The sequence below is a fragment of the Phyllostomus discolor genome, chromosome 6 (genome assembly GCF_004126475.2).
Source record: "Phyllostomus discolor isolate MPI-MPIP mPhyDis1 chromosome 6, mPhyDis1.pri.v3, whole genome shotgun sequence".
NCBI lineage: Eukaryota > Metazoa > Chordata > Mammalia > Chiroptera > Phyllostomidae > Phyllostomus > Phyllostomus discolor.
Genome location: NC_040908.2, coordinates 89,426,976 through 89,571,154, shown reverse-complemented (window position 1 = coordinate 89,571,154; position 144,179 = coordinate 89,426,976). Strand labels below are relative to the sequence as shown.

Below are 144,179 nucleotides of genomic sequence, written 5' to 3'. Positions count from 1 at the left end.
GATAAATACATATCTATTAACAATTGAATCTAAAAAACAAAATAAACACAAGCAGAACAGAAACAGAATTATAGATACATTTGGGAGGTTGCCAGAAGGGAGAGGGTTTAAAGGGCATGGGTGAAAAAGGTGAAGGGATTAGAAGTATAGTTTGGTCATTACAGAATAGTTATGGAGATGTAAAGCACAGCATAGGGAATATGTGCATGATCCATGGACATAGACAGTGGTGTGGGGATTGCCTGAGGATGTGAGGGAGCTAGGTTGAGGGGGGAAAATAGGAAAAAATTGTGACAACTATAATAGCATAAACAATAAAATATATGTTAAAAAAGACATAGGGTAACTGAATGGATAAGAAAACATGATCCATATATATGCTGTCTACAAGAGACCAACATCATAACAAAATATTTACATGAGCTGAGACTGAAGGAATGAAAAAAAAATTCCATGCAAATGTAGACAAAAAAGAAAGCTGGTAGCAATATTTATATCTGACAAAATAAACTTCAGAACACAGGCCATTAACAAGGGTCACTACATAATACTAAAGGAATGAATCCCACAAGAAAATATAACCCTTGTAAACATATATGCACCCAATATAGGAGCACCTAACTATATAACGAAAATCTTGGTGGACTTTAGGAAAGAGATCAACAGCAATACCGTCTTAGCAGAGAATTTTAACACTCCTCTGTCACCAATGGATAGATCTTCCAGACAAAAGAAAAAAAAAATCAACAAGGAAATGGTGACCTTAAATGACACACTAGAATGAATAAATTTAATTGATAATTAGAGAACATTTCATCCCGTAACAGCGGAATACATATTCTTCTCAAGTGCACACGGATCATTCTCAAAAATAGATCACGTTACAAGCCAAAAACAAACCCTTAACAAATTGAAGAAAATTGAGATCTTATCAAGCATTTTCTCACATCACAGTGGCATGAAACTAGAAATTAACCTCAATAAAAAAGTCAAAAACATTCAAATACATGGATATAAATAGCATGTTATTAAATGAAGGATGAGTTCTCAATGAGACCAAGGAAGAAATAAAAAATTACCTGGAAACATGAAAATGAACACACAACAACCCAAAACCTGTGGGACACAACAAAAGCAATCATGAGAGGGAAGTTCATAGTATGGTAGGCCTACCTCAAGAAGCAAGAAAAATCTCAAATAAACAACCTAACCATACACCTAGAAGATCTAGGAAGACAACAGCAAACAAAGCCAGGAGAGAGTAGAAGGAAGGAAATAATCAAGATCAGAGTGGAAATAAATGACATAGAGATTTAAAAAATCAATTCAAAAGATCAATGAGTTCAGGAACTGGTTCTTTGAAAAGATAAACATAATTGATGAACCTTTAACCAGGCTCATCAAGAAAAAAAGAGAGAGGGCCCAAATAAATAAAATCAGAAATGAAACAGGAGAAGTAACAATTGATATCACAGAAATATAAAAGATTATAAGAAAATACTGTAAACAACTATATACCAAGAAATGGACAACCTGGGAAAAATGTATCCATTTCTAGAAACATAGCATCTTCCCAAACAGACTCAGAAAAAAACAGAAAACCTGAATATACAAGTAAGAATAAATAAAATTGAAGCAGTAATCAAAATTCTATCAGCAAACAAAAGTTCTGGAGCATATGGTTCCACAGGGGAATTTTACTATACATTCAAAAAAGAACTATCCTTCTCAAACTACTCTAAAAAATTCAAGAGGAGGGAAGACTTCCAAGAACTTTTTACAAGGCCAGTATTATCCTAATTGCAAAACCAGATAAGGACACAACAAAGAAAGAAAATTATAGCTCACTATCCCTGATGAATATAGGTGCTAAAATCCTCAACAAAATATTAGCAAATTGGATCCAGCAATACATTTAAAAGACCATACACCATGATTAAGTAGGAAATGTCCCAGGGATGTGATGTTGGTACAACACTCACAAATCAACGAGTGTGATACATCACATAAAGGAAATGAAGGATAAAAACCACATGATCATATCATAGATGCAGAAAAAGCATTTGATTAAATCTAGCACCCATTTATGATAAAACACCTCTAAATAAAGTGGGAATAGAGGAAACATACCTCAGTGTAATAAAGGCCACATATGACAAACCCATTGTCAGCATCATACTCAATGGGCAAAAACTACAAGCGTTCCCCTTAGGACCAGGAACAAGACAGGGATGTCTGCCTTCACCTCTCTTATTCAACATAGTACTGGAAGTCCTAGCCAATAGCAATCAGACAAGAAGAAAAAATAAAAAGCATTCAAATTGGAAAGGAGGAAGTAAAACTGTTTTTATTCACAGATGACATTATATTGAACACATTCAATAGAAAACCCTACAGATTCCACCAAAAACCTACTAGACCTAAATAATGAATTCAGCAAAGTAGTGGAATACAAAATCAATGCTCAGAAATTTATGACATTTTTATATACCAATAGTGAACTATCATAAAGAAAAACTAAGAAAGAATCCCATTTATAATCACAATAAAAAGAATAAGGTACCTAGGACTAAATTTAACCAATGGGGTAAAAGACCTGTACTTGGAAAACTACAGGACACTGAAAAAAGAAATTGAGGAATATACAAAGAAGTGGGAACATATATATACAGTGTTTATGGACAGTAAGAATTAACATAATTAGAATATTCATACTACCTAAAGCAAACTATAGATTCAACACAATTTCTATGAAAATACCAATGGTGTTCTGGCATATTTCACAGATCTAAAATAAATATTTCAAAAATTCATATGGAACCAAAAAAAGATCCTGAATAGCCTCAGCAATGTTGAGAAAAATCACAAAGTTGGAGGGATCACAATACATCATATCAAGCTACACTATAAGGCCACTGTAATCAAAAGAGTCTGGTACTGACATAGAACAGACATATAGATAAGTGGAACAGAAGAAAGAGCCCAGAAATAAACCTATACCTTCATGGTTGATTAATATTTGACAAAGGAGGCAAGAGCATACAATGGAGCAAAGACAGTCTCTTAATTACATGGTATTAGAAAAACTGGACTGGTACATGAAAAAAAAAGAAATCGAACCACCAACTTACACCATACACCAGAATAAACTCAAAATGGATTAAAGACATAAATATGTCACAATAACATAAATATCCTAGGAGAAAATATAGGCAGTAAAATTTGAGATATGTATCATAGCAATGTTTTTGCTGATATGTCTTCTGGGGCAAGGAAAACAAAGGAAGAAATAAACAGATGGGACTACATCAAATTAAAAATCTTCTGTGCTGGCAGGTGTGGCTCAGTGGATTGAACACTGGCCTGTGAACCAAAAGGTCCCTGGTTTGATTCCCAGTTAGGGCACAAGCCTGGGTTGAGGGCCAGTTCTCCAGATGGGGGTGCGTGAGACAAAACCAATCAATGTATCTCTTGCACCTTGATATTTATCTCTCTTTCTCCCTCCCTTCCCCCTCTCTAAAAAATAGATCAATAAAATTGTTTTTTTTTTAAAAAAGATTCTGTACGGCTAACGAAACCATCATCAAAATCGAAGGGAACTGCCTGTATAGGGGAACATATTTGCCAATGATACATTGGAAAAGGGTATAATTTGCAAAACATATAAAGAACTTATATGACTCAACACCAGGAAGATAACCTAATTAAAAATGGGCAAAGGAACTGAATAGACACTTCTCCAAGAAAGACATATGGATAGCCCACAGGCTGATGAAAAAATGCTCAACATCACTAGCCATCAGAGAGATGCAAGTTAAAATCACAATGTTGTATCACCTCCATCTGTAGGAAGGGTTATCATCAGTAAATTAACAAACAATAAGTGCTGGTGAGGATGTGGAAAAAATGGAATTTCGTGCACTGTTGGTGGGAATACAGATTGGGGCAGTAATATGGGGAACAGTATGAAGTTCCCTCAAAAAATTAAAAATAGATTGAAACCCAAAACACTAATTCAAAAGAATATATGCACCCTTATGTTCATTGCAGTATTATTTACAATAGCCAAGCTATGGAAGCAGACCAAGTGCCATGAATAAATTAATAGGAAAAAAAAAAGCTTGGTACATAGGAATATTACTGGGCCATAAAAGTTGAAATCTTACCATTTGCAACAGCATGGATGTACCAAGGGGGTATTATGCTTAGTGAAATAAGTCAGAGAAAGACAAATGCTATATGATTTGACTTATATGTGGAATCTGAAGAACAAAATAAACAAAATTAAAACAGACTCATAGATACAGAGAGAGAACTGGTGGTTGCCAGAGGGGATGAAGGACTGGGGGATTGGGTGAAAGAGGTCAAAGGACTAGGAAGCACAAATTGGTAGTCACAAAATTGTCATGGGGAAGTAAATAAAGCATAGGAAATATAGTCAATAGTATTGCAAATACTACATATGGTGACAGCTGGGGTACTGGAAATAGTGTGGAACACAGTGTCAAATATATGATTGTCATCTTGGCTGGTGTGGCTCATTTGGTTAGAGTGTCATCTCACGGACCGAAGAGCTGCGGGTGCAATTCCCAGCCAGGACACACGTCTCAATTGAGGGTTTGGTCCCCAGTAGGGATGTGATGAGAGGCAATTGATCAATGTTTCTCTCTCACATTGATGTTTCTCTTCCTCTCTCTCCCTCCCTTCCCCTCTCTCTTAAAATCAATAAACATGTCCTTGGGTGAGGATTAAAAACAAAGTGTATGACTGTCTAACCACTAAGCTGTACACCCAAACTGATACAAAATAAAATTGAAAAAATAATTTTAAAAAAGAATAAGGTATGACCTACTCACTTTTTAGTATAGCTACGTGCTCTTAAATGTCTTTCATTAAATAGATTAAAATCTAAAAAAAAGAGAATGAAGTATGAAATTCAAATCCCAGAAGTAGTACCTCATAATAAGTGCTCAATACATGCTAATTGTTTCTATTACTATTGATAGAAAATAATTTTAAATGTTAAGTAATAAAGCACAAAGAAAAAGCAATGAACTAAAAATCCCAACATCTAATAATAAATAGTGTTAACATTGGGTTACGATTATGTTAAGTATCTTTCCACCTCTGTATACAAATAGAGGAATGAATTAAAGTATAGGGGATTAGATAAGCATAATTTTGTAAGAATATGATCATGATGTTCACATTACTTTTTAAGCATTTTAGAAAACATACTTTTAGATTAATAGAAAAGTTGCAAAGATAGTCCAAAGTTTCTGTGTATTCTTTTTACCCAGGTTTCCCTAAATTAACATTTTACATTACCATGGTATATTTATTAAAAGTAAGAAATTAATGCTTGTGTAACAATATTAATTAAACTACTGACTTTTTCAGTTTTTCCATTGATGTCCAGGGTCCCACAGTGCATTCAGTCTCCATGTCTCCATAGTCTTTCATTGACAGTTCTTAATCTTTCTTTTTTTTTCATGTCTTTGATACTTTTGAAAAGTACTGGTAAGATATTTGTAGAATATCACTCAGTTTGAATTTGTCTGATGTTTCCTCACAATTAGAACAGGAAATATGAATTTTAGGAGAAAATAGCACAGTAGTGAAGGATTCTTCTTACTGTATCATGTCAAGTTACAGGATATCGAAATTACTTATTATACTTGTGCCATTAACCCCGTCACTTGGTTAAAAGGTGGTGTTTATCAGACTATATGTTACTTCTCCAATGAAAGGCATAAAACTTAATTTTATGAATTCAGTAGAAGAAAATAAACAAGAAAAGTTCAAGAAATCATTGAACTTCAGGTGAGTTTTTTTTCATAGTGAGAGCTAGTAACTGTGGGGGTTTGAGTTTCTTTTTTTTAATTTTAACAATGTTTTTAGTAAATCTGGACAGTGAAACAAGGAAGGGCTTAGGATAGAAGAAGCAACAGGAGAGCCTAGACAGGGCTGGTGTCAGTTCATTGGGAAGTCAGAGGAAAGGGGGCCTTGGACAGTTTCAGGGGATTAGCCCAGGATGAGCTGCCACTGCCCATTGCTCCCCTGCTTGCAAGTCTGGTGGGGTGTCTTAGAGTTTATGTGATGCCTGCTTGTGGGTGAAGAAGAGGGGAAAGTGAAAGGCATGGGTGTGTTCCTGGGAGGAAGATGGTACAAGAGAGATAGTAACTTTGAAAGTTCAGTGCAAAGTAAAGAAATAATAAAATTCATAAATAATTTAGAGCCTTTATTTAAAAAACTTAATTTTCATTCATTCAACAAATATTTATTGAGTATCTACCATGTTCCAAGTACCACTTTCAGTAGTGAAACAGGCTAATATCCCTACTCTCACAGAGTTTACATTCTAGTTGGAATAAGGGGTCCACTCAAAAATAAACAATAAACAGAACATTATATGGTATGCTGCAAAGTGTGAATGTAATAAACACAATGGGAAAGTTGGAGCAGTCTAAAGGGGCTCAAGAGTGGAATTGGAGGACATGTTGCTGTTTCAAATTCTGAGGTCAGAATAGGTTGCACAGCTATGGAAGAGCACTCCAGGCAAAACAACCAGTGCAAAGGTCCTGAGGCAAGTACAATATAATAGTTAATTCTACCTGTCAACTTGGTTCTGCCAGTGTCCAGCTGTTAATCAAACATTGGTCTGGACGTTTCTGTAAGGATGTTTTTGGGTAAGATTAACATTTAAATCTGTGGACTTTGAATAAAGCAAAGTGCAGTATAATACAGACAGGCCTCATCAAATCAATTGAAGGGCTAACTATACCAAAAAGACTGACCTCCCCCAAGAAAGAGGAATATAAATCCTAAATTTTTAGTAAAATTATCTCAAAGCTGAAAATGGTCATAGTCAGTCAAGAATTTGTTGCTGTGTGATCTATTTCAAATACATAATATCATGCCTTGGCAGATGTGGCTCAGTTGGTTGGAGCGTTATTCCATAGCTCAAGCGTTTTGGGTTTGATTCCCAATCAGGGCATATACCTAGGTCTCAGGTTCAATCTTCAGTCCCTTGTCCAGGTGCATGGGAGGAACCCAATTGATGCTTCTCTTACATCAATGTTTCTCTCTCTCCCTCCCTTTTTCTCTAGAAGCAAAGGAAAAATAAAGTCCTCGGGTGAGGGTAAAAATGGAAATATATAATATCATATATTGTAAGCTTTATTTCTATGTCTGTATGCCTTTTTAAAGTATATTTTATTGATTATGCTATTACAGTTGTCCCATTTTTTCTCCCCTTTACTCCTTGTCGCTCTGCACCCCTCCTCCCATCAGAATTCCAACCCTCTTAGTTCATGTCAATGGGTCGTACATTAAGTTCACCTTCTCCATTTCCTATACTATTCTTAACCTCTCCCTATTTTGTACTTACCATTTATGCTTCTTATTCCCTGTATCTTTTTCCCCATTATCCCCCGTCTCCCTTCCTACTGATAACCCTCCATGTGATCCCCATTTCTCTGATTCTGTTCCTGTTCTAGTCGTTTGCTTAGTTTGTTTTTGTTTTGTTTTGTTAGGTTCAGTTGTTGAGAGTAGTGTTTGTTGTCATTTTACTGTTCATATTTTTTATCTTCTTTTTTGTAGATAAGTCCCTTTAACATTTCATATAATACAGGCTTGGTGATGATGAACTCCTTTAACTTGACCTGATCTGGGAAGCACGTTATCTGCCCTTCCACCATAAATGATAGCTGTGCTGGATAGAGAAAACTTGGATGTGGGTTTTCGTGACTTTGAATACTTCTTACCAGGCCCTTCTTGCCTGCAAGATTTTTTTTGAGAAATCAGCTGTTAGTCTTATGGGAACTCCTTTGTAGATAACTATCTCCTTTTCTCTTGCTGCTTTTAAGATTCTCTTCTTATCTTTAATCTTGGGTGATGTAATTATAATGTGCCTTAGTGTGTCCTTCCTTGGGTCCAACTTCTTTGGTATTCTCTGAGCTTCCTGGACTTTCTCGAAGTCTATTTCCTTTTTCAGATTGGGAAGTTCTCCTTTATTATTTTTTCAAATAAGTTTTCAATTTCTTGTTCTTCCTCTTCTCCTTTTGGTACCCCTATGATTCAGATGTTGGAACATTTAAAGTTGTCCTGGAGGTTCCTAAGCCTCTCCTCATTTCTTTTTTTTGAATTCTTGTTTCTTCATTCTGTTCTGGTTGAATGTTTATTTCTTCCTTCTACTCCAAATCTTTGATTTGATTCCAAGTTTCCTTCCCTTCACTGTTGGTTCTTTGTATATTTTTCTTTATTTCACTTTGCATAGCCTTCATTTCTTCCTCTATTTTGTGACCATACTCTACCATTTCTGTGAGCATCCTGATTTACCAGTGTTTTGAACTCTGCATCTGACAGGTTGGCTATCTCCTCAGCACTTAGTTCTTTTTCTGGAGCTTCCATCTGGTCTCTCATTTGGGCCATATTTGTTTGTCTCAGCATAGCTGTTATATAGTAAGGGGTGGTGCCTTAGGTATGCACCAGGGTAGGGCAACCCACGTCACTGCATTGTGGTGCTATATGTGGGGGAGGGATCAGAGAGGGAATAATGCCACTTGCTTCACTTTTGGTGGGCTTTCAGTTATTTCCCTGCTACCCACAAGCAAATTGGGCCTTTCTGGTGCTAATTCCTGGGTGGTTGGGTTTGTGTATGTTCTAGGACCCTGTGGGTCTCTCCAACAAACTCTCCTGTGAGGCTGGGAATTTATTCTGCCACCTCAACCTCCACAGGTTTTTTCAGCCAGAGGTTTTGAGGTTTTATTTCCCCACAGTGGAACCCTGGGTTGCACAGTCTGTGTCACTCCCCAGTTCTTCCTCTTGGTTTATCCACAGGCAAATGTGGGACCGCCAGCTGCTACCTTGCCTGTGCAGTCCTTGCCTTGTCACATGTCCTCTCTGCCCCGGCTGCCCGTCTCTGCCCCTCCTACCAGTGGATGAATGTTTCTTCTTTAATTCCTTGGTTGTCAGATTTCTATACAATTTGATTTTCTGGCAGTTCTGGTTGTTCTTTTGTTTTTAAATTTGTTGTTGTCCTTCTTTTGGTTGTGCAAGGAGACACAGTATATCGACCTATGCCTCCATGTTGGCTGGAAGTTTATATGTGCATGTCTTTACTCCCAAAATGACTGAAACTTATAAGAGCAAGTATTACAAATTACATCTTGAAACCTTTTGTATTCTCCTGTGTTGCAACCTGTCAAGGTCTGGCAAGTCCATGCTAGATTCGGGCAGACAGAACAATATTCACAGAGGTGCTGGAATGTCTGACACGCCTTTATTCAAGTGTGGGTGATCCAAGCATGATGCAAGCTGTGTGTCCCCCGTATGTCTCTGCATGTCACCTGTCCCCTTCTGTGGCACCTGTCCCTCCTTTCTTTCTCCTGCATGGCACCCAGCAGGGAGCCCCAACCTTCTTAAATGCTAGAATAAAGAAAAATCTGGCAGGGAGCCAACAAATTATACAACAGAGCTTCATACTGAGCATGTGAGCCCACTCAAGGCTATGGGAACAGTTTATGAACCCAGTTTCAAAGTTATGAGGACACTGCTTATCAGGCCCATTCTCAAGGTTATGGGAAACTGCTTCCTTAGTTGCCCAGACATCTGGGTGAGGAAGTCAGACTGCCTCCATTTACCCTACATCTCCTCATTTCAATTATGTAAATAAAAACTATGGAGAACACAGATAAATCAAATAATTGATTTTAGTTAAGAGCTATTCAACTTTCTGTTACACTGAAGTGGAAAGGGAAAATAAATGAATAATTATGAATAATTCACCATCTCAGTTATTAGATTCCTACTCTTAATGTCTATCTTAATCTTAGAATCTTGGGATTCTTTTTTACCTCTGTTACTGTAGAAGGATAAAATACAAAAATTAATCTTATCAAAGTCAGAAAACAATTAAATTTCTAAATTTGTATCTATTGAATTTATTGAGGTGACATTGGTTAATAAAATTATCTACATTTCAGGTGTGCAATTCTATAATACATTATCTGTATACTGCATTGTGTGCTCACCACGTCAAGTAATTTATACCCCCTTTACTCTTTTCTACCTCCTCCACCCTCATTTCCCTCTAGAAATCACCAGAATGTTGGTGCTGGCTATGAGGTGTTTTTTTGTTTTGTTTTGTTTTGTTTTTTGCTTAATCCCTTGATCTTTTTCACCCAGCCACCCAACCCCCTTTCCTCTGACAGCTGTCAGTCTGTTCTCTATTAATCTGTTTCTATTTTGTTTCTTAGTTTATTTTGTTCATCAAAATTCACTTATGAGTGAAATCATATGGTACTTGTTTCTCTCTGACTGGCTTATTTCACTTTGCCTAATGTTCTCCAGGTCCATCCATGTTGTTGTAAATGGTAAGATTTCCTTTTTTTTTACAGTTGAATAGTATTCCACTGTGTAAATATACCACAGCAGTTTTATCCACTAATTTACTGATGGACTTGTGGGCTGCTTTCAAATCTTGATTATTATAAACAACACTGCAATGAACACGGGGGTGCATATTTTTCTTCAAATTAGTGTTTTGGATTTCTTTGGATATATTCCTAAAAGTGGTATTGCTGGATCATAAAGCAGTTCCATTTTTAATTTTTTGAGGTAGCTACATGCTGTTTTCCACAGTGGCTGTACCAGTCTGCATTCCTGCCAACAGAGTATGAGGTTTCTCTTTTCTCCACAACCTTGCCAGCACTTGTTGGGAGTAGCCATTGAGGGTAGCCATTCTGACTGCTTTGAGGCAATATCTCATTGTGGTTTCAATTTGCATTTCTCTGATGATTAGTGATGTCGAGCATCTTTTCACATGTCTATTGGCCATCTTCATGTTCTTTTTGGAGAAATATCTATTCATGTTCTTTGCCCATTTTTTAACTTGATTGATTCTTGTTTTGGTGCTGAGTTTCTTAGTTCTTTATTAATTTTGGATATTAACTCCTTATAAGATGTATCACTGGTGAATGTATTCTCACATTCAGTGGGTTGTCTTTTCATTTTGTTGATGGTTTCCTTTGCTGTGCAAAAGCTTTTCAGTTTGAAGTAGTCCCGTTTGTTTACTTTTTCTTTGGTTTCCCTTGCAGGTATATCAGAAAAAATATTACTATAGGAATGTCTGGGATTATATTGACTGTGTATTCTTCTAGGATTTTTATTGTTTTGAGTGTCATATTTAAGTATTTAATCCATTTTAATTTTATCTGTGTATGGTGTAAAAAGGTGGTGTAGTTTCATTTTCTTATTGTACCTGTCCAATTTTTCCAACACCATTGATTGACTAGACTATTTTTACCCCCATTGTATGTTCTTTCTTCATCAAATATTAATTAATCATAAAAATATGGGTTGATTTCTGGGTTCTTTATTCTGTTCCTTTGATCTATATGTCTATTTTTATGCCAGTACAATGCTGTTTTTTCCACTGACATATTTTATTTGTACTTTACTCCTCTCAAATTGTTTTTTCTTCTTTAAATTGTGCTTCTTCCATTACCATTTATGCCTCCTATAACCTTTTCTACCCTCACCTACTCCCGTCCACATCCCTGCAATCACCACACTGTTGTCTGAATCCATTAGGTTCTTTCTCTTTTTTCTTTTTTGCTTAATTCCTTCCCTGACATCTAAACTCCTGGAGCTGTCAGCCTGCTCTCTATTAGTCTGTCTCTATTTTGCTTGTTAGTTCAGTTTGTTCATTAGATTCCACATATGAATGAAGTCATATGGTGATTGTCTTTCTTTGACTGGCTTGTTTTACTTAGCATAATGTTCTCCAGGTCCATCCATGCTGTCACAAAGGGTAACATTTTCTTCTTTTTATGACTAAGTAGTATTCCATTGTGTAATACACTATTTTATCCATTTATCTACTGGTGGACACTCCAAGTGCTTCCAAAACTTGGCTATTTTAAATAACATTGCAATGAACATATAGGTACCTATCTTCTTTTAATTAGTGTTTCAGGATTCTTCAGATTAATTTCCAGATGACTTCATAGTATAATTTTCTATCAGGTAGTGTGATTCCTCCAACTTAGTTCTTTCTCAAGCTTTCTGTGGCTTTTAGGGGTCTTTTGTGGTTTCACATACATTTTTGGAATATTTGTTCTAGTTCTGTGAAATATATCATTGGTGTCTTGATGAGAATTATGTTGAATCTATAGATTGCCTTGGGTAGTATGGACATTTTAACGATGTTAATTCTTCTTATCCATGAACACATTGTATGCTTCCACTTATTTGTGTCTTCTTCAAGTTTTTTTTCAGTATCTTATAATTTTCCAAGTATAGATCTTTTACATCCTTGGTTAAATTTATTCCTAGTTATTTTATTTTAGTTTTTTGATGTAATTGTAAATAGGATTTTTTTCTTAGTTTCCCCTTCTGACAGTTCATTATTGGTATATAATAACTGATTTCTGGTTATTTATTTTCTTTCCTGCTACTTTACTGAATTTATTTATCTGTTTTAATAGTTTTTTGGAGAAATTTTTAGGATTGTGCATATACTCTATCATGTCATCCACTAAGCTGCTGTATTTGTACACCTCTTTTGAAAGTAATTTTTAAATATGAATTTTTCTCCCTAAGGTCTTGGAGGCAGAACACATTTTTTCAAGCAAAAGAGTTAAAGAGACCTATAGACCCAAGTCAGCAAAAGTTCTCTATAAAGGGCCAGATATTGAATATTTTTGGCTTGGGGGTCATATGGTTCCTGTTATAATTACTCACCTCTGTTCTTGTAATGTGAAAGTAGCTATAGACAGTACATAAACAAATAAGCATGACTGTGTTCCAAAACTTTATTTATGGACATTGCAACTTGGATTTCACATAATTTTCATGTGTCATGAAATATTATTCTTTGACTTTTTTGACCACTACATAATGTAAAATCCTTTCTTACATCATAAGCCCTACAAAAATGGGGGTGGGCTGGATTTGGTCTGAGGGCTGTGGTTCTCTGACTCCTGGTCTTTCATTATGCAGGGTTTTATTTCCAGCAAGAAAGTTTAGAATAATTATTCACAAAAAGGATATTGTCCCTAATAAGCCATAATAAAGAAAATTGAAGTTATATCAACAAAAAGAGGGAGCAAAATAAAGATGAATAATCAGGGGAGAAAAGTGAATTTTTTGAGATATTTACAGCCACTGTAATACAGTCTCTGGAAAAATTGGTTTTGGAGAAGCATATTTAAAATTTCGCTCCCAAATAACCTTTCTATTTGATGACATATGAGGTTAGCAGTTGAGTGGGCAAATATGTCTTTAGGGAGTTCATATCTAAGGCTGTTAAGTCAATTTCTGTTTTAGAAATAAATCAGCTATTTTTCTTTGGAAAGTAAGCCCATGCTTCTTCAGACTCAGATCTCTGCAGCCTTACTGGGGGTTAGTGATCCTCCTCAGGCTGGGGGAGGAGCACAGGGGCCCCTCTTACCTATCTCTCTATGCTCCTCCTCCCACTGCCCCTGGGGCAGCTAACTATTCTAGGAACCTGGAATGAGGGAAATGACTGATTCTTCTTGGCCTCTTCCAGATCTTTTGTCTGGGATGTGGCTATTTGCTTTGGAAACTCAAAATTCAGAATTTGACTCTTATTTTTTATGTTCTGAAGTGTCAGCTTTTCATGTAGATATGAATGTAGAATGTTCTTGCCTATGCTGGGAAATGGGCATGAAGTGTAAGAAATAAAAAAGAGGGTCAATTATCTAAAAATATTATCCTGTAATGTATTTCTTACATATTTAAATTTGTGGATTAAAACCAGTACCTATGCATATTTCCTAATTGTTACTTTCCCTAAGGATGTCTTTGTTGAACAGCTCTTCTCATGCTCTCCTTTGACAATCCCATTCAATCTTTGATGGTCTCCAAATCATTTTTCCTGTCTTTGACTTTAGACAGTTATAAACACTGACTTGTGGATATAGGCCTTGATGGTCCTTAAACACTTCTGATTCAATGTGACCAACGCTGAACTAAGAACATTATCCATAAACCTTTTTCTTCATGTTCCCAGCATAGTTGATGACACCATTATTTGGCCCAATCACTCAAATTGGAACAATGACTTCATTCTTAATTTTTTCTCAAATCCCATATCAAATCCATCTTTAAGACTATTGATTTTATCTCCAAAATATTTTCCTACAGCCACTGTCCTTGTACATACCCTTGTCATCTCATGTCTAGTTTTTATTGCAATAACCTTCTAGCTGTGTCTCTATTTCTGCCCCTGCTTACCTTGAATCTGTTCTCTACATTGCAGCTGAAGTGACTGTTCTAAAACATAAAGTTCTCTCTCCTCCAGTCTTTACTACTTCTTTAAGCTTAAGCAGTTGGATGTTTATCTAATGCATTAGCTGTCTGATTGATCTTCTCAGGTCATGTGAGACACTGGCCCAGCTGAGGCCTCAGAAAAGTTTGAAGTCCAGGTGTGTGTGAAACCGGAGGCACAGAAACTCCAAATGGCAGAAAGCAGAGAGAAGATCAAAGTGAGAAGGGGCTTTTGACTGGGAACAAGAGATGACCCTGTAGATGTGAGAGACAAAGCTGGGAAAATTTGTCTGAGGCAACAATATCAGGGAGCGTGAGATATAACTAGAAGTCCCAAGGGAGCAGAGAGGTTAACAGAGGTGCCGTGGAGTTGCTCAAAGGTGGGACCTTCCCTCATGCAGCTCCTTCTGTCTGATTTCTAGTCTTCATTTAAGATTCTGATGAAACAATTCATCTTATGTTGACCCTTCTCTCTATGAACAATTATCTTCTCCTACTCCTGTACTTCTGTAAGTGCTCCTACCCCTATGTTGTTCTGTGTTTATACCAGTGTAGCCATTGTCTCATTCATTTATTGATTTATCTATCTATTTATTTACATCATTTTTATTAATATTCAAATACAGTTGTCTCTATTTTCCCATCACCACTTTCCCCCACCCCACACACTCCCACTTCCCACCCTCAATCCTAAACCCCCTTTGGCTTTGTCCATGGGACCTATGTACATGTTCCCCCATTATTTCCATCCCCTGTGGTTACTGTCAGTTTGTTCTTAATTTCAATGTGGCTCTATTTTGCCTGCTTGTTTGTTTTGTTAATTAGGTTCCACTTATAGGTGAGATCATATGGTATTTGTTTTTTACTGCCTGGCTTACTTCACTTAGCATAATGCTCTCCGCTTCTATACATGCGGTCATAAAAGGGTAGGGGCTCCTTCTTTCTTTCTGCTGCATAGTATTCGATTACTTAAGTGTACTACAGTTTTTTTAAGATTTTATTTATTTATTTTTATAGAGGGGGAAGGGAAGTAGAAAGAGAAAGAGAGAAACACCAGTGTTTAGTTACCTCTCAGACGCACCCTGCTGGGTACCTGGCTCACAACGCAGGCATGTACCCTGACTGGGAATCAAACCAGAGACCCTTTGGTTTGCAGGCTGGCACTCAGTCCACTGAACCACACTAGCCAGGGCTGTACCACAGTGTTTTGATCCACTCATTTACAGATGGGCACTTAGACTGCTTCTAGCACTTGACTATTGTAAATTGTGCTTCTATGAGCATTGCAGTGCATAGGTTTTTTCAGATTGGTGTTTCAGGATTCTTAGGGTGTTTTTTTTAAAGATTTTATTTATTTTTAGAGAGAGGGGGACGGAGAAAGAAAGAGGAGAGAAACATCAATGTGTGGTTGCCTCCCATGCGCCACCTACTGGGGACCTTGCCTACAACCCAGGTATGTGCCCTGACTGGGAATCAAACCAGTGACCCTTTGGTTTGTAGGCTGGAACCCAATCCACTAAGCCATACCAGCCAGGGCTGCCTTTTTGTTTTAAATATCAGTTGACTGTCTGTCTTCTCTACCTTGGACTGATGAACAACTAAAGACAGGGACTGAGTCTTATTTGTACATATTTTCATCCCCCATGACAAACACAGTGCCTGAGAATTATTAGGAACTCCAATATTTGTGGATCTTAAATGTCATCACTTTCAGAATCTTCACTTTGGTCTCTCTCTCCAGCTCCAGTTTCTATCTCTCCACCTTCCTAACCTTACTTTCCCTTCTACTCCTCTTCATCAAGTTCACAGAGATCTCTTAATTCCTCACTTCTTCATTTTAAAACAAATTTGCAAACCTTGTTGGGGAGAGGGAGAATTCCTCCTTTTTTATTCTTCTTTTGTTCTTAGGGCTGGACTCATAATAAAACTGACAGAAGACTAGATTAACTGGAGAAAAACCAATTTAATATGTGTACATGGGAAAATCACAATATGATGCCCAAATCATAAAATGAGACTCAAAGAAATGATCACACCAGGTAACTTTTTACACTTTTTAGACAGAGACAATAGTTGTGAGAAATCAACAGAACAAAGAAAGCCAGTGCTCATTAGAAAGGAATCTAAGCAGGGTTTGGGTATTTGTTAGTGAGGAACCTGAATAAAGTTTGGGCTTGGGTAGCAAATTAGTAAAGATGTTACTAAGCTTGTTTATACAAGCTTCCCACTCTAGATTCTTCTAACTGTTATGATAAGGTTACCTTCACCCCTCAAGAACAGGGTGGGTACCTATCATGTGAAAAATTTATCTCCAGCTTTTAGGGGGAAAGAGAGGTCAGGGTTTCCTTCTTGCGTGGGGAATTCCTTAAGTAACTTTAATTCAAAATAATTAATATGCCATTGTGAGATATCTTGGGGTGGTTTGCCCTTGGCCTCTGCACTCTTCATCTAGCTTCACTTCCCAATCTAGCCTCAGCCTCTTGGTACATTGTTTTAACTGCTTTCTCACCACCACACCTCTCTCTCCCTTGTCTTTCTTTTGCTTCATCCTGCAAATCATCAGTATCAGATCAATTCAGCCATCCTCTTCCTTATATCTAAAACAGGGAGCTTTCTTTTATAAATAATGTCATGGTTAATATATAAACACAGGCATAAATTGTTCTTTGTTCTTTTGGTTGGAATAGTCCCTCCTAATTTTACTTTATTCAGGTAAACTATGCTCTTTGCATTTCTGCAGCTTCAAGTTTGCATACCTTATTATACAGTTTACCAATGTGTGCTCTTTGTAACAAAAGACCTTTAAGATGCTTGGACAAAATTGGCTCTGAGCCTGAGTAGGGTTGAAGTCCTCAGGTGGTAAACACAGATGACTGTTTCAGCTCTCCCTCCCAGGGAGTGTAGGCTTATCCCTTTGTGATTCCACTTCCCCGGCTGTCTCACTGGCTGCAACTCTCTCCATTTCCTCCCTTCCAGCAAGCCCTGACCCATCTTCACTTATCTTCTGCTGTGGAATCACTTTGGAGCTCAGTGAAAGATTTGTTAGCTCTCAACTTAACATCCAGGCTACCTACAGGCCTCACTATTATCTCCTGGAACTAAGGGTTACCATGTTTTAATGCAGGTTCAATTTTTCATACAGAAGGTAAAAATATTTCTAAGTTTTTAAATTATAATTTTTTTCAGCCTCCAGAAGACACTCCATTATGGAAGTAATCACATTATAAATAGATCTTTAGTTGTTAAGAATAAAAGGTCTTCGTTGATGTGATCACAAATTGTTAAAAAGCCATCTGAAAAGAAATCTAGCTACATATTTTAAGAACTTTAAAAAATATTCATATCAACTTGTGCAATAATATCCCTTAGGAAACTTTCACAAGGGCATAAGGCAAAGTGCAGACATTGTTTAATATACAAACCTCTTCACCATGATGCTTTTTTTAGTCTAATACAATTAAAATGTACTTGGGTAATTTTTCATACATCCATATAATGTAATTTATGTAGCCATTAAAATTAAGTTTAAAAAGAAATTTTAATGAAAACATTCAAGTAAGAAAAATGAGAATACAAAACCCACACATTTTAGAAAACTCAATGTTTTATTAATGCCTAACAAACAAAATTAAATTTGTCAAAATGTTAGTAGTTAGCTATCATTATGAACATGATAAAATTATGGATACTTTGTTCTCTTTTTCATTTTCTGAACTTTTTTCATCTTTCTACATTCTTTTCATAATTGAAAAAGAAAATAAAACAAAAAAATAAAACCAAAGAATAGTAAGTAATTATAGTTGCAGCAGCTCATATGTACACAGACTGGTTTTTCTTGTCTGCAACTAACCTGGTCATTGTCCTCAGGCCCCACTCACAGGTTAGTAGATTAACCAATTCACTAAATGTTTGATCCTGTTCAAACTTATTCCAGTTCTGTAATTAAACAGCCCTTAAGCTTTCATCCAGTTTCCCCTCTCCCCTTCACTATGACCACTGTCAATCTGTTCCATATATCCAGGCTGAACCAATGATTCAGCTTATTCATTTGATGTTTTGAAAATTTCAGTAATTATTTTTTGGAATGAATGAATGGATACTACACCATGCTTTGGTGTTTATCTGCTTTTAAAAAATAAAGTTTCTGGATCATTTGAAAAAATATGTATCTCTTAGTATTGAGAAATACTAAGAGATAAAATGAATCATTGGTCAAGAAACAGAATAATGTTTGGAAAGAATGATAAGTACAAGGAAAGAAAATAGAGATTGTAAAACCTTATTAGAATGCCAAATGATTGTCAAGATAATTCACCTAGATTGAGCATAGAAATTCAGTACAATGTGTTTTAGACAGAAAACTATATGGAGAGAATCTAGTGCACAAAATCAAGATGATAGAAGATAGAAAACCCATTAAATTATAAACCATTACAAGAATATCCAAGGAATATTTTGACCTGTGTGCTTGATGTTAAAGAGCATCACAATCACCCAAATGATAAATACTATGAATATGATGCTTGGAAAAATCCCAGCTGAATGTTTATAGGCATGTCCTGCATACTTTGTTAACAATAAAATATGCATAGCTGTATAAAGACCTCCAGTAGTAAATATCTGCTTAAAAACCAAATGCCTCCAAAACCATTTCCTCCTTTGCTACTGTATGGTTTTCTTTGATGACTTCAGAGTTGCTAATGATCTTAAGTCATTAAATTCAAGATGTAATTTCACCATAATATGAAGTACAAATAGAATTTCAAATACAGCATTAACTCCCATATCTCATACTATGCTGAGGATTTTTTTATTCCACACTGATTGTTGTTGCTGATAAAGTTTTGAAATTGTTTTGTTTCCAGGTCAGGATGGTAGGTTCTGGCTTCCAAACAAATTGGCTTATTTCTCTCATGAATGATTTGTGTTTGTGCTGAAGGAGTCTTTACTAGCTAAAAGGTCTGCCAGGAGCACTGTACGTGTATAGATGACTAAGCAAGAAATGTTTTCAATTTGCTCAGTGTTTTTTTTTAATGTATCTGTCTAAATAATGGGAAGCCTTCCCTTCCTTTGCTATTCTAAATATATTACTCCAAATACTTTAACAATTTGTGAAGGTATGGTTAGATAATCATATTTTTCACTTAATAAGATAACTAAAATGTAGGAATATGAAATCATCATAAATTTACAACCATTCAAGTACTCAATCTGGTATTTGTTCTAGGTGTAGAAATTTCCACAGTGACATTTAATGCATTACATTACCAATTTACTAAAGATACTATCTTTAATTTACCAAGGGATTATTTCCAAAAGGTCATTAGTAAATCATTATTTACAAAGTTAAATATATTTACAGGAAAATATTTTATATTGTTTCTAGACTCCCTGGGCAATCTTCAAAAGTCTGTTCATTCCATATTATAATCTTTTAATATAACTAGTTAACAGTAATATTAATAAGGATGTCTGCTGTCACCTTCCTATTGTAACTTATCCTGGAGTTTTTAGATAACGTGATAAGAAAATCAGGAAGGAAAGAAGGACAGCAGAAAGGTACACAGGAAGAAAAAAGATTTAGGACTATAAAGGAAAAATAAAATGATTTCTGTCAACATGTAAAAGCTTCTAAGAAAATCTACAAAATTTTAGAACTCATATTCAGAAGGTTACTGGACACAAGATCAACACACACAAATTGAAAAAGAAAAATGTTCCTCATAACAGAATAAACCTTGTGAGGTATCTTACAATGAGGTATAGAGTACAGTAATTAAACAGTTTAAAAAAGAATTTTTATCACAGATATCAGACTTGTATCACAAAATAACAACATCAATATTCCCAGGATAGGATAGTAGTAATAATAGCAACAGCAATGACAGCAACTAACAGTAAATACTGTTATGGCCGAAGCACATGCTAAGTAAGACTTTGGGCATTATTTCCTTCAATCCTCACAAATCCCCCAAGTATTAGAAACCTGATCCCCATTTTATATGTGAGGAAAACTGAAGTTTAGAGTGGTCAACTCATTCTTTTAATTACATAGCCAATATAAAGTCAAGTTTGCCTTATCGTACAATGAGGTATAGAATGCAGTGATTAAAACAGTGGGCTCTGGAGCTAGATTAGGCATGGGGTCTGGACTTCAGCTCTGCTGTTTACTAGTCAGTTTTGGCAGTTACTGGCTTTCTAAATTGGATATGAATGTTGGAGTTTATGCTGAAGCCATTCCCATTAAGGCTTTATAAGTCAAAGTGATCTTGGGCTACATTGCCTTTCATTGTTACATCCATAAATAAATTAATCACTTGCTTCATAACTTTGAGAAGTTCTTTTTCGAGTTTCTTAAGTTCTCTCGCTCCCAGGGTCTATATGTCATTGACAGCTATCTAGAATTATTTTTTGTTTGTCTTTCCAAATCAAGCATTTCCGGTTCATCTTCAACATCTTATGTTTCATCATATATATTGTAAATACAGATTCAAATACAAAGTTACCTGTTTTACATTCAATACTCTCATTCACATTTCTCTTGTTTACATCTTTAAAATAGGATAAGATTTATTCTTACCTGTTGACTTTCACTTTCTTCCTCATACTCCAGGTCTGTGACCCTTTCTTTGTTCACTGGCCTTCAAGTACAAGCACTATGTGTTTTTTAAAATATATTCTATTAAATATGCTATTATGGTGGTCCCATTTTCAAGCACTTTGTGTTTAATCCACTTGTTGTGTGTGACTGTTTCAAAGACCCCATATTTAATGAAATGTTTAAGCTGGGTGAATCAAGATACTAACATTAACAGTTAAAACTATCATTCATGTAGCTTTCATATTCACAATTGGTAAAAATGTGTTGCATCAGGGCCCATGGACAGTGAGGTGCTTACACGGCTGTGTCCAAGCTGTGAAGCAGATATCCTTTTGAAAAATATTCTAGGTATGTGGATTTATTTTTTTGCATTATAGATACACTTCAAACACAATCTATATCCATCTGTGGTCTTTCATAAGACTATTGCAAATGTTGCAGTGTCTCCAATATGCAGGAATTTCTTGTCCTGAGCTCTCTGAATAAGAATTCAGTTTAAGGCATCACTTTTATGTCAGTTATCAAGATAACTTGATGTCACATGATTTGAGCTGCTATGACAGTTTTTAGATGTCATTCTCTGTCAAGGTGACTCTTTCTCTTGAAGAATCAGTACTCCTCACTCTTGATTCTTCTCTTAGAACATTGAAGTAAGCCTCCACAGAGCAAGCACCATTTTAAGTGGTGTTTGGATTATCAAGGTCGAGTATTTCTCATGTTCTAGAGGAGCAGAGAATAAAAGTCAATGATTCCTCATCTTCCATCTTTATTGACGGCAGGAGGAAAGCCAACAGTACCATGCTTGGTCAGGAATATCCTTGTCAATGCCCAAGAAAGTTCAAGTTTAGCCAGTTTTCTTAAGGAATTAATCTTTGATTTTAATGTCTTTAGTATCTTACTTCTGAAAACATAGACTGTGCCAATATCAGGACTTTATGCAGTTTTACAAACTTCTGTCTTAGTGGGAAAAGCATCATTAAGACAAAGTGTTTGACCATAATAGAAGGAATTAGGGAATTTGGAAGAATTATAACTTTTCACTGTCAATCATGGAAATAATGAAAATAGAGTAAAAAGTCATGAAGCAGCCACTATAAGACACAGTATGAAGATTACTCAAAAATTTAAAAACAGAACTACCATATGATGTGACATTTGTACTTTTGGGTATTTTTTCAAAGGAAACAAAAGCATTACCTCAAAAGATTAATTGCAGCATATTTACATATGTAAGACATAGGAGCTTCCTAAGTATCTATTAATGGATGAATGAATAAAGAAAATATGATGTACATATGTTGAGGATTGCGGAGCACAATCCTTTACTACACGCGCAGGCTCAGAGGGAAATCCCAAATTCTGAGCAATGAGCTCAAGCTGGAGTTTCCTTTATATGCTTGTTACACAGGCAGAAGGAGGAGGAGAAAGGAGTGCAGCTGCTAAAACGGGGGGTTAGTGTACAACCTTGATATAACTGCTTATTTGAGGACGGCTGCTGCCTGAGAAGGGCTGCTACCTGGGAACAGCTGTTGGTCAGCTCCTAAGAATAGCTACTGCTCAGCTATGTCCTGCCACACATATATCATACATATAGTAGAATATATATAGTAGAATATTATTGTAACCAAGCTAATTGAGGCTTGTGCACATGGCACCTTGACACATGACCCAACAATTAGTGTTGAGGGAATCAGGTTTTTACTTATAGGCTTCCAATCTTGGGAGTGGGGGTGGTGAGAGCACTCCTGCTCTGAGCATTATTCTCCTATGAGACCCAGGGCTACCTCTTGCTCCCCACCAGGCTATAAGCCAAAAGGATGCCCAGAAGTTCCTCATATCCTTATCTGTTTGTAAGCTGGCTGCACAAACGGCTCTCCAACCCCTCTGGAAGGCTCGCTCATGGGTTTCAGAATCACCATCCTCTCACAGCAGCTCCCTCCTTCAGGATCTGGGTGCATTGCTCTCAACCTTCATGTAGTAGTCTAAGAAAACATGTTCTACTATATTGTTATATTACAGTAGTATAGTATTATATGCTATAGTGTTATACTATATCATGGTGAAGTCCAAGGAGGCACACATCCCAAGAGAGTGGCCTCTTCATATGTCCTTCAGAGAAGCAGAAGTCAATGTTCCCCAGTCACAGTTCACCATTCTAGGCATCTCCCACAAATCTGTGCTTGGTTAGGCAGGTTCCCATAATCCCAGCTCCATTAACTCTTCTGGATCCCCACACAGCTCCACCAACTTTCTCCTTACACACCAGACCTCCTGGTTGAATCATGACTACGATCTGCATAGTGTCTGGCTACTTCCTTTCGTAGATGTCATGGCTGAATCCCTGGCTCTTTCCTCATGGTTGCCTGCTCAGAGGAGCAGATGTAGCTTTTTTCTCACTATAGACAGCATGGCTGAAATCTCTCTTGGCTCTCTCTCTGCCCGCCCTTATTTTAAATGCTGACCCAGAACTTCCTTACATAGGAAGGAAGTTCTTCATCTTCAGCCCTTCCAACAATGGGCTACTTTGCCACTTCCCCCATATCTTTTACCTTCTTTCAGCTGCCATCTTTAGTCAGAGCAAGAGTACCCCATGACATGAGAGCCTTTACCTCCCTGCCTCTCATGCAGGGGCAGTATAATTTCCCCTGGCTATATCATGAGTCACTCTATGGTCTGAAAGTCAATAGACCTTTACCCCAGGGGTGAGGGGTGGTTCCAGTATCACTAGCTATCAACTAGCTATCAACTTGCCATTGTAATGAAAAGTATCTTAACTGCCATATCCTCTCCTTTCCCCACTCCCCAAACATGGGCTGTGGGGCATATGCTTTGCTATTTTTGGAGAACCCCCCGCTCTGTCCCCTGTTACATTATTCAGCCATAAGAAGAAAGAAATCCTGACATGGATGGAATTTGAGGGCATTAGACTAAGTGAAATAAGTCAGACAGAGAAAGACAAATGGTCTATATCTCACTTATATGTGGAATATAAACCAAATAAAAAAACAAACACAAAAAAATTCACCAAGCTCATGGATACAGAGAACAGGTTGGTGGTTGTCAGGGGCCAGGGGTGGAGACTGGGTGATATGGGTGAAGGTGGTCAAAGGGTACAAACTTCCAGTTATAAGATAGTCCTGGGGGTGTAACATACAGCATAGTGACTATAGTTAATAATATCTTGTATATTTGAAATTCGCTAAGAAAGCAAATCTTAAAAGTTCTCATCACAAGAAAAAATGTATAACTATGTGTGGTGATAGATGTTACTAGACTTATTGTGGTGATCTGATCATTTTGCAGTACAGTATATACAAATCATTGTGTTGTACACCTGAAAATAATATACTACTATATGTCAAGCATATCACAGTTTAAAAAATCTAACTAGTAAACTGCAAAATAAAAAAAATTCATAGAATAGATATTGTGAGGACTTTGCTAGCTTCTTTGGAGGGGGCAAATTTTTGTTTGAAAGAAAGCATTTAAAGACATATAGGCACTTGACAATATTAGGCCCATGATTTCCAGTTCTAACTAAGCTCTCACATAGTTAAAGTCAGGGACATTGGCAGCCAGTCAGATTCTAAAACAAAATTTGAGTAACTAATGATAGCTTCTGTTTGTTTGTATTACAGATGACTAGCAACACTAACCAATGCAGACATGTAAGTTTATGCTAGAATGCATCTTTGCCTTTAGGATGAATCCTTTTTTTATGTAGATTAAAAGCATTCAGTCTCTCATGGACGCAGACAATGATGTGGAGAAGAGGGGGAGCGGCTTGGGGCTGGGTGAAGGGGGTAAAGTTGGGGGAAATGGGGGACGTCTATAATAGTATCAACAATAAATTTTAAAAAGCTTTCAGTTTCAGAGGTTAAATTAAAGTATTCTTACCTTGAGGTATTTAGGATAATTTACTGATGTATGTGCAAATTCTGATAGACCTTTAAAATAAATTTTAAATTTTAGAACAGTTTTAGATTTAGAGAATTATTGTGAAGATAGCATGCAGAGCTCTTATATACCCCACACTCAGTTTCCTCTGTTACTGATATCTTCAGTACATTGGTCACAATTAATAAAATAATATTGACACCTTATTACTAAATAAAGTATGTATTTTATTCAGATTTTTCTCAATGAATGTCTAATATTCTTGTCCTGTTGCAGGATCCTGTCTAGGGAACCACATTACAATCAGTTGTCATGTCTCAAGTTCTTGGCTGTAACAGCATCCCAGGCTTTCCTTGATTTTGCTGATTGGACTGTTTTGAGGAGAACTGGTCAAATATTTTGCAGCCTGTTCCTCAATTGGGATTTTACTGATTTTTTTCTTCATGATTGGACTGAGCGATGTGTTTGGGGGAGGAAGAGCATAGGAGTAAAGTGACATTCTCATTACATTATATCAAAGGTACCTACTCTCAGTGTAGCTTATCACTGTTGTTGTTTATCTTTGTTGTTGTTGCTGTTAGTCTCGATCACCCGCATCGGGTGGTGTGTATTAGGTTTCCTCACTGTAGAATTACTCTTTTCTTAAACTCTATTTCCATACTGTACATTTTGGAAGAAAGTCAATATGCACATTTTAGACTCAACAGGTGGAGAGTTATAGTCCATCTCAAAGATAAGTATCTGCATAAATTATTTAAAGTTTTTCTGCATGGGAAGTTTTTTATTCCCCCCTCCCTATTTACTTATTTATGCAATCAATTATTTACATCAGAATGAATTCATGCATATTTATTTTATACTTTGGGTTACTATCCAATACTGCCTTATTTATTTTGTTGCTTAACTTTTTCCAGTTTTGTCTATTGGTAGCTCTTTCAGTTAGCTCTTGCATTCTTTTGGTATACCCCATCCTTGTGGGTTTTGTTTTTCTTTTGGGTTTTGAGCACTTGCTTACTTTCTGATCCTATAAAATCCTCTGGCTCATCTTATCTATTTCTTGCCTGATGCAGACACTGGCCCGTAGTGTCTGCCCTCATTATGGATTAAATGAGACATTCACACAAACTACCAAGTTTGGTGGAGGAAAAGGGACAGCATGACTTTTCTCTCAAGGGGAGCAAAAGTCATGGCCTCTGCCATGACAGGCCTTCATTGGGTTTTCTGCCCATTACATGATGGTCCTCATTTACTACACACAGGTTTGCTTTAGGTGGTTACCTTTTACAGAAAACAAAGGAGCCAATGCTGCTAATCACATCACAGAAGAGGGATATTTGCAAATGAAAAGGCAAAAGTGGTTGAACCTGTTACACTCATCCTTGGAAGGTTTAGCATGGATTTTAGAAAGTTGCTTTGCAGTAAATGTCCTCAATTCAGGGTGAGGGAGATTTCAGCAAAGAGCAAGACTGAAAACAGCCTAGGTGCATAGCAGACCTGATTCCCCACTGGAGAACCCATCTGTGGGCATGGGTCCTGTGCATCTCTGAGTGGGAGCTGGGCCCATGCCATGCAGAACAGTCTCCTACACTTGCCTCACTCTTAGAATCAACTATATCTCTAAGGAGCCTTGGTTACTTTTATTGGAAAATGATATTTAAAAAGAACTCTTGTGCTGTTTCCAGTGTCTCAGGTGGGCACAGGTAACCAGGTTCCCATGATTGTGAACAATGAGTTGAACTTAACACACAGAGAGTTTATAGCAGAAAGAGAGCAGATTTATTAAGTGATTGTACACTCCACTGAACATGGGAGCAGGTCAACTCCAGCAGAGATTCATCCTCATTGACAGACAGATTCTATTCTTATAGGGTGGATATTTCCTGGTTAGTTCGGGTGGGCTTTTGTTGTGCATGTACAAGTGCACATGTGGTCTCCCATGATTTTCCTTGGGTATCCATCAGGAGGGATGGGTCCCAAAATGCTAATTTATTATAATATTATTATAATGAAGCAGGGGTCATGTAGACTGTTCTGTGCAGGTGCAGCCATGATTCATTGTGATCCAGCACTTTTCTAGAAAGCTGGGACAACCTGTCTTACAACAGAGCCTCTGTCCTATATCGATGTTTCTTGTCCTAGTCCTGGGGCTCCTCTGGAATTTTCTCACTTCTAACTATCTCCTGCCTCACTAGGGCTTCTCAGCTGACAGAGCAAAGATATATATGTGAACAGTGACCCATGTATATGCACACATCTATATTTCTATATGTATGTATCTATATTTAAAAAATTATAAGTTCATACTGATGTCTCCAAAACTAATCATTTCCATTGGGTCATTCCAACACTTCCCCTGGTTTATCTATACAACCTCTCACCATCCAGTATAAATGTACTTAATTGTTTTGTTTCTGTTTTCATGTATAGTGGTATCAGAATTGTTAACCTGTACCCCGAGACAACTTTGTCAACTAAAGTACAATGATTATGTATAGTTCTTTTTGCCTTTTGGCTTGCAGACTCCACTCATTTCTAAAGTTCCTTTACTCAGTACCTTGTGTTCCTACCCTCTTCAATGAAATTTTATATATGCCTAATACACTTACTTTTTTTTTAAAGATTTTATTTAATTTTTAGAGAGGGAAGGGAGGGAGAAAGAGAGAGAGAGAAACATCAATGTGTGGTTGCTGGGGGTCATGGCCTGCAACCCAGGCATGTACCCTGACTGGGAAACGAACCTGTGACACTTTGGTTTGCAGCCTGTGCTCAATCCACTGAGCTATGCCAGCCAGGTCCTAATACACTTACTTTTTGTCACATTGTGCATTCCATTCGGGATCCCTCTACGTCCTAAATGTTTTTTTTAAATTTGCATACTTTTAAGGTTTGCATACTTCATGCTGTAAAGTTCCATGGGGTTGATATATACTTAATGTCATGTATTCACCATTATGGTATCATACGGAATAGCTTTACCACACTAAAAAAACCTCTCTCTGCTCTACCTATTCAAATCTTATTGCATATCCATCGCAAACTTTGGCAACCAATGAGCTATTTACTGTTTCTATAGTTGTCTCTGTAGTTTTGTCTTTTCCAGAATGTAATACAATTGGGATAATATAGTATGTAGCTTTTTCAAACTGCCTTCTTTCATGTATGATTCACCCATATCTTATGGCTTATTAGCCCATTTCTTTTTAATCACTAAATAGTATTCCGTTGTATGGACATACTATTGTTTGTTTATCTGTTCACCTATTAAGGGATATCTTGATTGCTTCCAGTTTTGGGATTTTATAAAAAAGTTAATATTTGTATATAGGCATTTGTGTGGACATAAATTTTCAAAAATATCTGTAGCTAGAGATGCCAGAGGCTTCCAATTCATCTAGTGTTCTTGGTTTTGTATCCTCTCTTGACCTTTGACTTTCCCAAGTTACTCTCTTTGGGGAGAGCCTGTGTCTTGCAGTTTTTTCATTTATTATCCATTGCTATTACAGTGGAGACTTGCTGGAGTGATAGTAAGGTATGGGGAAGGGGAGTGGCCTATAATCTTTTAATTTAATCTCAATCTTTCATTGGATTTATATCTCTGGCCTGTGAACTTCACCACTGTTTCTTCTTTTTTAAAAAAAGATTTTAGACAGAGGGGAAGTGAGGAAGAACGAGAAGGAGAAAAACTCCAATGTGTGGTTGTCTCTTGCACATCCCCCAATGGGGACCTGGCCCACAACCCAGGTATGTGCCTCGACTGGGAATTGAACCAGTGACCTTTTGGTTCACAGCCTGACACTCAATCCACTGAGCCACACCAGCCAGGGAACAACTACTTCTTCCTATATAGCCTTTCCCTCCATTTAGGTGAGACAGGAAGACAGGGAGGGCTGAAGTGGGATGACTGCCCTTCCCTCAAGACTTTGGAACAAGACTCTGTTGCAGTTTGTTTCCCCTGAAGAGCAGGCCTTTGTTATGGAGATGGCTTTGGGTATATTTCACAATAACTATTCTTCCCCCACCCTGTCCAGAGCCACAAGGGCATCTTCTTCAGATTTCACCTTGAAAACTTGGTGGGGTTCGGCCATCCCCCTCAAGACTGTGGTTTTCACTCTTGCTAGTCTGCACTCAGTCTTCAGCAATTCATCAAAATTCCTATCCTGCCAATTTATGGCTCCAGCAGCTTCTACTCCTGGTAGGTAAAGCTCAGCTGTAAGTCTCTGGATTTACCTGTTTCTCCAGATTTCGGAGTGGCAGTTTGCTCTGCAAAAAGTTTACTGATGGATCCAAGAAAGTATTTGATTTTTATTTTGTCCAGCTTTTTCATGTTGTACAGATGGGAGTAGTGATGTGTAAAACCTTTACATGTCAAAGCTGAACCGGTGACCTTTTATTTAATCTATGTAAGATGCAGGAATATAAGATACAGTATAAGTAATGGACAATTAGATTCCAGATCATCTTGTTGAGAATTCTATCCTTTTTTAATTCTCCTGGCTGGATTAGTTACAAAATAATAAAATTGACACAAGACTAGATTAATAGAAAATAACAAATACATGTACATGGTAGAATCACAATATGACGCTCAGATCATAAAATGAGGCTCAAAGGAGTGATCAAACTAGGCACCTTTTTATATGTTTTAGGTGAAGAAACAATAAATTTGTGAGAAATTGGCAGGACAAAAAAGTGTTAGAAAAGAATGTAAGTAGGTGTGGGTACTCATCACTGAGGAATTCAAACAAAATTTAGGCTTCAGTTATAAATTATTAATAGTGTCACAAAGTTTATATACACTTTTCTTTTTTTAATTTATTGATTTTTTAAATTTTAATCACTGTTCAAATACAGATTTCTCCTTTTTACTCCCAATCCAGTCCCCTCTCCCAGCCTCCCCACTTCCCTCCCATTACCACCCTCCCCTTAGTTTATGACCATGTGTCCTTTAAGTTTGTTCCTGTGAACCCTTCCCACTGTCCCCTTAAATTCCCTCTACTCTCTCCTGTGGGCACTGTCAGCCTGGCCTCTATTTCAGTGTCTTTGGTTATATTTTGCTTGTTTCTTTGTTTTGTTATTTAGGTTCCTGTTAAAGGTGAGATCATATGGTATTTGTCTTTCACTGCCTGGCTTGTTTCACTAAGCATAAGGTTTTCCAGCTCCATCCACGCTGTTGCAAAGGGTAGGAGCTCCTTCTTTCTTTCTGCTGCATAGGATTCCATTGTGTAAATGTACCATAGTTTTTGATCCATTCATTTACTGATGGGCATCTTGGTTGCTTCCAGCATCTAGCTATTGTAAATTGTGCTGCTATGAACATTGGGATGCATAGGTTCTTTTGAATTGGTGTTTTAGTGTTCTTAGGATAGAGTCCCAGCAGTGGAATTGCTGGGTCAAAAGGCAGATCCATTTTTAGTTTTCTGAGGAAGTTACATACTGCTTTCCATAGTGGTTGTACCAGTCTGCAGTCCCACCAGCAGTGCACTAGGGTCCCCTTTTCTCCACAACCTCTCCAACACTTGTTGTTTGTTGCTTTGTTTATGATGGCCATTCTGTCTGGTGTGATGTGGTATCTCATTGTGGTTTTCATTTGCATCTCTCAGATAGCTAGCGATATTGAACATTGTTTCCTGTGTCTTTGGATTTTCTGTATGTCCTCCTTGGAGAAGGGTCTGTTCAAGCCCTTTGCCCATTTTTTAATTGGATTCCTTGTCTTCTTAGAGTGCAGTCTTGTAAGTTCTTTATATATTTTGGAGATTAAACCCTTGTCTGAGGTATCATTGGCAAATATGTTTTCCCATACAGTTGGTTCTCTTTGTATTTTGATACTGTTTTCTTTAGCTGTGCAGAAGCTTTTAATTTTGATGAGGTCCCATTTGTTTATTCTTCCCTTTATGTCCCTTGCTCTAGGGGACACGTCAGTAAAAAAGTTTCTGCGTGAAATATCTGAGATTTTACTACCTATGTTCTCCTCTAGGACTTTAATGGTGTCATGTTTTATATTTAAGTCTTTTATCCACCTTGAATTTATTTTTGTGTATGGTGTAAGTTGGTGCTCAAGTTTCATTTTTTTGCACGTGGCTGTCCAGTTCTCCCAACACCATTTGTTGAAGAGGCTATTTTTACTCCATTTTATGTTGCTGCCTCCTTTGTCAAATGTTAATTGACCATAGAGACTTGGGCTTATTTCTGGGCTCTGTGTTCTCTTCCATTGGTCTATGTGCCTGATTTTATGCCAGTACCAGGTTGCTTTGATTACAGTGGCCTTGTAGTATAGTTTAGTGTCGGGTATTGTGATCCCTCCTACTTTACTCTTCTTTCTCAAAATTGCAGCAGCTATTCGGGGTTGTTTATAATTCCATATAAATTTTTGAAGTGTTTGTTCTATGTCTGTGAAATATGCCATTGGTATTTTAATAGGTCTTGCATTGAATGTGTAAATTGCTTTGGGTAGTATGGACATTTTGATGATATTAATTCTTCCAATCCATGAACACGGTATATGTTTCCATTTGTTTGTGTCTTCCTTGATTTCTTTCTTCAGTGTTGTGTAGTTTTCTGAATACAGTTCTTTTACCTCTTTGGTTAGGTTTATTCCTAGATATTTCATTTTTCTTTTTGCTATTTCAAATGGGATTTTTTCCTTGATCTCTGTTTCTGCTGTTTCATTGTTGGTGTACAGAAATGCCTTTGATTTCTGGATATTGACTTTGTATCCTGCTGTTTTGCCAAATTCATTTAATAGGTCAAGCAGGTTTTTTGGTAGAGTTTATAGGATTTTCTATGTATACTATCATGTCATCTGCAAACAGTGACAGTTTTGTTTCCTCCTTTCCGATTTGGATGCCTTTTATTTCTTTTTCTTGTCTAATTGCTGTGGCTAAAACTTCCAGTACTATGTTGAATAGAAGTGGTGAAAGTGGACAGCCTTGTCTTGTTCCTGATCTTAGTGGAAAAGATTTTAATGTTTGCCCATTGAGTATGATGTTGGCTGTAGGTCTCTCATATATGGCCTTTATTATGTTGAGGAATGTTCCCTCTATTCCCACTTTGCCGAGTGTTTTTATCATGAATGGGTGCTGTATCTTGTCAAATGCTTTTTCTGCATCAATTGATATGATCATGTGGTTTTTGTCTTTGCTTTTGTTTATGTGATGTATTACATTTACTGACTTGTGAATATTGAACCATCCTTGCATCCCTGGAATGAATCCCACTTGGTCATGGTGTATGATCTTTTTAATGTATTGTTGGATGCGGTTTGCCAGTATTTTGTTGAGGATTTTAGCGTCAATGTTCATCAGTGATATTGGCCTGAAGTTTTCTTTCTTTGTTGTGTCTTTATTTGGTTTTGGAATTAGGATGATGTTGGCCTCATAAAAAGAGTTTGGGAGACTCCCATCTTTTTGGATTTTTTGGAATAGTCTGTGAAGGATAGGGGTTAGCTCTTCCTTAAATGCTTTGTAGAATTCTCCTGTGAAACCATCTGGTCCTGGGCTTTTGTGTTTTGGGAGTTTTTTGATTACCGCTTCAATTTCTTTTGTTGTTATTGGTCTGTTCAGGCTTTCTGCTTCTTTTTCATTGAGTTTTGGAAGATTATATTTTTCTAGAAATTTGTCCATTTCACCTAGGTTTTCAAAAGTTTCTTGGCATACAGCTCTTTGTAGTAATTTCTTTCAATCCTTTGTATTTCTGTGGTATCTGTTGTAAGTTCTCCTCTTTCATTTCTGATTGTGTTTATTTGGGTCTTCTCTCTTTTTTTCTTGAGGAGTCTGCTTAAAGGCTTGTTGATTTTGTTTATCTTTTCAAAGAACCAGCTCCTGGCTTCATTGATCTTTAGAATTGTGCTTTTAGTCTCTATGTCATTTAATTTTGCTCTGATCTTGGTTATTTCCTTCCTTCCTTTTGCTCTGGGCTGCCTTTGTTGTTGTTCCTCGAGTTCTTGTAGACATAGGGTTAGGTTGTTTGTTTGGAATGTTTCTAACCTTTTTAGGTGGGCCTGTATCGCTATGAACTTCCCTCTCAGGACTGCCTTGGCTGTGTCCCACAAGTTTTGGGTTGTTGTGAGTTCGTTTTCATTTGTTTCCAGAAACCTTTTGATTTCTTCCCTAATATCATTCTTGACCCATTCATTGTTTAATAGCATGCTATTTAATCTCCATGATTTTGAGTGTTTTTGTTTTTTTCCTTGGGGTGGGTGTCTAGCTTCAGTCCCTTGTGGTCTGAGAAAATGCTTGGTATGATTTCAATTTTCTTGAAATTGTTGAGGCTTGTTTTGTGTCCTATCATGTGGTCTATCTTTGAGAATGTTCCGTGTACATTTGAAAAGAATGTATATTTAGTTTCTTTTGGATGGAGGGCTCTGTATATATCAGTAAAGTCCATTTCATCAAGGGTATTGTTCAATGCCCCAATATCTTTGTTGATATTTTGTTTAGAAGATCTGTCCATTTTTGATAGTGGGGTGTTAAAATCTCCCACTATAATTGTGTTGCTGTCCATATCTTTCTTGAAGTCTTCTAAGATTTTCTTTATGTATTTGGGTGCTCCTATGTTGGGTGCATATATATTTACAATATTTATGTCTTCTTGATGGATTCTTCCCTTGAGTATTATGAAGTGACCTTCTGGGTCTTTCTTTATGGACCTTTTTTGGAAGTCTATTTTGTCTGATATGAGTATTGCTACCCCAGCTTTTTTTCCCTGTCCATTTGCTTCAAAGATTTGTTTCCAGCCCTTCACTTTCAGCCTGTGTAGGTCTTTTATCCTGAGGTGTGTCTCTTGTAGACAGCAGATATGTGGGGCATTTTTTCTTATCCAATCAGCTATTCTATGTCTTTTGATTGGAGCATTTAATCCATTTATGTTTAAGGTTATTATTGATAGGAACTTATTCATTGTCTTTTATGTACATGTGTTCCTCTCTCTCTCTCTCTCTCTCTTTTCCCTCCCTTCCTTAAAGCAGTCCTTTTAGAATCTCTTGCAGAGCTGGTTTGGTGGAGGTGTATTCTTTTAGACTTCTTTTGTCTGAGAAGCTTCTTATTTGGCCTTCTATCTTGATGGAGAGCCTTGCTGGATATAGTAGCCTTGGTTGCAGACCTCTGGTTCTCATTACCTGGAGTATTTCTTGCCATTCTCTTCTGGCTTGAAGTGTTTTCATTGAGAAGTCAGCTGTTAGCCTTATTGGGGCTCCCTTGTATGTCACTTCCTTTTTCTCCCTTGCTGCCTTTAAGATTCTCTCTTTGTCTTGAAATTTTGTCATTTTAATTATGATGGGCCTTGGGGTGGGCCTCTTTGGGTTCCTCTTGATTGGGATTCTCTGTGTTTACTGGATTTGTGTCACTTTTTCTTTCATCAAATTAGGGAAGTTCTCCTTCATTACTTGTTCAACTAGGTTTTCTATCCCTTGCTTTTCTTCTTCTCCTTCTGGTATCCCTATTATACGGATATTATTACGTTTCATATTGTCTTGCATTTCTCTTAATCCCTCTTCATTCTTTCTGAGCCTCTTTTCCTTTTCTTGCTCTTTCTGGATGCTGTTTTCTACGTTGTCCTCCAGCTCACTAATCCGATCTTCTGCTTCATCAATCCTGCTTCTCACTCCTTCTACTGTGTTCTTCAGTTCAGAAATTGTATTCTTCATTTCCTCTTGACCTTTGTTGAGAGTTTCTATTTCCTTTTTCATGTTTATATAGTTTGCAGTGAGATTGATGTAGTTTCCCTCTAATTTCTGAAAGCTCATTGTGAGTTCATTGAACTTCCTGGTAATCACTGTTTTGAACTCACTATCTGATAGTTGAGTTGCCTCTATTTCATTTAGCATTTTTCCTGAGGCTTCCTTGTTTCCCTTCAATTGGGGGTCGTTTCTTTGTTTTCTCATTGTTCGTGGGTTTCTTCTTGTTTGTTAATTTGATCTGTTCTGATTCCCTGTAACTATGGTGTGAACTTCTGTGGTAGAATATTTGTGAGGTTCAGTGGTGCAATCTCCTTCGTGTATCTTGGTGTTCACAGCTTCCCCCTATTCTTTTTTGTGATCAGTTGGAGGAGTAAGGCAAAATGGTTTAAGACAGCAAGGCAGTATACTATGATATTTACATTAGCAGCCAATAGAGAAGAGATGGGTTATCCTTTGGCTCCTTATAGTGTTAACCGTGATCCTCCACCCCACTATCCACGTTTTAGAAAGGATGGAAAGAAGGTAAGACTCTTATTGTGGATGAGAGGATTGTTAGTTGGATCTAGAAAGCTGTGAGGCTGTGGGAGGTCAGATTCTAAGGTAGGGTTGGATTAAAGATTAGTATATAGGAGTAGTGTGTAAAAGAATAGAGACAACCCCCACAATAGTATAGTTCAGAAAATTGCAAAGTGGGCTGAGATCAGGTAGGGGTATTGAGAAGCATTTACAATTGTATAGACTAGGTGTTACTAGCAGTAATAGTAAAGTGACAGTCTTGTGGCAGAATCAATGAGGTCTAGATAACAAGAATAAAGAGTATAGAACCTTGAGAGGTGTATTAATGGAACACAGATGAAGGATAGTAAGTTATCAATACCTTGTGACTGAGATACCAGGGGGAACGTATTAAATGACAGTATAACCAGCCAAGCAAAGAAGATTATACAGAAAGAAAAAGAATACCAAAATATTATTAAAATAAAAAATGTCGGAAAAGTGAGGAAAAGATAATACAAATTTACAGTAACTTGCAAGATTAAAGAAAAAAGGAAAGAAAAACAGAAGATGTTTTGCAGGAGAGATAAATTTGGAGTGGAAAGAATAATATTAGGATGAATGGAAGAGAAACATAAGGGATTGCAAGATAAAAATAATAAGAATTGAAAAATAAAATGTGACATAAAACGCAAGATAAAATCAATCAACTAACAACAGCCACAAAAACCAAACCAAACCAAACCAAAACAAAACAAAAAACAAACAAACAAACAAACAAACAAAAAACCCTTGTTGGTTTCTAACTGGCCAGACCAGTTTTTCTGATCTTGTTGGCTTCAGCTGGCTGAGGGACCTTTGACATGCTTCTCTCTCTCCCAGCCAGATCTCAGCAAATCTGTCAGGTACCCTGGGTGCTCCTGAGGACACTGGCTCTCTGGATCTCACTTCCACGTTCTTCCGGACTCCAGGGTCCTGCAGGGTTCCAGCTCTATGATCTCAGGAGGCACCCACGACGTTTTGGGATTCACTGCACCCTCCCTGGGAATAGTAAAAGGACGAGCCCCTCCCCCAAACTTTTGAGATTCGGGGTCTAGGATCACCCTAAGCGCCTCGCTGAAACCCTTCGGGGTTCACAGCACGAGAGTCAGTTTTCCCGATGGTGCAGGAGCCGAGCCCTTTGCAACTCCATGATCCCCGAGGAACCGCACTCCAACCGGGTGTTGGCGCCTTTCCCGGCTCCCCGGTCGGACTGGCTGGAAATTTTTGAGACACTACTGTATGAACACACCAAGCGCCAGGTCCCTCCCTGGATCAAGGTGCGCGATTCAGGCCTCCCTATGGGGCGTGAGCCGAGCACGGCCCAGCTCTGTGCTCTCCACTGATCTGCACTTCCACCGGGCTAGGGGTGCTGGCACTCTTCCAAGCTGCCCCTGGTCCTGTTGGCTAGAGGCCCTCACTTCTCCCAGGTCTCTGGGCAGGTGTTCATAGTCCCTGGGTGATTTTTTCCCAGTCCAACTGGCCAATCTGTTCCTTCTAGCAACACATTCTCCCCTGGAGTTGCTCGCCCCCTGTATTCGGGGGAGGGAGCAGCGACTTCCCTCTCCCGGGAGCCCTGAGGCAGACTCCAGAGCACCGGGTGGGCCTGGGGTCTGCACACCCCTAGACCCCGCGCTGATCCCTGGGCCCCTTTTGTTCTGAAGCAGTCTCTTTACTGTCTGGTTTTTCAGTGAGTGCAATAATTTTTGATGTCCTGCTGTAAAAAGTGATTCGGTAACCTAGTCCACTTGCTCTGTTTCTCCACCAATCCGTGAGTTTCCCCCTTCTTCACAGAAGCTGAGAAAAACACTGCCTAGATTAAAGCCGCCATCTTCCCTCCTATATACACTTTTCAATTCTGGATTTTTAACTTGTGATAAAATTGTCTCTCAGTCCTTCGGGAAAGGTTGGAGCACCTATCATGAAGACTTATTTCTGCTTTTAGGGGTACAGAAGAGAATCAGAAAGCTCTTCCTGCTCTTGCTGCTTCACAGGAGAGTGTAGTTTAAAAGAATCAAAATGCCATTGTGGGATGTCTGGGGTGGCCCTGTGTGCCAACAATCTCAAATAACCAAAACTCAGTCATATTAAAATAATAATATTGCCCTGAGTTGAAGATAAACTATTATTTATGAAGACCCTAATTAAAAAATTATTTATGGATTTGGAGAGAGAGAGAAGGAGAGAGAGGAGGAGAAACACCACTTATTTATGAACTCATTGACTGCTTTATATAAGTGCCCTGACTGGGACTGAACCTGCAACCTTGGCGTATCATAATGATTCTCCAACCAACTGAACTACATGGGCAGGGCCATAAAGACCCCAATTTTTCCTAGAACAAGAAAGTTGGAAGGTATTTAGTGATAAATAGAGGGAAATTATGAATATTTTGCAGTGTTGCAAACTGGGATGCAATACCATTGCTGTCATTAATTTATTAGCTCAGTGACCCATGGCATGTAATTCCATTTTCCTTAGTTTCAGTTTTGTCATCTGGAAAATAGGTTGTATAAAGTGTACAGATAATGTATGTAATGAATCTAGCAATGCATAGCAATTACTAGATGCTGAATAAATGTTAGCAATTATTTTTATTATTGAAAAGAAAACATGATAGGAGAGAAATTTCAAAAGTATTCCAGAGAATTTGAAGAGGACTAATTATAAATCATGTCCTAAAAGCTCAATGTTATAAGGCAGATAAACTAACCAGTAAACCAACTACATGGTGGAAATAAAAACCCAGGCCAAATTTTTTTTAACCCCAAGGGAAAGATATCATGTGATCCTAGGCTGCCGCCTGCTGGCTTGTGATGAACTACAAAGAACTATCTGCAAGTTTTGATTCCTTACCAAATGAAAGTAGTGGTAGAAGTTTAGTTTATCTCAGACAAACTAGGGTATGAGTTTCAAAGGTTTTTAGTTGTAGACTTCTGTATCAGAATCCTTATGTGTGAGAGTCGCAGTGGTTTTATCGACAACGTTAGTCAGTGGAATTGGTTTTTTTAGGCTTAGTATTTACTATCTATGGCTCAAACATGAATCAAGGGCAAGGGGGTACAGCTAAAGAAGTAGTATTTAACAAAACTGCTTATGTGATTCTCATGCAGCTAACTTTGGAGGCCAACATTCTAGATTATAAACTCCTTGAGGCAAAGACAATTTCTTACCTATTTTTGTATTCTTGAGGCTCAACAACATCCAGCACACTACAGGCACACACAAAAAATTAGATAAATGACAAACAAAGGTGTACATAGACAAACTAATTGATTCATGACTTCTGGCAGTAATTAGCAACACAATAGCTGTGGAAGGCTAAACCTCTTGGCCTTCTACTTTCTGTGTACTCGCCAATTAAGTAAATATTGTTTGTTGAACTTCAAAATTTTTAGAGAGATTACATTTTGGGATTAAAATAGTTGCATGTTGGCCCTGCAAAGTTTTAGAGGGTATGAGTAAAAGAAGCTGGAACCAACTTAAGCAGCAACCTCTAAAATTTCACAGAACTATTATATTCCTAAGGATTATTTCAGGCTGATTAAATCATCAAGTTATAAAGACACAAAAATGTATTTCATTATTTGAATAAACATACGCTTTGCTGTATTATTAATTTCCTTTCCAATAAAAAGTCAACGTACAGTTGAATTAATTTACCAAGAAAAATTTTCCATTTATGTAAGACACAAGGACTTGGATGGGTCACCTTTTAGATTCTTATACCAAGTTATTCAGATCTGGTAGGATTCTCTTGAAATTAAATAGTATTTAATTTCAGTAACAATATAAAGAGGCAGTTACTGTATGGACAGCAGAAAAGCTTTTTTTTTAAATATATTTTACTGATTATGCAATTACAGTTGTCCCATTTCCCCCCTTCTCTCCCCTCCACCCTGTACCCTGTCTCCCACCCACGTTCCCCCCCTTTAGTTTATGTCCATGTGTCATACTTATGAGTTCTTTAGCTTCTACATTTCTCGTACTATTCTTGCCCTCCCCCTATCTATTTTCAACTTACATCCTATGCTACTTATTCTCTATACCTTTTCCCCCTCTCTCCTCCTCCCACCCCTCTGCTGCTAACCCTCCATGTGCCCTCCATTTCTGTGGTTCTGTTCCTGTTCTAGTTGTTTACTTAGTTTCTTTTGATTTTGCTTTAGGTGTGGTTGTTAATAATTGTGAGTTTGCTGTCCTTTTACTATACATGTCTTTTCTTTATCTTCTTTTCTTAGATAAGTCCCTTTAACATTTCATAAAATAAGGGCTTGGTGATGATGAACTCCTTTAACTTGACCTTATCTGAAAAGCACTTTATCTTCCCTTCCATTCTAAATGAGAGCTTTGCTGAATAGAGCAATCTGGGATGTAGGTCCTTGTCTTTCATGACTTGGAACATTTCTTTCCAGGCCCTTCTTGCCTGTAAGGTCTCTTTGGAGAAATCAGCTGACAGTCTGATGGGAACTCCTTTGTAGGTGACTGTCCCCTTATCTCTTGCTGCTTCTAGGATTCTCTCCTTTGTTTTTACCTTGGCTAATGTAATTGTGATGTGCCTTGGTGTGTTTCTTCTTGGGTCCAACTTCTTTGGGGCTCTCTGAGCTTCTTGAATTTCTTAGAAGACTGTTCCCTTTGCCAGATTGGGGAAGTTCTCCTTTATTATTTGTTCAAATACGTGCTCAATTTGTTGCTTTTCCCCTTCCCATTCTGGTACCCCTATAATTCAGATGTTGGAATGTTTAAAGGTGTTCTGGATACTCTTAAGCTTTTCCTCGTTTATTTGAATTCTTATTTCATCATGCTTTTCTGCTTGGTTGATTCTATCTTCCTTTTGGTCCACTGTATTGTTTTGAGACTCAGATTCCTTCCTTTCACTATTCGCTCTCCTCCGTATATCTTCCTGCATCTCTTTTATGGTAACCTGCATCCTTTCATCTAATTTGCGCCCCAAAATCAATCAATTCCATGAGCTTTCTGATCACCAGTGTTTTGAACTGTGCATCTGATAGATTGGCTATTTCTTGGTCGCTCAAAAGGTTCAGTCCTGGGGGACTGATCTGTTCTGTTGGAAACATATCTTTCCCTGTCTCTCTCCCCCCCCCCCCCCCCCCCCGGTCTGGTCGCTCTTGTTATGGTGGGGGGCGGAGCCTTAGGTGTTCACCGGGGCTGGGCACCCCAGTCGCTAGACTGTGACTTTATATGTGGGGGTGGGGGCAGGAGCGGGGATGGGAGGGAACAATGGCGGTAGTTCCGTTCTCCTGGTCTCAGACCCTTCTCTGGGATCCTGGGCTGCAAGCTCTGCCCTGGTCCACAATTGCTGCCTCACTGGGTCCGCCTGCCGCAGCTTGCGTACTCAAGGATCACCGCTGAGTTCTTGTGCCCCGGATGGCTGTCGCACCGATTTAGCACCAAATTTTCCCCAACCTCCGCATGCCGCCAACCTGCGCCAGCCCCGCACCCGCCCGGCTCATCTTCTCCTACCAGTCTGGATGTATGGGTCTACTTCAACTTCTTGGCTGTCCAACTTCCATTTAGATAAATCCTCTGTCAGTTCTGGGTGTTATTCTGTCTGTAAATTATTGTTGTTCTAATCTTTGTTGTGTGAGGAGGTACGGTGCGTCCACCTATTACTCCATCTTGCCAGAAGTCCCCAGAAAAGCTTTAAAAAGAACTATTATTGAAAAGGTCCTTTGTGTGCCCGAGAAAAATGACCTGGAACAGTTAACTATTGATATAAAATATAACTTAGCAAAACTATTAGATTTGTTTTTTAAAAAGAAAATATTTTCTGATCCTCCAGTTAAACTAGTAAGATCCAAAAAGTATACACCATATCGAAGTAATATAGAAATTTCTAGGTAATTATACAAGAGCACTTGTTTTCTTGTTCTGATGAAATGTCATTAAGGCAACAGTAATGTCCCTTAACATTTGGCAGCATTTTTGTATATATGGTTTCAAATTTTTTTTAAAGATTTTATTTATTTATTTTTTAGAGAGGGAAGGGAGGGAGAAAGAGAGAGAGAGAGAAACATCAATGTGTGGTTGCTGGGGGCCGTGGCCTGCAACCCAGGCATGTGCCCTGACTGGGAATCGAACCTGAGACACTTCGGTTTGCAGCCCGCGCTCAATCCACTGAGCTACGCCAGCCAGGGCTCTCAAATTTTTATACATTCTGTGATAAAATGTTAAGATATTTTAGAACTTACTAGACATTTGAAAAACAATTTTAAAAATTAATAGAATCAGAAAACAAAAAAGAAAGTCATTATTGAGAGGAATGAAATAATATAATTTGGATAATTAAGTATATTTTTTGGAGAAAATATAGAGACTATGAGAAAAAAATAGTAATTTCATAAGACTGAAGAAATGAGAGAAACATGAAAATTTACTTACCTTCATATCAACCACAACATATGTATTTAGAGAAAATATTGGAAGAAAAAAATAAATATACATTTCAGCTACATGACCATGTATCTTGAATATTAAAGAATAGATCACTCTTTTGGGGAACTATCTACCACAAGCAAAAAGAAATTCTAAGTTGTTCCAAAAAAAAAAACAAACAAACCCGCAGTTGAAAGTTTTGGGAAACTTTTTTTACACAAGCTCTTTCAAACAATAAAACATTACTAGATTCTGATTAATCTATTGTACCTTCCAGGATTCTGTTTTTATGAAATACTGTCAATGAATGAAAAAGATCAAATTTAGAATGCAAATGAGTGCAAAGACCAGCATTTATCACATATTCTTAGAAAGCATAAAGAGATGAAAAAAGGAACATCAGCAAAGTGTTAAGTATTCAAAACTGCAATCTAATTTGAAAGTATAATATATAAGCCCTGTCTGGAATAGTTCAATTAGTTGGCCATCATCCCGTAAACCTAAATGCTGTGTGTTTATTTCCTGGTCAGGGCATACGCATGGGTGGTGGGTTCAGTCCTCAGTTGGGGTTCATACACGAGGCAACCAATCGATGTTTCTCTCTCACATCGATGTTTTCTTCTTTTTCTTTCCCCCTTTCTTTCTCTCTCTCTCTCTAAAAAAGAGAAAAAGTATAATACATGTGACTATTGGTGCTGTGGAATAGAGATGATATTTAGAGGGTAAAATATAAAACCAAATAATTAACACTATTGCATATTTATTGAAGGAAATCATTTGAACCATTGGAATAAATTAAAATAAATGCTCAATTGTTTTAGGTACAACTTCGACAGACTCCACAGAATAGGCAACAATTATTGTGAGATTTGTGGATTTCTAATATCCTATACCTCTGTATGTGAACATAGATTTTGCTCAGCAAATGGCATAACTGAAAAATAATCTGATTGATCTACTTGTTTAGTAGACTACTTATATTTTTACTTATTTATTTTAGATAAGGGAAAGGAGGGAGAAAGAGAGGGAGAGAAATTGGACCTACAGCCCTTCTAAGGAGTGACACTTCAACCAATTAAGCTACAATAGCCAGGGCTGATATTTTAAAAGATAAATAATCTAAAGGTTAGAATGCTGGCCAAAGGTATACTTTTGACATCACCTATGTTTATCAGTATTTCCTTAGCCCTGGCTGGTGTGATTCAGTGGCTTGAGTGTCAGCCTGTGTACCAGAAGATCTCTGGTTTGATTCCCAGTCTAGGGCACATGCCTGGGTTTCAGGCCAGGTCCCTAGTGGAGGGTGTCTGAAAGGCAACCACACATTGATATTTCTCTCCCTCTCTTTTTCCCTCCCTTCCCTTCTCTAAAAATAAACAAATAAAATTTAAAAAATTATTTTCTCAGTACAAATTTGGCATGACTCTTTTGATGTATAATTTTATATTTTAAACCATTTAAAAATATACCTATAGGAAACTACATAAAAGGAGTAGAGAGCCTAATGAAATATTATTAGGCAAACATTCTTGTAACTACCACCTAGGTCAAGAAGTAGAGTTGCATCTTCTCTTCCCATCATTTCTTTAGCTCTTCTTTCTTTTCTGGCACTTCAAGACATTCCAGGCTCATGCAGTAATTTCTCCACCCTATCCTGGAATAAGCTATTTCTCCAAAGAACTCTGTTAATTTGATTTTTTTTAAAAAAGTATTTACAAACCCTATGATCTCACTTACATGTGGAATCTAATGAATAAAATAAACTAATGAACAAAATAGAAACAGAGTGATGGATACATGGAATAGGCTAACAGCTGTCAGAAGGGAGAGGGAAGGGGGAACTGAATGAAAGAAGGTGAAGGGATTAGCCAAAGAACATATATGTATAACCCACAGACACAGCCAACTGTAGTGGCCAGAGGGGAGGTGGAGTGGGGTCTGAGAGTAGGGGGGCAAAGGGGGTGAAATGGAGGCATCTGCAATAGTGTCAACAATAAAAATAAAGAAAAAAATAAAATGGGACTACTAGATCTCCCCCTCCTCCAAAAAGGTATTATTTGTAAGTACAGATCTGGGTGACAATTGTGTTCATCATTACTGGGGTATCATTGTTTTCATGCTTGCTCAAAGAAGAAAACCTTTTTTAAAAAAAGTTCTGATATACTAAAGGTATATAATAATCTTTTCAAGTTTTAGAGACATAGGTAATTTGAAGAATTATGATGAACAACCATAACTATGTAAAGATTTATGGTAGAAACTAACCAATGGGTAGTATTAAATGGGATATATATCCACATGTGAAGAAGGAACTAATGCTTTTCCCTCTTAAATTTTAGTATAGGCCCTACCCCAACTGAAGTTTTGCCTTTAGTTTTAGTAGCAGTTAACAGACACATTTCCAAATTCTTTTTAGCCCTTTAGGAGCTTTGCCCATTTTGGTTGGTAGTGGAGAAGGTAGAACCTCAAAATTCAATGTTTAACATCATCCATGTCCTAACTGAAAGCCTGTCTAGGAGTTATTTCTACAGAAAATAAGGTATTGAAGAAAATAAGCATTAAACCTATCCTAAAGATGTCATTTTATGCAGTCAAGATGTGAACTTTATTATTACAAATTATTAAATCCTAATGACTTTGGAATGTGATGTTTTTAATTGTAATTAAACTTTGAATTTTCTAATTTGTTTAAATTTTATTTATATGACACACGAAATGACTGCTGTTAAGAGTTCTGTTTCATCCTCTGAATAGTTTCTGTTCTTATTCATGGGTACAATGCCTTATCTTTCTAAAATATTAATAATACTTTTTGAAGACTTCTTTTTCTCCTTGCATTGGTTTATTAATTTTAGCTCTTAACTATTTATTTTTTTTATATTTTATTTATTTATTTTTAGAGAGGGAAGGGAGGGAGATAGAGACAGAGACAGAGAGAGAGAGAGAGAGAGAGAGAGAGAGAGAGAGAGAGAGAGAGAGAGAGAGAGAGAGAAACATCAATGTGCGGTTGCTGGGGGTTATGGCCTGCAACCCAGGAATGTACCCTGGCTGGGAATCGAACCTGGGACACTTTGGTTCCCAGCCCGCGCTCAATCCACTGAGCTACGCCAGCCAGGGTAATTTTAGCTCTTAACTATTAAGTTAAAGGATTTCCTGAAATGTTCGGTGGTCTTTGGCTATTCTTTTATATTTGAGTAAGCCTGATTAGAAGCAATGAGTGCATGGAAGGGCTTATTAACTGGCAGGTTTCACTGAAGTGCCAGTGGGGAGGGAGGTTGTGACCTGCCATCTGTTGGACAGCTGCTTAAATGCGGTTATATCCAGGTCTTAGGGCAGTCAGCTTCCCTGGAGGTTAATTTTCCAGGTTTTTTTCTGTGGGAGCCTGAGCTGTATATATCCCTGGCTGTTTCAGCTTTAGGAAAAAAATGAGAGACCTCAGAGCCTCATTGTTCTGTATATATACCTCACAAAAATTAAAAACAATTAAAAAATTTGGTAAAATACACATAAAATTTACCATTTAAACCTTTATAAGTATATAGTTCAGTGGCATTAAATATTCACATTGTTGTGCAACCAATCTTCAGAACTCTTTTCATCTTGCAAAACTGAAACCTTATACCCATTAAACAATAACTGCCCATGGCCCACTTCCTTCAGCCCCTGGCAACCACCATTCCACTTTCACCGTGATTTCGACTACCCTAAGTATTTCATATAAGTAGAATCATACATTATTGTTGTTTTTTCTTTTTTTGGGGGGGGCACTGGCCTCTTTCACTTAGTATAATGTCCTCAAGGTTCATTCACATTGTTGCATTGTCAGAACTTCTTTTCTTTTTAAGGCAGAATAATATTCCATTGCATGTTTCTATCACATTTTGTTTATCCATCTTTTCTGGATGAACACTTAGGTTGCTTGTACCTTTTGGCAATTGTGAATAATGCCGCTATGAACACGGGTATACAAATATCTTTTCCAGACCCTGCTTTCAACTCTTTGTGTATATATTCAGAAGCAGAATTGCTGTATTATGTGGTAGCTCTGTTTTTAATTTTTTTGTAGATGTATATATACTTTAATATAACCTCCCCTCATTGAGCTTTACACCACATCTAGTGATACGGAGTGTCGAAATTATCTAGTTCACGCCCTCTACCCCGCAAAACCTTCTTTTGTAGAGGGTGGGCAGTGGTTGGGGGTAGTCATGTGGAGATGGAAAGGGTATTTGAGGGCCCAAACTCCATGTGAATTTTGAACCTAATCTCCCCGTTTTCCTTGCCACAAGTCTGTCCTCACCTCCTTCCACTGTATACCTGTAAATCCTGTACGATAATGTGCCAAAAAGCCATCCATTGGAAGCAAATTAGCCAAGAATGTTTCCTTTAATTCGTTATTTTTAGTTGTCATTTTGTCTTCATAATAGCATTTTAAAGCAAATTCAGTACGAGTCTGCTCTAGTTACCTGCAGTATACAGTCAGAGAGCACCCCGCCCCCCCCAAAAAAGGGAAAAAACCTTATTCCAGGGAGGTACCCTGCAGTGGATGAAAATCAGAAGTTACGAAATAGTTTCTTCATTTTTGGGTAAATCCCCTTGGCTCCATGCGCTGAAGTATGGGAAACGAGTCTTAACAGTCATAATTCACAGATCGCGGTGCGCGGTGTGCGAGCGGTGAGCGCGCACTCACGCTTCGCCGTGCTAAACCACGCACAGGCCTGAGGAGCCCTTTAGAGTTAACGAGTTCTGACGTCACCATAGTAACAGTTAGCAGCGCGGAAGCACCAGTTTAAAGAGCCGCAGCGCTCCAGATAATACTCAACTCCGCCTTCTTCCTCAAATCGCTCCGCCTCCGTTTCCTCCGCACAGCTCCGCTACGCCCCTAGGTGTGCAAGTCACCAATCCCAAATCCCTTTTTCCTTGCCCTCATTGGCGGGTGACCGGGGTTAAAAGCTCGGGGGCGGGCTTCTGGCTTTGCGCGTGCGCTCCTGTTCTTTTTCCCCACGCTGGTTCCGCGTCCTCTACTCTGGCCGTAAGCAACTCGCGTGTGGAGCTGTCTGGGCTGCCACAGCTTCAGCCTCTACCGCCACCTCAGCCTCGGTCTCCGCGATGGGCAAAGCTGCCGACTCTCGAGATGCAGGAGCCCGGCTCGATCCAGTGCAGAGCTTCAACCGCTGGAAGAAGAAACACAGCCATAAGCAGAGTAAAAAGAAGCAGTTGAGGAAGCAGCTGAAGAAGCCCGAATGGCAGGTTGAGCGCGAAACTATCAGCCGCCTCCTGCAGAGCTACGGGAAGGTGAGGCCAGCCTAGGGAGGGGACGCGGTGCAGCGGCCGATGCACGTGGGGTGGCGAGTGGGATGGCCGGCAGCTAGGCTGTGTGTCGCTGCGGTGCTGAGCTGCGTAGGGGGGGGGGCGGACCGGTCAGTGGGGACAAGGCCAGGGGAGTCAGCTGTAGTCCACTGGACTGGTGAAGGGAGTGGAGTTACCTATAGGTGGTCTGCTCGGTACCACAACCCAGGCCTCTGGGAAGTCCTGGCTGCTCTTCTGCTCACCACACTGTTCTTGATAAAATAGTAGAAATGCAATCATACTTAAGGGTAGGGAGATTAATGCTGTAATAGTTCTAGTAATGTGCATAATAATACTAACGACAATAACGGCAATAATGACACCTGCATTTTAAGCCACTTAGCATGTGCTTAACATTATTTGATTTGATCTGAGATATGGGTTTTATTTCTGTTTTACAGATGAAAACATTGAGGCTCTGAGAGGATAAGAAACTTGTCCTCCTAAGCTTAGTAGGTGATGTGGAATTGGAACTGAGACCTATGTGTTTCTGATTCCAGAGTCTTCGCTTTTAACCTTTATGCTAGACTTGTGTGCCTCGACTTTACCCATCTTCCTTCCTTTGCTTATCTCATTTTTTCTGTTTGCTTTATATTCCCACCCAAGAATTGGCATACAAAAACTGGACTCCTGGTCCGTTTCTAGTAGGTACCATCCTACCTCATAGCTGATATTCTTAGATGAGCTTTCCAGTAGTTAGTGTTTTGATCTCTTGACCTCTTTCCCCCTCAGGCTCCTTGGGGCAGTCAGTACCTGTATTTTCCTCCCTTGCACTCCCTATATCTCTTGACTTTTATCCACCTCACACAGCCTCTCAGTGATACCCCCTTCTAGTGCAGCATAATCAGGGATTTAACATGTGGAACATTTCTGGCATTAAAGTCATGATGTGTTATGCAGGTATAGCTTTTCTTGAAATTCTTTGATCACCAGTAAGGTTAGATAGAGCTTAGAGTTTGTTTTGGCTTTTGAGTTAGGATGATAACAGTCTAATCCTAGATTTTGCTTAGAGTGACTGGGCAAGTTAGTGTGTTGGCTTTCCCCTTTTTGTCTTTAAAAGCTATAATAATATTTACCTTTTAAATTGTGCAGAGTTAGTAGGAGCACATGCAAAGCATTCTGCACAATGCTTGACACATAACTATTGCATGTATTAGCTGCTTCATTATTACTACTGCTGCTATATACATAGCACTTCAAGAAGCCACTGTAAAGTAAATTATCATGAAATTGTACAGTGTCCTGTAGAAGTAACTCCTGCTTGAATGTGGTTGGTAGGTTAATAATATAGGCATAATAATTTATAGTTTTAATTTGAACATTTCACCTAAAATGTCATATGGTGTGCTTCAGTGTGATGTTGTCATGACCTCAGAATTATATGCTTATGATTTGGTAGTAAAAAGGGGTGTTATTTGTGCCAGATCCTGTATTTTTGACTCTTCATCAAAAACTGGAATTGTTAGGAGGTATAGTATAGCGTCAGCTTTTCCTTCTTCCCACTATGTTCTCTGGTATAATCCCAAGGTTTATTCATTTGGACCAATAGCTCCTTCTTTTTGTGTTCTTCCCAGACCTCTTCTGGATTTGTATCCTTTTATTCTGGCTTTCTTGAATGTATTTACCTGCATCATAGGATATCTTAGCTGCCAAAAGTCCAAAACTGAGTTCATTATCTTGTCTTTCTAAATTCACAGTTCTGTGTATTAGTTCCTTATTGCCACTGTAACAATTTACCACAAACTCAGTGGCTTAAAACAACAGAAATTTCTTCTGTCACTGTTCTGGAAGAGAAGTCTGAAACCAGTTTCACTGGGCTGAGATTTCACTGAGTTTCACTGAGTGTGAGCAGGGGTACACTTGCTCTGTAGGCTCTAAGGGACAGTTTCTTGGTGCTTCTAGCTTCTAGGGGCTGTCTGCATTCCTTGGCTTGTGGCTACATCACTTCAATCTCTGCCTCCTTGGACACTTTGCCTTCTCCTGTTCTGTGTCAAATATACTTTTGCCATTTTTTAATAAGCACACTTCTGGGACCAACCAGATAATTGAGGACAGTCTTTAAATCTCAAGATCATTAATCACATGAGCAAAGTCACTTTTGCCATATAAGGTGGAATTCACAGTTCTAGGGGTTAGGATATGGATGTATTTGGGGACTGTTATTTAGCCTTGCACATCCTAGCCTACTATCTAAGCACACTGCTAAGCTAGAGACCTAGGAGTAATCCTAGAGACTTCCCTTTCACCACTCATATCCCATCAGTCACACTGGTGATCTGTTCTGCTCCTTAATTTTTTCAAATGCTTCTCCATCCCCACTGCTGTGCACTAGTTCAGGCCCCATTGTTTTCTTGCCTGGTTATTACAGTAGCTATTGCTTATAATAAGGGCCAGCAAACTTTCTGTAAAGGACCAGATAGTAAATGATGTCAGCTTTTCAGGTCAGGAGAGTGGACCTTCTCAACTCTGACACTGTAACACAAAAGCTGCCATGTAAATACTAAACAAATGGGTGTACACTAGTTGTGTTCCAGCAAAACTTCAATTACTAAAACAGGTGGCTGATGTGATTTGTCCTTTAGGCCTTATCTCTCTCTAATCTGTCCTCCATATTGCTGCCAGAATGATTTTTTCCAAGATGAATATCAGGTCACTTAACTTCTGATCAAAACTTTTCCTTGGCTCACAATTGCTTTCAGGAAAATGGTCAAACAAATTAATGTCAGCATACTCTAGTCCACTGGAAGAGTAAGTTATTTGTGGTCAGGCAGACCTGGTTTAAATCTCAGTTTGAGTATTGACTTAGCAACATTTCATAATGTTCTTGAGCCTCAATTTCTTCATTCAGCAGAAATTATTAACCACCAAAGGTGCTGTAAGTCTTAAATGAGATAATGTATGTAAAGCAAACAGTCTGTGATAGGCATACCTGAAAGAACAGCTTGAAGTTTTGTGAATTGCTGTGTTTCTTGACATGTCTTTTCCTAGTACTTGATGTTCTCACTGTAGTGAGGACCCCCTTCCTCCACGCTGGGGACACCTACTTGCCCATCAAGATTTAAACTTCTCTTCCTGCCCTCTGCAGGTAGAATTAGGTCTGTTATGGTTCTGTAGCATTTTGTATATACCTTTATTATAGTATGCATCACCAGACTGTGATGATTGGCTTCTTTGTTAGCTCTCCCACTAGACCATGAGCCTCTGAAAGTCAGAGACCATTCATGCATTCATCTGTCTTTTCCCCAGACACTGGTCATACAGTGCCTGTCTTTGAGTAGGTGCTCAGTTGGTGTTTAGATGTTGTTTGGTGCATAGTGACCTTTTCCAGATGGGTTTATTCTAGTTGATAACATTGGTCCCTTCTTTTTGTGTCTTGTTTTAAATTACTAAATTTACTAAGCTTTTTTAATATGTTGACTTACCAGATCTTCAAAACAAACAACCTTGTGAGATTGTTTCCATTATACAGGTGGAGAAACTTCTAGGCCCAATGAGGTTCAATAATTTGTGCAAGGTTAAACAGCAAGTGAAAAAGTTAATGAAAAGCTCTAACCTAGGTACTTTAAATCTGATGCCAGACCTCCAAAGCACTATCCTTATTGTGTTGCAGTGTACAAATATTTACATCTTTTCAGTCTTTTCGCTAAGTTGAAAGATGATTTTTTTCCCTTAGATATTGTTCTGTTTTAGTTTTTTAAATCTTAGAAATATTTTCTTAAGACCTTGTTGAGGAAAAAATGCAGAGTGTAATCCAGGGCTAGGAATACCAGAGTACATCAAAGAAGATTCGTTATTCTCTAGGTAACTAAGGGGCAGACCTTCACTGTATGGCTCCCAGCATTTATGTATAAGACTTTTTTTTTTTTGGTATAAGACTTATTACAGCACTGTAATACACAGGTGGTGCTCAGTATCTTCACTGAGCAATTTGATTTAGAAACATTTTGAAGCAGTTTGACAGGTACTTGTTGAGGTCTAGGTACATGTAGATGAAATAAAACTTGTCTGTGTCCCTAGCAAGGTAGGTGGGATAGCTACATTTTGACAAGTGTTGTAAGAAATAATGCACAGTGCTGTGGTATTAGAGGGTGGTGTAATTGGGGGGCGGGGGAAGGTTGTTATTCTGTACAGCGCCCTCTTTTGGCCAGATGAATTAGAAAAATGTGTTTCTTCTGGGCACCTGTCCTCCTGGTGGTTGTAGCCTCAAGCCTGGCTGATGGAGCTGAATGTGGGTTGGATTTCAGCCCCATACCTCAGCCTTACCAGAGGCCTTTGTGTAGTGTGCAAACTGTCCATTCACTGGTTTGTGGTAGTCATGAGTGGAACTAGCTCTTGAATGATGTATTCTCCAGTAAAAAATATTGGCAAGGACATTCAAGGAGGAGGGAGCAACATGAAGAAATACAAAAAGATGTGAAAATACATGATGTCTTATGAAAGGGGAACTATTCTTTGGAGTGTGGTTCGTGCTCCTGGATTGGCTTCAGATGAGGTTGGAGAAGAGGATTGGAGGTGGACTGTGATTGGTTTAGGAGGCTGTTGTAGATAGAATAATGGCCTCCTAAGATGTCACCAGAACCTATGAATAAGTTACATGTTATGGGGTAATTAACGTTGCTAATCAGTTGACCTTAAAATAGGGTGATTGATCTGGGTTATCTAGGTAGGCCTAATGTAATCAATCACCTAAGGATCCTTAAATGTGAAGGAGGGAGGCAGAAGAGTCAGTGTCAGAGTGCTGTGAAAGGAGAGAGACTTGCCCGTTCATTGCTTTCTGGCTTTGAAGATGGAAAGGGGCCATAAGCAAGGCAAGTGGGCAGCCTCTAGAAACTGGAAAAAGCAAGGGAATGGATTGTCTACTAGAGTCACTAGATAGAATGTGGCCCTGAAAACACCTTGATTTTAGCTGAGTGAGACTCATTTTGGACTTGTCTTCCGTAATTGTAGGTTAATAAATTTATGTTGGTTTAAGCCAACTGTTTATGGTAATTTGGTATAGCAACAATGGGAAATTTATAGAGGCTGTGGTCAGAGGCTGTATCTGGAAGTAATGAAGTGTTTCAGGGGCGGGGGAGGGGCAGTTAGAGAACATATCCAAGCTATAAATGGTCTGGAGGCCAAGAAACTAGGTAGGAGATTCTCGGCAGAGTCTAGGTCTAGGGTCGTCTGACAGGCAGATGCCAAGATGGGATGAAGTGAGTTGGAGAGTTATGCGGGGGGGGGGGGGGGGGGGGGGGGTTGGATTTCTGAACATGAAAGAAAGGGAACAGAAATAGGTAAGGAAAGGAGAGAGGATGGAAGGAGGAACAGGGAGAAAGTGTCTCAGGTTGCAGCACAGTTCGAAGAAAGCTTCAGGTGGTACGAGCCAAAGTTGCCCATTGGAGGAATTTCCTGTCCCCGGAATGGGCCTGTAGCCCTAGTGCTGCTGTGTTCAGTCATTGGGAGCAGGCCCAGGGAGCATGGTGTTTTCAGTGGTGGACCTAGGCAGTGACTGCTGGTTTTGTCAGTCTCCTGTCCGCCTCACAGTGGGTGATGAGTTTCTAAGGCCACCACAGAAAGGGTGTGTTCTGGAGTGACTAATGGAGAGGTGGGGACTAAATAAAGCTCTGAGAGATGTTGAGCAAACTCTTCACTGTTGCTGAATGACTTAAACTCTCTGTATCTGAGATTGGTTTAAATTTATATCATAATCAGCTGTGCTATGTAATCAGCTGTGCTCTGTAATCCAGGTTTGTTTTTTCTTAATAAGAATTTTGGTATAATTTGAAGAAGATTGCTTTTCATCACTGATTGCAATAGGTGGAACATTCTAGGTTTTATATTTTTTTCTCCTGCTTTTGGATGTAAAAGCATTTATTCATTTTTGTGAGAAAGAAGAGAGTTGTAAGAAGTATATAGGCATACCTCAGAGACACTGCAGGTTCATTCCAACCATCACTATAAAGCAAGCTGTAATCTTGTTGCTCGTGGACGGCCTTGCCTTCAGTTTGTTAAAAATGCAACATCTGTGAAGCTCAGTAGAGTGAAGCACAATAAAATGAGATGTACCTGTAATAAGAGAGTTGTTAAGTGATAATTCACCATATTCTTCACTCTTTCTCCTCTGACTTACTCACCAATGTTCGTAGTCTTTAACAGGTACCACCACTGAAACATCCATTCTTTGACTTCAGAAGAATGCTACAGATTTTTACGGGGAGTGTGAAGGTTGGAAAGACAAGAGTGATTTTTCTAAGAAAAGCAAGGGATGAAGGGAATGGGAAAGAGAGTGTTATTTTGTTTGTAGGAACCAAAGCTGTCTTCTGTTGTGGTTTCTAAGTATTCTTGGAAATATAATTGAGAGTCTTCTAGAACCAGGTCAGCAAACCTTTTCTGTAAAGGGCCAGTCAATACAGGCATATCTTGGTTTATTGCGCTTCACAGGTGTTCCTTTTTTACAAACTGAAGGCAAGATCCTCCATGAGCAAAAAGACTTCTTCCCTTTATTGCAATACCCATTCTATTGTAGTATTCTAGAACTGAACCTGAAGTGTCTTTGAGGTATGCCTGTACTAGGTGTGGTCCATACCCTCTCTGTCACAACTACATAGACAATACATAAATGAATGGTTGTAGCTGTGCTCCAGTAAAACCATTTACAGAAATAGGCACCAAATTGGATTGGACCCTTGGGCCATACTTTGCTGACCCTTGTTCTAGAGCATTAGCAAAGTAAAAATGTCCTTTGGTTTTTTTGGTGACTTCTTTGTAAGGCTGTAGTTTATAGATTTACATTGGTGGCTGAGAGAGTGCTGGAACAGTATTCTTCCAGACTCCCCCTCAAGGTTAATGGACTTTAGAAAGGTGTGCAGTGTTTCATTTGAATAGTCCCTTTGCCTGTATCTCTGGGAGGGATTCAAGAGTGTGTTGCCTGTCCAGCTTCTGTAAGCTTTCCATTCTCTGAAAACAGCTTTTTAGCTGTTAATAGCACATGTGCCAGGGTGGACCATATGTACTGCACCTAATTTTAGTGTCCTTTGGAAGATTATTTTCTAAATGAGATAATTTTCTTCTAATGCTAGTACACTGATTCTGTCTTCTCTCCAATTTTATCTGGAATGATTTGTAGGGATTTAGGTAATGTTTTAATGTTTGTGATTTCAGCATTGGGGGCCAGAGAGTAATGCTGTGTGGGCTATAGCAAAAATCTTGGGAAAGAAGATGTGTAGACTATAAAATGAAATACAAGCTGTCATCCCTTACTGCCTGGAGTATAATTTAAATAAATGAACCTTATGAATGCAGCCTCCCCCTTTTGTGAATCATGAATAATTTGGCAGCCGGTTCCAGATTTGAACAGTAGTTTTGCTTTCAGCATCTGTAGTAAAATAATTCTCCTGAAGAGACAAAATGAAATTCAGAAAATTGGGTTGATGCCAATAAGGAACATCAATAATACACATAGATAATGTGAAGTTGAAGGACACAGGGTTACTTACTGTGGCTTCAGAGCATGACAGAGACATTTCCCTGGTTATTATTAAATAATACCCCTCCTTCAACATATTCCCAAATGCGTAGTTGTCAGGTTGGATTTCGCATACCACTGACTTATGGTTAAACTTTGAAAGGATTGTGCTAACACCATAGGATTTTCCAACTAACTTAAATCTATTCTCCAAAGTGTGTAAATAGAACTATTCTCACTATGGTCTGTGGTTTATAGTCATTTTACCTCTTATTTTTTGAACTGACACTCCTTGAAGGATGGGCTGAAAGTAGATTTTCTTCCTAAAATTGATGTGGTGATGACTGTGATGACTGTTTACTGTGTTAACATTTTAGAGGTGTAGGATGTTCAAGGTATTATATATGTATTGAGTGAACGAAGGCTTTTTTTTTGGTTATTTGAAATTTTTACAAACTTATATTTTGGGTAACAACTTCCTCAAGGCATGTTTCCTTTCAAAAAGAATAATGGTTTTCAGTTAGAGTTGATGATTGAATTTAATCCTGTAGTACCAACAGTGAGCTAGGCCAAAAAAAAAAGTTGTTATGAAACAAATGAGTTATGTAGTATGTTATTTTGTCTTATCTGACATAGTCCCCTTTTTCTTTTCAGATAAATGTAAATGAAATTACGAGATTTTCAGATTTCCCCTTATCTAAGAAAACATTGAAAGGTAGGTAAACTATGATCTTGGGACATATTGGATTTTTTGATGCTGGTTTTTGGAGAAGGTTTTAAATGTACTTTATTTCTTTGATCATGCCATATTTTAGTGGGTACACAGTGCCTTCACTTGGCATCAATTATGAATTGGTTTTGAGACAGTTATACCAGCTGGGATGATTTCTCATCTTTCCATTCCTTTGGGGTGACTCTGCCAATGGGGGACAGGTTCCATTCTGTTCCAATCTGTGTTGCTGTATGTGTAACACAGAAAGTGGCTCTACCAGCTAAGACAGCATTACCATATTTGTCATGGAAGTCAGGTGTCTGTTTCTGGTGGTTCTGCCTTGCCGTTATTTGCTGAATGCTTTGAACTGGGAGATGACTTAGCAGGTTATTGGCCAATGGAGACATCGTGAAGCTGAAGACAGAACTGCAACAACTGCAGCTGCTGGCTTGCTGGAACTTGGTATCTAGTACCCTCACAAAGAACCTCAGTACTTTTTATAAATGGCAAAAGGTTTAGAGAAAGTTCAACCTGAAAAATCTTATCATGGCAAGTAATTTTTAATAACACAAAAACCTGTAAGAAACAATATTAATTCATTTAAGTTTTACCACTTTGTTATTATCATCCTTTCTGGACTAGTTAAAGAACAGTAGTAAAAAAAACAAGATGCTAGGGCCTCTGTATAATTAAAATGAAACCTAATGATGTTAAAATAAGCTAGAGAACAAACAAAAATGTGACACCTTTTTTATTGGTTTGCTAGTGCCACTGGAACAAAATACCACAGACTGGGTGGTTTAAACAAAGATATTTTTTTCTCTCAGTTTTGTAGGCTGGAAGTCCAAAGATCAGGATCCTGACAGGATTGTTTTCTTCAGAGAGTCAGAGCGGCTTACAGAAGCCCTCTTCCTGGCTTACACATGGCTGCCCTCTTGCTGCCTCTGCATGGGGTTGGCCTTTTGTGCAGTCATATCCCTAGTTTCTCTTTGTCCAAATTTTTTCTTATAAGGACACCAGTCAGAGTGGATTAGGGTCCATCCAAATGATCTATTTTTGACTCAGTCACCTTTTCTTTAATTATTAGTATTATTTATTTTATTTATTTTTTTAAAGAGAGAGGAAGGAGGGGGCAGAGAAACATCGATTTGTTGTTCCACTTATTTATGCATTCATTGTTTGATTCTTGTGTATGCCCTGATCAGGGATTGAATTTGCAACCTTGGCATATTAGGATGACATTCTCTAACCAATTGATCTACCTATCCAGGGTCTCAATTGCCTCTTTAAAGGCACTGTCATTGAATACAATCACATTCTAAAGTACTGGGGCGGGGGGGAGTAAAGGCCTCAACATATAAGGGCGTGGTGCACAGTTCAGCCCATAATTCTACAGGAATTTTTCTAAATTCTCATTCTCCTTCTCTTTACATTTTCAGGTTTGCAAGAAGCCCAGTACCGTTTGGTAACAGAGATACAGAAGCAGACCATTGGGTTGGCTTTGCAAGGTAAAGATGTTCTTGGAGCTGCCAAAACTGGATCTGGCAAGACTTTGGCTTTCCTTGTTCCAGTGAGTAGCTTATTCATATGGGGTCAGATTCTCTATTGTGTGATTTTAAGACATTTGGTGCCTAGATAGAAATACTTAATTATGTCAAGAGTTATTTCATTTTCAATTTCCCTGGCTAGAATGCAAGGTTTATCAGACAGGTATGTTCTTCTTCACCCAGGTCCTAACATAGCACATTGTACATGTGAGCAGTCAATAACTTATTAAATGAATTATTGTGCTTTGACAAAGCAATTATATTCTGAAGATGTGGGCTGTTCCAGGGTGGCAGTTAAAATGGTTCTGCTCTGCTGTAAGACTGGTGAGGGATACTATTTCTGTGCTCCTCACAAACCTATCAATTACATTTATATTTACCTTTTGTTTAGGATAAAATTGAAATATGCTCACATTGAGAAGATTGAATGGTCACTCCTTGAGAATTTTCTGGGACATTGATATCTGTCCTTTGGAGCACTAAAACAATAGAGCCTCTTAGGAATTTATTTATATTTCAGTTATTCAGTTGGTTTCATAATTTAGTTCCTACAAAATAATTGGCTCAGAAAGAATCACATTTAAGTTTTTGTTTCTAGTATTGCCAAACCATTCTTCTTTTAAATCCTAATTTTTATAATGATGTCACTCTACAACTGGAAAATTGTCACTGTATAACCACAGTAGCTGCAAAGATGTGAGTTTATTTTAATGTGGTTTCTACTCAGAAAATGATGACACATATTTTTCTGAAATGGTTTATGGGCTGCACATACTTTTCACTGATTGCTGGTGTCTTCATGGCATGGGTGGGGTTTCTTTTCCTTTTATGACTTGGTGGAGGATGCTTCTGGTGGATGGAAGGAAAAACAAAGTAAGCAATTTCTTTTTTCTGATTGGATAATACTTGTGTGTGGTATGCCTTCTCTTTGGAAGGTGCCTTTGATTTGAAGTGGCAAGGTTGATTCAGGAATCAAAAAGCTGTCTTCCCTAAGGACTTGCTGAACACGAATTTGTTTTTCAGGTGTTGGAAGCCTTATATCGTCTGCAGTGGACCTCAACAGATGGGCTGGGGGTTCTGATTATATCACCTACAAGAGAGCTAGCATATCAGACCTTTGAGGTTCTCAGAAAAGTAGGAAAGAATCATGACTTTTCTGCTGGTCTCATCATTGGTGGGAAGGTTTGTCCATTTGTCTTTGTCCTTATTTCTTTTATTCTATACCTTATGTTGGAACACTGTGGTAGTTGACTGGAAAGAGTGGGAGATTCATCTTAATAGATAGGCTGGCCCTCTAGATAGGGGGTAGTAACATCCAGATGTAGTCATTGTCATCGAGAGGCTGGTTGTCAGTTTTGTAGGTCCAGAAAGTCCATTTAGTCAGGGTATCTGAATTGATCAAGCTTTGAGACTCATTTACTTTAACCATCCTGTACATCTGTTTGTTAATGTACATGGGGGAAGTTACCATTTCAGTATGCAGACTAATTCCTTTTAATAAGGTACTGTATTTTGCAGTGTATAATGCTCACTGTTTTGCCCAAATTTTTGAGGGAAAAATAAGGATATGCATCATACATGAATAATACTAATTCTATATCTACATAAATGTTTATAATTCTTTTATTTATGCTTATGCGTTAAAAGTATAATTCTAGAAAGCACTAATGATATCTGTATGTAAAATAATACCCTGGAATATGATAATTGGTTTATTGGTAAATAAATAAAAAATATTTATTGGTAAATATAAATAAATAAAAAATGAATTAAAAAAATAAAATGAAAGATATTTCCCTGAAAGTTTGGGCCAAAATGTGGGTGCAGATTATACACAGGAGTACAGTATACATGGGAACAGTATCTGAGAAGTTGAATAATTCAAAACATAGCTGAGTCAGAAGCAGAAGAAAGGGAGAAAAAATATTTTTAAAAGGTTTTATTTTATTTATTTTTAGAGAGAGGGGAAGGGAGGGAGAAAAAGAGGGAGAGAAACACCAATGTGTGGTTGTTTTGCATGCCCCAACTGGGGACCTAGCCTGCAACCCAGGCATGTGCCCTAGATTGGGAATCCAACCCGTGACCCTTTGGTTTACAGGCTGGTCCTCAATCCACTGAGCCACACCAGCCAGGGCAGGAATATACAGTTTTGAGGAATTTTTATTTTAGGTCATGGTAAAACCAGTGGTTCAACTTCTGCTCTACCTTCTATTATACCTGGAATGTTTGTCTCTGCCAGAGTCTCCCAGTCGGTGAAGTACAGTGAGTGGTGTCAGAAAGTCTGTTCATTGCTACTGAGTCCTGGGAATTATTCTGGTTTTTAAGTTGGTTGTTGCAGTTCGAAGAGGAAATGAAGACATGGAACATTCATATTTTTCATGGCCTCAAAATCCTGCATATAATTAAGAATCTAGAGGAACTCTGAGCTCTTTAGGTTTTTACTAAGAACTTTTATTTGGCCCAGAAGTTTGGATGTGCTGTAAAAATAGACGTTACATACAGTTCTAGAGTACTGTACATTGCTATGATAAAATGCCATATGCAGATGGCTTTTATAGTTTTGCTACACAGGTGCTGCTCAGTGATGTGTCTGTGTAATCAAAAGAAACAACTGTTTTCAGGATCTGAAACATGAAGCTGAGAGGATCAATAACATAAATATACTGGTTTGCACACCGGGTCGGCTTCTTCAACACATGGATGAAACGATATGTTTTCATGCTACTAATCTCCAAATGTTAGGTGAGTCTAATGAATTTCTAATAAAAAAAACTCAAGAGAGAGCCCTCAGAAATTTTAATGATAGAAATGTTTTATTCAATAAATATTTTGATGAAACACAACTTGAGAAATAACTTGAAACAATTTTTTGGTATATGGGTTTTAAACCCAGAGAGGACAGCTAGATTTTTTTAAAAAATCGAAATTGGTTGGAAGACTCATATATGGAATAAGATACTTCAGTATGTGATACTAAGATTCTTTTTTATCTTTTAAGGTACCACTGATATTACCTAATGTGCATTCTTAAAAAAAAACATTTATTGATCTCAGAGAGAGAAAGGGGAGGGGGAGAGAGAGACATTGAGTTGTTTTTCCACTTCTCCATTGATTGCTTTTTGTGTGTGACCTGACTAGGCATCGAATGTACAACCTTGGCACATCAGGTCGATGCTCTAACCAGCTGAGCTACCCAGCCAGGGCTCCTAACGTGTTTTCTTTATATCAGCTTTTATTTTGGAATCATTCTAGAAAAGTTATTTGTGGAAAAGTTGCAGTGATCATATAGAGTCCCTCTATACCCTTCCCCCAATTTCCTCTAGTGTAACATCTTTATGTAACTGTGGAGCCTTTGCCAAAACTCAGAGATGTACATAATATAAATTGCAGATTTTAGTTGGATTTTACCAGTTTTTCCATTAATGTTCTTTTTCTATTCTAGGATTCAATCCAAGATACCACATTGCATTTAGCCTAATGTCTATTTTAAATGTAATTCAACTTTCCTTTTTAGTTCTTGATGAAGCAGATAGAATCTTGGATATGGGCTTTGCTGATACAATGAATGCTATTATTGAAAATCTTCCCAAGAAACGTCAGACTTTGCTTTTCTCAGCAACACAAACCAAATCTGTAAAGGACCTTGCACGCCTGAGTTTGAAAAACCCTGAATATGTCTGGGTTCATGAAAAAGCAAAATACAGGTATGCACTATTTGAAACCATATTTGATGCAATCAGAACCAGTGTTTTTTCTTTTTAGTTTAAGAATTTGATGTTTCAAATTAATACCACTTTTCTAGGAAAGAAAATACCATTTTATGTGTTATTAGATATGCAAAGCATAGTAAATATATTAGTAAAACTTAATTTAAATTCTCTCTGCATTTTTAAATGTGAGAATATACTAATGCAGATTTTCCAAAATGTAGTCTGGGGAGCAAACATTTTTTCATAAGATGTTAACAGGTATTTATTCACCAATAATCCCTCATATAATGGGAATGTATGGGGGAATGCATTCCTCTATAGCAAAATAGCAAATATTGATTTAAAGTAAAGCAGTATTCTTTAAGACTTCTCAGAACCTTTAATATTTTCATAGACATTGTGACTCTCCAAGGGAGTGGGAGATGAATATAGACTCCTGTATTTACCAAAATTATTTAGTTCTGGAGTCATTTTTTATAGCTGTATTATGTAGGACTAATGTGCTATGGAACACATTTTTTAAAAAAATGCATTAATATTTAGCCAAGTACCTTTCTTTGTTTGTTTAAAATGTTCCAGCAAATATTGTTTCATCGTGGTTTCACTGAAAACTGGAGAGTAAGGTATGTGTGTTTATGTGACAGTAAAAAGTATAAAAGGGAGAGCAAGTGTGTGAATGATATGTGTAAATTGGTTTGGGGAATATGTTTTTTTTTGTCCCCCAACTTCCAGTATTATTTATTTTTCCTAGAATCCAGATACAATTAACTGTAGCAAGACAATGCTCAATACTATTTAAGCCTCATTTTAAGTTCTTTAAACTATCTCATCATTTGTAAATGTGAATTCACATTTCAGTAAAAATGGAAACTAGAATTTGACATAACAAATTTACTCAATATTGATGTTAACTACAAAATTTTTATATGAAACATGGACTTTAATATAGGAGAATTTGGCCTTTTTAAACTGGCTTACACATAAACAGTTACTTTATCTGTCCTAACCTATTTAGCGTTGCACCAGAGTCCTTCCTGTAGCTTTTACTATGTAAACAGATTCCTCCGCTTAGGATAAAGTGAAAAAGAAAAGTTCCCATGCAGAAAAAAATAAAAACTCTAACAGAATTATCCAATTCTGAATCATCAGCAGATATAAAACCAGAAGTAGGTTATGGGTTACTTTTAAGGTTTTTTTTTTTTAAAGATTTTATTTATTTTTTAGAGAGGGAAGGGAGGGAGATAGAGATAGAGATAGAGAGAGAGAGAAACATCAATGTGTGGTTGCTGGGGGTTATAGCCTGCAACCCAGGCATGTACCCTGGCTGGGAATCGAACCTGGTACACTTTGGTTCCCAGCCTGCGCTCAATCCACTGAGCTACACCAGCCAGGGCACTTTTAAGTTTTTTAACCTAAGTATTATGAAAGAAAGTTGCACTGTGGACTGAAAGAACACACAGGTTTTTTATTAAACTTTGTTTTAATGGGTCTCAAAATTCTATGACAGATTTCAGTCAAGTTGTTTCCATTAAAAAGTACTGATTTTGATATCTGGAGTTCTGGCCAAGATGGAGGCATAGGTAGCAACCCTTCATTTCCTCGCACAACCAAAAGGAGGATAACAACCAATAAAATCAGTAAACAACCAGAGCACCAGAAAATCAAACTGCGTGGAGCTCTGACAACCAAGGAATTGAAGAAAAAACAGCCAGAACAACCAGACTCATAAGGCAGCAGGCCATGTGGGCCGGGCCAGCTCAGAAAAATCGAGGCGAGGCTGCGGACAGGGAGGGCACACTGGCTGAAGACGAAGCTGAGCCTTGGAGCCCACTGTGGACTACAATGGGGGTTACCGCCTTGGGAGAAACTGCCAATCTCACATGAGAGTCTGTTGGAAAGTGCACTAGAAACAACCAGGGGAGCTGCATTGTTCCCTCTCTGGGCCCTCCCCCATAGGCAGTGCTGCAGTACAGCAAGGAGGGTTGCCCTGTCCAGGTGAAAAACTAAGGCCCCCCCACACCATTACAACTTATCAGGTATGTCAAGGCAAGGAAATATGGCCCACATAAAAGAGCAGAGCAAAACTTCAAAAAAGAGAACTAAGCAATGAGGACATAGCTAACCTATCTGATGAAGAGTTTAAAGCCCTGGTAATCAGAATGCTCACAGATCCGGTTGAGCTTGGTCAAAAAAATGAAAAAAACAAATGAAAGATACCCAAAATGAAATAAAGCAAAATATTCAGGAAATCCACAGTGACAGGAAGGAAACCAGGGCTCAAAATAACGATTTGGAACAAAAGGAAAAAATAAACATTGAACCAGAACAGAATGAAGAAACAAGAATTCAAAAAAAGTGAAGAGAGATTTACAAACCTCTGGGACAACCTGAAATATTCCAATATCCAAAGTAGGGGTGCCAGAAAGAGAAGAACCAGAGCAAGAAATTGAAAACTTATTTGAACAAATAATGAAGGAAAACTTCCCCAATCTGGCAAAGGAAGTAGAGTTCTAAGAAGTCCAGAAAGCGCAGACAGTCCTAAAGACATTGCACCCAAAGAGGAACACACCAAGGCACATCATCATTAAGTTACCCAAGATTAAAGATAGAGAAGCTTAAAAGCAGCAAGAGGAAAGGAGAGAGTTACCTACAAAGGAGTACCCGTAAGACTATCATCTGATTTCTCAAAAGAAACCTTGCAGGCAAGAAGGGGCTGGAAAGAAGTATTTGAAGTCATGAAAGGCAAGGACCTACATCCAAGATTATCTAGCAAAGCTATCATTTAGAATGGAAGGGCAGATAAAGTGCTTCCCAGGCAAGGTAAAGCTAAAGGAGTTCATCATCACCAAGCCATTATTATATGAAAGGCTAAAGGGACTTATCTAAGAAATAGAAGATCAAAACTATGAACAGGAAAATGACAACAAACACAACTGTCAACACATGAACCTAAAAGAAAAGAAAAACAATGAAAACAAAAACTAAGCAAACAGCTAGAACAGGAACAAGATCAGAGAAATGGACATCACATGGAGGGATTTCAGTGGGGAAGGGGAAGGGAGGAATGAGGGAGAAAGGTACAGGGAAGAAGAAGCATAATTAATAGGCATAAAATAGATGGGGAGAGAGAAAAAAATGGTATAGGAAATGGTATTCAAAGGACTTACATGTACAATCATGGACATGAACTAAGGTGGGGGAATGTTGGAGGATTGGGGGGCAGGGCAGAGGGGGAACGGGGGGAAGAAGTGGGAAAATTGTAATAGCATAATCAATAAAAATACTGAAAAAAGTACTGATTTTAAAAATTAATACTTAAAAACTGCCACATACACAAAAAACCAAATGGCCCATAAAACATTCTCCTTTCCTTCTGATTGTTTTACAATGCACTGTAATCAGTAACCAGTCCTTTACTATTATACTTAAGTGGCCAGTTGAGACAAAAAGTTCTGAGACTTTTCTTCCACCATTGATTAAGGCTGGGGTGGCAGGTATTGGGCCTGATACTCAGCCTTCTGAGCTTTCTGGGCAGACTTGGTGACTGCCAGCTCCAGCTGCCTTCTTGTCCACTGCTTTGATGACAGCAACAGCAACTGTCTGTCTCATGTCACGAACAGCAAAGTGGCCTAGAGGAGGATAGTCAGAGAAGCTCTCAACACACATGGGCCTTCCAGGAACCACATGGACCATGACAGCCCTCATCAGATTTCAAAAACGTTGGGCCATCTTCCAGCTTTTTCCCAGAGCAATGATCAATCTTTTTCAGCTCAGCAAATCTGCAAGCAATATGAGCTGCATGACAGCCTAGCACAGGTGCATATCCAGCACTGATTTGGCCTGGATGGTTGAGGATAATCACCTGAGCTGTGAAGTCAGCTGCCTCATTGGTGGGTCACTTTTGCTCACCTGTCACATTGCCACGATGAACATCTCTGACAGACATATTCTTGACATTGAAGCTCACATTGTCTCTACCATTATCTCTATCTTGACTTTTCATTTATTGCTATGAAATGTCAGTCTAAAAAGGAATTGATTAAGAACATGAATTGGGTTATCCTCTTGGAAAGTCTTTAAATAGAGGGAAAATGGACACCATGACCTTGACCTAGCTTACAGCAGTCTAGGGTTAGAAAAAGCCTCAGAGGCAAAGTTTTTCACTTCCAGGTGATCCTAATGGGCAAACTTAGGGGAATCTGAGTACTGGTAGCTCTGGTTATGAAGAACTCTGGAATGAAATAGCAAGAGATACTTGAGGTATAGTTGTCTACTTGGCTTATTATTGAGTAGACATTGGTCTCTGTAAAGTCGTATTGAGATAACTGTTGAAATTCTTGGTACAATTAATTTAAAAATCTAGACTGTAGGTCTTTTGATTTTCTTCTTTGCTCTTGTTGCTATTTGCTTTCTGCCCATTTTCAAAACATTAGTGTCTTTACCAGACACTAATTTATCAATCATTAAATGGCCTCTGAAATCTTTTGTAATTTATATCAAGTTAATTCTACATATTATCCCTGTTCCCAATTTCTGTAGGTAATAGGTGGTTATTATCTGTAGTTTCTGAAAAAACTAAATGGAAAGATTATTTCATAAATGATTTTCAAAGTGCTGTTACATCATTTGTAAAAAGTTTGGCTTTCAGAAAACATTTTAGAGTGCAGATCTTTAAATGACCCAATTTATAAAACCACAGGTTATATGATAATGACTATAGTTCTTTGTAATCTCAACATCTCCAGAAGCTCTATAAAAAGCAGATGCTGTTATGAATTTTTATCTAATGTCATTATTGAATTTTCCCCTTTAGCAGCTTAGCAATTTGGTTAATATACCAGGAGAAATTATAGTCAGGAATATAGTCAGGAATATTTTAAGGCTTTATAGAGTATTTACTCTTAAATTGTAAAACATCATAAAAGTAAGTTAAACTTTAGATCTTTCTGAAGTTGTATATCACAATATACTAAGAAAGTATACCATTGTCTTTTCTTTATATGTGTATTCTGTATGTATGTAACAAAATGGCTTTTCTATATCTTTTTAAAGAAAATAGTTGTCTTTGGACTGCAGTTGATTTACTGTGTTTTACAGTGAATATAAGTTTGATTGTGTGGTGAATTATGAAACATTTTAAATTTGAGATGGATGTTTTGAGCTTATATTGTTGGGTACATACAAATTTAATGTTTCGTTTCCTGTTAATTTGAATCACAAATCATTATGAAGTGTTCCTTTTTACCTTTACTAATACTTTGTGCCTTTAAGTCTAGTTTGATATTAGTCTGCCTGTAGCAACTTTCTTTTGCTTAGTAGTTGCTTGGTAAATCTTTTCTTTTTCCTTTCTACATTGCATATGCCCTTATTTTAATTTGTCTTTGTAAGAGCATATGGTTCTATTTTTATTTAATCTGGAGGATTGACTTTGCTTACTGGAGGACTGAATTTACTTACATTTAACTTAGTCTATTATTTAAGTCTCTTGACTTATTTTCATGGTGCCTTTATGGTGAAGTATTTTAATTTCAATCATTTTAAGCTCCATAAGCCATTGTTATTACTGTTTGAAACATCACTGTTTTTTTAGACTTAGCCAAATACTTATTCTTTTCTGGTGTTTTTTATTTCTTGTATTGTGCTCAGAGAATTTCTTTATAGTTAAGGTTTACCAGTGAAAATTCTGTTTTGACTTTTCTGAAAATTATTTTTATTTTTGAAGAATATCTTGGTAGGTTTTTCTATATTCAATTGAAGGATATCTTTCTGTTGTACTCCAACTTCATTTTTATTTTTTTATTTTTATTTTTTAATTTTGTCAAAGGCAGCTGACAGTTCTCTTGTTCCTTTGAAGGTAGTATGTGGTTTTTAAGATTTTCTTATCTTCAGTTCTGAGCAAAATCAAGAATGATGTCTTTGGGCAAGAGATGTGGTAAGAACTTTGATCTGGGCTAGCCTGACTTTTAGACTGGGGATATTGTGTTTCTGTTTTACCTTTAGTCCTGTAGTATAGCCCTGACTCAGAGGCCTAGCCCTTCTTGGGGTCTCAACGAAAAGATGGGAATTTACCAGAGCCCTTCACCTTGGCAGGCTCTGAACTTCATGACACTGTGAGACAGTCAGGATCTCTGTTTAGCTCTGAGCTTTCCTGTTATTTTTGCATGTTTTCACCCATTTTGTCTTGTATGTGCTGAGTTTAGGAGTTGACATACTTTTGGGAAAATCGTATGAAAAATTTCAGATTCAGTTTTTCATGGTTCCATCTCTAGGATCTTGAACTGACATACTTAGGCCAAAGGCTGCTACTTCATGTCTCATCTGTCTTGAAAATCAACATATGCTTTAGGGAGAAGTAGAGACTGATATGGGGCTTGTACCAGGGTATTTGCATTTTCTCTTCAGCACCTCCTAGCTGTCCTGGTTACTATCCGATGCCTACAGTTTCTTTAAAAAAATGTATGTATTTATTTATTTATTACTTAGGATATTTTAATTTTTTTTGTTTTTATTCCATTACAGTTACTCCATTTTTCTCCATTTGCCCTCCACTTCCCAGTGTGCCCTGCTCCCACAGTCAGTTCCCACACTGTTGTCCATGTCCATGGATCATTCATACATGTTCTTTGACTAGTTCCTTCCCCTTCTTTCCACTATTATCTTCCACCTTCTTTGGTTGCTGCCAGTCTGTTCCATGTTTCTGTGCCTCTACTTCTATTTTGCTTGTCAGTTTATTTTTGTTCATTAGGTTCCTTTTATAGGTGAGATCATATGGTATTTGTCTTTCACCAACTGGCGTCTTTCACTTAGCATAATATTCTCCAGTTCCATCCATGCTGTTCCAAAAGGTAGGAGCTTTTCTTTCTTTCTGCTGCATAGTATTCCATTATATAAATGTATCACAGTTTTTTGATCCACTCCTTTACCGATGGGCACTTAACTATTGGCTATATAGCTATGGGCACTTAGCTATATAGCACTTGGATATTGTAAATAGTACTGCTGTGAACATTGGGGTGCATAAGTTCTTTTGAATTGGTGTTTCAGGATTCTTAGGGTATATTCCCAGCAGTGGAATTGCTGGGTCAACAACGAGGACATGAGCATACAGTGGAATAAAAATAACCTCTTCAATAAATAGTATTGGTAGAACTGGACTGGCATATGCAAAAAATGAAACTAGACCACCAGCTTACACTATATGCCAGAATAAACTCAAAATGGATAAAAGACCTAATATAAGTCATTATACCTTTAAAGTCCTAGAGGAAACATAGGCAAGAATATTTCAGATATCCCATGTAGCAATATTTTTGCAGATATATCTCCTAGGCCAACAGAAATAAAGGAGAAAAATAAACCAATGGAACTACATCAAATTAAAAAGCTTCTGCACAGCTAAAGAAAGCATCGTCAAAATGAAAAGGGAACCAACTGAATGGGAGAAATAGTTCCCAGTGATCGGACAAGGGTTTGATTTCCAAAATATGTAAAGAACTCATTTAACTCAAATACCAGGAAGATAATCCAATTAAAAAATAGGAGAAGGACCTAAATAGACATTTCTCCAAGGAGGACATACAGAGAGTCCATGGACAAATGAAAAGTCACTACCCATCAGAGATGCAAATTAAAACCACAATGCGATGCCAACTCACACCTATCAGAGTAGCCATCATAAATAAATCAACAAACAACAAATGCTGGTGAGGTTGTGGAGAAAAGGGAACCCCAGTGCACTTTTGTGGGAATGCAGACTGGTGCAGCCACTGTGGAAAATAGTATGGAATTTCCTCAAAAAACTAAAAATGGAACTGCCTTTAGTTTTATATTAAATCCAGCTTTCATAGTTAATGGTCTAGACCACAGGTAACACACACAAAGCCCATGGCAGAATCCAGCCCTCTACCTTGTTTTATCTAGCCGGCACCTTGTTTCTTTGGCGGCAGCGCCAAGCTCTCCCTTAACTGTTAAGGAGTAGTTGTTACATTTATACAGTCCTAAAATTACATTTGGCCCTTTGAAGGCAACTGTGAGGCTGATGTGGCCCCCGGTGAAAATGAGTTTGACACCCCTGCTCTAGGCCAAAGGGTTAATCTGATACAAACAGCCCCTCTATGAAAGGAATGATAGCTTTGTAACCTTATAATTTTAGCAGTCCTAATTGATTATTTCATTAGGATTTGCAAAATTGTGGCTTCTGTTATTTCCTGACTGGAGTACCTTTATATCAAAAATTTTTCTCATGCCAAGTACTTGATTATCTGAGGTTCATTTCTTACAAGAAGGTTAGAATACCAGAGTATATGCTTCATTCTCTTAACAGAATTTAGACTAAAGAGTTGCTCCCCTAACTTTTCCAAAGGTGGGCAGTTTTTTAAAAAATTAAAACGAACTCATAGACTTAATGATATTTACGATAAACTAATTATTTACTGATATTAACTCATACATTTAAATATACTATATTTTCTGTCCTTCAATAGAAATAATTACTGTATTTTTAATATTCAAGTTTTCTTGCACCATCTCGAACTTGGTTAATGGGAATTTCTTTAAGTTACTACCTGAATTCTCTTGACACATCCTGGTAGTTTTGGCTTCCATGCTTTTTGGTGTTCTAGGTTCATCTTATGTTTACATTCCATGTGAAATTCCCTTGGCAGAATATTGTGTTTAGAGACCATAGTCTAGGTCCTAGGGAGATGGTTATTGTGTTCAGGGTTTTCAGTGCATAGATTTTTTTTAAAGAGAAAACATTTTTTTCTCTTTACAAATCAAATTTAAGATTATAGCCTTTTACCCAGCCTCTTTGATTTTTATGAGGAGAACCCTCTCCAAAACTGGAATTACCTTCTGGAGGAAGGCAGGCCCCTTGTAGTACAGGCTTCCCCTGCTAGGTAAGTGTTACAGGGACCCACCTGTATCAGTGTACCACCTGGCATTGTGAGAGGCTGCAATCAGCTTCAGTAAATTTTTTTTAAAGGCCTTTTACACATATTTGACCATTTTGTGAGGGGTGATTTATGAGCACACCTTCCCACACTACACTGATTGTTTGGCAGTTTTTGACCAAAAATGTCACAATCCTTGTGCCCCACCCTCCCTCATCATGTGATCTTTCCACCAGTGATGTTTTTTTGTTTCCCTGGATGAAAACAGTCATCAAAGGGAAATGTTTTGCCAATGCGGAAGAGGTTTGAAACAAAAAACGGCATAAGCACTAAAAAGTATCAAAATTGGTGACTTCAAAAACTGTTTTGAGCAGTGGAGAGAATGTCTCCATAGGTGTATCGCATCAAATGAAGAATACTTTGAAGGTGACTGAAGTTTAAACATGTAAGAATAAATAAATACACATTTTTAAATAAATAAACTCAGTTTTTTTAGTCTCTTGTCATATATATATTTTCTTTTACACCGAACATCTTCATTCCTAATGTCTTTTACTTATTTGTTCCATTTATCCATATATCTAAAATGTCAGGATAATACCAGTAATGTTGCTAACAACATTATTTAAGAACATTTTAAGATTCCTTTGTATTTCTTTTTTGCCTTAAATATCCTAATAAAAATGTAATAATCCAAGTTCCTTTGAAATTCTTTTGTCATTAAGCTACCAACTTGATGACATCTGTAGGCTTATTTGTTTTTTAAATTCAGTTTAATTAATTTGGTTCTGTACGTTCCCCTATGAATAATCTAGTTTTAGTTTTTGGTTTGTCACCCTCTTTTAAAGTATAAGCAAACACACAAGGATGCTTGTGTGCATGAAGGTGTGTGTATATTTTATATATCCCAGCCCAGATAATGGTACCAAATTCTGTGTACAATTCTGCTCTTAACCATATATCGTAGAGGTCACTTTTCAGCAGTATATGGATAGATTCTTCATTCCTTTTTTACACCTGCTTGATACTTAATTGTGTACATATATAGTAGTTTATTCTGCAAGTTCCCTAGTGATGGACATGTGGGTTGATTTTATTTTTTTGCTTTATAAGTAATGCCATATCTTTTTATATGTTTATCAGTATTTTTTTTGGAACAGAATCCAAAAAGTAGGCTTATTAGTTCAAAGAGTAAATGTATGTATATCTTTTCAAAATTTTATTGTGAGAAATTTCAAACATTTGGCACAATTGAAAGAATTTTACAGTAAACACCTTACACTTAACCTACTACCTTATGTGTCACCTAATGGTAGTAGCATTTGTTTACTATCCATTTACCCAATCTGTCTAAATTGTACATCTACTTAACTCATTTTTGATGTATTTCACGGTAAATTGAAGCCACCTGCACACTTACCCTGGGTATTTCAGTGCACATATCACTTACTCTAGTATTCAGTATGTTCAGAGATTTTCTGTCTTGATGTAATTTTCAACTAGAGTGAAATAAATTAGGAGTACATTTGCTGAGTTTTGATAAATATGTATGTATGACTATGTAACCCACTCTCCTGTTAAGATATGGAAGATTACCATTTGCCTAGCAAGTTCCCTCATGCCCCTTCAGTTGATCCTTGACCCTAGCAGGCACTGTGTGTGTGTATTTTTGACTGATAATCTTTAAGAGATTTTGAATGTATTTTAGTGATAGGTTGAATTTATTTCCTAAAGGACAATAGATGAAATAGTTAAGTTCTCTTTTGGAGGTGGGGGCGGGGAGAGAGAGAGACAGAGAAGGTTATGCAGGTATTTGAGAGGCATGCGACTGTTAACATTTGTGTTCTACTTCTGGCCTGGATTTTAAAGTTACCAACATGGCATATTTTTAATGTTTTTCCTGCTTTTATTTCCATAAGTACCCCTGCCACTTTGGAACAGAACTACATAGTTTGTGAGCTTCAGCAAAAAATAAGTGTGCTGTATTCCTTTTTGAGAAGCCACCTGAAGAAGAAAAGTATTGTATTTTTCTCCAGTTGTAAAGAGGTACTGAGTGTTTATATTTCTTATCACATTATTCATGTTGGCTTGTCCTTTTAATATATCAAATTTCAGTTAGACAAATAGCAGTTTCTTTTCTATTCTAGTAAGTGCAATGCTGGCATGGTGAGGGGTCTATAGATAGAGAATCCTGTGTCTTTGTTTTAAAGGAATTCGTGGATGAAACTATAAGCCCCATAAGGAAGAAACTGTCATTTTACTTCTGTATTGTTAGTACCTAATAAAATACTTAGAATGTAATAGCCTTCAAATACTGGTAGAATAAACAGTGGAATGACTAGACTAATTGGAGGTCTTTATAATCTGAGACTTACCTACCTTCCATGAATACTGAACTGAATATGCCATTTATTTTCATACTTCCTTATCTTTGTTCATGGTGATCGTTGGAATGCCCTCCTTGTATCCCTTCACCCTAGTTCTGGGAGAATATTTAACGTCCTTTAAGACTGGGCTCAAATGGTATACCTGGAAGTCCTTTTTTTTTTCTTTTTTCTTTTTTAAAGATTTGATTTCTTTTCAGAGAGAGGAGAAAGGAGGGAGGGAAACATCGACAAGTTAGAGAAACATCTGTTGGTTGCCTCTCACATGCCCCCAGCTGGGGACCTGGCCCACAGCCCACCATGGGCCCTGAGTGGGAATGGTTTGTAGGCTAGCACTCAGTCCACTGAGCCCCACCATCCAGGGCTGGAAGTCCTTTTTTGACACTCCCATTCTCCTTGTTAAAGTCAACTTTTTCTCCTACCCTTCTGTAGTGTTTATAACTTTATTTAGTCAATAAGCATTTCTTCAACACTAGCCTTGGGCTACAAATAAGGGATTCAGTGATGTATAAGAAAACTAGGCTCCTTCCCTTACATAGAAGGGACAATGATTGATTTTTGTCACTTTTTTACATTCCCTGGTGACATAGTTGTTGGCATGTAGTAGGTTGATTCTAGATTTATAACTTTTGGAATAGCTTAGCATGATAAATACGAGGCTGTGTTTCCCTCCACCTTATGAGGAAGCTAAGTAGTGGTCTCATTTTACCATGTAAGGAACAACTTCAGATTTTCGTTTAAGGACCTATTTTAGATTTTTAGAATTTTACATCTCCTGAAGAAAGGTTGTTTTGGGTATCTATATATGAGGAAATAAGTTTGAGTTTATAGTTTCTACTCCATAATACTCTACTTTCCATTTTGTCACAGTGGATGAAGTAGCTACGACCAGTTCCTGTGCATGGACTCCAGATCCTGTCTCCTGCACAAGGCCTTCATTACTGCAGATATCCACTGTCCTGTGTTTTCTTGTCTCCTTATTATTGAATATTGCCCATATTAAGAATAAAAAATAATTTTCATATTTCTTTCCAGTTGCTGCCTCTTTTTTCTGCTCCTCTTCACAGCAAACTCTTAATGATTTTTCTGTACTAGCAACATCACTGCCCAATTTCCTCTTCTCTCCTCAGCCCTCCAGAGTCAGCCCTTATTAAGAGATACAGCTTACCAAAGTCAATGGTCAGTCATTAGTCCTTATCTTATTGGACCTCTCGGAAAGATATTAAACAGTTGGCCATTCTCTCCTTCTTGAAACACTTCTTCAGACCTCTGAGACCACAACTGGCATGTTTTTCCCTTGTCTCCGACTGCTCTGTTAACCCTCCTTGCTGGTTCTCCTTTGCCTGACCATGCAGTTGGAATTACCTAAAATCTCTGTACTTTGTCCTTTTTCCATCTAGACTCTTTCTAAATAACTTCTTCAGGTCCATGGCTTTAAACACTATCTATATTCTGGCAGCTGTCAAATCTGCATCTGAAACCCTCACCACTTTCTTGAGCCCCAGACTTGTGTACCTACTTGATTACTAGGTATTTCCAGTTGAAGGTCTAGAGGTCATCTCAAATTTTAACATAGGAAAAACAATTTCAGATTTTCTTTTCCTAAGGTCAGTTCCTCCTCATCTTGGTAAATGATTGAATTTTTAATTCTTTTCCATCTTTTATCCATATTTAGACTGTTGGTAACTCACATTGGCTCTACCACTTTTCACAACCCCTCATGTTGCACTTTACTCTGAACCCTGCTTAACTTTCTCTTACTCCTGGTTGGTCCCTCCTTTCCTTTACTTTCTTTCTTACAGTTTTTCCACATTAGAGCAAGAGTGATCTTTGGAAAGTGGAAGCAGAGTACATCACTACCTGCTGCAAACCTTCCTATGACTTTTTCGATACAATTTTAAATTAAAATTTAAACTCCTTACTTAGGCTTTATTCTACAGACATCTTTTACCTCAGCCAATTTTTTTTTTAAGATTTTATTTATTTATTTTTAGAGAGGGAAGGGAGGGAGAAAGAGAGGAAACATCAATGTGTAGTTGCTGGGGGCCATGGCCTGCAACCCAGGCATGTGCCCTGACTGGGAATCGAACCTGCAACACTTTGGTTCGCAGCCCACGCTCAATCCACTGAGCTACGCCAGCCAGGCTCAGCCAATTTTTCAAGAGCAGGAATTCAAGGTCAATCTTGATTTGAGAGATGCAGATTGTAGAAAGTTTTTGTGGATTCGAATTTGTATTCCTCAATTTTCCTATCTACTTTTCTGAGATTGGCTTGCCTGAGGTGGCATCCATGGTCTGTAGGTTCTCATTTCCCATCTCCTTTTCATGATAGTTCTTTTTAAAAGTTTACAAAAGAAAGGCATGTGTTCATCTATTCTTAATCTTATTAGTTCATTGTCTCATGGTCGGAGAACCTTTCTGGCACCAGGGTAGCTAGCTACTCAAACAGTGAGTGACTAATAACAAGGTGACAAGTCATTTTGTAATTCAGGTGGTTTTACTTTCTTTACTTTCAACAAAATTTGAACGGAGACGTAATGGAGTTATTAGTTGACAGATTATTACAAATATTTTTGAGGGGATTTTATTTATTTATTTTTAGAGAGGGGAAGGGAAGGAGAAAGGGAGAGAAACATCAATGTGTGGTTGCCTCACAGTGGGGACCTGGCCCAGGCATGTGCCCTGACTGGGAATTGAGCCATGACCCTTTGGCTCTCAGACCAACACGCAATCCACTGAGCCACATCAGCCACGGCGGATTATTATATATAATGTTGTCTGTTAGGATTAAATTTTTTTTAACTTTTTTTTGAATTTATTGGAGTGACACTGGTTAATAAAGTTATATAGGTTTTGGGTGTACAGTTCTATAATATGTCATCTGTATATTGTATTGTATATTTACCACTCCAAGTTACATCTCCTTTCTGATTTGAAATATTATGAACCTTAAAGTTCATTCCAGTCCATTTACTATATTTTTGTGCAGAGATTTTCTTAATACCTACATTAGAAAGAGAAAATGGGAATACAATGATTCTGTACTCTGCCTCAGTCTATCAATCAGTAGTAATTATTTATGAATATATAACCTAAAGACAGATAATAAAACTATAACAATCAGTTCCATTTAGTTCCATAAATTGAGATGATATAGCATCCACATTTGTATAACTTCCAGATCTTACAAAAATAAAATTATTTTTATGTAATAGATTAAAAAAATCAAATTCTAGCATTTCTTGTTTTGCTCAGTTTTGTACTACTAATAATTGTAGTAATAATTTAATTCAAGAAGAAAAATTTTAATGCAGCTATGGCCACAGAAAATTTTGAAATGTTATAACTGATATACATAATTTTGTTGTAGAAAATAATGAATTTTGATAAAGTATCCAAAAGACTATAAAGCATACAACTATAAAGATAAAATTCTGTGGGATCGGGACATAAGAGTTCAAGGAGGAAAAGAATTAATGTAAAACTTCTTTCTGTTAAAGGGGAGTTTCTTCACATTGTACCTTAAACTTTTTTTTAAAAGTCTTAGTTTTTTTTTTTTAGAGTAGTTGTTAGGCTTGTAGCAAAATTGAGGGGCCCTCTCACACAATCCATAGTCTTTTCATTATTTTGACATATCTTAAAAATAATTGGCAGTGGGTATCAAATTCCCCTGCCATTTAGAATCTGTTGGGTATATTTATAAGAAGTTTTAAGTATTTGTTTTAAAATATCAATATCTAATACAACAAAAATTACATTTTTTGCAACCAGTTAACTTTGGAAAAATGTCAGATAAAACTTAAAAATGTAAGGGGGCATATTTCTTTTCAGAATTGTCTTAGGAGGTAATGTGAGCAAAAACGCTTTAACACCATAACTCTACTACAGAAACAGAAAAATGTATCCTTTTCTCTGTTCTGTATATCTTTAATTAGTGAAACTTGTGCTCCTTAATACATTTTTCCCACTTGTCTTGTAAGCTTACTTTGCTGCTTTTATCCACATGTACTGAACTAATTTTCCTGTTACTATCTAGGTTCAATATCTGTATCGAGTGTTCTGCCGGCTACGTCCTGGAATTTCTATCCTTGCCCTGCATGGTCGACAGCAGCAGATGAGAAGAATGGAAGTCTATAATGAATTTGTTCGCAAGAGAGCTGCAGTACTCTTTGCTACTGATATTGCAGCCAGGGGACTGGGTAAGAAAACTTAGGAGAAAATATTCTGTGATCATGGAAAATATAATTTGTTCATAAATGGGTAGATTTGGGGAATTCAAATAGTTTGACTCAAATAATTGGGCTTTCTTATGAGAGAAGAACAAGTGAATTGGTAACTGAGATGACTTAACGTTAAGGATATATCAATGATGCTTTATGTAATATTTTCATCTTTGTGCTTTTATTGTTTCATGGTAATAACTATATCATTGAATCATGAGGAGCTGACAAAAAGAAGGATCAAAAGTTTAAAGATATGAAAAAAATGTGTCTTTGAAACTGGAAACTTGATAAATACAGCTTACTTAACAAAAATTACAGCTCACTACAGCTTACTTAACAAAAATTGATGAAGCCCACCTTCTCACCAAGCATTCTAGTTTTTATTTTAAAATCATAATGAATGTGTTTAAACTTTTAAAAAGCCACTGTGATATTATACAACTGGTGGCTTTGTGTGGGTTGATTGGAAGTAATTATAGAAAAGTGGAGATTAGAATAAATAGGTGGTAATTTGAATTCTTCAATCAGTTTATTTTACTGTGTTAATTATTATGGCAAATTTTAAACACACACAGAGAAGAAGTCTAATGTACTGTCATATTCTACCCACTTGCAGTAGCTATCTTTTTCATGTTTCCTCTTTTCCTCCTCTCTACTTACTCTTGGAGTATTTTAAAGAATATTTCATGACATCGTGTCAGTTTATTCCCATGCAACTGGAGGTAGCAGATAAATATGCATGTTTTTAAAGCTCTGTAGGCTATGTTAGATCATGACTTGGTAGAATCAACATTTTGCATTTACATTGTTTTGACTGTGTAATTATTTGCTAAGTGAAGTAGTGTTCTGTGATTATCTCCTTTTTTGTACTTTCTTTAGTATTTTTTCTTTGAATTAATAATTAAAATTTGCTTAGTTTTGTTTTCCAATTCCAGTGGTTCTCAAATGTTGTAGCGGATGTCACCTGCCTAGCTGTCTTAACAGTTCAAAAAAAGTCTGGTTCTTTTTTTTTTAAGATTTCATTTATTTATTTTTAGAGATAGGGGAAAGGAGGGAGAAAGACAGGGAGAGAAACATCAATGTGTGGTTGCCTCTCATGTGGCCCCCACTGGGGACCTGGCCTGCAATCTAGGCATGTGCCCTGACTGGGAATTGAACCAGCGACACCCTGTTCTCAGTCTGTGCTCAGTCCACTGAGCCACACCAGCCAGGGCAACAGTCTGGTTCTTTTTCTCTTGAGACTACCTCTTCTGGGAGTCTTCTGTCTCCAGCTCTAATCTAGACTGGTTGCTCCATAAGCCTGATGCACATTTGTCATCCTGGGACTTCTGTTTCCAGATCTTTCTTGAATTATTCTTTTTAAAAAAATTTCATTCTCTAATAACTTCTTGAGAAAGGTTGCATGGCAGGTAAAGTTTTTGAGTTATTGTGTATTTGTGTCTCATTCTTGAATGATGGTTGGGATGGGAATAGAATTGTAGGTTGAAATAATTTTATATTATAGCTTTTGCAGATGTTTTGGAATATTGTTTACCCTGTACTATTTTGATACTGTGGTGATTATCAGACCCACGACTAGGTTATTTAATGTGTTAGTAAACAAGCATGTATATAATTATCAACATTTTAATACAAATGTTATATTTCATTATAATTTTCCTATTGTAGTCCTGTATGTTTTACCGTATTTTTCGGACCATAAGACACGCGTAGGTTTTAGAGGAGGAAAATAGGGAAAAAACTTTTGAAGTAAAAAATATGGTAAAATACTTAATATAAATAACATAATATTTCACCAATGTAAATGTAAACAGAACTTAACAGCTTCATTAACAACTATTAGTCCTCCCAGATTTGGGGGGGTTCATCTGATAGTCTGAAAATATGGTACTTCATTTAAAAAAGGGTCAGCTCTGACCCATGTGGCTCAGTTGGTTGGGCGGCGTTCTACAAAGTGAAAGGCTCCCGATTTGATTCCTGGTTAGGGTGCGTACTTGGGTTGCAGGTTTGGTCCCCAGTTGGGATGTGTGCCAAGAGGCATCCAATTGATGTTTCTCCCTTATATTGATGTTTCTCTCCTTTTTTTTTTCTCCCTCTCATCCCCTTGCTCTAAAAATAAATAAATAAAATAAAAAAATAAAAAATTAAAAGGGTTTATAGGCTTCAACTATGGCACAAAAAATAAGAACATTTGTTCTAGTTTGTTTTTGAAAGTTTATATGATTATATTCATAAGCAATATATAGTAATTTCTTGGATGTTAAAGAAGTTTACATAAATGATATTATGCGTTAGTCTATGACTTGCTTTTGAAGTCTTTCCAGGTTGATGTATAAAGGTACAATGTATTTTGTAGAGTGTGTGATAGCATGAATTTATTCATTTTAAAATCCTCACCTGAGGATATATTTGTTGATTTTTTAGGCAGGAGGGGGAGAGATTTAGAGAGAAAGAAAGGAAGGAGGGAAAGAAGAAAAGGAAGGAAGGAAAGAAAGAAACATTGATCGGTTGCTTCCCATACACACCTTGACTGGGGTTCAAACCCACAACCTTTGGTGTATGGGATTATACTTCAATTTACTGAGCCACCTGGCCAGGGCATAGCATGAATTTATATATTCATCCCTGGAATAAAGGATATTCGAGATTGTCTTTTTAATCCAAAAATGTGCACTGGGTATTCTGAAGCCTTAGTCTTATGTAAATGTTTGAGTTTCTTTAGAATATACCAGCATCTTTTTTAAACTTTATTTTATTCTTAAATTTTTCTCAATTATTTTATTTTTTTAATAAGCAACATATGCATATAGGTAAAAATGAGTTATGAGACAAAGCAGTCCTTTATTCCTCCTTACTCTTCAAAAGCAACTACTTAAATCTGCTATTTCTTCTTTTGGTATTTAGTTTTTTATATTTCTCAGTAATCTTATCCTGCCATTTCCTAATTTATCAGGTTTAGAAATTATCTAAAGCTCTCCCTTTTTCACCTTTCTAACTGTCTTGCCACTCCCATCTTTTTTTTTTAAAGAGCTCAGTCCTTTTTCTAAGATGGAAAGTGATCTGAAAACCTCACAGCAGGTTTTGCTAGGAAATTGGGAGAGGGGCTTAATTTGAATGGAGATTGGAATAGCAAGAAGAGCAAACCTTTATTTAAATTTAGAAACCAGTTTTATATAAGTTCAGCAGGAGCCCATGAGAAGTGGTTCTTTTAGGTTATTTAATGTCAGGATATTTCATTATTTGTCTAACACAAAGCTGTGTGCCACTGCCATGTCAGATAAGAAATAATCTTCATATTCAAACACTTATTAATTTTGGCTCACTTTTTCAAAGAATTGTCTATTATCTCTGGTTCATGCAATTAACTTTATTTTTAATAGAGTTCGCAGATGTTATCTATCAGTTTGATGTGACAGAAAGTCCTGGCAAGCAATATTGTAAAATAAAAATGGTGCAGCAGGGCAGATCTTGAAACTGATTTGCTAACTTGACATTCCTTCCTTACAGATTTCCCAGCTGTGAATTGGGTTCTTCAGTTTGATTGTCCAGAAGATGCCAACACATATATTCATCGAGCAGGTAGAACTGCCAGGTAGGTATGCTTCCCCATTTCTTTGCTTGTGGTGCTATATGAATAAAAAAAATATGTTTCTAGAACTCCAGACAAAGAATGGAGGAATTCAGGTAAGAGAGTACTGGTTCGACATTTTTGTGGTGTAGTTTGAGAGTAGCTGGTCAGCTGTTGTAAGTCATTCAGGCTGAGATTTGATGGTTACTGCTGAGAAAAAACCATGAAAGTATTACTTTAGTTTTTTTTGTTCTAACTTTCCTTACTTACTAGGCTTTTTACAAGAATTGCTTACTGAACATCATCTCACTGAATACTGATGACCCATCAGTGAAGTATAGGATGTATATTCAATACCTATTTTCAGATACAGAAACTGAGTCTTTGAGTAGTTAAAAAGTTGTTTGAAGATCCACAGAGCCAGGGTTTGAATCCAGTCAGTCTGACTTTTCTACTCTAGATCTGTAGTCTTACCTTTTGTGGTGTGGGCTCTAAGAGGGAAGGTGGTTTTGAATTGCAGGTTTCTCTCTTCCTTTTTTCCCTTTCTTTTCTTTTTTTTCTAGTGTGGAAATTAGAGACGTTGCTGGAGCCTACTGTGAAATACTTTCTTTTCTTTATATGTCCCCACATCCTATTCTATAAAAGCACCCTATATATGCCAGCAGGCTGTGGGGAAACTATCTGGAAAAGAGTATAGCAAAGTTTCAATCATTTGGGAGTAAGTGGCATAGAAAGGCATCTGAGTGAATAAAAAGAATAACAAATGTCATTGTTATTGAGGTTGCAGTGAAGTTGGAAGATGTATACTGCTGGTAGAATTGTAAATGGTTAGCATCTTTCTGGTGGATAGCATCTTTCTGGTGGATAGCATTTTATAATTCTTATCAAAAGTCTTAGAAGTAACTCCACATCCAGAAATTGATCTTAAGAAAATAAAGAGATAGAAAAAGTTTCAGTGAAGATGTTCCTTTTTCTGATATTTGCAGTGGTTAAAAGAATTGAAAACAGCCTAAATAATAACCACAATAGGGTTACGATGAATTATGATTAGCCATAGATGGACTATTACTTTGGTTTTCCATTTTGATACTACTTTCTTTCTCATCAAAACTGTATGACTACTTATAATAGGGATGTCAGTGAAACACTGATGTTAATGATGGAAGACACACTAACTGGAACAACAGTTACTTCAGATTTTTAAACCACCAACTTTTGTTTAATGATTTCCCAGGATGGCAGGCTTTTTAGACCCCAGATTTGAATCCCTATCCAACCAGAGACTCATTCTCAATGAGGTTTGCTCTTCCGTTTGCCCGCATCTCTTTTGGCAGGTGGCCCAAATGCCCTCTATCCCTTATTTATCTATGAAGTCCCTTTGGTGTTTAGTTCTTTTAAATCTTTGTGTCCACAGTTCTCAGATGGCCTTAAAGAAATTTTTTCCTTTTTGTTTGTGTCTGGTGAATTCTCTTCTTGTTTGTTTGAGCTTAAGTGAAGGTTTTTCATATCCTTCTAGAGCCTAAGAAGGTAGAGCTCTTTCTTTCTCTTTGTTTTCTAATTATCATAAAATGTTTGAATATTTAAGCATTTTTTAATTGATTCACTGTTAGCCCATGGGCTGTTAAACGTGGGCTATAATAAAAGTGTACTCACATAAATACTTTTCTTTAGACCAACATGAGAAGAGAGAATAGCACAATAGTCAAGGATAAAGCTTTTAAAAATAGGATATATGTACTAGAGGGTTAAAAAGTAAGGTTTTTTTATTGCAGTTATATAATTTGAATAAGCAACAGGGTCAGAACTGCCTTCTGTGTATGATGTCTTTCTGCATTCAGATAAACTTGCCTTTAGAATGATGACATTTTGATTTTAATTATCTAAGTAAATGAGACCTAGGTAGAATAGTAGCCTTGTTTTCCATTTTATAAGAAGGCACATGGTGTCTCAGTGGTCTTTGATATCTTGGATACATGTTCAGATTATCTTTCATAGTGAGATATTCAGAAGTTTGTTTTTTTAAAATTCAGAAGTTTTTAGTTGTGGTTGTTGGAATGAATGTTTTCCCATTGTTTAATTCTCCTCAACAAATGTGTAATATGTGTGAATTTGTACAGGTACCCATGTCCATATTGTGGGCCCATGGGCCTCTAGGTAGATAAAGTTGTATCTAGTCTCTCACTGGCATATTGGACCAGGGGCATACAGGTGTTTAGATGTGCCATTGGTGTTGACATGGACAGGAAAACTGATTCCTTTATAGAATACTTTTAGCAGTATTTAAAATTATTATTCCTGTATGAAGAGTATTGAACATCTTAGTGTTTCAGGAAAATGTCCATGAAGGGCAAATATTTCAGGGTTTTTGTTTCTTGGAGATATTGTTAAAAATGTAGTTGAGCCCTGGCTGGTATGGCTCAGTTGGTTGGAGTGTTGTCCCATAACTGAAAGGTTGCAGGTTTGATTCCTGGTCAGGGGAAATACCTAGGTTGCAGGGTTGATCCTTGATCTCCGATCCTGATCTATACTTTTCTCTCACATTGATGTTTGTCTCTCTGCCTTCCTTCCTCTCTTTAAAAGCAATCAACAAATGTCCTGGGGTAAGGGTAAAAAATTTTAAAAAAGACCCCTGGCTGGTGTAGCTCAGTGGATTGAGCGCGGGCTGTGAACCAAAGTGTCGCAGGTTTGATTCCCAGTCAGGGTACATACCTGGGTTGCAGGCCATGACCCCCAGCAACCGCACATTGATGTTTCTCTCTCTCTGTCTCCCTCTCTAAAAATAAATAAATAAAATCTTTAAAAAAATTTTTTTAAAATAGGTTATGTAGTTGAACATGCCATGGTGAACATGAAATTGGTTTTCGTGACTGGAGATGAGGAGGTAGAACAGCATCAAGATTGTGTTTTAAGAGAGAGAATACTAATTTGAAAAACTCTCGTAATGCAATTTCTTATGTGGCCAGTAATTTTTAAATTACAAGCTTGTTTGAGCCTTCATAACCAATTAAAAATACTTTGAATTGACACTTTCAGATGTATAGTGAATGGAATGGTTTAGGATATGTAATGTGTATTTTTTTCCTTTGGCAATTTAGTAAGAAATGACTAAATTGCAGTTTTAAAAGTTGCCATTAATGGGTTTAGAGGTAATTAGAAAGTTTTGTGGGCCATGAGCCTGGATAATTGAATTGAATAAAGGCTAAATTAAAATTTGAAACTAATTAAAATCCTTTCCATATGCTGTAATTAAAACCAGGTTGCCAGGTAGTGTTTGCTTTTGGAATTGAACTATGATATATGAATATAGAGAAATGAATTCAGTGCTTTGTGGCAAAATAGGTAAGGTTTGAGGAAATAGTTTTTTTTTTTCTGTGTTTTAGCTAAGTGAAAATAAAGGGTGATTCATTTACTTGTTGCCTTGAACTACTTACTTTATTTTAATTTATTCACCTGTCTAATGTTCTTATGATATTTAACAATTGAGAAAAATTTCCCTCTATTTTCCGTAATCATCTATATATATATATATATATCTTTTTAAATGTAGTGATCTTTAGAGACAAATAAGGCAAGGGATCCAAATCTGGTTTTATAAACCTGTATTCTGTGATACGTTTACCACTTAAAAATGATTTTCTTTAGGGCTTGCAATTTTTGGTACTCACAAAATCAAGCTCTTCCACTTCTTATAAAAATGCCCAGTTTGAAAATAACAATTTTTGAATAGAAAGTAGGTACACATCAGATACTCCTAATTTTTCAAATGCTTTCATTTGGGGAGTGTTGTGGGGTGGGGGGCCTGTGGGTAGAAGGTAGATCTTCATGTAAATGTTTGTATTGGGAGTTGATATATGAAAGATGGGAATCTATATAATTGTTTTGTTTTCCAGAGTAGTGGTAAAGTCCAGGGATATTCATTCCAGCTGCACCTTACTTACCTTGGCTGCATTTTGTGGATCTGATTGTGTTTTAGAGTGATTTAAGTGATTCCGCTAGGGGACAGCAGAGGACAGTTCTTTTCATTGCACACTCACAGCAGTTTGGATCAACAACAGCAAATATGCAGATGGAAAGTGGTTTACATTTCTAATGTGATAACTTGCGAAGAGTTTATGATGCCTGTTTTGTGGAAAATACTGGTACTTTATAGAATAGATAATGAGGAAAAAAATTTAAATGTCTTTAATTGGTTTGTAAATTAAAATAATAAAAGTGAAAAAACAATTTCCAGGAGTATTAATTTACTGAAGCTTACTATGTGTATCTTAGATTTAAGGTAGGAACAATCTTTGCTAGTGAACATTCTTACTTTTTTCATTCCTTTAGCGTAGACTTATGAAGAGTCTATCTGAAGTCCATTTCTCTTGTATAGAGGCTGGTGCTTCTGCCTTTGTTTGTTAGTATGTAGAATTTAAAGCTTAAAAAAAGGGAAAATGAGTTCTTTATTTTGCATCAAGAAGCATTGAGGAGCTGGAATAGAATATGACCAATCTAGCTGTTGAGGTGGGTAAAAGATATTTCTTAGGAGTGTGTTATTTCCAGGGCACTTCCTGCTGCCCTCAACAGAGCAGGTAGAGTGATCCTTTGAAAAAGCAAGTAAAATCATGTTACTCCTCTGGTGGCTTCCCATCTCACTCAGAGTAAAAGATGAAGACCTTCTTGCTTATACTGTGCATCCACCACTGCCTCCCTGCCTGGCCAACCACACAACCCTGTTTCCTATTATTCTCTGTTTGTTTGCTCTACTCCACACTGGTCTTACTGTTTCTCTTACACACCAGGCATGTTTTTTGTGTTAGGGCCTTCATTTTATTTGTTTCTTCTGGAATGCTTTTTTTTAAGTATCCACATGGCTGTCTTTCTTACCTTGCCCCAACCACTCCTCCTTACTTTGCTGTGTATATTTTTTCATAGCGCTTCACACCTTTAAATATACTAGGGCATTTGCTTTTATATTTATTGTTTGCTTTTCATTCTCTTTCCTAGAAGGTAAGCTTCATAGAGGCAAGGAAGGTTGTCTACTTAATTGAGGTACCTTGAGTGCTTAGAACTGGGTCTGGCTGAGAGTAGACATTTGAGATAACACAATTAGTTTTTCAAATCAGATGCATGAATTAGAGATCTTATCCAGTATATTAATTAACTATTTCAATTTTACACATTATCCCACAATTTAGTGGCTTGAAAGACTGTATATTACAGTTTCGGTGGGTCATCTGGGTCTCTGGCTACTGGCCAGTGATATATTCTTAATCTTTTAAAACTTAGTTTAGTGTATATTTTGTGTGTGTGTGTGTGTGTGTGTGTGCGCGCACACACTATAGTCAGGGTGTCACACAGCACTTTGTGATTCAACTGGATGTGGACCCTTTTCCAAGCTCACTCACATGCTTGTTGCTAGCATTGCTTTCCTCACTGACTGTTGCTCAGAGGTGCCTTTCAGTTCCTTTCTATGTGGTTGTCCTCTTTTTAGGGCTTGTCACGGCATGGCAGCTGGCCTCATCAGAGAGAGCAAATGAGAGGGGAAATGAGAGTAAGATGGAAGATGCAATGTATTTTATGACCTAGACTCAGAAGTCACACTCCATCTTATCTGCAGTATCCTAGTGGATACACAAATTAGCACAATTCATTGTGTAGGGGATGACTACAAGAGTGTGAATACAAGAAGGCCTGAATTATTGGTAGTCATTTTAGAAACTGCCTAATACACCTCATATCAAACTTTAATAATTTCAAGGAAAAAGGTAATAATCACAAGGTATATGTGAGGCAGGAAATGTCTGGGACTTTCAACACAGTCGCACTGGGTTATATTCTTGCACTTCCAGGTGTGCTCTGGCCCAGACTAACCTCAAAGTCTGTGAGTGGTGTGTGTGGCTTATCACTCACACAGATGGGCCATTGGTAGACTCAATTATGAGGCTGACTGTGGTGACCTACCTCCTGAATCCATAGACTGTAAATAAACCTGATGCATCCTGTTAACAATATCTCAAAGTGAGGACCCTCGCACTAGCAAATTTTCAGTGTTTGTCCTCAAGGAGGCCTGTCACTAGTATGCTCATGAAGAGATTTGACTATTGCTTTTTATTTTTTTAAGCGAGGAAGACTTGTCACTTCTCCTGTACCCACACAGGGAATGCTTGAATTGTAGCTTAGCTACTTCTTAACACTCAATAAATATCGGAGTGAATAAATAAACAAACTCATTTAACCTTTACTATGTCCAAGCTGATTCAGGAAGTACCAAGGCTGGGATTATACTTCCGTCTTTCTGACTCTATAATTCATGTCCTTGCCAGCATGCCCAAAGCATCTGGTATTTAAAAAATATTATTATTATTATTTTTTTTAATTTTTATTTTTTAAATTTTATTTTAATTGTTGTTCAAGTACAATTTTCTATCTTTTACTCCCATCCCAGCCCACCCACCCAGCCCTCCCCACCTCCCTCCCATTTCCACCCGCCCCTAGTTTTTGTCCGTGTGTCCTTTATACTTGTTCCTGTAACCCTTCCCCTTTTCCCCGGAAATTCCCCTGAAATTCCCTTGAAATCCCCTCTCCTCTTCCCTCTGAACACTGTCAGCCTGTTCTCTATTTCAGTGTCTTTATGATTTGCTTGTTTCTTTGATTTGTTGATTAGGTTCCTATTAAAGGTGAGATCATATGGTGTTTGTCTTTCACTGCCTGGCTTATTTCACTCAGCATAATGCTTTCCAGTTCCATCCATGCTGTTGCAAAGGGTAGGAGCTCCTTCTTTCTTTCTGCTGCATAGAGTTCCATTGTATAAATGTACCATCGTTTTTTGATCCATTCATTTACTGATGGGCACCTAGATTGCTTCCAACACTTGGCTATTGTAAATTGTGCTTCTATGAACATTGGGGTACTTTTTAACTGGTGTTTCAGGATTCTTAGGGTATAATCCCAGCAGTGGAATTGCTGGGTCAAAAGGCAGTTCCATTTTTAGTTTTCCGAGGAAATTCCATACTGTTTTCCACAGTGGCTGCACCAGTCTGCAGTCCCACCAACAGTGTACTAGGGTCCCTTTTTCTCCGCAACCTCTCCAACACTTGTTGTTTGTTACTTTGTATTATTATTATTATTATTATTAATTTTAAAAGGAGCAAGTTCCAGGAGTCTAGGAATCTTTATTGTTTGACTAGCAGAACACAAAACCATACAGAAGTCTCCCAGGAGATGATGGCCAGTCTTACTGTTGTTTACCCTGTGGTCCTTCATCTCCTTAGCACTTAACATATTTTCTTTTAAACATATTAGTCACTTACTGTGATCACAAATGCAGTCCATGAGTGAATAAATAAATGGATTATCTTTTAAACCCCACCCCCAATGTTCCTTTAGAAAATAGTGTCAAATGTCTCTTTGTAGCCTATTTGGCCATAGTTGTCTCAACTCTAGTTTTAAAAACAGTCTGCAACTTAATGTTTTGAGAGCCTTTCTTGAACTCTAGCTCACTCTGTTAGAGTAGTCTTCTGATACTGCTGATAGTCTCCAAAAGGTGAAAATGGTAACTGGACGGAAGGCAAGTGGGAGAGGCCTTCAGCAAACTGAAGACCATTGGGAAATTGTACAGAGGCAAACCTTCAATTAAATCTAGAATAAAGCTAGAATAAATCTTCTCGCTCCTTCAATTAAAGCTAGAAGAATGCCACCCTTCGTGGCTGACCCAGCCATGGCCACTAGTCCATTTCTTGTCAGGATGGTTCCTGTTAAGGCTCCACTCGTGATAGAGTTCCAGAGGTCCTCCTTCCCCCTGACTCAAGCCATACTGCAGTTGATCATGGAAAACACGTCCCCAGACTGCAAAGCTACCTTCCAACTGCAGAGCCCTGGTTCTATAGCTGTCAGTGTCCCTAGTAGTCTGTGATTTACTTCCACTGGAGAATAGCGAAAACTTTTTATTGCTTGAAAGACAATACCACCTATGGTGCCCACCACAGTCATTCACAGTTTGCCAGAGGCAGGGCTGTTATGCATACTCCTCCATCTGGACCCTAAGTCCTGCTCCTCCCATGCAGGGGTTTTAGATTGCATGAAAGTCAGGCACTTGGAGAAGTAAGGTAGGTCACTTTAATTTGCTGTCATTCATGATCATGCATTAGAATATATGCATTTTTTTCTTCTTTATTTGGACCTAAGAGAGACATACCCCATAGTTGATCAGACAACTGTCAAAAGTCCAGAAACTTGGGTTTGGTTCTGTCATCTGATGGCTAGGTAACCTTGGAAAAGTTATTAATCTCTTTAAGTCTCAGTTTCTCCTCCTGTAAAATGGGGTTAATTGTAGCTAACTCAGTATCCTAAAAGTGTAATTTTAGTTGGTATCAGTACTACTTTAAAATGGGTTTCTTTTTGTTTGAAATCTATTAAAAACTTAAATCTCAAAAAATTTTTTTCTGGGGAAAGTCAGTTTTCTTTAATGATTTCCACTTTTTCCCTGGGAACACCATAAATCTCTGTTCTTAATCAGTTTTCTAGAAGCTTTCCATATAATTATGCTAGCCAGTTTGGTTTCATTCCAATTATTTGATGATAAACTTCATTCGTCAAACTGTTGAGCCTATTGCAGTATACTTGTGTATGTTTCCAAGATCTTTGGCTGCAGATGTATTTTCTTGTCTTTTTCTTTCTTAAACCTAGTGTAGAGTCTTTAGATATTCTGTGAGTCAGAGATACACTTTTTCCTGGAATAAGTGTTCCTTTGTACCATGTTCCAGAAGAACAGAACAGCTGGGCTCTGATTCCTCTGAATGTCTGTCTACATGGCTGACTGCACTGCTCTCCCACAGTGGCAGGAACTCTTGGGGCTGTTTGCCATGGGTAAGGCTGAGACACAGGGACAACAGGAGAAACAGGGAGGGGAGAAAAGAAGAGCTGTGGAATACAGAATGTGACCAACAGTTGTCTCCATTTTTCTTCCTCTTGATCAGACTTGTATTGTGAACGGTGACTAGTGTACTAGTAGTTGCAGGAATAGAATTTTAGATCCTTAAGGACTTAGATTATATAATTTAAAATTGTATAACTTATAAATAAAAATGCGATATGTTGATGTGGACACCGGCCTTCAGTGTCCGTGGTGTTATGGATGAGATGAAATAAATTCACAGGGACTTCCTAGTCCTATGGAGAAATAGGGATGGTGAGACGACTTTTTTTTAAATGTATTTTATTGATTATGCTATTACAGTTGTCCCATTTCCCTCCTTCTCTCCCCTTTACCCCGTACACCCTCTCCCACCCACTTCCCCCCCTTTAGCACATGTCCATGTGTCATACTTGTAAGCTCTTCAGCTTCTACATTTCTCATACTATTCTTACCCTCCCCCTGTCTATTTCCTACCTACAATCTATGCTACTTATTCTCTGTACCTTTTCCCCCCTCTCTCCTCCTCCCACTCCCCTGTTGCTAACCCTCCATATGATCTCCATTTCTGTGGTTCTGTTCCTGTTCTAGTTGTTTGCTTAGTTTGTTTTGGTTTTGCTTTAGGTGTGGTTGTTAATAATTGTGAGTTTGCTGTCCTTTTACTATACATTTTTTTTTTTAAATCTTCTTTTCTTAGATAAGTCCCTTTAACATTTCATAAAATAAGGGCTTGGTGATGATGAACTCCTTTAACTTGACCTTATCTGAGAAGCACTTTATCTGCCCTTCCATTCTAAATGATAGCTTTGCTGGAAAGAGTAATCTGGGATATAGGTCCTTGTCTTTCCTGACTTGGAATACTTCTTTCCAGCCCCTTCTTGCCTGTAAGGTCTCTTTTGAGAAGTCAGCTGACAGTCTTATGGGAACTCCTTTGTAGGTTACTGTCTCCTTATCTCTTGCTGCTTCTAGGATTCTCTCCTTTATTTTTACCTTGGCTAATGTAATTATGATGTGCCTTGGTGTGTTTCTTCTTGGGTCCAACTTCTTTGGGACTCTCTGAGCTTCCTGGATTTCTTGGAAGCCTATTTCCTTTGCCAGAATGGGAAAGTTCTCCTTTATTATTTGTTCAAATAAGTTTTCCACTTGTTGATCTTCCTCTTCCCCTTCTGGTACCCCTGTAATTCAGATGTTGGAACATTTAAAGATGTTCTGGAGGTTCCTAAGCTTCTCCTCGTTTCTTTGAATTCTTATTTCTCCATTCTTTACTGTTTGGTTGTTTCTTTCTTCCTTCTGGTCCACTCTATTGTTTTGAGTCCCAGTTTCCTTCCCATCACTATTGGTTTCCTGTTCATTTTCCTTCATTTCTTTTATGGTAACCTGCATTTTTTCATCTAATTTGCGACCAGAATCAACCAATTTTGTGAGCTTCCTGATCACCAGTGTTTTGAACTGTACATCTGATAGGTTACCTATTTCTTGGTCGCTCAAAAGGATAAGTTCTGGGGCACTGATTTATTCTTCTGTTTCGGCCATCTCTCTCTCTCTCTCTCTCTCTTTTTTTTGGGGGGGGGGGGCTGGTCACTCTTGTTACGGTAAGGAGTGGAGCCTTAGGTGTTCACCAGGGCTGGGCACCCCAGTTGCTAGATTGTGACATTGTATGTGAGGGCGGGGTCGGGAGAGAACAATGGTGGTAGTTCCGTTCTTTGTAGGACCTCAGTCCCTTCCCTCGGATCCTGGGTTGCGCGCTCTGCCCTGCTCCACACTCGCCACCTCACTGGGTCTGCCGGCTGCCGCTTGTGTACTCAGGGTCCACCCGCTGTGATCTTGCACGCCCCAGATGCCTTACGTGCTCCTGTTTGCCTTATGCTCCCAATTCTCCCTGTTCTCCCTGCCTCACCCATGCCCACTGCGCCTGGCTGCTTGTCTCTGCCCTTCCTACTGGTCTGGATGAATGGGTCTATTTCAGCTTCTTGGCTGTCCCACTTCCATTCAGATAAATTTTCTGTCAGTTCTGGGTGTTATTCTGACTCTAAATTGTTGTTGTTCCAATCTTGGTTGTTGTGTGGAGGTACAGTGCGTCCACCTATGCCTCCATCTTGTCTGGAAGTCAAGACTTCTCTCTCAAGGGGAGAACGCTGACCCTTGCCTTGAGAGGCTTTTATTGGATTCAATTTGCGTAGGAATACAGGGTGTATATGCAAAGCTCATTAATCATCAGGCAGTAATGATCAAATAATAGATAACATACAAAGAACTCTGAGGGCCTATTTTGAGTCAGGGTCAGATAGCTAAAGGGCCATAAAACTTTGGGGAACAAGCTCACTTCCTACTTGGACCCCTATCATTTAATTGAGAGCATTCTAAACAAAGCACGTTTCACAGGCTTTTACATACTCTTTCTTAGGCCTGATCACCATGGGGGACCCGCCCTTTCCAGCACAGGGCTGCACCCACCACCAGCATTGTTTCAGGTTTAAGGCATTGTTTCAGGTTTAAGCCAGGCAGGGGAAGTAAGGCAGCCAAGAGATTAGGAGACTTCTTTTAGACAAAATGAGGACTCAGGCTATGTCAAAGCCAAGGGAGGAGGGTCCATCAACCCTTTTCTGTAGCCCCCAAGTCCTTCCCTGGGGGCCCCCCATGATTGTGTCTTTCTTAGGTTGTCCCTCCCTTGAGGAATCTTACCCGTCATTGGCTAACTGATCAAGCATTGGTGGCCAGGCAAGGTGAAGTGAAAGGAGCAGAGGTGGTGCCCCTGCCAGGTAGATAAGCTCTGTCTCCTTAGTGGCTTATGGTCCGAAGGTCACTCACTCAGCCTCAGCTATGGGGGGGGGTTACAGCTCCTGAAACCAGGCAGGGCAGTTCTCAACAATATATAGTGATAAAATAACTCATTATCCAAGGTTATAAATAGTATAACTAGGATTTGAAATTAGTTCTTTTAATCCTAAATCCAGTATTTTATCTACTAATGAAGCTATTTTCAACCTTTTTCACCTCATGGCACACATAAATTAATTACTAAAATTCTGTGACACACAGAAAAAAATGTGTTTTTTTTCTGATCTGATAAGAAAATAGGTATAATTTTGATTCATTCACACTGGATGGCTATTGTTGTGTTGGCTGTTGTCATTTTTTTATTTGTCAATCTAAGGGAAAAGAGGTCAGTGCCTCTGGTTAAATAGTCAAGTATGTTTTAAAAATTCTTGTGACATACTGGCTAAAATTCACTGTAGTAATGCAACTCCTTGTGGTTTGTTTACATTTGTGTATGCATCAGATATTTAATGATGAGATTTTAGGTATAAATGGTATATATGTTAGGTATGGAAGGCTAATTTGTACATGTCTTCAAAGATAATGGTCAGACTAAGGAAATACACTAATATTGGTAGTACTAGGATGTGTTAATGAAGTAGGAAGGATAAAAACGATATAGATTATTAAAAGCATATAAAGTTTTTTACTTATTTTTTAAAATAACTTTTAATTATAAAAGTAATGCTTATTCACTATGCACACTTTAGAAAATGGCAAAACAAATACCCAGATCCCACCACCTAGAGTTTTTTTCATGTGCAATATGTTTGTGCATTTAAAAAAAATTACAAAAATGGAATTATTTTCAATATACTCTTTTATAATTTGTAACCTGGAGAATCAAGCTTGGAGAACTGAGGGTGGCTTGGCAGTTGTGAACACTGCCAGATCATGCTACAGCAATAGAGGTATGAATGAGCGAAGTTAAAGGGCACTTAAAGATTCAGCTAGAATGGAGTTTTGCGGAATCTGAATTGTAGTTGAGGATTAGTAGTCCTTGGGTAGATGGCAAACTGTTGCCAGAATGGCAAGGCTTTTTCTCATTCCTCTGGTCATAGTTTGTTTGGAGGATTTCAAATGTAAGAATTATTATTGGGCTCCAAAAGCCAAAGGACTGGGTCTCCTATTTTAGCAAGAAATACTAGGATGTAGAGGCAGGTTTCCTGATAACAGACGATTATGATCATTCTGTTGAGGATCCTTCTTTCTGGAGGGAATCCTGGTATAGTTGAAAAAAAGCAATGAATTGGAAATTAAAAGTCTCTGACACGTAGTGATCAGTTCCCCTATAACATCTCACTCCCTCTTCTTGAACTTTCCGGAACTTTGTTTTTCATTTGTTTTCTCCATTGTTTGGATGCTTTTAAGTTTGGCAAATTAATATAAAATGAAGCTCTGTGTAAATTCTAAAAAGCTATGTAAATGTAACAAGGTATTAATACTGATGGTGAGGATGTGATTTTTGTTGTTTCAGATTCTGGGCTTTTTATATGGTGCCTAGAATGTTTCTTAAAATAATTTCTCTAAATATATGGAGTTTTAAAATGTAGGTCATATAAAGTACATTTATTTCTCTTTGTACATATACTAAGCCTTGGGCTTTGGATATTGCTTTTGAAATCTAAAAGCTAGCTCATGGGTAAATAAACAGTTCTTGTAAGCATTAAAAAAAAGTGAAATGTACTTATGCCTTCTTTTTTAAAAGGGCTTTTATTTTTGAAATAGAAGCTTACCGAGTGTTGGTGTGTGGGAGATAATTTGTGCTTCATTGTTTCTGGGAAAAGCTGTGTGTGATATAAAATAAATAAAATGGCTAGTGGTCTTTTTATTAGATACTTGCCTTGTGCAGTTCATTTGGACATTTTTTCCCCATTTTCCTTTGGGAATCTTTTCTAAATTTCAGTATTGTGGTCTGTTTTAACCTCATATAGCCTCTGTGTGTGTGCATGAGTGTTCTGTTAGCTATAGTTTTAAAAGGTTTGGATATGACCCTCTTGTGACTTAAATAATGACTCATTCTCCCAGATTCTTCCTGGGAGCATAAATGGGTAGATAAGGTAGATATAGACTATTAGACTTATTATTCCAGCTTAATGAGTCAGTCTGAAGATCAGAGACCTTGAGTGGATGCCTCTTTAATATCCCAGGGCTTTCTCTTCACTCTTTTGCCACAGTTCTGGTCCTATGTAGAGTGGGGGACTATTTATTTTCTCTCCATCTCTGAATTTGGATGTAAGGTGTTAAAAGTGTTGCTTATCTTTAATCCACTGATCTCCCTCCTTCCTGATTGTTCTTTGGGCCACACAAAATAAGTGTTCTTACTGATTTCACCTCAATTTTAGGTGCCTTGAGTGCATTTTAGTAAATGTACTGCATAGTGGTCTGTATTACCCGATCTCTGTCCTCTTTGATGCTGAACCGGTTCCTGGTGAAATCTTGGAGCCTCAGAAATTGTGATGTCTCTTAGATATCTTGTCTGTTCAGGCTGTTGCCTCACTACTTCATATATTAATAATCTCCGCCTTCACAGTTAGTTTAGTCCGACAGTGCTTAGGGGGATGCCTTAAATTCATATTTCTTCATAGGAAATGAAGATGAAACATTGACAGTGCTTAGGGGGATACCTTAAATTCATATTTCTTCATAGGAAATGAAGATGAAACATTTAGTCATACTAGTCTGTACTGAAATACAATGAGGAAGGCATTTGCTACTAGACTTTCAGTTATGAAGTCTACTTAGTAAAAGGAGTAAATACAGGATGGGACAAAAGTAGGTTTACAGTTGTTTATGTGGAAAAGTAATATCATAATAAATAATAATAGAAGAATAAACTGTGTTTCATGCACTTACAAGTGTAAGTGCAAACCTACTTTGCCCCACCCTGTATATGTTCAGCGTTATTCTTCAATACACATGCATTTAGAAGAAAAAGCAAATAAGCGTAAAGAAGACAAAACTTGACTTTCTCAACTGCTGCCTTTGCCCTTTGGAAAATTGACTGTATAATATTTGATAAATTCTAGTTGTTCTTTAGGTCTCAGCTCTTAGATAGAGGTCATTTCCTTAGAGTAGTTTTCTTGACTCCTAGACTACATTCAGCAGAACTCTCCCTTATATATTCTCATAGCTTTCTGTATGTCTACTGTAATACACCATTTTACTGTTACTTGTTTTGATGTATGTCTGTTGTAGAATGTAAGCTCTGTGACAGCCAGAAGTGTGTCTGTTTTATTACTCTATTTCAGTGCTTGGAATATAGTGGCCCCTAAATTTTTTTAAAAATTTGTGAATTAAAACTTTTAACAGTTTTGACTTATTTCTTACTTTTCTATGTCTCTGTGTACAGATAAAGAGACACACACACTTTTAACTTCTGTCAGGGTATTACACTGGTGTTTTACCTCATCTGTAGAAGTGGAACAAAGTCAACATATGGGGTAAAATTCCCCTTCCATCTTTATAGTGCAGAAGAATAAGTCAACAAGTTTTTCCCTCCAGTGTTCAGTGATAAAATTCTGCTTACATATGGTGGTATTCATTCTCTCTCTACAGAGGCTTCCAAGGATTCTCCCAAACCAGACTCTAGGATACTTTTACAGTGATCTCTCCTGCTGTTTACTTGTATATACTGGCTTCAGTTTCTCCTATTGTTAGTTCTCAGTTTGCCTTGTATTTTCTGGTTTCTGTTTCTTTGTTCATGCCATTCTCCCCCTTTGGGATACCTTAGCTTTTTCCTTTTCCATTTTCAAGACTTACCTCAAATTCCATCTGCTATGTTTCTTTTTTCTCTGGTTAAACCCTAGTAGTCTCTTTTCACTTCTGAGCTAATGGCATTTATTGCCTGTAGTTGTCCTTTGACACTCATTTAGAATTTTGGGGCTTTTTCTTAAATCTCTTGCTTTTGTGTGTGCGTGTCTTTTCTAGTCACCTGTATTGTTAGATCACTGAAGACAGGGATATTCATCTTCTTTTTCTTCCTGTTCTTTGGTTTATCCCTGGCACAGTTTCTCAGTAAATAGTTTATTTGGTTAACTATAAAAACTTGCCCCTCTTATTTTATGGAATGAACCCTGAAGAAAGTACTTTGAGATTACTTTGTGTGTCTTTAAAAAAATTTCTGCCCTGGCTGGCATAGCTCAGTGGATTGAGCGAGGGCTGTGAACCAAAGTGTCGCAGGTTGGATTCCCAGTCAGGCCACATACCTGGGTTGCAGGCCACAGCCCCCAGCAGCCTCACATTGATGTTCCTCTCTCTCTCTCTCTCTTTTTCCCTCCCTTCCCTCTCTAAAAAGAAATAAATAAAATCTTTAAAAAAATTTCTACAAATACCCAATTCCTTTGTGTCTTACTGCTTGATGTAATAGCTGACACTAAGGTATGAGGGAAATCTGTATTCACATAGCACAAGAAGCTTAAGTAACTGTGGGTGCCTTGTGGCTTGCTTATTTAGAAATTTCTAATGTACAGCATGAAATAAGATATTATTAGGTAAGGGAAAAGAAGTACATGGATTAGAGGCAAACTTTTTTACCTGGGTAGAGATACATTTCTTATTAGTCAAGTTCCTGGAAAACTGATTAGATTTCATTAATGTATTAGGTTTCATGTTCATCAAATGACTAACTTTATTACAGCACTCCAGTGCGGTGATTTTCAACTCTTTTTCATCACATCTCATACATAAACTAATTGCTAAAATTCTGGAGCACACACAAGTATATTTTTTGCCAATCTGACAAAAATATGGGCACAATTTTGATTCATTCACATTGGACATCTGCTATTGTGTTGGTTGTTGTGTTGGTTGGTTGTTTTTTTCTTTTTATTTGTGAGTCTAAGGGAAAAGAGGTCAGTGCCCCTGTCTGAATAGTCAGGTGCTGCATGTTTTAAAAATTTTTGTGGCACACTGGTGCACCATAGCCCACTAGGTGAAAATTGCTGTTCTAGTGGCTTGAATGAGAAATTGTCTCCTTGCTATAGGTAGAGAGCTATTTAAGAAATTCTGTTTAGGGGCAGTGACTCAGGTGAGCCTGTCTGGAGGCACATTTCTTATGGGGGCAGTGCACCAGCCACAGGAAATGAGTTTTCATGGACAAGCTAAATAGGCATTTAGGAGCAAGGCTTCTGGATTCAAGTTCAAGCTGGCGGAGTAGGAAGATCCTGAGCTTACCTCCTCTCATTGACACCAAAACTGCAACTACATATAGAACAACTCTCTCTGAGAACCACCTGAAGACTAGCAGAACAGATTTTCTACAACTACAAATATAAAGTAAAAGCCACATTGAAAAGGGTAGGAGGGGTAGAGACTAAGCCTAGTTAGGACCTACCCTACTCCTCATGCAATGACTCACAAGTGGGAGGATTATCACAACCGCAGAGGTTGTTGCCCCCGAAGAGCAAAGGGTCTGAGCCCTAGCCTGGTTGACCTGAACCAGGAAAACCAGTGAGGCTGTAGGAAACCCAGGTTGTGCTCTTTCCAAGTTCTGGCACAGAGGGAGCAGTTTGAAAAGCGGCTAGGCCATATGTGAAGGTGATACATTGACTAATTTTAGGGTTTGTGCCAGAGGGACAGGGATCTTTTGGAACTTGTTTGTGTCACAGGTGCTGACGGGCACCATTTTTTCCCCTTTCTTTAACCTGGCTGGTCTGACACTGGCAGGTGCCGTATCTGACACTATCCATTAACCTTGCTAACACTGTGCTCCACCCTGGCATTTCCCTGAGGACTGCACAGAGTAGCACACCTCCAAAACACTTCCTGCCCTGCTGCAAATAGTGGGCGATATCACTCAGCACCGGTACACAGCAGTGTGTCTGCAGCAGCAGGGGTGGACTTTGTAGCCAGCCACATGGAAGCCTTGTCCTGCACACCAGTGAGCCTGCAACAGTTGTGACCAGGCCTCACAGTCAGCAGGCCAGATACCAGCCTTGCTTGCTAGTGTGTCCATAGAAGTTGTGGCTCAGCCACAACAGGAGCCTACACTAGTTCATCCTCTAGAGCACTTGGCTCTGGTGACAAGGGGGACATCTTCTAAATAAGGGCTCCACAGGAAAATAAAGCCACTTTTTCAAGATCAAGAGATTTAGCTTACCCACTTAATACAAATGCATTGAAACAAACAGGCAGAATGAGGATAGAAAAGAATATGTTCCAAACAAAAAAACAGGACAAAACCCCAGGGAAAGAACTAAATGAAACTGAGGTAAGCTGTCTACTAGATGAAGAGTTCAAAGTGACAGTCATAAAGATGCTCATTCAACTCTCCAGACAAATGAAAAAACTCAAGTCAGAACTTCAGCAACTTGAACAAAGACATAAAAGTTCTAAGAAAGGACATAACAGAACTGAAGAATGTGACAGTTGAAATGAAAAATTCACTGGAGGGAAGCAATAGCAAATCAGATGACACAGAAAAATGGATCAGCAATCAGGAAAACAGGATAGTGGAAGTCACCCAACTGGAAGATCAAAAAGAAAAAAAATTAAAAAGAAGGAAGATAGCGTAAGGGACCTTTGGGACAGTACCAAGTGTACTAACGTTAGAATCATAGGGGCCCCAGAAGGAGAAGAGAGAGAAAGGGACAGAAAACCTATTTGAAGAAATAATGGCTGAAAACTTTCCTAACTTGGCAAAGGAAACACATCAAGTCCAGGAGTCACAGAGAGTCCCAACACAAGATGAACCCAAAGAGACCCACACCAAGATACATTATAATCAAGTTGTTAAAAGTTAAAGAGAGGATCTTAAAAGCAGAAAGAGAAAAACAGCTAGTTACATACAAGGGTATTCCCATAAGACTGTCAGCTGACTTTTCAATAGAAACTTTGCATGCTGAATGATATATTCAACATGATGAAAGAAAAAACCTACAACCAAAAATACTCTATCCAGCAAGGTTATCATTCAGAATTGAAGGAGAGAGCAAAATTTTCTCAGACAAGCAACAGTTAAAGAAGTTCATCACCACAAAACCAGCATTACAAGAAATGTTAAAGGGAATTCTTTAAGGGGAAAAGAAAAGGCCAAAACTAGAAATAAGAAAATGTATGAAAAAATATGTCACTGGTAAAGGTAAACATATAGTAAAGATAGTAGACCAACCACTTATAAATCTAGTATGAAAACAATTAAAATGGCAATAAACACATACCTATCAATAATTACTTCAAATGAAGTTGACTAAGTGCTGCATTGCAAAAACAGGATGATTAAATGGTTTAAAAAAAATGAGACCACTACATATACTGCCTATTTGAGACTCCAGATTGAAAGATACACGGAGACTGAAAATAAAGGAATGGAAAAGATATTTCCTGAAAATGGAAATTAAAACAAAAAAAGAGAAGTTAGGATAGCAATCCTTAGACAAAAAGACTTTAAAACAAAGGCTATATAACAAGAGACAAAGAAGGACCCAGCAATTTTCTTCAGATAAGCTCTCAGAAGTGGAACAATTCAAAAACATATATGTACTTCTATGTTAACTGCAGCATTATTTACAATAGCCAAGTTATTGAAGCAACTTAGGTGTTCATCACTAGATGAATGGTAAAGAAGTGGATCTGTGTGCACATAACACACTGGACTATTACTTAGCCTTGAAAAAGAAATAGATCTTGCTATTTGTGTCAACGTGGATTGACCTAGAGGGTATTATGCTAAATGCAGTTAAGTCAGAGAAAGACAAATACTCTTTCACTTCACTTAGGTGTGGAATCTAAAAAACTAAAGTGAACAAACAAAACAAACTGACCCATAGATACAGAAAAGCTGATAATTTCCAAGAGTTGGGTGGTGGGGGCATGGGCAAAAAGGTTAAGGGGATTAAGAGGTACAAACTTATAAATAAGTCATGGAGATGTAAAGTACAACGTAGGGAATATTAATAATATCAATATCACAATAACTTTGTATGGTGACAGATGGGTAGTGGACTTTTTGTGGTGAGCCCTTTCACTATGTTCTACACATGAAACTAATATATTGTATGTCATCTACTTTAACTCAGAAGAGCTTTGCATTTCAGAATAAAAATTAAACATGAAAAAAAATTCTGTTTGATTTGTTTCGTAGGGTCCTAGTCTTCTATTATGGTATAGCCACAAAGTCAGTAGGTATTATGAGTAGTGATGACAATTTTGAAAAGATATTTAGAGTCCCAATTTTCTGTTGTCATAGGAGTTAAATGAAATGGTATTTCTACTATTTACTAAATTAGGTGAACTTGCTTACATGTTGCCTATCATCAAACTGTTAAAATATAAAATGTAGATTGTATTGATGTGGAAGAGATTTTGTTTGCTTTTTATTTAGGTATAAAGAGGATGGTGAAGCTTTATTAATTTTGCTTCCCTCAGAAGAAAAAGGGATGGTACAGCAGCTTCTCCAGAAGAAAGTGCCTGTGAAGGAAATCAAGTAGGAACTACTTTGTGTCATGATGTTATTGTTCAGATAATAAAGGCATGAAATTGTTATGCTTAATTATGTATGCCTGATTCCCTCCTCCCTCTAATATGTTCTGTTTGGTTTGTAACTTTTTTGTTTGTTTTTTAATGAACAACAATCTTCTTTTTCAGAAGACTGTTGGTAGAGAAAATAAGATAAAGAATAGAACTTGTTGGCTTTAAGAGACATTGATGGTTGAAAGAACTAAACCTCCTGGATGAAAATTTTCAGGGTTATTTGTTCATTTCAGAGGATTGTATTCCCCTGTCATTGAAGATATTTAGATTGAGTGTTAGCAGAACTGAACAGAGGCTCACTTGTTTTGGGGCCTACCCTGGCATTTATTTGGAGGAAAATAATTGGGAAAGTTGTTTAATTAATTAGGGGTAGGTGTGGGAAGACTTTAGATGAAACGACATTGGCTATGAGGTGGTAATTGCCTGAGTGAAAGTTGTCTACCTTTGAATATTTTGAAATTTACTATAATTTACAAAAAACCTAACTAAAACCACCTAATCTACCAGTGCCTTTCATCACTTCAGCCTTGTATGAACAAAGGGGTTCAGTCTAAAATCAGGAAAACAAGTGGGTTTCTTTTGTGATACCCATACCCTTGTAAGAATTTCATTTATTTCTGTAGCCTAATGGGTAGAGTTAAGTAACGATTCTTTTATATTATGCCTAATATTCAGAAAAGGAAAATGATACTAATATCCCTTGGCCACTTGTTTATGTGAAGTTGATTTTATGATATTTGACTGAAAATGGAAATATACAAATGGGATTAGATTTCATTTATTCCATTTCATTGATGATTCATCTCCCACAAAAGGCTACTTTATAACTTTACAGACTTAAGTTACCAGTGCTAATTATGCTATTTATTAACCTTAGTATCTTTCACTCACTCAGCTTGGATGTTTACAGATCTTTGATCTTTCATTTCTTTTTCCTGTATTATTACTAATATGCAAGATAGTTAAATTTCTGTCTAGTGTAATTTCAGTTTAATCTGGCTGATAGATGAGAAATAATGCTATAGATATAAAAGTACTAAGGAAAACAGGAAAATTTTGTGTACTGGTTTCAGTTTCCAAAATTGAAATGTCTTACTTTAACTTTTATCTTTTTGTTACAAAGAATAAATCCAGAAAAACTTATAGATGTCCAGAAAAAACTGGAGTCGTTTTTAGCTCAAGATCAAGATTTAAAAGAAAGAGCTCAAAGGGTAAGTCATGTTTTGAATTAGATACCTTCATTGGAATGCAACTTATGTATAATAAAGTTAAATTGAATCATTTTCTTATACTTTTGGTTGCATGGTTATGCCTCAGATATTCAAGTAGTATAATTTTCAAGTAAGATTAGCTTATTTTTAACTTTTAAAAGAATTCTATATTTTATATATACATTTTTAAAATTTTAAAAACTATATATATAATATAAAAGAAATATATATATTTTTTCTATAGTAACCTGGGAAAATATCTATTACTTGTTCATAGAAAGTCCGCTTAAAGATGATTTTTAAGTGCATAGTGACCTGATTTCTAGTATACTTGAAAAGTTATGAACATTTGACTTCTCCTATGAAGTTTATAACTCCTGACTGAGCTTTCCTGACTGTAAGATTAACATCTCTGCTTATATTAAGTTAAAATTCTAGAAAGCATAACACTTTTGCTAAATTGTCTTTAGACCTTTGAAATTCTCTTGATTGGCAAATGTAGAAAGAAGTGTTACTTTTAGTTAAATTTATTTTTTAGTTCTAAGAGTACCCAGCAGTAGATTCTTTTGAAAAAGAAGATGTGAAATTAATTTGCTTTATGAGTACAGCTGTCCAGTCTTTGAATTGACAAATATTTGAGTCCTTGTTATAAAGTTCTTCATTTTCACCACTCTTTTACTTATATCATAATCATGAGATCTGCATACCATGTGTACATCTGCATTTGCCATGATGTATCAGCAGTGAGGGAGAGAGCAGGGATTCAGAGATTTGATTCTCTTTTACCAGATATAGTGGGAGAAAAAGAATAGAGGCGATATAGAAAGGGCATCCTAATAAAGAAGAGCTGAAGCCAAAAACCAGTCATGGTCAAGCTTTTATGTTACGGTTTTGAAACTGGATATTTTCAGCAAGGAAGTTTTATTTAAGGAACAAATCTTTCTTATGCTTAAAAAAATTATGTTATATTTTATCAAATTATCATCACTGTGCTTCCAATAACATGATGAAAGCTAAAATTTGAATGCTTACTATGTGCCAGGTATTTAGCCATGACATGACTTTCGTGTGACAGTTTGTGAATTGTTTTAATCTTCCCAAAAACCTGTGAGGTAGGTGATACTGATTCGATTTTATAGATGAGTATATAGTATTTTCAGAAAATTAAAAATTGTCCAGGGCCACATGGTTATTAAGTGGCAGACTTTAGATTCCAATTTAGGCCTGCCTTTCTTCAGAACTTCATGATAACCTCAGGAAAAATTAACCCCACAATGGAAGAAAACCAAATAAAGAACTATTCAAAGATGGACTTCTATAACCTCATTTCACCTGAAATCTAATGAAAAGCCCTTTAAACACATTTTTTTTAGACCTTTTGGACATTTATATGGGAATAGACATGTTTTATCTAGTGGATACACTTTAAGTTAGGAGTTAAATCTTTCTTTGAAAAGCTTTGGAGATAGTATGCACGTTTTAAAATAATATATATAAATTCTGATATGTTGTGACTTACCACATACCTAGGAGGTGATTCAGTTACGAATTGGGAAATATGAAACACTGGAAGGATATTGTTTCACTGGTTTGTGCAAAACACAAAACAAGCCTGCCAGAACAAAGATTATAGAATAGCATATTGAAATAAATGATGTGATTTATTGGGTTGCACGCATGGCAGAATGGCTAATTGTATTCCCAGCAGCAGCAGCAGCAGCAGCAAGCTTTCTAGTTTCATAGAAGTGACTTTCTAGCTTTCAGTTTTAATCTGGGTAGGACAAAAGTGATAAACAACTTGGGTGATTTCTTCCAGGGGTGTCCAACCTTTTGGTGTCTCTGGGCCACACTGGAAGAAGAGGTGTCTTGGTCCACACATTAAATATACAGACACTAATGAAAACAAAAAAATCTCAGTGTTTTAAGCAAATTTATAAGTTTGTCTTGGGTCACATTCATAGCCATCCTGGGCCACATGTGGCCCACAGGCAATGAGTTGGACACTCCTGTGGTGTTTTAGGGGAACAATTATACTTAAACTGGAGCCATTCGTGATCATGCCTTGTGTAGACAGGGAAGATGGTACGAAGATTCATGTAAATGGTTTGAAGGAAGGATTAGTATAAAGTTAGAGAAAATGTGAAGTTTAGAAATATACAATGAGAATTAAATATACTTTATAAAAATTAATTATACTATCTAAAAACAAAAATGTCTACTTAGAGTGTTTTATAATCTTTGTTACCTACTTGTTTTACAAACTGGCCATGTTTAATTTTTGGTTTGTATAGTCCTTGGCATAAAGATAGTTAAAAAACAAACAAGAATATATTGTGTGAGGACAGATTACTTGAAATTATAATGATGAATTACTTGAAGTTATAATAGAAAAGGAATAAACTTTAAAAGTAAATTTGTTCCTGTTGTGATTTTATTAAATTAAATTTAATTAGATATAGTAAAATTGCATTTTGCTAGAAAACTTGCTGTTTGACTACTACAGTAATAATTATTACTAATAATGAGCACTTATTGATACTTTCTGTATTCTGGAAGATAAGCCCTGGTATTGTACATACATTTTCTTATTTAATTCTCATAAGAGAAAGTGCTATTATGTCTGTTTGATAGATGAGGGAACTGGCAGAGAAATAAGAAAGTTTCTCAGCAAATAAAATATGGAGCTCAAATTATTATCCATATTATTCCAAAGCCTCTGTTTTTCCCCATTATATCATGTTGCAACTGAATAACAATAACTTCTAGAATAGTTTTCTAAGAAGGTGATATTCTGTGTTGAGTTGGCTTGATGAAATCAAATTTAAAGTCTTTGAAATATTACAGTTTTTAAAAAGTAGGGTTTTTTTGTGGAATGAGGGGATATACTCAACTATTTTTGAGGTTTTTCACTACAGTTAGATTTATGCCTTTGGTTAATTTTATCTTGCTTTAATTCATTTTTTATTTCTGACTACTATTTTGTCATATATTTAAACCTGTTTTACAGTGTTTTGTCTCCTATATACGTTCGGTATATCTGATGAAGGATAAAGAAATATTTGATGTGAACAAGTTACCTATACCTGAATATGCCTTGTAAGTATTCATGTTATAGTTCTAATTGTGAATCCTCAAAGTTAGAGGGAATTTCCTTGAAATCTGGTTCTCTGAGAGTCTTAGTTAAACTACTCTGCTTAAGGCTTAATAGAATCTTTTAAAGTTCTGCAGAGAAAAAGATTCTGTAAACTGGAAAACTAATTGAGCATTCAGTTCTTATCAGGAAAGTTTCTTTTAAGTATAAAGTCCTGAAAGTTACCCTGGCAACTTCCTATAGTTCAGTCTTAAAGGAGATGGAGAGCAATTGATAAGCGTTCTTTGAAATCTTTAAATGTCTGCAGTCCTCTTTATTCTCTGAAACGCTGGCCTGCATTACAACAGATAGCTCTTTTCATGCTTTGGATAAAAATCTCTTCGTCACTTCTTCTCTTATTTTAAATTTGTATTTTATACTGCTTATTTGTGTCTTGGTGTTTTTTACAGGTACTCAAAGGTAACTGTAGTTTCTTATAGGTAACTATTACCATGGGAAATGTCCCTGTTTAGTAACTTAGGTTATTGTTATGTGAAAATGGGACTTTTGGTCTTGTTTTGGCTTAGTATTTGCAGGATTATTTTCCTAACTTTTTCAGCAATAAAGGAGTGTCCATTTTCCAATGGGGTTCTGCCTGTGGAAAAAGCATTGACAAAATCCAATGGAAGCACCCTTGAGGTTAATCATACTTTGAATTTCAGCATGAAATTTCCCAGGCTGGGATGAAATACTGTATGTACTTTCAAGGCAAAGCCTGTATAGTTGGCCTGCTCTCCAGGAATTTGAGTGTCTTTACCTTTAAATTGAGTCTAGTAAAAACTTGTATCTGGGTGAGGTGCTGCTTTCTACTCTTCATGTTAGATTGCAAGTATAATATAACAGGTGATTTGTCAGTTATAACATTTTAGAACCATTTAAATTGCTAGATAACAGAAGTAAGGCCACTGACTTTCTGGGTAATGGATGGAAACAACATGACATAGATAATACGTTTTTATTTATCTGTTTATGTACAAGTTACTAATTTTACCGTTTCTGAGTACAAATCATGGTTTAGGTTATTAGCTAATTTTTTTTTTGCTCCATAAGTTCTGTCCTGGTTTTCTGAATGACTTAGCTCAGAGATTAGCAAGCAGGAGAGACACAGATCTTAACACAGTGAGACCCTATGTAGGGGACATTTTATTGCCACAGATGCCAATTAATCTTATCTGTTTTTAGTTGAAGACCTGTGCTTTTTATTGATGATGCTTAGGGAAGGCAGAAAGTTAACTTGGGAGCCTAAATTATTGGTACAATTTAATTTGTTTTTAGTTGATTTTTGTGGATGTTTACTCATAGAGCTATAATTTTCTTGATCTATAATTTTTTTAGAAGACTTTGATACTTAAAGCAGTGCTATGTATGCAGGTTATAATAAAAATGTAAAATTATTTTACTACTCTCCAGAGCCGCCTGCTAGGGTGGGTTTGTGCATGCAGAGAGTTCTGGCCAAGATGGAGCTGCAGGTAGAAACCCTTTGCTTCCTAGCACAACCAAAAGGAGGATAACAACCAGTCTAAAAACAAAAAACAACCAGAAGTGCCAGAAAATCAAACTGCACCAAACTCCGACAATGAAGGAATTAAGGCAACATTCAGCCAGACTGGTAGGAAGGAGATGGGCAGCCAGGTGGGCGGAGGAGACCTGCAGCAAAGAGGTAGACCTAGCAAGCAGGGCTGGCTGAGAGGTCCCCCAGTGAGGCTGCGGACTGTGAGGGCAGGTCTGGCTGAAAGGACCCGTGGTGAGACGGCGGACTGCCCGAGTGAGGCAGGGCTGGCTGAATGGGAAACTAAGACCCAAAGCTAGCTGCAAACTAGGGTGGGGGTTGCTATGGCAGAAGAAACTCCCAATCTCACATGAGATTTCTTTGGAAAGTGGGGCTAGAGCCAAGTAAGCAAGGTGCATTGTTACCTCTCTGATCCCTCGCCCACAGACAGTGCCACAATGCAGCAGATAGGGTTGCCCTGCCCCATTACAACATAACAGGTGCACCAAGACAAAGAAATATGGCCCAGATGAAAGAACAGATCAGAACTCCAGAAAAAGCTAAACGATGAGAAGATAGATAGCCAACCTATCTGATGAAGAATTCAAAACCCTGGTAATCAAGATGCTCACAGAACTGATTGAGCTTGGTCACAAAATGGAAGAATGAATGAAGGCTACCCGAAGTGAAATAAAGCAACATAATCAGGGAACCAATAGTGAAGGGAAGGAAACCAGGACCCATATCAATGATATGGAACAGAAGGAAGAAATAAACATTCAACCAGAACAGAATGAAGAAACAAGAATTCAAAAAATTGAAGAGAGGCTTAGGAGCCTTTGGGACAGTTTTAAATGTTACAATATCCAAATCATTGGGGTGCCAGAAGGAGAAGAACAAGAGCAAGAAGTTGAAAACTTAATTTGAACAAATAATGAAGGAAAACTTCCCCAATCTGGCAAAGGAAACAGACTTCCAGGAAGTCCAGGAAGCTCTGAGAGTCCCAAAGAAGTTGGACCCGAAGGGGAACATACCAAGGCACATCATCAAGTTACCCAAGATTAAAGATAAAGAGAGAATCTTAAAAGCAGCAAGAGGAAAGGAGAAAGTTACCTGCAAAGGAGTGCCCATTAGACTATCAGCTGATTTCTTGAAAGAAACCTTACAGGAAAGAAGGGTCTGGGAAGAAGTATTTGAAATCATGAAAGGCAGGGACCTACATCCAAGATTGCTCTATCCAGCGAAGCTTGAAAGGGCAGATGAAGTGCTTCCCAGATAAGGTCAAGTTGAAGGAGTTCATCATCACCAAGCCCTTATTATATGAAATGTCGAAGGGACTTATCTAAGAAATAGAAGATGATCAAAACCTGTGAATAGTAAAATGACAACAAGCTCACAACTATCAACAACTGAACCTAAAAAAAAAAAAGAATGAAAAACAATGAAAACAAAAACTCAGAACAGGAGCAGAATCAGAATCAGAGAAATGGACATCACATGGAGGGTTATCAGTGGGGAAGAGGAGGGGAGGAAAAATACAGGGAATAAGAAGCATAATTGGTAGGCATAAAATAGATGGGGAAAGGTTAAGAATGGTATAGGAAACAGACCTCAAAGAACTTATATGTACAACCCATGGACATGGACTAAGGGGTGGGGAGTGCTGGAGGTTTGGGGGAGGAGAAGAGGGGGAATAAAGGAGGAAAAATTGGGAAAACTGTAATAGCATAATCAATAAAATACTTTAAAATAAAACTATTTTACTAAAGAAACATGTTTTGAATGCTTATCATGTACAGTTTATTGTGCTAGCTGTTAAAGAGGTATAGTATATATTTCTACCTGAAGGGAACTCCAAGTTTTAGGAGCTGAGAGAGACATGTAAATGTAACTGTAATACACTGAGAGAAATGATTTAATATGAGCTCGTGATCCTAATCCATAGCCCCTATAACAGTGATAATGACAAGCTCTCAGTAGTGGCAGTGTATATGTGAGGCACTATTTTAAATGTATTGTATCTGTGGACATTTTATTCTTACAATAACCCTATGGTGTAGGTACTCTTATCACACCATGTTGCAAATGAGGGAACTGAAGTATAGAGAAAGTAATGTCCTTTGATCACATGGTTAGTAAGTGACAGAGCCAAGATTTAAACCTTAACAGTCCTATTTATGCATCTATTACACATTATACCTCTCACTTTCTGTGAATCATGTCTTATAGGAAAAAGGCAGTGGATTCATGTTGTAATGTTAGGTGTTTTTTACAGCAGACTTTGCTTTAAGAGTTGATTTTTAATCTATCAGTGGGAAGGTGATCATGAACTGAATCTTGATATTATAGGGAGAAAATGATTTTTTTTTGTGGTCTCTGGTTTAAGAATCTTTTTGATAGAGTGATTATGTCATATTAGGTTTCTAAGAAAGGAGGACGATGATATTGGAGTTTTTTCTTTGCAGAGAACTGTTTTGTGCTTTCATGGTCATGTATTTTCCAGCTTTACTATTTATATTTTATAAAGTGTTTTCATATGGTTAGTATATCAGAGCTCCACAATAATTGTAAGGTAGATCTGGTAGGTATTGTTGTCCCATGTTTGAAGAAGCTGAGGCTGAAAGGGTTAAACTGGAAATAGTTTTAGTACTTGAATTTTATTTTCTTTCCGATCTCATGCTCTTTATGACAAGTTAACCTCTTAATGAAAAAGGGGGTGTCTTTAATGATTCATGATAGGTAGTCAGTATTTTCTGGCTTACCTGTTGGATCATCTAACCTGTCAAGATTTTGTATCTCAGAGGAACATTTTCTTTGGAAAAATGCTGTAAAAATAGATCTCAGCTCTTGAGAAACTGTTTCATAATAACCATAAACATGCCATCAGTTATTGAGATAACTGTTTTTACTTGCCCATATTTAAGGTCTCTTGGTCTTGCTGTGGCACCACGGGTAAGATTTCTTCAGAAAATGCAGAAACAACCTGCCAAAGAGTTGGTAGTGAGCCAAGATAATAAAGGAAGTGAGCCAAGGGCTCCCTCCCTCACCAATGATGAAGTGGAAGAATTTAGAGCCTACTTCAATGAGAAAATGTCCATCCTTCAGAAAGGTGGGAAAAGAACAGAAGGGACAGAGTTTGGACTGGCTAATGGCATTAGTGCTGAAGAAGAAGAAGAGAAAGAAGATGAAGAAGAAATAGAAGAGAAACTGAGAAAAGCTAAAGGGTATCATCCCGATTCTGTCCCTAGCATTGATGAATCACCAAAGAACAAAGAAGCTTTTTTGCAGTTCTTGACCAGAGATGGTGAGGAGGAGGAGGAGGAGGAGGAGGAGGATGGACTTGATGCTGATTTCTTTACGGTGAAGCGGCACAATGTGTTTGGGTTGGACCTTAAAGAGAATAAAGCTTTACAGGTAAGTGTACTCCCAGTGGAGGGTCTTCTGTTAGTCCCCATTTCTTTTTATGTTGCTTTGTTGCTTTTGGGCAACTATGGGAAAGCAAGAACTAGGAGAAATTTGTAAAATGACTTTCTTTTCATTGTACTCTCCCTTTTTTCTCTATATTTGGAGATAGGTGCCTAGGAATTCTCATTTTTTTAAAATGTGGGAACTCCTAAGAACTTTAATCTTCTCATTTACTGGTATTCTCATGCATGTTGTTAAAGTATCTAGAGTCATGATTAGAACATCAAGGAGTATGAGTTTCATGGTTTTTATGAGTGTGAGGATTACTTCATTGTGATTCTTATTATACTACTTCTCTTTTAAATAATTACAGATGTTCCTTACAACAGTTTAATCTCTGTAAACATGAATTTTACTCTTTAAGAAATCTTCACTTGAGGGCATGCTTATAGAGGGAAAGGGAGGGAGAGAATGAGGGAGAGAAACATCAGTTGCATCTTGTACATAGCCTTGATGGGGGGACCGAGCCTGCAACCTAGGTATGTGCCCTGACTGGGGATCAAACCTTCAGCCCTTTGGTTTGCAGGATGACACTCCAACCAAGTGACCCACACTGGTCAGGGCGTGAATTTGACTTTTAATGAGACATTTGCATTTGGGCATCAGTCTAGTGTCTTAAATGGAAAACAAACACCCCTTTTTAAAAGGCCACTTACAAGGGGGAACCCAAAAAACCCAGGATTTATATATAAAAAGTTGTTTGTTTATTCTTACGTGTTTCAACTTCAGTCACCTTCAAGTACCCTCCATTTGATGTAATACACCTATCGAGATTATTTCCACTGCTCAAAACAGTTTTTGAACTAGTTGATTTTGATGCCTTTTAGTGTTTCTGTTGTTTTTTGTTTTATTTCTTCCACATCAGCAAAATGTTTCCCTTTGAGGACTTTTTTCATCCAGGGAAACAAACAAAAAAAGTCGCTCGGGGTGAGATTGGGCAAATAGGGAGGATGGGGTATGGGGGTCATGCTGTAGTTGGTCAAGAACTGCTAAACACTCAGTGTGGTGTGGGCAGGTAACCTACATCACCCATCATGAAATGGGCAAAGGACATTGAAAGAGTCTTCAAAAATCTTCACTGAAATTGTGAACACAGCCTCTCACAACAACGCCAGCTGGTACAATGATGCAGATGGGTACCCAGAACACTCACCTAGTGGGGAAGGCCTGTATTACAAGGGGCCCACCCTCCAGAAGATAATTCCATTTTTTTAGTACCCCCTCATATCATTTCTGTGTATGTTTATCACTTATGATATTGGTCTCTTCCCTGTTGATTTCCAAATGCCCTTAAACATTAGTATACTGTCCCTGGTTTTTAACTTGTTTTGTGGCCCTCATCACACAGAATTGTTTGTTTGCCTCCCTTCCCTACTGGATTCTAAATTACTTGAAATTAATGTCTTAAGGACCAGTGTGTTTTCAGGACCTGGTACAATGCCTAGCTCCTGTTGCAGATTTCGTAAATGGTTTATGAATGAATGAGTCAATTACTAAATTTCTTATTCTTTTACTTTGATAATTTTGTGTGCTGTGAATTATAGAATTCATATATAGAATTCTTGGAAACCTGTATTTTGAAACTATGTCAGATGTATCTGATTGACTTATAATGAGTCAAAAGGTATTGTGGAAGTTTCTATAAACATGAGCTTAAACATCTTAATTTTTTGACTGAATGATATCCCTGTGAAGGCCAATTTACAATTTAGATAGTAAGTGAGAGTATCTAATAGTAATGATGTAAAAATCTTAAATAAGAATATGTTTGCAGGTATTAAAATGCCTGCATACTCTTTTTTAAAAATGGATTTTAGAGAGAGAGGAAGGGGTGGGGAGAAAGAGAGAGACATCACTTTGTTGTTCTGCTTATCAATGCATTTGTTGGTTGATTCTTGTATGTGCTCAAACTCACAATCTTGGCGCATCTGGATGGTGCTCTTACCAACTGAGTGACCTGCCCAGGGCATGCATGCTTTCTAAAAATATAATAAATTGGAAGTATTATGGCATATGTGTCAAATGTGAGGCACCTTTTGATGCAGTAAGATGTATTAGATGTATTGGCAAATATGTTCTCCAGTTCAGTGGGTTGTCTTTTTCTTTGTTGATAATTTCCTTTGCCGTATAAAACCTTTTCAGCTTGATGTACTCCCGTTTGTTTATTTTTTCTTTTGTTTCCCTTGCCCAAGGACATATATCACAAAAAAATATTGCTATGAGCAAATCCAAGATTTTAATGTCATTTATTCTTGTGTGTGGAGTAAGAATGTGCTTTAGGTTCATCTTTCTGCCTGTTTCTGTCCAATTTTGCCAACACCATTTATTGAATAAACTATCTTTAGCCTATTGTATGTGCTTGTTTCCTCTGCCAAATATTAATTGACTATAAAGGTGTGTGTTCTTTTCTGGGTTCTTTATTCTGTTCCATTGATCTGTGTGTCTGTTTTTATGCCAGAACCATGCTGTTTCAATTACTATGGGCGTATAGTATAGTTTAATACTAGGTAGTATGATGCCTTCAGCTTTGTCCTTTCTCAAGATCATTGTTGTTTGGGGGGCCTTTTGTGGTTCCATATAAAATTATGAAATATTTGTTTTAGTTCTGTGAAATACATCATTGGTATCTCGAAATAGAAATTATGGTGAATCTACAGATTGCTTTGGGTAATATGGACATTTTAATGATGTTAATTCTTCCTATTCATGAACATGGTATATTCTTCCACTTCTTTGTAATTTCTTCAGTGTCTTCAGTGTGTTGCAATTTTCTGAGTACAGGTCTTTTATTCAATACATATTTGGCTAAAATTATTCCTAGTTACTTTATTCTTTTTGAAGCAATTGTGAATGGGAACATTTTCTTAATTTCCCTTTCTGATAGATCATTGTTGACATATAAAAGTGCAATTGATTGCTGGATATTTGTTTTGTATCCTGCTACTTTACTGAATTCTTCAGTTCTAGTAGTTTCCTGATGGAGTCTTTAGGGTTCTCATGTACAGTATCATGTCATCTTCAAATAATGACAGTTTTACTTCTTCCTTTCTAATTGGATGCCCTTTATTTCTTCTTCTTGTCTGATTGCTATGGCTAGGACTTCCAGTACTATGTTGAATAAGAGAGATGAAAGCGGACATCCCTGCCTTGTCCCCGATCTGAAGGGGAACCCTTGTGTTTTTTTGCACCTTGAGTATGATGCTGGCAGTGGGTTTTGTAATACATGACTTTTTTTATGTTTGAGTATGTTCCCTGTAGTCCCATTTTGCTGAGAGTTTTTATCATAAATGGGTACTAGATTTTACCAAATGCTTTTTCTCCATCTGTTGATAAGATCATGTGGCTTTTATCCTTTATTTTGTTTCTGTGGTGAGTCACATTTATTGATTTGCAGATGTTGTACCATCCTTGCATTCCCAGAATAAATCTTACTTGATCATAATATATTATATTTTTGATGCATTTCTGTAATTGGTTTGCTAGTATTTTGTTGAGGATCTTAGCATCTATATTCATCAGAGATATTGGCCTTTAATTTACTTTCTTTGCAGTGTCTTTATCTGGTTTTGGAATTAGGATGTTGGCCTTGGAAAATGAGTGTGGGAGCCTTTTCTCCCCTTAATTTTATGAAATAGTTCAAGAAAGAGAGGTGTTCTCATAATGTTTGATAAAATTCACCTGTGAACCATTCGTCCAGGACTTTTGTTAGTTGATAGTTTTTTTTTATTACTTTCTCAATTTCACTAATTGTAATCTGCTTATTCAGATTCTCTGATTCTTCTGATTTCGTTTTGGAAGTGTCTGTTTCTAAGAATTTATCCATTTTGTCCAGGTTGTCTAGTTTGTTGGTGTATAATTGTTCATAATATTTTGTTACAATTCTTTGTATTTCTTTGGTGTCAGTTGTTATTTTTCTTCTTACATTTGTGATTTTATTTATTTGGGTCCTCTCTCTCTCTCTCTTTTGATGAGTCTGGTTAAAGTTTTGTCAGCCTTGTTTATGTTTTCGAAGAACTAGCACTTGGATTCATAGATCTTTTGTATTGTTTTTTTTTAGACTCTCATTTCATTTATTTCTGCTCTGATCTTTATTATTTCCTTTCTTCTACTTACTTTGGGCTTTCTTGTTCTTTTTCAAGTTCCTTTAAGTGTGAAGTTGGATTGTTTCTTTGAGGTTTTCCTTGTTATTTGAGATAGGCCTGTAATGCTATGAATTTCCCTCTTAGGATTGCTTTTCCAGTGTCTAGTGTATTATTTATTTCCCAGTGTCCCAGTAGGATTGTGGATTGTTGTGTCCTCATTTTCATTTGTTTCAAGGTATCTTTTGATTTCTTCCTTGATCTCATTGTTGACCCATTCATTATTTCTTAGTATGTTATTTAGTTTCCATGTCTTTGAGTGTTTTTCATTGTTCTTCTTGTGATTGATTTCTAATTTCATAGCATTGTGGTCAGAGAAGATGATTGATATAATTTCAGTCTTCTTAAATTTATTGTGTCTTGTTTTGTGTCCTAACATGTGGTCTATGCTAGAAAATGTTCCACATGCATTTGAAAAGTATGTATATTCTGCTGCTTTGGTGTGAAATGCTCTGAAAATATCAGTTAAATTCATTTGATCTAGTGTGTTCTTTAAGGCTGCTGTCTCCTTGTTGATTTTCTGTCTGTAAGATCTATCCATTGTAGTCAATGGGGTTGTTAAAATCCCCAACTATGACTATATTTCTGTCACTCTCTCCCTTTATGTTCATCAAGATTTGCTTTATGAGTTTAGGTGCTTCTATGTTGGGTGCATAAATATTTACTATGGTTATGTCTGTTTTGTCAGACATAAGTACTGTTGCATCAGCTTTTTTCCCCCTTACCATTTGCATGAAATATCTTTTTCCATCCATTTAGTTTTAGTCTGTCTGTGTCCTTCAATCTGAGATGGGTCTCTTGGAGGCAGCATATATATGGGTCTTATTTACCTATCCATTTAGCAACCCTGTATCTTTTGGGTGGAGTATTTAAGCCATTTGCATTTAAGGTGATTATTGAGAGATACAGATTTAGTGCCATTTTATTGTTTGAGTATTTCTAGTTTTTTTTCTTCTTCTTCTTCTTTTTTTTTTTTTAAAGCAAGCCCTTTAACATTTCTTGCAGTATCGGTTTGGTGTTAACAAATTCCTTTAACATTTTCTTGTTTGGGAAACCCCTTATTTCTCCTTCAATTTTAAATGATAACATCACTGGGTAAAGTAACCTTGTTCATACATCCTTTTCATCATCTTGACTATTTCATGCCCTCTGGCCTGAAGTGTTCCTGTTGAGTAATCAGATGCCAGTCTAATTGGTACTCCCTTGTAGGTAACTACCTGCTTTCCTCTTGGAGCTTTAAGGATTCTCTCCTTTTCTTTAAGCCTGGTCAATTTAATTATGATGTGTCTTGGTGTATGCCTCTTTGGCCCAATTTGTTTAGGAGTCTCTGAGCTTCCCAGATTTGTACGTCTTTTTTTTTTTTTTTTTCCAGATTAGGGAAGGTTTCATTCAGTATTTCTTCAAATAGTTTCTCAATCCCTTGATTTTTCTCCTCCTTCTGGTATTCCCATGATGTGGATGTTGTTACACTTCATGTTGTCCAAAATGTTTCTTAAGCTCTCTTCATTTGTCAATAATGTTTTTTGTTTTTGTTTCTCTGCTGGGGTGTTTTTTCTACCTTGTCTTCCAAGTCACTGATTTGATCCTCTGCTTCATGTAACCCATCTGTGGTGACAGGCAGAGATAGATCATGTTTGCTTTGATATAAAGCTTTGTTCATTACCTTGAAAGTTTACATTTTAAGTGAATTGGAGACTTATTAAATGAAGGCTTCATGAGGTTTTTAGAAAAATTCACTCATTCAGCAAATAATTAATGAATGCTTGTTAAGTGCCAGGCATTGAGAACATTGTCACTATATCTTGTTCTCATGGAGCTTAAATTCTAGTGGGAGAAGATGGAAATGCGCTGTGAGAAAAATGAAGCAGGGAAGGCAGAATTCAGAGGGTGAAATGTTACATTTCAAACAGAGTTGTCAGGCACTATTCTATTACCGTGGCTGGATTAAGACCTTTAGAAGTTTTAAGCACTGAAAAGATGGTGTTCCCTCCAGCCACTCATATGTAATTTGAAACAAAAAGAATACAATATCATTTAGTCTTGTTATCCCCCTCCCCGCCCCGCCCTGTGATGGCTACCTTACTGCTTTTGTTGAAATATATTATTTCCAAAACATGTTTCTTAAAGTACTCCTGCTTTGCTGGTGCCCTGAGCGTGTGTGTGTGATTTGTGGGTTGGTTGAGTCGTGAGAGTTAGGCCAGGTAAGGGGAATGGAGAGAGAATTCAACCCTCCTGTGAGTCTGTGCTTGTAAGTTAATTGGCATTTCAGTAAAAGTTCAGTGGGAACAAGGATGCCTGCATCTTAGGAAAGGCCTATTTTTTTCCAGTAAAAGTAAAATCTAAGTATAAACCATACATTTATAAGATTAACACAACAATTTCATGATGGATTAAATTGTAAGTTGTTAGGGCAGTGCTTCTCAGGCTGTGTTTGCTGAAGGGTTAATGTGATGTTGTAAAACATGTGAGGTCTATCCAAAAGGTATCCAGCCATGTAATATAAAAATATTGAAGAAGCTGCAAAATACAAGAAACATTGTACATAGGACATTGATGCCTCAGTCTCCTTCAAAGTAGCACCTTGGGACCACACACAGGTCTCCCAATCGTCATCAGCTGCCCCATCATATTTTCTTGAATCTCACCGATGGTCTGAAACTCTTCCCTTTCAAATGTGATTTTAGTTTTGGGAAAAGCCAGGAAGTTGCTGGGCGCCACATCTGGGCTGTAGAGGGACTGAGTCACCTGGGTGATTTGATGTTTTGCCAAAAAATTCTGCATAAAACGTGATGCATGAGTGGGCACATTGTCGTGATGAAGCCGCCAACCACCAGTCCCCACACCTTCAACCTTCTGAACCATCTGAATAGTTTCTGTGGAGGAATGTTTAAGTTTAATACAAAATTTGATGCAGAGTTGTTTCTCTACTCAGTCATTTTGAATGTGACAGCCACGTAGAGCACATGCTCACTCAATAGCGTCCACTGCCCCCAGTGAAGTTGTTATTGTTCATGCATGAGCATTCTAGTCCCTCTCTCCTTGGCTGCCAGTTTACACTGATGTCTTGAAAACTGTTCTTGTTATATTAACAATGGCTGGACCTTATCTGGATAGACCTCATATTAAAGAAAAATTACAAAGTGAAATGAACCTCTCTTTGTTTTTTGGCTCTTTTCTCTCTCTACCTTTTTTGTTGCCTTCTCTTTCTGTAGGTTGGATTGTTTTTCTGTTTTTACCTTTTAATCATAAAGCCTCCTTCTATATATATTTTCCTATCTTTTTCTGTTTATGTAGCTGTAAGAGTACAGTGTTGTGCACTGTTTGAATATGTATGTTTTTAATGAATGATGTTTAATGAATGGAATGTTGTTTGTCATTTATAAAATTGTGTAGTTTCTCTTTAATCCTTCCATAACTTTTGGGTTGTATTTGATGAATGGGATCTCAGTTGGGATGTGTGGGTTCCTTGAACTCTTTTGTTATTGGGTTCCTTATGTAAATTATGTATTTAACCCTCAAAAGAAGAAGGAAGGGAGGAAGAAAGATTAAGAGAAAAACTGGTAAATAGGTGTTTGGTGAGAACATTGACGATACAAAGAAATGTGTAGTAAGATGAATCTCCTTAAGAGCAGGTAACATAATGTACCTCCTCCTAAGCAAATCATGATTAGAAATATCTATAGTAAAGTTTTAATAAACTGAATTTCTAAATTTTTACATATTTTTCAAGCCAGGAATGTTTTCCCACAGGACAAAATGTTTGTCTCTATTAAGTTGGTAGCGGACCATCAATCTCTGGACATTTTTTGTCCATCCAAAGGGCTGTTGCTGTTTTTGGTTTGTTTTCCTTTTTCTTTTTTCTTTCTTTTAGCTTGCCTGCTGGCTGTTAGAATAGAGGTGACAGACAGTCCTGATACACTGTTGGGCAGAGACTCTGCTAGTTTTTATATGGCATAATAAATGTAGAAAACAGTGATATTTAGTTACAATTCTAATACAGCCAACACAGTGGTGATTTCTTACTATGCATTGATCTTAAACTCTAGAAAGAAGTGTCTTAGTATGCTGGGCACTGTAAATGTCCCAGGAATACATGAAGAACATCTTAACCATTAGGCATACATGAGATAGAGATCACATGTTGTAATTTTTCTGAGAGCACATAAAGAATGTGGCTCAGAATTTCAGGGATAACCTGTCTTGATGCAATTTTCCATCTTGTTGGCCTGTTCCTTTCCCATGCCTTATTTTGGTGGAATAAGTGATTCAGTGGCAATCACTATAGAGACTGCCTCCAAATAATAATTCCTACCTGAGTTTTTCTAAATTAAAAAGGCATATTTCCTATTACATCTTTTTTGAGTGCTCATGATTAGAATAATTCTTCCATTGGCATGCATTTTCTATTTTCTGTTTTTTGTCAAAGGAGATAGATAACAATTTCTTCTTTGCCGTCAAACGTAATTTTGGAAGGTACACTAATTTCAAAAAGTTGATGGAGGAAATGGTTTAATATTGCGGAACCTTAGTGAGAACCTGCTAAAGGCTCTCTCCTGTGGTTTAGTTCAGCATTGTTTTGTGTTTCTTGCATCTTTTGATCTCTCTGGGCTGTTTTTCTTACCTGATGACATTTCTGTAAAGCAGAACTTTACGAAATCAAAGAGTAGGTAAAATTCTATTATGTGTTCTATCTTTATTCTTTACTAAAAAAAGTTCTGAGACTGAACTTTTTTAAAAGGAAAGTGCTTGAAAAGCTGGCTTTTAATGAATCTTATTTTTTTCTTTCTTTTTTAAAAGTACATTTTATTGATTATGCTATTACAGTTTTCCCAATTTTTCCTCCTTTATCTCCCCTCTTCTCCTCCCCAAACCCTCCAGTATTCCCCACCCCTTAGTCCATGTCCATGGGTTGTACATATAAGTTCTTTGAGTTCTCTGTTTCCTATACCATTTTTGACCTCTCCCCATCTATTTTATGCCTACTAATTATGCTTCTTATTCCCTGTACCTGTACCTTTACTCTCCATTCTTCCTCCACTGAAAACCCTCCATGTGATGTCTATTTCTCTGATTCTGTTCCTGTTTTAGTTATTTGCTTAGTTTTTGTTTTCATTGTTTTTCTTTTTTTAGGTTCTGTTGTTGATAGTTGTGAGTTTTTTGTCATTTTACTGTTCAAAGTTTTTGATCTTCAATTTCTTAGATAAGCCTCTTCAACATTCCATATAATAAGGGCTTGGTGATGATGAACTCCTGTAATTTGACTTTATCTGGGAAGCGCTTCATCTGCCCTTCCATTCTAAATGATAGCTTTGCTGGAGAGAGTAACCTTGGATATAGATCCTTGCTTTTCATGACTTCAAATACTTCTTTCCAGTCCCTTCTTGCCTGTAAGGTTTCTTTCAAGAAATCAGCTGATAGTCTAATGGGCACTCCTTTGTAGGTAACTCTCTCCTTTCCTCTTGCTGCTTTTAAGATCCTCTCTTTACCTTTAATCTTGGGTAACTTAATGATGATGTGCCTTGGTGTGTTCCTCTTTGGGCCCAATTTCTTTGGGACTCTCCAGGCTTCCTGGACTTCTTGGAAGTCTGTTTCCTTTGCCAGATTGGGGAAGTTTTCCTTCATTATTCATTCAAATAAGTTTTCAGCTTCTTGCTCTTGTTCTTTTCCTTCTGGCACCCTTATGATTTGGATATTGGAATTTTCAAAGTTTTCTCAGAGGCTCCTAAGCCTCTCTTCATTTTTTAAATTCTTGTTTCTTATTCTGTTCTGGTTGGATGTTTATTTTTTCTGTTTGTTCCATATCATTGCTTGGAGTCCTGGTTTCTTTCATGTCACTGTTGGTTCCCTGAATATTTTGATTTATCTCACTTCGGGTAGCCTTCATTCATTCTTCCATTTTGTGACCAAGCTCAATCAGTTCTGTGAGCATCTTGATTACCAGGGCTTTGAACTCTTCATCATATAGGTTGGCTATGTCCTTATCGCTTAGTTCTCTTTCTGGAGTTCTGGTCTGTTCTTTCATCTGGGCCACATTGCTTTGTCTTGGCACACCTGTTATGTTGTAAGGGGGCATGGTCTTAGGTATTCACTAGGGCAGGGCAACCCTATTTGCTGCATTGTGGCACGGTCTGTGGGGGAAGGACCAGAGAGGGAACAATGCAGCTCACTTGCTTGGCTCTAGTCCTGCTTTCAGATGAATTCTTTGTGAGACTGGGAGTTTCTCCCACCATGGCAACCCCTGCTGTAGTCCATAGTCAGCACAGAGTCTCAGTTTCTGGTTCAGCCAGCTCCACCCTGACAGTCCGCTGCCTTGCCGTAGGTTCTCTGTCTGCCTGTCTGCCCCCTCTCCCTTGTTTCCTTCCTACCAGGTCTGGTTGGTTTGGTTGACTGTTTAATTCCTTGGTTGTCAGAGTTCCACGTAGTTTGATTTTCTGGTTGTTTATTGATTTTAGATTGGTTGTTATCCTCCTTTTGGTTGTGGGAGGAAGTGAAGGGTTTCTACCTACACCTCCATCTTGGCCAGAACTCCACTATTTTCTATTAAGAGTTTTTAGATTGACTCAATTTCAAACACACTAGTAATATGTGTTTTAATAGCTATTGAGCCATTATATTTAATAGTGTAAGCATTTTATTGGTTTTTTTAAATGGGTGTTTGCAGAGATAATACTCTATTTCTAACTCTCGTCCTCACAAAAAGGAGGAAGGAGGTATTTTATTTCCAACAATATTCTATCAGTGTCCTTGAGCCTGCCTATCTAGTTTTCAGCCTGTCTACTAACACCAGCCTAGCCAACCAGGTTTATAGTTACAGGATTAGATATGGTGTACTGGGTGACTCCTTCTGTTTCTAACCCCCTTCCATTAACTACCCCTGTTCTGTGGTGGAAATTGCAGATTCATTTGGCTTTTCTTCTTCATTTACTGAAGAGAGAAAAACAAATTATTGGCTTCAAGAACTATGAAGAACCTGAGGTTCTACCCTATGTGCAGATTAATAAGCTAGCTTGCCATGTTCTGATAGATGTTGCTAGTCAATTCGTGGCATAGCAGGTTGCATGAGCTTCAAGTTAGCACTGGTCCCCTGCCTCTCAAACTCCCCAGGGGCCATGTGAAGAAGGTGTGCCCAGGCTGGTACCATCCACAGGGTAGGTTTGTGTCAGAGCTAAGAAACCCCCAGTTTTATGAGAGATCTGCTAGCAAATCTGCCCAACCTTCACTCAGAGGTAGAAATTATCTTTATTAACCTCGTCAGGAGCAAATCTGTTATCTGCCCCCAAGGGAGAAACTGTCTCTATCATCTGAAAGAGTAATTGATAGAAGTTGTGCAGAAACATGAGACCCATGGATAATTATCTCCCATGGTAGGTAGCAGCAGCAGACTTCCCATCTATCTTTGTTTTGGTCAGCTTCTCCCAGATCTAGAAGGTAGAAAAACTATTTTAGTTTAAATACCAACATGAATTCCAGAGACACAGGTTCTTCCATGTGAAAACTATTGCTTTTGTTTGATAAGGCCCTGCACTATTGGGTAGTTTTGTTCGTTGGGACCAAGTCAGGTGCTCCAAAGTGTGCTTCATGAACAACCTGTGCTTACTGCCATCATGGCACTGAGCACTCTGTACTGTCATATATTTTGTTTCCCCTACTATACTATATACCTTTATGGAGACAGGGAATGCATATTATTCATTTTTGTGTCCTTATATCTGTCAGGGTTCTCGGTAACTGTTTGTTGAATGAGATGAGTGAATGAATAAATAAGAACAGAAACTCTTTACTTCAAATCTGGTTGGGCTTTCATCTGTTTATTCAGATTCCTTATCCTACTTTGAGACTTGGCCATTTGATTGAAAATTGTACATAGAACATAAGGGACCAGAAAATATTTGTTGACTGAATGGGTTAATCTTAGATAGGACTCTTGTATGGGATTTGAAAAGCTGGGTTAGATACAGAGTGAACATCTTGTGTGAAATTGTTCCTAAACCTGAATTGACCTGTGCATCATCCTTTTCTTTTCATATTGATTGCTTTGATCTTTCAAGGTTTGTTTTCTTGATATCGTCCTCTGTGTTCTGTAGAAAAATAAAAATTGATTTGAAATTTTGAGTAGCGTTTTAAAGTTGACTGAGAAATTTTTTAGAAAAACTATTTTATTGTGAGTTCACTTATAAAGCTCAATTTGACCCTAATTCTTTGTCATCAATGGTTTGTTTTATGTCCAAATGTATATATAGTTATGAACAGAGTTATGACACAGTGTGTGTATATAAATCACTGTTGCCAGAAGACTTTGTAAAACTCTTGCCTACAGCTGTGTGTTCAGCTGAAGAGTTAACCTTGGCTGAGGCAGGGGCAGGGGCAGGGGCAAATGGAAATTGGCTTCCTCTTTCTTGGTGCCAGCACAAATGCTCCTTCCTGTGCAGTGCCTCTTGAGCTCTGTAGTCCCTACATTTAAGAAGCTTGGAGAAACAATCTAAAAACTACTATGTAGTACTTGCATTATTTCATAATTTTGAGACATGTGTAAGCATGATAATCAAAATAATTTAATCACTTTAAACCAGAAATAGGAGAACTGCTTTGGAAAGTTTGTATGTTCACATTTGTGTTGGGTTAATGTGTTTGCACTAAAATGTATTTAGTAGTATAAGGAGAAAAATGATTCACAAGCTTTTTCTATATCAGACCTACAGCTCATTTATACTTATATTTTCCTTAATATCATTAATTTGAGCCTGGCTGGCATAGCTCAGTGGATTGAGCATGGGCTGCGAACCGAAGTGTCGCAGGTTTGATTCCCAGTCAGGGCACATGCCTGGGTTGCAGGCCATGACCCCCAGCAACCACACATTGATGTTTCTCTCTCTCTTTCTCCCTCCCTTCCCTCTCTAAAAAATAAATAAAATCTTTAAAAAAATATCATTAATTTGAATGGCTTTATATAGTTTTCTAGGAATTCCTCCAGCCAGAAATTGAAGGAAATAGTAGTTTCATCACAGTTTGGGGTCATTTTTCAGTAGCGTCTGTGTGTTGAGTTGCATGCATTGTATGAGATATAAAGCCTTAGCAGATGCTAAGAAGTGATTATAGTTTTTTAAACTTTCATTTATTTATTTTTAGAAGGTGGGAAGGAAAGGAAAAAAGGGAAAGAGAAAAACATCGATGTGCGAGAGAAACGTCGCTCGGTTGCCTCCTGGACACCCCTAATCAGGGGCCTGGCCTGCACTCCAGGCTTGTGTCCTGAACAGAAACCAAACCAGTGACCTTTCAGTTTGCAAGATGATGCCTAACCCACTGGGCCACACCAGTCAGGGCAAGAAGTGATTATTTAATGAAGCTTTTTATGTGTCTGGTTTTCTTAGCTCGAAACGTCCTTCTGGACTACTTAGAACACCAACTTCTTTCTTACTCTGTTGAGATCTCTATAAAAACACCCCCATCAACTTGAGGGACTCATTTATTCCTATTTTCACTGAAATAATTCATAGTGCCAAGACCTAAAAATCATTGGGGAGAGAATAAAAATATTGAGCCTTTAAGTGGAACAGGTTAGCCTGAACATTTGGGATCATATCAATTTACTTTAAATACCCTCTGCCATATTTTCCTCCCTGTAGTTAATCTAGTGTTTTCTTTTGTTTACTCCATACAGATATGTTACTGTGCCAAATATGAAACAATTAGACTTGTAAGCCCTCAGTGAGGTTACATAGTTGCAGAGAAAGGATATTCATAGGGAAACATTAAGTGAGATAACAAGATAGAAATACAAAAAGATAGTGTATATTATTTATCTGTAATAATAAAATGTTTTGAATTTGTGCTAGAACTTTGGGCGAGAATCCAGGAGCTCTTTGTAGAATAGGTGAGACTTGATTAGTATTCCATTAGGTTTGATAAGTGGAGAAATAGGAAAGGTTATGAGCAGAAGTGGGGATAGTAGTTTGGGGAATCAGTTTTGGAAGAGTAGAAGAGTTCTGCAGAAAATGATGAGGAATAATGAAGCAAGTGAAGGATAATTTCTACTTATATGTCTTTGTATTATCTAACTTCACTACAGTGTCCACTTATTGCAGTTTAAATGAAAATCCGATCATAGTATCAAGTAAAGTTGGTGCTGATCTGTCTTAAAATATGATTCCTGAACATGAAATCCTCCCTTTCACAATTTTTTGAATCTTAATTAATATATACTATAATTATCATTAATAGTTATATTTATCAGCAAGAGGAATTATTCAGATATTGAACTCTTTCGGACCTTGGAGGCCTGATAAAGAGTTAGATATATTGAAAATTAGTACATCAATTCAATTTCTTTCTTTCTTAGGAGAAGACTTTTAGCATGTGTCCCTTCCCATCCCCTCTTTTTGGATAACAGCTTTATTGATATTTATTTTACATACCATACAACATATCAATTCTTTTAAAATCATTTTTTATTTTTCAATTGAAGTTGACATACAATATTATATTAGTTTCAGGTGTACATCCAAGTGGTTAGATTATATAGTTTAAGCGATCATCCTGATAAATCTTGTACCCATCTGAGACTACACATACTTATTAGAATATTATTGACTCTATTCCCAATGCTGTATTTACATCCTCATAACTGTTCTATAACTATCAATTTGTACTTTGGCGGGGGGGTGGGCGAAGTGATTTCATGCATTCTCTTTTTGTTCAGTTTGCACAACTATTCAATACCTGTTGAAGGGGAAATATTGTTATTTAGGGGAAAGTGCACTCAGTCAGAAATAGGAGATCTAGATTAGTAGTCCCAGGTTTCCACATTTCCAAATGGGCAGCCCAAGGCTCAGGCAGTTAAATGTCTGTGTTATGGTAGAAGTAGGATTTGAAGCCCACTTTCTTTCACCTTAACATGCCAATTCATTGGCCTGGGAATAGGTCAGGATTCAATTTGTATTTTTTAATCCCTTCACTTTTTTTACCCATTCCCCCAACCCCTTCCTTCCATATGGCAACTGTCAAAATGTTCTCTGTATCTATGAGTCTGTTTCGGTTCTGCTTGTTTTGTTTTGTAGAGTCAATTGTTGGTAGATACATACTTATTGCCATTTTATTGTTCATATTTTTTATCTTTTTTTCCCTTCTTCTTAAAGAAGACCTTGTAACATTTCATGTAATACTGGTTTAGTTGTGATGAACTCCTTTAGCTTTTTCTCGTCTGGAAAGCTCTTTTTGTGTCTTTTGATTCTAAATGATAACTTTGATAGGTGGAGTAATTTTGGTTATAGGTCCTTGCTTTTCATCACTTTGATTATTTTTTGCCACTCCTTTCTGGCACGCACAGTTTCTGTTGAGAAATCCGCTGACAGTCTTAGGGCAGCTCCCCTGTAGGTAACTCATGCTTTTCTCTGATAGGATCTGAGATCTTCATTCAGCCAGTCAGTCCTCAAAGGGCTTGTCTGAGGAGGTAGTTGAGCTCTGCCACTGGCCAGAAGCTCTGTGGGCAGTGGATGGCAGCATTTTAGGCTGCTGCGGGGTCCAGTTCTTGGCAGGTGATGATGCCAAAGGTCATCCTCTGCCTTTGGTCAGAGTGGCCACCTTGTTCCTGAAGGGGGAAGCTGTTTTGGTGTTGAACTTGTTTTACAGGGACCAGCAGGGGTCATAGTCCTCTTGAGACTCCAGGAACTGTCCGAACTTAGCATTCCCATCAGCTTTCATGTTCTCAAGTCAGTGCCCTCCCATTTGTGCACAGTGACAGCACATGAAGCTGAGGTGCACTCTGAGCCCTGAGCATCCCAGGAAGATCTAAATATCGTAGGTCACACTCACCCACTAAGGGCTGAACATGTCACACACAAAACAGACCTTTTTTCATCCTGCACCCTGACTTCCTTAAGAACTTTCCTGGTGTTTGGGCTGGCCATGATGCAGGCTTGATCCTGTGGGTTGTGATTGGATAGGGTCTGGTGAGGTCGGACTGCATCCAGGCCTTGGTCCAGCTATGCTGCAAGTCTCACTGAGGATTCTCCCTGGCCACAACTTACCCATTTTAAGTATACAGTTCAGTAGTTTTAGTACATTTGCAGAACTGTCCAACCAGTACTGACTCAGACACTGGCCTGCAGTGTCCGTGGAGTCATGGATGAGACAAGAGATAAATTCACATGGACTACTGAGTCCTGTGGAGGAAAAGGGACAGCATGACTACCCTCTCAAGGGGAGCGTGCCTGGGAGCGGCCTGGCCACTCTATCGAAGGAGAGCGTCCTGTGCCATTGCCTGAGCAGGCTTTTGTTAGGTAGTTTTGGGTAGGAATACAGATACAGCGTATTAGCCATTGTCTGGCAGTGAGAATCAAACAAATAGATAATGTTCAAAGGGCTAAAAAGGGCTTATACTGAGTTGGGGTCTCATCACCTGAAAAACTAGAGAACTTAAAGGGCTAAATACATTTCCTGCCTAGGCCTTCATAATTTAAGAGCATCCTCAGCAAAGCAGGCTTCACAGGACTTTACATATCCTGCCTCAGGCCTGATTACCCTGGGAATCCCGCCATTTCTAGTGCAGGCTGTACCGCCCCTTGTCATTGTTGCAGGCTTGAGTTGGGCAGAGGAGACAAAGCAGTGGAGAGGTTTGAAACTTCTCTCAGGCAGAATGAGGACTCAGGCTTTGTTAAAGCTGAGGGGTAAGGGTTGATCACCCCCATTTTCCACAGCCCCCCAAGTCCTTCGCTGAGGGCCTTCCCATGTGATCGTGCCTATCTCTGGTCCATCCTCCCTTGAGGAATCTTACCTGTCATTGGCTAACTGACCAAGCAATGGGGGCCAGACAAGGAGCAGAAGCGGTGCTCCTGTCAGGGAGATAAGCTTGTCTCCTTAGTGTTTCCTGGTCCGGAGGTCTCTCACTCAGCCTTAGCCATGGTGGGTTATAGCTTCCTGAAACCAGGCAGGGCGGTTCCCAACACAGTACCACAAGTATAGAATGTTTCGTCACCTCCAAAAGGAAACCCCTAAATGTTTAGCTGTGTTTCTCCTAAATCCCCAATTTTCCCTTAGCCATGAATAACCATTAATTTATCTATATAGTTTTGCTTATTTTAGATATTTCACATAATGGAATCATATGTTATCTTTTGTGATTGGCTTCATGTTGTTGTGTGTATCAGTACTCCATTCCTTCTTATGGCCAAATAATCTTCTATTGTATGGATATGCAACATTTTGTTTATTCATCAGTTAAGGGATATTTGAGTTGTTTCCATCTTTTGGTAATTATAAATGATGCTACTGTGAACATTTGTACAAACTTATGTATGAACATAAGTATTTATTTCTGTTGGATATATACCTAGGAGTATAATTACTAGCTCATGTGGTAACTCTAACTTTTTGAAGCATTGCAAGTGTGTTTTCCAGAGTGGTTGTACCATTTTGCAAGTCTACTGGCAGTGTATGAGGATTCCACTTTTTTTACATCTTTACCAGCACCCATTATCTGTCTGTTTGATTATCATCATCCTAAAGTGTGTGAAGTAGTATCTCATTGTGGATTTGATTTGCATTGTCTTGATGATCAGTGAGGTGCTTATACTCATGTTTGTAGTTTGGTTGAGTTCAGAGAGCATAAGCATTAGACAATGAGTAATAATACCTGTTACCTTAGGTTGTTATAGAAATATTTTGGAGGGAGGTAGGACAAGTACCTGTGAGGGTAGGACTTGAATTGAACCTTGAAGAAAGAAATTTAGCCAAGAATTGTGATTGTAAGGACTTTTTAGCAAGGGAATAGGAGAAACAAAGTCTTGCAGATAGATAGGTCATATGAAAAGGGATTGAGTGGAATTGCAAAAGTATATGCAAGGGAGTCATAACTAAATTTGGTTATGATTTAGATTATCGTTTATTTTTGGTTATGATTATGATTTGGTTATGATTTAGTCATAACTAATTTTGGCTAGATTAAGAGGCCCAGTATATGAATTTGAACTTGTTGGCGTAAATAAGGGTCACTTAAATATTTTTGCTTAATACGATTATATATAACAGCAGTTTTGGTAGATCAGTCTGATCAAAATATGAATTCAGGATAACAGATAAGCTTCCTATTAAGTGCTAACTGATCAGTTGGTAGTAGTAGTCTGGACCTCTGTATTGAAAAGAATGATGAGTTTGGTTCAAGGAGCCAGAGTTCAGTGGTTGAATATGGATGCCTGCTTTAGTCTGGTATGGAAGAGTTTCAGTATGATCGCTGCTTATTTCCCATTTCTGAAGGCTAGACTGAGCTGATTATGGTGACTATAAGAAACAGAGAGAGAAGAGTTAATGGCATAATTATGTTCAGGTTGCATATTTTGTCAGGTCAAAATTAAAAGTCCTCTTGATGCTTAAATGTCAACTGATTCTCTTTTGTTATGCTTGAAAGAGAGAAACCATATAATTTTCTTGTTAAACACTTCCTTTAAATGCTTCTTTCCATATGCTTCTTGGAGGTGCCACTGCTGTAATTTTTTTGGTAAATGTCAGAATATGTAGAGTGTGTAAGACACAAACTGACTGAATCACATTTAATATGTAAAATTTTGTTAATAAAATTGAGTTAACATGACAGAAATCACATAAAACTAAGTGTTTAATGATCATTTAGAGTACAGAGTTTTAAGTAGAATTACTCTTACTTGCAAACAGATTATTAAAATAGTCATTTGCACTTTATTGTTACAAAGGTTTTTGTCATGTTGGTAAGAAAATTTGGTAAAACAAGTATTTAAGAATTGTATTTTACTGAAATTATACATTGAATTTATTGGCTGGTAATATGGGCAATCCTTTAAGTACTCTGGAAAGATAATTTTTATATTGAGCTTGTGATTTCTGTAAAGAAGTAAAATCTCATCTGTATGGTCAAAGCTAAAATAAAATCACACAATTTGCATGAAGTACAGCTGTTGCTTTGAATGTTTTAATTGATGGAAATGAGAAGCCATATTAAGATTCTGTTATGAAAGATTCCACTTCAGAAATTGGCTGTTAGAGAATGTCATTGTTTTCTTTTTTGGGAAATCATCAGAAAAGCTAACTTCAAAGAAATCTTTTGTTTTAGTGTACTTAGCAGTGAATGATGTTAATAGTATGGCCACCAGCTTGGTTTGTCCTTTTAGTACTGACTAAGCAGGTATAACTGAGACTGAAAGTTGGTTAGATAGTTGGCTTAAATTTTCTTAAGGTTCACTTGCCAAATAGAAAATGGGAGACTTGAGTCTTAAGTTTTCTACTGATTTTACTACAGTAACAAGTTACAGGATATTGAACTATGGGCATATCTCAAAGATATTGTGAGTTTGGTTCCAGACCACCACAATAAAGTGAGTTGAATTTTTTTGCTGGTAGAGGGTCTTGCCTTCAATTTGTTAAAACACAACATCTATGAAATGCAATAAAGTGAAGCACAATAAAATGAGGTGTGTTTGCACTCACACGATGGTGCTGTAACCAATTTCCATATGTTGTGCAGGGATTTCTAGCACTTGCTGCCATTTTTACTCTCTCCTGTTTTGCCATGGGCCCTGTCACAGGCCATGTATTTTAACATAAAAAATTAAAAGGTGTTGGGGTGGGGTTGGTATAAGGTAGCTGAAGAATCACAGTAAATTGATTACTGTGAGGTAATGGATTTTTACATTAGTTAAGATATTTCATCACCATGGGAGACTTTCTATAATTTAGAATTGTCAGCGTAAGAAACATTCAAACCTGTAGAGAATTTTTGTGAGTTTGTTTGAGCCAAACTGATGACAATTGCTGGGAAGCAAAATCTCCCTGGGAAGAGAAATGTTCTGGAGAATGGAAGTTTGGCACCTTATTTTATACATTACAATCAAAAGAGGAGGCGTAAGTGGGTTACATGAAATCCGTTGTCGATGGATTAGGGAGGTGAGAGACAGCAAAGTGGGAAAACCTCTGGGATTGGATAAAGTGATAGACACTTACTTTTACACAGGTGGGTGCAGGATAGTCACAGTCAACAATGAACATGATAACAATACTGATGAGGGGATTTGAGGTCTCCCTCTGGTGTGGTGCTTGTGCTTTGAGGAGTCTAGAAAAAGGAAATTTGACATTCCAAAACTATGTTATATAAATGCACAAAGATGGCGGACAGGCTCAGTTGAGGTAAAGACTGACCTTCATTAGGGAAAAATACCAGCCTAGGACATGATTACCTGCCACAAACTACTTTTAGTTAGAAAGTTTTAATTTCAGACCATCCTGGGTGGTTACTTTAGGTCTCTGAGTTTGTAAGGCTGCCTCGCAGGCCCACCTGAGCTTGTCAGGATTCACATGTGGCCCTTTTTCTACCACAGAATCAAAGACTTTAAGAAATAGAAAAGTTATTCTGATTTAATTCCCTCTATAACGTATCTCTTAATCTTCAGTGGATAGATGATAAAAATTGATGGGGGGTGGTTCCATGAACTATGAACCGAGTAATCCTATGTATTTTATTTTATGCATCCAAAACACTAGTCTGAGAAGGGGACTGTAAGCATTATCAAACTGCCAAAAGGGCCCTTTGCAGAAGAGGAGGAGGGCGAAACAAAAGGTCTTCTTTTTTATGGGACTTTAAAATGTAGTTAGGGAGACCTCTACATCTTAAAACAACAACACAAAGCTTAAAGAGATTAAGACACTGGTGAACACACACATTTTTTGAGCCCGACACATTTTTTGAACCCGGCTCTGCATCATACACATGTATTGCATACATATGTATTGAGATTATATATATAGTGAAGGGATTCCTCCCATTGAATTAACACATCCATCATCTCACATTTATATTTTGTGTGTGTATATGAACATTTAAGTTCTACTCTCTTAGGAAATTTTAGTTATATAGTACAGCATTATCAACTAGAGTCAACTGTAGTCACCATGTTATATGATAGATCCTCAGACCTTATTCATCTTATAACTGAAAGTTTGGACACTTTTACCAACTTCTCCCTATTTTCCTCACCTCCCAATTCCTGGCAGCCACTTTTCTACTCTTGTAGTGACTAGTTTTTATATGGAGGTCTTAGAAATACTTTTGTTTAGGGTCTTCAAGTTTAATCTGAGATTAAAACTACAGAGTTGACTGACTTCTTTTGACATGTACTTAACACAAGATAAGAGAAAACTGGTAGTGGTGTTCCAATATGCCTTTAGCATGTCAGTGTTTTGGGTTTCTGCCACATATTTCTATTGCTGTCTTTACTTTCTCTCCTGTGGGACAAATTGGATTGAGGTGGCTCACCAAGCAATTTAAGTAGATCCTTGACTAAATTCACAGCTGTCACTAGCTGATAGCATGAACATCCAGTGGTGTTTTATATAATAACTAGTGATGCAAGTTTTGCATCACTATTGTGGTTCCATCTTGATGTACTTATGAATGTTTGTTCTGAATAGGTAGCTGATGAATATTATGACTTAGTGGAAACAGCTTTGTTGTTCTGGTCTACTAGCCAGATTGGATGACTTGTGGAATGATCACAGTGAAGAAAACTTGTGATACTTACTTGAAATGGTTTTATATTTGTCGTATTCATATTATGTGTACTTTTAAAACAGAATTGGTAGAAAATTACAGGGTTTTCCAGAACTAAACTATAAATGTAGACTAACATTTTTGCTATTGTGAATAATAGTGTCTTAATTTTTGCATTCCCCAGGATATTCAGTATTATCTTTTAATGCTAGATTTTGAGTCACTACTAAGCAGTTAAAAAATGTCACAAAAGTTTCGTTTTTCTCCCTTGGGGCCTGACACGTAGTAGGTGCTAAGTAAATTTTTGCTGAGTTGAATTCTGGTAGTCAAGCTATAATACTGGAAAATATTCTTATCATAATCTAGATGTGTGTTTCTTATTTAATTACCAGTGATTATTGGTAGTCTTTATTTCAGAAGGGAGAACTTTAATTTGTACAAAACAAATATGTTTAATTGTTTTCTACAGATGGACTAACAGCAGGACTTGTTGTGCCCATTAAAAATTTATGTCTTAATCATAAAGGCACAAAACCTACATAATTACTTAAATTCTTACCCGTTGTTGGATAAAGACTATTTAAATAGAACCACTGTTTTAAATTTTTTATATGCTTACTTTTTTAGACTTAAAAAATAAGAGAAACTTAAAATATAGGTTGTTCACAAACATACAAACAAATCTACAAAATCGAGTTACCCTTCCAAAATGGGTAAACTTTATAAAAAGGAGTGGCAGCATTGTGTTATGTACATATTGCCCTGACAAGGATTTATGAAGCAATGAAAAATATTTTGATAAGTGGCTAGCCATTCCCTGTCTGTCACATTTTCACTGGTTACCTTTTTTATATATTATGAATGGAAAGGATTCCCTATGCACTGATTCCTGTAAATACCTGGTTTAGAACCTATTTTGTTCTACTACAAGTTAGAGGAATCATTTAAGATGTATAGTTTGTATGGTGCATTCTCATTTAAAAATTGAAAAGCATAAAGAAAAATTAGAAGTAATGAATATGTGATGTAATGTGAGTAATGAAAAAAGCAGAAGTATTTACCTAGAATTAATTTGCCAATTTTTAGTAAAGTTTCATATTCATGGGTTATCAAATGAGTGAGCTTAATTTTTAATTTAGTATTCTGAGTCACACAGTACTTGCTTTATAGGAGTATTAAGAGGCTTAAGGAATTAAAATACCTTTGGCTTTTTTTCAGATACCTTAGGAATGTAAAATGCTAAATACAGAGTGGTGTGTGTATGTGTGTATGTATAAAGTAACATATTTACATATTACATTTACTATTGGATGCCTTTTTCCTTTAAAAGATTCAACCTATTACATTAATTTCCCAGTTTATCTTTTTAGTTCATCATTGACAATTATTCTTACCCATTGAAGAATTTGTTTTTAACAAAGTTAGTGTTTTTTCTTTTTTTAAATATATTTTATTGATTATGCTATTACAGTTGTCCCATTTCCCCCTTCACTCCCCTTTACCCTGTACACCCTCTCCCACCCATTTCCCACCCTTTAGCACATGTCCATGTGTCATACTTATAAGTTCTCCAGCTTCTACATTTCTCATACTATTCTTGCCCTCCCCTGTCTATTTTCTACCTACCATCTATGCTACTTATTCTCTATACCTTTTCCCCCTCTCTCCTCCTCCCACTCCCCTGTTGCTAGCCCTCCATGTGATCTCCATTTCTGTGGTTCTGTTCCTGTTCTAGTTGTTTGCTTAGTTTCTTTTGGTTTTGTTTTAGGTGTGGTTGTTCATGATTGTGAGTTTGCTGTCCTTTTATTATACATGTTTTTTCTTTATCTTCTTTTCTTAGATAAGTCCCTTTAACATTTCATAAAATAAGGGCTTGGTGATGATGAACTCCTTTAACTTGACCTTATCTGAGAAGCCCTTTATCTGCCTTTCCATTCTAAATGAAAGCATTGCTGGATAGAGCAATCTGGGATATAGGTCCTTGTCTTTCCTGACTTGGAATACTTCTTTCCAGCCCCTTCTTGCCTGTAAGGTCTCTTTTGAGAAGTCAGCTGACAGTCTTATGGGAACTCCTTTGTAGGTTACTGTCTCCTTATCTCTTGTTGCTTCTAGGATTCTCTCCTTCATTTTTACCTTGGCTAATGTAATTATGATGTGCCTTGGTGTGTTTCTTCTTGGGTCCAACTTCTTTGGGACTCTCTGAGCTTCCTGGACTTCCTGGAAGTCTATTTCCTTTGCCAGAATGGGGAAGTTCTCCTTTATAATTTGTTCAAATAAGTTTTCCACTTGTTGGTTTTCCTCTTCCCCTTCTGGTACCCCTATAATTCGGATGTTGGAACGTTTCAAGATGTCCTGGAGGTTCCTAAGCCTCTCCTCATTTTTTTGAATTCTTGTTTCTTCAGCCTTTTCTCTGTGATTGTTTCTTTCTTCCTTCTGGTCCACTCCATTGATGTGAGACCCAGCTTTCTTTCCATCACTATTGGTTCCCTGTATATTTTTCTTCATTTTACTTATTGTAGCCTTCATTTTCTGGCCAAATCTGTGAGCTTACTGATCACCTGTGCTTTGAACTCTGCATCTGATAGGTTGGCTATCTCTTGGTCACTTAAAAGGATTGGTTCTGGGGCTTTCATTTAGTCTTGTGTTTGAGCCATCTCTCTCTCTTTTTTTTTTGGTCTGGTTGCACCTGTTAAGGATGAGGGGCTAAGCCTCACGTCTTCACCAGGGCTGGGCACCCCAGTCACTGGGTTGTGTCGTTGTATGTGGGGGCGGGGTCGAGAGGGAACAATGGTACTTGCTCTGCTCTCTGTCGGATCCAGTCCCTTCCACTGCTTCCCCTGAGCAAACTGGGCCCCTTTGGTGCCAGTTCCTTTGTGGGTGGGCTTGTGCACCTCGTGGGACTTTCCAAGGACCTGCCCTGTGAGGCTGGGTGTCTCTTCATTTGCCTCAACTCCCACAGGTGTTTTCAGTCGGTGTCCCGAGGCTCTGTTTCCCAGAGCTGGGATCCTGAGTTGCGCACAGTGCCTGGCTTCACAATCGCCGCCTCACTGGGTTTGCCACTTGCCACCCTTGGCTGAGGTCTGCCAGCTGCTGCTTGCATGCTCAGGGTCCACACTCTGTGGTCTTGCATGCCCCGGATGCCTTACATGCCCCAATGCTTATGCACCGGGTCCCAGTGCTCTCTGCTCTCTGCGCCGCAACCCGTGCCTTGCTCCCCAACTCCGCCCCTTCTATTGGTCTGGATGAATGGGTCTATTTTAACTTCTTGGTTGTCTGACTTGCATTCAGATCAATTTTCTGTCAGTTCTAGTTGTTATTATGTTTCTAAATTGTTGTTGTCCCTGTCTTAGTTGTGTGAGGAGGCACAGTGCGTCCACCTATGCCTCCATCTTGAGCGGAAGTCATAAAGGTAGTTTTGATGCTGATTTATATTGTAGTGAAGCAATGGACTCTCTATAGTGACTATTTTGGGGTCAGATTTGATGGTGCTATTTTTGCTGGATTATATTATATCACTGAGTTATTTATTGTTCCCTGTACATAGTATGGCTTTAGAGGCCCAGCTTTGGTATGACTTTCTCTGTATGCTTTCCCTGGTGGGTGTCCAAACTGAATGAATCAAACTTTCATTGCTGTTTTCATAGTTGTTTTTTTTTTAAAGATTTAATTTACTTATTTTTAGAGATAGGAGAAGGGACTGAAAGAGAAGGAGAGTAACATCAATATGTGGCTGCCTCTCATGTGCTGCCTACTGGGGACCTGGCCCACAACCCAGGCATGTGGCCCCACTGGGAATCAAACCAGCGATCCTTTAGCTCATGGTCCATGCTGAATCCACTGAGCTACACCAGCTGGAGTTCATAGTATCTTATACCTTAATATGTGTGAGTATAGCTTTCATTTTACAAGGGTGATTTTGGTAATGCCACGTTTGGAACCTATGTCAATAATCTAGTTTCCAAGTGGAATGTGCTTGATGAATCATCAGGGTTATAGGAAGAAAATATTAGAACTTGTATTTGCTTATCCGATCTTTCATATTTTTTTGTATATTTCACTTGATATCTATATCCACATATATTTATGCACAAATTTTCTCAACAAAAATGTATGTTGGGTGCATATTTAAACTGTTTTTACTAAAAGGTGTGATTGAAAACATTTGGAAACCAAATAGATAATAGGTGGTAGGAGTCAAATTAGAGTGGTAGCATTAGGAATACGAGAGGAAGGGGAGTAATTTAAGATCAGTTGCACATTAGCTACAGGTGAGAGATAGAATAAGCATAAAGGTAGCAATAGAAGGATCAGAGAAGATACCATTTTCTTGTTCATGTTATCAGTTAGCCTGGGAGACTTGTAAGAACTGACAGCAAATGTTCACCTTTCTGTTCCCTGTGCCTCACTTGGTGAGCAGCCAGAAGGATGACATAACACAGGTGGCAAACACAAGGCCCGTGGGCAGAATCCAGCCTTCCATTTGTTTTATCCGGCCCAGTACCTGTTTCTACCTGGTGGCAGCACCAAGCTCTTGCTTAACTGTTAAGGAGTAGTTACGTTTATATAGTCCTAAAATTATAATCAGCCCTTTGAAGGCAACTGTGAGGCTGATGTGGCCACGGGTGAAAATGAGTTTGACACCCTTGACATATAAGAAGTAGGAAGTCAGCCCTGGCTGGCGTAGCTCAGTGGATTGAGCGCGGGCTGGGAACCAAAGTGTCCCAGGTTTGATTCCCAGCCAGGGTACATTCCTGGGTTGCAGGCCATAACCCCCAGCAACCACTCATTGATGTTTCTCTCTCTCTCTCTCCCTCTCTCTCTCTCTCTCTCTCTCTCTCCCTCCCTCCCTCCCTTCCCTCTCTAAAATAAATAAATAAATAAATAAAATGTTTAAAAAAAAAAAAGAAGTAGGAAGTCTAGGATCAGAAAAGTTGAATTTTCAATTAGACTGTCCCCCACTTCCTTTCACCTCTAGTAATTGCCATTCTGTTGTCTGTATCTATAAATTTGTTTTTTTGTTGTTGTTAGTTCATTTTTTACTTTTTTGTTTTACATTCCACATACGTGTGAAACTTCAAATTAATGTATTTACATCTTTAATTTGCATACATTAAGTCACGTGTGTTCCTTTATGCTTCCTGCCTTCACTGCTCTAGGAAATCTGATTTTGTGGGCTGCATACCATGACCATCACCCTGAAAGAATAGGTGCTGTTGAGAGGGAATAAATGTGGGCCGGGATTTAATATAGGCTGCACAGCAGCACTGGTGTGGACTGCTGTGTCTTTGTAAAACCTGTTTTTGGCAGGAAGGTGTCCGTGAGAGGCTTAAAAGAGAAAAGCTGCTGTTAATACTAAAACAATATGTTGTAATTAAAATAAAAATCTTTCTGCAAGTAAAACTGCTTGCTCTTGAGAAGGCTTGTATGCAGATTGCTCTGTAATTGATTTATGTAGGTAGTCATGAGTTTTATGGTATTCTGAGACTTTCTGCTTATGAGGTAGTCTGGGGTTAACAAACTATGGTCACTGAGACAAATCAGGCCTACCTGTTATCAGTATTTGCAAACAAAATTTTACTTTTTAAATGAAGTTTTATGGGAACATTGCTATGCTCATTTGTTGATTTATGGTTGCTTTCTTAGTGGAATTGAGTAGTTGTGGCAGAGACCATGTGGACCATAAAGCCTAAAATATTTATCTGGCCCTTTACAACAAAAAGCTTAGCCTATCCCTGACTGAGGAAGTTGCAGATATTTTATGAATAGCTTTTTTGTTTCTTTCCCCAGCTAAATGGTTTTGTAGATGTTTACATGGGGAAGATTACGTTTTATGAGATGATACAGTGTAGTGGTTAACAAAATTGGTTCTGGAGTAAAACTTTGTGAGTTCCAATCTTACCTCCACTGGTGGTCAATTAATTTTGTGACTTGGGGAATATTGCATCTCTTCCCTTTAGTTTCCTTTTTTAACGGTAGGGCTAATAATAGTATTAGCTCAAAAGCTTGTTCTGAGAATTAAGCAAGAGGTGTGTTTAGTGTATGATAGGTGCTCAATAAACAAATATTAGCTGTTTTACATACACATTTTTTTTCTTTGAAAACTGAAATACAGGAAAAAGTAAAAGGAACTGTTGGCAGTAAAATGGTACCAGTTATTGGTGCTTGGACCTTGATTCAGCTACCTTGGTTCTTGAGATCTGCTAAGAGAAGAATTCAGAGCCAGTGAATTCAAATCGCAGCAAAAGTTTAGAAAGTCACAGAAGTAGGAAAAGTGAGCCAGCTTTTCCTACTGGATGTGGGCTCAGGAAAAAAGTTACAGAGGCAAAAGGGCCCTTGGAGCTTAGGCAAGAGGGGCAAGGAAAATGTGTCTGGGAGGACAGTGCTCCATAGAGAGAGCCATGTGGGGTTCTCAATTTTGAGCCTTTTTATCTGGACATCTCAGGAGGATCTCAGTAGAATATTAATCAGCTTTCCCTGTGTGTCCTTTCAGAGTTGTGGTCTCCACTGATTGGTCGCCAGGGCAGGGAGTCATTAGCTATATGCAGCTGGTCCTGATGTCAGCCATGGCATAGCTTCATCTGATTTTGCTGCTTTTCTCGGTGTAGAGCTGAAACACAACTGAGGCCTAGATGCTATGGCTAGCTTGTCCAGAACTCTGTCTCTGTAGTCAATAGACCTCAAGACTTTGCTCCCAAGAAGATTTGATGCTGATCAGAACCTCTTTGTACTGAGGACTTAATGCTTACGGGACTGGTTGTACAAGGGAGTCATGTTCTCTGGTCCCCCTCTTGTTCCTCCTCTAAGGGCATTTATCGCGTGACCAGTGACATATCAGGGGAGGGTCCAAACTGCATGACCAGTGATATGAAAGGTCTGGGGGTCTAAACCAACCAGCTGTTATGCTGGGGGAGAAAAGGTTACCCTGGGGCAAAGTCTTTGTTTTTCCAGTTTTGCCTGTTGCTAGGCACCCGGGGCTTTCCTCCCTGGTGACATTCTGTACTGGTCCTGACATCCTTCTTCTGCTCATGCCTTTCTTAAGTGTCTGCCACATAACTATGCCAAAGCATGCATTATGTCTTACGTTTGCACCTTCCCTATACTTAGCCTCTGGCTACATTGATTTCGTCAGTGCTGCTACAGTTTTCTTTTTTAAAGGTGTTTGTTCAAACCACAGGAAGTTTAGTTTGCAGTAACTTTATTGAATGTGATTCCATGTTTATGTTTTCTACATCGATTTCATTGATTTAATGAAATTCAGTACAAGGTTGTTTATTGGACTGGGTGATTTTTATATAGAAAATTTTCTATTGCTGTGAAACCTCATGCACCTAGATGCCAAGACTTGCTGAGATCAAATTGCAGTCTTCATCTGCTTTAATCAGATTGCAAGTATAATGCAGTTCAAATTTACAGTTGTTTTGAGAATAAGGTCACTGGATAGATCAGAGATAAATTGAAATTGACCCTATATTTTTACTCAAGTTAATTTACTTACTACGCTGAGCTCTTTATTTAGCTTTTAGGTGGCTACATGTTATGGGACTTGTCTTTTGATTTAAGATACTGTGGACTTTATTTTTGTATCTTTGTTTACATAGAACTGAACTAGTAACTTTGTTCTTGTATAGTTCAGCTGTTAAAGCTGTGAATAATTTGGGCTGACCTCAGGTTGGCTGCTTTTGGAAGTCCTTCAGTGTGGCCTGTCTAAAATGAATACAGTAGTACAGAGTGTCTAGTTGTGTTTTCTTTTCTTTAGATTTTATTAATTTTTAGAGTGGGGAAGGGAGCGAGAGACAGAGAGAAACATCAGTGTGTCGTTGCCTCTCACACACCCCCTGGTGGAGACCTGGCCTGCACCTTAGGCATGTGCCCTGGCCAGGAATCCAACCTGGGTTCCTTTGGTTTGAAGGCTGGCATTCAATCCACTGAGCCACACTGGCCAGGGCTCCAGTTGTGTTTTCTTGATGGCTTGTGATCGCCATTAGGCTTTTTTTTTTTTTGACTAGTGCTATAGTGAGAAAAATGCAGGTCTTACGTTTTAGTAAATTACAGTCAACATTTATGTATTCATATCGCGCTTTTAGATTCTTTTGGTTTTAATAGGAGAACAAGTTGTAAAGTCATTTGTTAAGTAGAATCATCTCTCTCATAATTCAAGCATCCTGAGCTAGGAAGGGTGTGAGAAATAAATACAGCAAATTTAGAGCATTTGATTTTAATCTGGGTCTATGTTAAAAGTTTTCGTTAAATAGATTCTCCCCAAGCAGCAGATGAGGGTAAGAATGTGGAGGAAGCTGCTCTCTTGGGAAACTGGATGACCTTTTGGAGCGGGTGGTCTGTGGCTTCAGTAGGTGAACTCAGGCATAATTTTAGTAACCCAGTCCCAGAACTCTCCCATCTCACCCTGCAAAGAATTTTCTAAGCCAAAACATCAGCCTGGATGAGTTCACCTTCATCTCTATTTTTTTCCTTTTTTCCTGCCTCTGTAGAAGTCATGTTTGTTCTCCTTTTTATGATTAATTTTGCATATCAAAATAATTTGATTTCTAAAATTCATTTGCTACCTCCTATGTACCTGTCTATGTAACATAAGGTACACCTGTTAATTATAATTTTATGTAATTATCCAGTTGAAAATATTTGCTGGTAGCCATATTTTTATACATTTGAAGACTTTGTGGGATTTGGAAGCAGAAGTACACATACATCACTCATTTTATTACGATAAATTGCATTCTTACCAAAGCTCCTACATCTAAATAGTCAGCAGTTCTATGGCTAGAGTGGCCCCTCAAAGGGATTCCTGAAAAAGGGCAGTTTATCTTCCTTGAATCCTCTATCTTCAAGTTTCTCTTTATTTTATTTATTTATTTATTTATTTTTAGATTTTCTTTTTTTTTTTTTTTTCAGTTGTCTCCATTTCCACCTCCATTACTCTTGACCCTGCCCTACCCACTCCTCACCTCCCACATTCAATCTCCATACCCTCACCGTTGTCTTTGCCCATGGGTCCTTTATACATGTTTCTTGACCCTTCCACTTTTTTCCCCGTTATCCCCTGCAACCTCCCATCTGGTCACTGTCAGTTTGTTCTTTATATCCACGTCTCTGGTTCTATTTTGCTCTCTTGTATGTTTTGTTGATTAGGTTCCACTTTTAGATGAGATCATAGCTTCTTTTTATAATCTGGTGACTTTTATACCTAGATTTAACCAAACTCTTTTGACTATTTATTTCCTTCTGAAACAACTTGTCAGTTTCTGTGTTGGAAACAAACCATTATACTCTCTGACCCTAATTTTTTAACCTTTCAGCCTTTATTATTATCCCCCTCTTTTTCTGGATGTCCCATAATCTCCAGTACCCCAGTCAGTTCATTTTTTTATGGTCTGTCAGCCTCTGCTGCCTTTATTTCCTTCCTATCTACTGTCTAATTTGTGATCCATTTCTTCAGCCTTTTTCTTTGTTTTGTTCCTGTCAATACCTTTTATGCCATTTATACATTGCATTCTTTTCCTTCTACCTGACAAACTTCACACGAGGATTCATCTGACTGTTCAATTTCCCCACACCTGAGTGCCACAGCGACCTCAGCTGGGCCCAGCTCTTTCTGCCTCCTCTTATTCATAGTGGCACCATCAAATCTTCACTGTTCCTAAGCCTTCTAACCAGTCATACCTCTTGCTCAGTTTTATCAAATGACTCCAGAGAGCAAATAGCTGCCATGTGACAGGAACCCTGATTCATAGTAGTGAGTTGAGAGGTGAGTCTGTAACACACTTTTTGTATTCATAACATCTACTTGCAGGTTCTTGTGCATTGGGTATTCAGGATGTTCGACAGTGTTGTATCATTTCCTTAAAAATGTTTATACCACCTCAATCTATAAAGGCTTTAAATTTGCTTGCAGGAAATACATATTAAATAGTGAAATAAACTTAAAAATGAAACTTTTGGATTTTATAAAATGTCAGGACAGGGATATATAGTATCAGGAGGATGGGATAATAGAGGGATTGTACTAGTTTTCTGTGGCTGCTGCAACAAGTTACCACAAACATAGTGGCTTAAAGCAGCACAGACTTATTATCTTACAATTCTGTAGTTCAGAAGTCCTGTATGAGTTTCACTAGATTAAATGCAGGGTGTCACCACGTCCATGTTCCTTTCTGGAGGCTCCAGGGGTGAGTCCATTTCATCGAACTTTTTGGATATCTCGAGGCTGCTTATACATTTCTTGGCTCCCGACCTTCTCTGCTTGTAAACCAGCAACAGTAGGTCCAGTTCTTCTTACATCACATCACTCTTCTTCATCAACTTTCTTCTCCTACTTTTAAAAAGTGGAAGCACCTGGGATTATATTGGATGCACCTGGATAATCCAGGCTACTCTCCTACTTGAGGGTTACTAACCTTAATTTCCCTTTGCCACATAACATATGTTCATAGGATGGAGGGATTAGCATATGGATGTATAGGGGGGGCATTTCTTTGCTTTCCACAGGGGTTGACTATAAAGTCTTACTCAGTTCTAATTAAGTCTTAATTTTGTCTTTGAGATGCCATTATGGTAGTCAAAAGGAAAACAGGAAATATTGCTTGCTATATAGTTCTTTTTTGTCCATTCTAATAAGCGTGCCAGATCTAGTAATGCTATTAAAGTACAATCCATAGGACCATTTTAGATCCTCCCTGAGCCATGTTGAGTTCTGCACTATCAGAGGTTGGTACAGTAAGGTTAATAAAAGTAATTAATAATCGACAATGCAATAATAACAGGCTTATCTTTTAGATGCTATCTGATTGCTTTCTTATTATAATCAAGTAATTTCATATAAAACTATGTCTAATTTCCTTATACTTAGATCTTTCATAAAACCAAGAGAAAATAATAAAAAGCTAAAAACCAATAAACTTCAAATAAATAGTATTCATTTTATGAGGTGGATGACACTTTTTTTTTACTTTGCCTCTCTGGCATTGCAGTGGGCCATGTGGAGTTAGTGTTCCTACTCTCTCTGAACTTTTCTCCCTTTGCTCATGTAGTTCCAGCAGTTCTGCTCACTGCCAGTATGTTTGTCAGTAGTCCACTGAGCTCACTTGTTAAATATGGTTGTAGGATGGTCATCTGGTTAACTCAAAATGTAAACTAAGGTTTTTAGATTGTTACTAAACTGAAAGTGCTACATTTTAAGTTCCTATAGTGAACTTACACTTCACAGAGATCTCTTGACTACCTTTGTCCCAGGGCTACTTTGAAGACTCCAAGTTGGACAAATACTTAATCAGGCAGAACTTGTTTATTTTTCATCATCCTGCATCTTTTTCTTCATAGGTAATAGCTCATGACCTAGATTTTCAATAAATTTCTTTAATCCAATAGCTCAGATTATGATGAGACAGTAAGATTTTTAAGATGCTGCCTGTCCTAGATGTCGTATTTTATCTGGAATATTTAGTGTTACTACAAAATTACCAGATAATGAGGAAATTTGCAAGTGCCCACACTATGCCAAAAGGGAGATATTTTTTGTGTGGAAGGTGTTTTTCTTAGCCTGCTTCCACTTCACTGTGTTGCTGTATTCATCTATGAAAGCAACAGTTTTTATATATTTTAAAAAATTGCCTGCCCTGATTCATGCAAAAAATAAAACTGTAAGAGTTAAAGATAAACTATATGTGTGAGTAGAGGGTATGTTTGCTAATTCTTAGGTTTCTAACTGGTTATTCTTTTTTTTGTTTGAATTTGGAACTTTCACTTTTTCCTTTTTGTGTTCTGTGTTCTGTGTGGTATGTAAGTATGTTGGTTTTCCTAGGCATTAAGTAAAGTTTTGTTTAAACTTGAAGAATTGTTTTGTATATAAGACTGAATTTTGACTGGGATATTTTCTTTGTCTTCATGAAATGTATCTTTACAGAAAGTTGGCATTGCTCATTAAATTGTTTGGTTTGATGTGTGAACAGGGGTGGGGGTGGTTGTGGGTGAAAACTAAGGGAGAAACTTGGAATGTCAAAATATTCCTACTTTTTTATATTTTTATATAGTTAAAAATAATCACTACATGTGATGTATTAAAAACCCAAACTTATTCATGTTCCTACATGCTTTTACATTAGTTCATATTAGAATATTCTTAAATTGACCTTTTTGAATTACTGGTAACAAATTTATTTGGGCAGCTTAGGAGCTTTATCAGTTTGACAATATCTTTTTTCATATATTTTTTTTAAATGTACATGTAAATGAAGTTATATGAATTTTTTTTTAAAGATTTTATTCACTCATTTCTAGAGAGGGAAGGGAAGGAGAAAGAGAGAGAGAGAGAAACATCAATGTTTGGTGGCTGGGGGTCATGGCCTGCAACCCAGGTATGTACCCTGACTGGGAATCGAACCTGCGACACTTTGGTTCGCAGCCTGCGCTCATTCCACTGAGCTACGCCAGCCAAGGCTATGAATGTTTTTTTTTTAAAAATCATTTATTTACTTATTTTTAGAGAAATGGGAAGGGAGGGAGAAAGATAGGGACAGAGATATCAGTGTGTGGTTGCCTCTCACTCTCCCCCTACTGGGCACCTGGCCTGCCATCCAGGCATGTGCCCTGACTGGGAATTGAACCCGTGACTATTTGGTTTGCAGGCCGTTGCTTTATCCACTGAGCCACACCAGCCAGGTTGAATATGTTTTTATTTGGACAACTATGAGATCATACTGGGATTTGATTTAGGACATATTTTTAGTGAAGTAGAACATTGCATTTTTGATTTAAAAGAATTGGTTTGGGGCCTGTAATAGGAAAGATGGTTACCATATCCTGTTTATATACTGTAAACTCACAGATAAATGAATTGTTGAAGCAAGTCTAGAATTAAGTAATGAAAAGAACCTCCTGTTATGCTGTTCTCAAAAAGGAGTTGTAAGTTTGATTTTGGCTTTTGCCATGTATTCTTTCTCATGGATTATATTGATGATTATTTTCTCTCTATGACTGGCAGGGCTATTCACTTAAATCTTCTTTGAAATGATGTAAAAAAATTGGGGAGTAGAAGATTAAGTAATTCAGTCATATAAGCACATGCTGTTGGAATTTTAACTGTGTGACAAAACCTAATTCCTATATAGTGCTTTCTTTACTAGGGCCTGTAGAAAAAAATGGTACAAATTAAAAGGCATAAAATGAAAAATTTCAAACTCTCATCACCTCAGATAGCTTTATTTTGGAATGGGATAAGACATCCAAAGACCTGGTTGGTTTTTTGTTTACTCTTTCCTGAATGTGGCAACAGTAGGAGCATCCTTCAAGAGTGAGTCAGTGGATCATTTTTTAACTCTGTTGAATATTCAAAGCAGAAAAATGTACAGGAAGCTTGACTTCCATTTTGATTCTGTTATGAAAATAATTTTGTTTTGTACTTGTGCTTTTCTTCTTCTTTCCTTTGGGGGAACAACAGGTGAGAGGTAGCACCTCTCTTTCTCTCTTTTTATTTTGTGGTCTCTGAGACTGTTTCTTTTTTTGGCTATGGCAGTAACTGTAGTGGGATTGAAGTCATGCTCATAGTCCTCTTTGATTCTGGACTTTCTTTCTAAATGATGGCTGTCAGTGTTAACTTTTAAAGACCTTTTGGGTATCCAATCCCCTCTAGTATAAAACTTCCTTGATTTAGAATGCTGTCTGTTACTTCTGGCTTGGTAAGATTGCTGTTTTCCTATTACTGTGTTTTTCTTAGTGATCAAGAGATGAACAGTTACAAGTTCTTTGTTAGAGATCTCAGAAAACATGTATGGACTACTTTGTAAGGGAGATGAGTATTTTAAAGAAAGGGCCAAGTATAAATCTA

The 144,179-nt window shown here is 37.6% G+C and overlaps 2 protein-coding genes and 1 pseudogene across 2 annotated transcripts; 1 reads left to right on the top strand and 2 right to left on the bottom strand.

Moving 5' to 3' along the window:
* The first annotated feature begins 46,378 nt into the window (after positions 1-46,378).
* Positions 46,379-109,023, top strand: DDX10 (DEAD-box helicase 10). Its single transcript, XM_028514857.2, has 13 exons — positions 46,379-46,685; positions 54,841-54,901; positions 56,338-56,468; positions 57,469-57,627; positions 59,067-59,187; positions 59,960-60,149; positions 70,966-71,092; positions 75,466-75,628; positions 79,160-79,244; positions 99,254-99,355; positions 100,526-100,613; positions 103,621-103,709; positions 108,157-109,023. The coding sequence occupies exons 1-13, from the start codon at positions 46,500-46,502 to the stop codon at positions 108,752-108,754; spliced, it is 2,100 nt and encodes a 699-aa protein (XP_028370658.2). The 5' UTR covers positions 46,379-46,499; the 3' UTR covers positions 108,755-109,023.
* Positions 54,956-55,848, bottom strand: LOC118501211 (cytochrome c oxidase subunit 7B, mitochondrial-like). Its single transcript, XM_036028600.1, has one exon. It carries the CDS (start codon positions 55,303-55,305, stop codon positions 55,054-55,056), a length of 252 nt encoding a protein of 83 aa, XP_035884493.1. The 5' UTR covers positions 55,306-55,848; the 3' UTR covers positions 54,956-55,053.
* On the bottom strand, positions 86,321-87,234 carry LOC114500900 (annotated as a pseudogene).
* Positions 109,024-144,179: the final 35,156 nt, after the last annotated feature.

Excerpts from the sequence above, each read along its gene's own strand:
- DDX10 (XM_028514857.2), top strand. The coding sequence starts at position 46,500 with ATGGGCAAAGCTGCCGACTCTCGAGATGCAGGAGCCCGGCTCGATCCA. Across the intron at positions 59,188-59,959 it reads TACTAATCTCCAAATGTTAG|TTCTTGATGAAGCAGATAGA; the intron begins GTGAGTCTAATG and ends TTTCCTTTTTAG. Across the intron at positions 99,356-100,525 it reads GTGCCTGTGAAGGAAATCAA|AATAAATCCAGAAAAACTTA; the intron begins GTAGGAACTACT and ends TTTGTTACAAAG.
- LOC118501211 (XM_036028600.1), bottom strand. The coding sequence starts at position 55,305 with ATGTCTCCATTGGCCAATAACCTGCTAAGTCATCTCCCAGTTCAAAGC.